We start from the raw sequence: 144,179 nt of genomic DNA, 5'->3' as shown, positions 1-144,179 counted from the left end.
TATGCATTCTCAATGTTCATTCTTTTCTGCTTCAAAAACAATGAATAGCAAAATCCAAGGTCAAACAGTTTTCAGGAAACACCAAACAAAAATTTATCTCAAACTATGCATTCTCAATGTTCATTCTTTTCTGCTTCAAAAACAATGAATAGCAAAATCCAAGGTCAAACAGTTTTCAGGAAACACCAAACAAAAATTTATCTCAAACTATGCATTCTCAATGTTCATTCTTTTCTGCTTCAAAAACAATGAATAGCAAAATACTGCCACAAAATTGAGATGAAATATGATTTGGTTAATTCTCATAGCTACATTAATGGCAACTTATCCAGATCTGACATATCTCACAATCTGAGGAAAATGATTCATGTCCTCTCACCCAATAGCAGTTCTAAATCGATTCATATGCTTATTGCACATGCAACTGCAAAGTCAGTAACACACAATGTTGTCTGAAGACATTTCCAGAGCCACAAAAACAGCCATCAATATACCCTAAAAACCTATCAAATTAATGTGTCACACCAACGATGTCTAGACTAGACAAAGCAAATGAGAGCCAACAAAACCTAGAATATTGGACGGAAACAACCGACATGAATCTTAATCACATCGTCTGGAAAACATGACACAATGCTGTAGATAACACCTATTAGAGAGATCTATACCACTGGCAAATGCCACTGCCCCAAAATATCTAAGATGAGGTAAAAGATCATCAGATCCATGTTGCCACCAGCTACGTTTACGTCAAAAACTGTTCCAAATCATACAATCCTATCGTCTGCAACTCTGCCAATCTAATTTAATGTGTACAGGTAGAGAATTAATGGAAAAGGTTATTATTTTATATTTCCAATTCCTGGAAATGGAACTTTTGAAATTACATATAACTGAATTTTCCCTTCAGTGTAACTACTAAATCATTAATCAAAATAAAGAACTGATGATGACAAACATATTTTTTTCATTTTTGATTTTATTTGGTAAATACAATATTGATTTCATCACTTTACCATGAAATCCTGGTAGATAAAAGCACGAGATAGGCCAGCTAGGCCAGTAAAATGTAATAACCTTTAATGGTCGAAAATATTACTAAACATTATTTACAAATTAAATCAGCAACATCTCTGAATACAGAATGAAACTTCATTTATGAGCATGTCTTTGGTGTCAGAAAATATATGCCACGTCCCCTCCTTTTGAATATATCTCCAAATCTTGTTTGCTGAATGAAACATCAATTATAGCAACTGAGAGTTCCTTAAACAAGGATATAACTACCAAAACATTTTGTAATATTATGAAATATTTACATCACAATTTATATTCTAAGTCTAATTTGGTATGGACACCTCCCCATTTTTTTGTGTCCTTAGTCAAGAGGTGGTGTATCACAAGCAAAACTAAATGTTAGCATATCTGTTTTGTTCAGTGTTATGAGACGTCGTGAATGTCGTGAATCCACAGAGCACTATAATCTGGAAAGATCTGTCTGTAGATAGTATAGTACCAGGTTTGTGGACAGAAAATTGGACAAAATCAAGCAAATCAAATGTAAGGTCAAACTGAAACTGCAGTATGAGGCCACATATGTGTGATACCATAAGTATGCAATCAGAAACATACAGATCTTGTTTTATTTCATAAATATATTTGTATCTCTATTTGTTTTCAACTATTACTTTTTCAAAGCAGCTTTGTTCTTTAAAGAATTATGAGTATTTCTGAAGGCAATGACACGCATTTCCACTAGACGTCAAAGACACCTCCAACTAGAAACTCTCACACATATTGTGAAGCAGAAAATCAATGATCGACCACAATCTATCTAGAAAGTAGCTGGTCATCATATAAATGTTATGAGTGGTCAGAGGTTGAACAAAATGAATGCAAGCTGCAGAAAGTTCCAGAAGCTTGGGTAACCAACAAGAAACTGGCCCAGTAGAGGTCCTCTACAAATACATTACATGTTAAATGCTATGTGTGTGTACATCTACAGAACAGGTGCAATACAGGTAAAACACATATTAATTCAAGATCTTAAAAGACAGCCTGAATCACTACAAACCTGGTAAAATACAATGTATGTACAGCTACACTGAAAGTACAATACAGGTAAAATACAATGTATGTACAGCTACACAGAGAAAGTACAATACAGGTAAAATACAATGTATGTACAGCTATACAGAGAAAGTATACTACAGGTAAAATACAATGTATGTACAGCTACACAGAGAAAGTACAATACAGGTAAAATACAATGTATGTACAGCTATACAGAGAAAGTATACTACAGGTAAAATACAATGTATGTACAGCTACACAGAAAGTACAATACAGGTAAAATACAATGTATGTACAGCTACACAGAGAAAGTAAAATACAGGTAAAATACAATGTATGGACAGCTACAGAGAGAGTACAATACAGGTAAAATACAATGTATGTACAGCTACACAGAGAAAGTACAATACATGTAAAATACAATGTATGTACAGCTATACAGAGAAAGTACAATACAGGTAAAATACAATGAATGTACAGCTATACAGAAAGTACAATACTTGTAAAATACAATGTATGTACAGCTATACAGAGAAAGTACAACACAGGTAAAATACAATGTATGGACAGCTACAGAGAGAGTACAATACAGGTAAAATACAATGTATGTACAGTTACACAGAGAAAGTACAATACATGTAAAATACAATGTATGTACAGCTATACAGAGAAAGTACAATACAGGTAAAATACAATGTATGTACAGCTATACAGAAAATACAATACAGGTAAAATACAATGTATGGACAGCTACACACAAAGTACAATACAGGTAAAATACAATGTATGTACAGCTATACTGAGAAAGTACAATACAGGTAAAATACAATGTATGTACAGCTACACAGAAAATACAATACAGGTAAAATACAATGTGTGTACAGCTATACAGAGAAAGTACAATACAGGTAAAATACAATGTATGTACAGCTACACAGAAAGTACAATACAGGTAAAATACAATGTATGTACAGCTACCAGAAAGTACAATACAGGTAAAATATAATGTATGTACAGCTACACAGAAAGTACAATACAGGTAAAATACAATGTATGTACAGCTACACAGAGAAAGTACAATACAGGTAAAATGCAATGTATGTACAGCTACACAGAGAAAGTACAATACAGGTAAAATGCAATGTATGTACAGCTACACAGAAAGTACAATAATTGTAAAATATAATGTATGTACAGCTACACAGAAAGTACAATACAGGTAAAATACAAAGTATGTACAGCTACACAGAAAGTACAATAATTGTAAAATATAATGTATGTACAGCTACACAGAAAGTACAATACAGGTAAAATACAATGTATGTACAGCTACACAGAAAGTACAATAATTGTAAAATACAATGTATGTACAGCTACCAGAAAGTACAATACAGGTAAAATACAATGTATGTACTGCTACACAGAAAGTACAATACAGGTAAAATACAATTTATGTACTGCTACACAGAAAGTACAATAATTGTAAAATACAATGTATGTACAGCTACACAGAAAGTACAATACAGGTAAAATACAATGTATGTACAGCTATACAGAGAAAGTACAATACAGGTAAAATACAATGTATGTACAGCTACACAGAAAGTACAATAATTGTAAAATACAATGTATGTACAGCTACACAGAAAGTACAATACAGGTAAAATACAATGTATGTACTGCTACACAGAAAGTACAATACAGGTAAAATACAATTTATGTACTGCTACACAGAAAGTACAATACAGGTAAAATACAATTTATGTACTGCTACACAGAAAGTACAATAATTGTAAAATACAATGTATGTACAGCTATACAGAGAAAGTACAATACAGGTAAAATACAATGTATGTACAGCTACAGAGAGAGTACAATACAGGTAAAATACAATGTATGTACAGCTATACAGAGAAAGTACAATACAGGTAAAATACAATTTATGTACTGCTACACTGAGCCTTTGGTTACTTATAAGATGTCTAAAAGTTATTTTAGCAAATTTGACATCTATGACCTTAAATTTGGGAAACAGTATTCTTTTTTATTTGTAAACTCTTGGCCTATTATCTGAGAAGTAATTTATTTAAAGAGACATGGGACAGATGATGGACAACACATGAGCCCACTGAAAACCATACAATTAATAACAGTGATATAGGTACCAAACACAAGTGTACTTTAAGGTAAAATAACATCAGTCCCCCTCCCCCTTCCCTTATAGAGACCCAATTCAAAGCTGAACTGTTCCAGTGTCCAACTCTGATATCCTTGGAGTCAATACAAGTCTAGCAGCAAAGCAATTCTTCTGTGACAGAAATAACTAACAAGCAGTACAATCCCATGGAAAAAAAGTCTACAAAATTGGCTAAATAGCGCCAAGAGATTCCATTAGCACCAAAATAAGCACAATCTTGTTTCCTAAAAGGTCAAGTAAATGATTATCAGCCATGGTTGTCGAGCAGGAAATACCTCTAGACGAGTACTGCGCACAAATAAAGGAATCCTATCATCTATCATAACACGCCAGATTCTCAAGGTGTTTTATGTTAAACATGCCAGATTCTCTAGGTTTTTTATGTTAAACACGCGAAATTCTCTAGGTGTTTTATGTTAAACACGCGAAATTCTCTAGGTGTTTTATGTTAACATGCCAGATTCTCCAGGTGTTTTATGTAAAACACACCATTTCTCCAGGTTTTTTTATGTTAAACATGCCAGATTCTCCAGGTGTTTTATGTAAAACACACCATTTATCCAGGTTTTTTTATGTTAAACATGCCAGATTCTCTAGGTATTTTATGTTAAACACACCATATTATCTAGGTGTTTTATGTTAAACACACCAGATTTTGGAGGTATTTGATGTAAAACATACAATTCTCTAGCTGTTTTATGTTAAACAAGCAATATTCTCTTTTTTCATGTTAAACATTCCAGATTCTCCAGGTGTGTTTTGTTAAACATGCAATATTCTCTAGGTGTTGTATGTTAAACCGGCAATATTCTCTAGATGTTGTATGTTAAACAAGCAATATCTCTAGGTGTTTTATGTTGAATAAGCAATATTCTCTAGGTGTTGTATCAAAAATAATTTTAAAAAATGTTAATGAAAAGGTTACAAGTTCTGTTTGAGGTATCTTGCTGATTCACTTATGAGGGCAAAGGAATGATTTCTGTCAGGAACAAAACTGCATGTTTCATTATATAAAAGAGACCATACTTGCCATATTAATTGGTATGATGTCACTATAAATATGAACATGAACTTTAAATATGTATTAACTATAGACATGTATTAAAACTATGACATGTAGGACTCATTCATTCATAGATTGTGACACATGAGAGGTCTTACCATAGGAAGAAGCTATATACCATAAGGAAAACTACAGGTCTGATAGGTGACCCATATATACCATAAGGAAAACCTACAGGTCTGATAGGTGACCCATACATACCATGAGGAAAACCTAAAGGTCTGATAGGTGACCCATACGTACCATGAGGAAAACATACAGGTCTGATAGGTGACCCATACATACCATGAGGAAAACCTACAGGTCTGATAGGTGACCCATACATACCATGAGGAAAACCTACAGGTCAGATAGGTGACCCATACATACCATGAGGAAAACCTACAGGTCTGATAGGTGACCCATACATACCATGAGGAAAACCTACAGGTCTGATAGGTGACCCATACATACCATGTGGAAAACCTACAGGTCTGATAGGTGACCCATACATACCATGAGGAAAACCTACAGGTCTGATAGGTGACCTATACATACCATAAGGAAAACCTACAGGTCTGATAGGTGACCCATACATACCATGAGGAAAACCTACAGGTCTGATAGGTGACCCATACGTACCATGAGGAAAACCTACAGATCTGATAGGTGACCCATACATACCATGATGAAACCTACAGGTCTGATAGGTGACCCATACATACCATGAGGAAAACCTACAGGTCTGATAGGTGACCCATACATACCATGAGGAAACCTGCAGATCTGATAGGTGACCCACACATACCATGATGAAACCTACGGGTCTGATAGGTGACCCATACATACCATGAGGAAACCTACAGGTCTGATAGGTGACCTATACATACCATGAGGAAAACATACAGGTCTGATAGGTGACCCATACATACCATGAGGAAACCTACAGATCTGATAGGTGACCTATACATACCACGAGGAAAACCTACAGGTCAGATAGGTGACCCATACATACCGTGAGGAAACCTGCAAGTCTGATAGGTGACCCATATATACCATAAGGAAAACCTACAGGTCTGATAGGTGACCCATACATACCATGAGGAAACCTGCAGGTCTGATAGGTGACCCATACATACCATAAGGAAAACCTAAAGGTCTGATAGGCGACCCATACATACCATAAGGAAAACCTACAGGTCCAATAGGTGACCCATACATACCATGAGGAAAACCTAAAGGTCTGATAGGTGACCCATACATACCATGATGAAACCTACAGATCTGATAGGTGACCCATACATACCATGAGGAAAACCTACAGGTCCAATAGGTGACCCATACATACCATGAGGAAAACCTAAAGGTCTGATAGGTGACCCATACATACTAGGAAACCTGCAGGTCTGATAGGTGACCCATACATACCATGAGGAAAACCTACAGGTCTGATAGGTGACCCATACATACCATGAGGAAAACCTACAGGTCTGATAGGTGACCCATACATACCGTGAGGAAACCAGCAGGTCTGATAGGTGACCCACACATACCATAAGGAAAACCTACAGGTCTGATAGGTGACCCATACATACCATAAGGAAAACCTACAGGTCTGATAGGTGACCCATACATACCATAAGGAAAACCTACAGGTCTGATAGGTGACCCATACATACCATGAGGAAAACCTACAGGTCTGATAGGTGACCCATACATACCATGAGGAAAACCTACAGGTCTGATAGGTGACCCATACATACCATGAGGAAAACCTACAGGTCTGATAGGTGACCCATACATACCATGAGGAAAACCTACAGGTCTGATAGGTGACCCATACATACCATGAGGAAAACCTACAGGTCTGATAGGTGACCCATACATACCATAAGGAAAACCTACAGGTCTGATAGGTGACCCATACATACCATAAGGAAAACCATAGGTGACCCATACATACCATAAGGAAAACCTACAGAGGTGACCCAACATACCAAACATACAGGTCTGATAGGTGACCCATACATACCATGAGGAAAACCTACAGGTCTGATAGGTGACCTATACATACCATGAGGAAAACCTACAGGTCTGATAGGTGACCCATACATACCATGAGGAAAACCTACAGGTCTGATAGGTGACCCATACATACCATGAGGAAAACCTACAGGTCTGATAGGTGACCCATACATACCATGAGGAAAACCTACAGAGGAAAACCTCTGATAGGTGACCCATACATACCATGAGGAAAACCTACAGGTCTGATAGGTGACCCATACATACCATGAGGAAAACCTAGGTGATAGGTGACCCATACATACCATGAGGAAAAACTACAGGTCTGATAGGTGACCCATACATACCATGAGGAAAACCTACAGGTCTGATAGGTGACCCATACATACCATGAGGAAAACCTACAGGTCTGATAGGTGACCCATACGTACCATGAGGAAACCTGCAGGTCTGATAGGTGACCCATACATACCATGAGGAAAACATACAGGTCTGATAGGTGACCCATACATACCATAAGGAAACCTGAAGGTCTGATAGGTGACCCACACATACCATAAGGAAAACCTACAGGTCTGATAGGTGACCCATACATACCATGAGGAAAACCTACAGGTCTGATAGGTGACCCATACATACCATGAGGAAAACCTACAGGTCTGATAGGTGACCCATACATACCATGAGGAAAACCTACAGGTCTGATAGGTGACCCATACATACCATGAGGAAAACCTACAGGTCTGATAGGTGACCCATACATACCATGAGGAAAACCTACAGGTCTGATAGGTGACCCATACATACCATAAGGAAAAACTACAGGTCTGATAGGTGACCCATACATACCATGAGGAAAACCTACAGGTCTGATAGGTGACCCATACATACCATGAGGAAAACCTACAGGTCTGATAGGTGACCCATACATACCATAAGGAAAACCTACAGGTCTGATAGGTGACCCATACATACCATAAGGAAAACCTACAGGTCTGATAGGTGACCTATACATACCATGAGGAAAAACTACAGGTCTGATAGGTGACCCATACGTACCATGAGGAAAACATACAGGTCTGATAGGTGACCCATACATACCATGAGGAAAACCTACAGGTCTGATAGGTGACCCATACATACCATAAGGAAAAACTACAGGTCTGATAGGTGACCCATACATACCATGAGGAAACCTGCAGGTCTGATAGGTGACCCATACATACCAGAGGAAACCTACGGGTCTGACTAATAACTCATACCTACTTTTGCTATACAATAAACAAAATCTAACCTTTGTGTTAAAGTAAAATTGATTATTAAAATTGGTTATTAATTTCATCATAAAATTTATGTAAATATACTAGGTTTTATTCTGTCAAGGAGATGATATGGTGATGCAAAATTGTTATTAGGAATTATACACACACTGCTTCACGACCATACATGTATTAATGGGTTTCTGTGACAACACTTGGATGTGCAAGCAATACAGACATATTTTCAATAAAGGATTGAAGAAATTGGTCATAGTTAAACTCATCAACTTTGATATATCTTTATCCTAACTTGGACCATCTGCCTTTTGGCTATAAGGAGTTTATAGTAGCTGATCCTGTCTAGCATTGATATTGTCTTCTACTAATTATATATATCTAACTGTTCAACACTGTACATACCACTTTTAGGTTTCCATGCTGGGTTGTTTTGTTGGGAAGATAGTTCAGACACCAAAGGGTCACCAGGATCAATATTATGACATGCCCTTGCCTTCCGCATTGACCATGCTTCCCTGAAATGATGAGCATAGGACAGTTTCATCACATTTAGGAAATTATATTGAAAGACAGCCTACATATAAAGTTACAGGCACTAAGAAAATCAGTTTAAATCTATTCTTGGAAACCTATAAAAATAAAATAATGACTTCAAGATAAAATCATCTGATAAAGCAATAATGAAAAATAGGCAGAATAGAAGTATGAAACATCAACATCAGTAGTAGGAGAAATGTCTGTTGGAAATCACACAAGAGATGTCATAGGCCTGTATATCTGTTCTGAAGCTCTAAAAAGACTTTATCTAAGCCAATTTCTGCACATATTAAAAGCCATTCTCCAAGCATGCATGCTACCATACATATAATATACTATGACAAGCTGTTGGTTATTGTCTTTGAGAAAAAGTTGTTTCAAGACTTGAACATATTTGACCCCTATGACCTTCATAGTGAGCCAAGGTTATTCATTAAACTAACTTGGTAGGCTTATAACCCAGCATGCTACAGGCTCCATATTAACACCCTGGGCCTTCTGGTTAATCAGAATAAATCACTTGAGCATATTTAACCCTGTAACCTTGAAAGTGGGCAACGGCCATTTAATTTGAACAAAATTTGTAGCCTTTCATCCAAGCATGATAGAAGCCCAATATCAGTATCCTGAGACTGTTGGTTATAGAGGAGAAGTTGTTTAAAGGGAAAAATTGACACTAGGCTGACAGCAGATGGATGAATGAATAAATGGACAGATGGACTGTGCCAAAGAATAAGCTCTCTTGCCTTGGGGTTGGTGAGTTAAAATGAAACAATGAACCACAGTTATAGTAATATAAGTGTATATTAAATTTCTAAATTTCTACTTTTGTTTTTTTTTCTAGGAATGACAAAGGAGTTATCAGTGGTAGAGAAGAATGCAGACACGGATGCCACCAAGCTCTCAAGGTTGCCATACATTGACAAGATAGGATGAAACATGAATCAAACTTCATTTGGTCTGATCTTTGTAAGGACTGAAAAAATGTTTAATTGATTTGTACAAGAAAAGAGAACCATGAGATATGACATTAAAGACAAGGTTCTGGAAAAATCAGAGGAATATGATTTGTATAGAACAAGAAAGATAACTCATACTAACTTACATAAGATTGGCGAGTTATTAACCAATATGCTTACAAATCCAATGACGTTCATCTGTAGAGATCGTAAACTTCAAAATGGTACCACCTTAATTTCTCTCAAAAAAAACTTTGAATCAATGATAATATATTCAACTGCCTCTGCCTGTTAAATGCTTGTTGGAACATCAGTTTTGTGACAATAATGTAGTTGACTACATTTTGTTAAACCAATATCAGAACTATAAGAATGTTGAATGAAGCAATCAAGTCATGTATGGAAATACAGAATAAGTCAGAATGCTAAAAATGAGTATCAAACACTGGTATTATTCTTGTATAACGCAGAGTCAATATGAGTTCAGTTACTTAACACTTTACTTTAAAATATGTTTTAATTAAAGTCACACAAAAGTTATATAAATTTTAATATTTTTCTGATGATAAAGCTATATGGTTATGATTGGTGGTCACCGAGTACAATTCCTACATCAAATCAGTCTGAGTAAATCAATATATTTTCAATTTGCCAACTGAAGAATTTTTTCATTGAAGGTTAAAATCACAGTAGGCTTTATAAAATTCCATCACCAAAATAAAGGTTAATTTTATGATTTATAAATTTGCATTTTGTGTATCGCTAACTTCTTTACCTCATATAATATATAACTCAATGAAAGTAAAGCTGTTATCATGAAATATAATTCCATCTTATAGAATCTAATTTACCGAAAACTATGGATTATGTACCAACAAGAAAGTCATTTAAACCCCCACAACACTGAATTCAGGTAGATATTCACACACATGACAGACTTTTAAACCGACATAAAAGCATTCCTTTTATTCTGGTTCCACCGTGTTAATCAATATTTGCAGTTGATCAATACACTTAATATGTCCATCTTGTACTTGATGAAAAGTCTGGAGTATCCTACAAATGAGTTTGTAGGAGGGTCAGCAGTTCTGAGTTCACAGCTGTTTTACACAAGTAAACACTGTGGTTGTTTACAAAGGTAAACATAGGAGCATGATCGACGACTTACTACATTAGCAATTTAAAGATGAAAGTCTGCCTACATACACACAGAAAAATTAAAGATACCAGAAGACACTGACAAACACAGACACATGTCTCAAGAAAGCTTAATTAGAAGGTCTAAAAAAAGAACCAATTCCAGTTGTGATAACTGGTATTTCATTGTCATCCCTCCATCACTACTGTAGAAAATGGACATATAACTTTGTAACTGTAACACAAGATCTTGGGTTTGGATTATATCAAATTATACTTGATATAGAAGAAAAGTCATTTAGTATACAAACCAACAAATTCCATTCTTGGGCAATTTCTTTGTGTTTTCTTTGTCTGCAGACAATTCATCAGAGTCATTATCAAGCAAATACACCAACGATGTCACCTACCAAAAGAAGATTATATTACTATACTTTAATACAATGATCATTTAAGTAAGTAGTAAGAAAACACACAGGTAAATTTATACAAATCAATTAGAATGAATAGAAAAAACTGAGGAAATGATTCAATTTCACATTGCAATGTAAAACAAGACTTTTTCCCGGGCTTTCTGAGAGCTTTTTGAGCACCAATAATGGGCCTCATTCTAAACCAATATTATTTTTTTCATATTCTAAACCAATATTATTTTTTTCATATTTAAGCAAAACTTAAAAAATTTGCAATTTATTCATGAAAATTTCCTTCCAACTTCAAAAATTCTACTTCTAAAATCAGGCTAAAAATGCAGAAACTCATCCCAAACCAGCAGAAAAAAGACCTGTAATTGCAGTTAATGTCAACTTTTTACATTTTGATAGTTAAATAAAAGAATTAGAGAAAACAGCCAAAGCCTTGCTATGTAGAATTTAAGTGAACAGCAAAAATGTGTATGCTTCCCATTTATCCTTTGAAACATCAATGTGTATATATATTTACCAGTGCCCCTGAACTATAACCCTGAAGTAAATAAATCCTGATGATCCCTTGTAACAATCTACCAGTGATTCACTTGTTACACAAACTCTGACACCATGAATATGTAAAAACAAACCATGATCAAGATTTCAGCACTGGTCTTGTGAAGTATATAAGATTACATTTATCACTACAACCGTGCTTGATAAGATTTTCTTAATAATCCTGTTCTGACAGAAAATTTATGTGGTTCTAACATAAGAGATCAACCAAAAAAGACAAAAAAACAAAAAATCCTTTCAAATCATGAAAAACCTTCACAGCCTACTACCTAGCTCCCAGTACTAAACCGTCACAGCCTACTAGCTAGCTCCTAGTACAAAACCTTCACAGCCTACTACCTAGCTCCCAGTACAAAACCTTCACAGCCTACTCGCTAGCTCCCAGTACAAAACCTTCACAGCCTACTACCTAGCTCCTAGTACAAAACCTTCACAGCCTACTACCTAGCTCCTAGTACAAAACCTTCACAGCCTACTACCTAGCTCCCAGTACAAAACCTTCACAGCCTACTACCTAGCTCCTAGTACTAAACCTTCACAGCCTACTACCTAGCTCCAAGTACAAAACCTTCACAGCCTACTACCTAGCTCCCAGTACAAAACCGTCACAGCCTACTACCTAGCTCCTAGTACTAAACCTGCACAGCCTACTACCTAGCTCCTAGTACTAAACCTTCACAGCCTACTACCTAGCTCCCAGTACAAAACCTTCACAGCCTACTACCTAGCTCCCAGTACAAAACCGTCACAGCCTACTACCTAGCTCCTAGTACTAAACCTGCACAGCCTACTACCTAGCTCCTAGTACTAAACCTTCACAGCCTACTACCTACCTCCCAGTACAAAACCTTCACAGCCTACTACCTACCTCCCAGTACAAAACCGTCACAGCCTACTACCTAGCTCCTAGTACTAAACCTTCACAGCCTACTACCTAGCTCCTAGTACTAAACCGTCACAGCCTACTACCTAGCTCCTAGTACTAAACCATCACAGCCTACTACCTAGCTCCCAGTACAAAACCGTCACAGCCTACTACCTAGCTCCCAGTACTAAACCGTCACAGCCTACTACCTAGCTCCCAGTACTAAACCTTCACAGCCTACTACCTAGCTCCCAGTACAAAACCTTCACAGCCTACTACCTACCTCCCAGTACAAAACCGTCACAGCCTACTACCTAGCTCCTAGTACTAAACCTGCACAGCCTACTACCTAGCTCCTAGTACTAAACCTTCACAGCCTACTAGCTAGCTCCCAGTACAAAACCTTCACAGCCTACTCGCTAGCTCCCAGTACTAAACTGTCACAGCCTACTCGCTAGCTCCCAGTACTAAACCGTCACAGCCTACTACCTAGCTCACAGTACTAAACCTTCACAGCCTACTCGCTAGCTCCCAGTACTAAACCTTTACAGCCTACTAGCTAGCTCACAATACTAAACCGTCACAGCCTACTAGCTAGCTCCCAGTACAAAACCTTCACAGCCTACTACCGGTAGCTAGCTCCCAGTACAAAATCTTCATAGCCTAATACCTAGCTCCCAGTACTAAACCTTCACAGCCTACTAGCTAGCTCCCAGTACAAAATCTTCATAGCCTAATACCTAGCTCCCAGTACTAAACCTTCACAGCCTACTAGCTAGCTCCCAATACAAAACCTTCACAGCCTACTGGCTAGCTCCCAGTACAAAACCTTCACAGCCTACTAGCTAGCTCCCAGTACAAAACCTTCACTGCCTTCTAGCTAGCTCCCAGTACAAAACCTTTACAGCCTACTAGCAAGCTCCCAGTACAAAACCTTCACAGCCTACTAGCTACTTCCCAGTACAAAACCTTTCCAGCCTACTAGCTAGCTCCCAGTACTAAACCTTCACAGCCTACTAGCTAGCTCCCAATACAAAACCTTCACAGACTACTAGCTAGCTCCCAGTACAAAAACCTTCACACTAAGGAATACTTTCTCATCCTACCATCTCCCAGTTCATAACCTTCACATTGTGGAATACCTGCATTTCTTACTAAATCCAAGTACAAAACCTTCACACCATAGAATACCTGCACATCTTACTCCCAATACATAACCTTAACACCATGGAAAGCCATTACATCACATAGCTACTTACTCTTAGTACATAACCGTCACATCATGAAAAGCCTTCACTTTGACATTCTGCTGCCAGTAAGAACCTATACACAAAGAAAACATTGGCATTCTATCTGGCTACTAGCTCCCTGTACAAAAACTTGGAACTTAGAAAACAGTTACACTTGATTCTTTATATCATAGAATAACAACAACCAAAATCAACACCATATTAACTGCCAGATGGACAACTTAATGAAGTAAAGCCTCTGAAGTAGGAATGAACCCTGGTATACATCATCTGTATGTACCCTTTAATACATACACACCAAAACTAGTTGGGTAATTATAGTAACTTGCTGTTGTACCTTTACTTTCCAACATATTGAAGATTGTGTGGTCTCAAGTCAAAAACTGAAAATCAACCATTTGAATGGAACCCTTTTTTTCACTACAAAACAATTTCAATGCAGCACCCTCGAAGTAAGAAATTCAAGATAGAATTCTTGCAATTTAGATCATGCATATCTTCACATTACATATGTCAATCACCCAAGCATCTGCATACAAAGACAAAATTACCATACTAATGCACTTTAAAAATGACAAATGTTACTCTCATGATATAATCAGTTTCAAGTTTCAATTGTTCTAATATCAGGATAGCATACGTATTGGCTACAAATTATAGTACAATGTTTGCCAGCAGAAAAAAACAGCTAGCTTTGATTGTATCACAGCTGCATTCAATTTATAACAAGGCTAGGAAATGGAAATATGCGGGAAAGTTAATTAGCTAGTATGTTTTTATTCTAGAATTACATTTTCTGGGAAAATTCAATGCTTTCAGCAAATTTAAATCTGTTGTTGACGTCACATTTCACTGAGTTATGGTTATATGCTAATCAATACTATGAAATTTTGAAGGGGAAAAAAATAATTACGATATTTGCGACATGAAATATGTATCACCAGACACCATATTTGGGATGTGATTCAATATTTTTTTATTCATTGAATGATTGCCAAGTTTGAAGGTGGAGAGTACATGTATATTGGTCTGAGAATCACTTACATTTCCTGAGGCCACAGCATAGATCTGTGACTTCAGCAGTGTAATGTTGGTTCACTTTGCCAGTAACATTTTGTCTGCTACAAATTCCCTTACAAAGATGCACGCAGCATATAAAAGGACACGTGGAAATATCTCCTTATTGATTCATGATCATACCTTTGCTTCCATGTGCATACTGACAAAGTTTCTACCATGATGTCAGATTAGCTAGGCTCATTGACTGTCTCAGACAGAGTTTGAGATAAACCGTCTACAAGGATTTTGATGCCGTCAGCCACAGGCAATGTTTAGAGATAAAGCTTGGAGGATGCCTTGATCAGGTTCAATACTGAGTTTAAAGATTTTCTTATAAACAGTATGTTCATGACCACCTCAAGAATCAAATTATCTACTACTTTGCATGGGTAGTGTTTTATATCATTATATCCTTCAAATATTCTTTTAATAATACTTTTCAGGTTCTTGTAGTAAAGTATGATAAAGTAGAAAAAGAAACAGTTTACTAGTGTAAGACCTATCCTAGAGTTTCAAAAGGGGTCTGAACAGGGTGCCCTCCACAATGGATGAGGACAGTTTATACCGGTAAAGATAAACAGAATCTTTCACCCCTGTGTTTTATAGACATTGATATCTCAAACCAAAAGGTACTTTTTCAACATTTATAGCTCTTGGCAAAAAAATATTCCATGTCTACAAAACACAGGGGTGATTTATCATTTTTCTCCCATACTTTTCCAGAAAAAAAAATAACATAGTATAAGCCTTCTATAAGTACACATGAACCTAATGTATTGTCATGAATGGTGTATGAATACAATGACATGTAAAGTAGGTTGACATGTATGTCAAGATACTACAATTCAATGCATGTTTGAAGTTACGAAATAAACATTTATTAAACATATTTTGACAGTTTTAGATGTATATCTTATACATCATAAACAAAAGTAGCATTTGATTACATTATAATTAAACGTGCGAGCTATATTTTGTTTGCACATGTAGATGCTGTACACAAGTTCACTCGGAGTCCGAATACAAAATTCTAAGACGCTTCACCTGAGCTGTGACTGAAGTGTTACTATTGTTTATCGTGATATTGAATGTTCCACCAGTTAAAGTAGCACCCTGGAAAAGACCTCACACTTCATTTTCCGTGGATGCATTACGGCGTTTCCACAAGGAAATGCTATTGTGCACAGATCATATGATAAATGTTTCTGTTGGTACACGTGTACAGAAAATGGTGACACAATCATTTCTGTTTTAAAGTGCAGTGGGTAAAAAGGTCAGATAAATTCAAGTGCGCTGTATATTGTGTAACATATTATAATGAACACGTGTAGCTGGTCTTTTCCATACACTGGTAAAGACAGATTTATCATTCCCTACTCAAAATGACGATAACCCTATGAAGTATGGGAGAATAATCTATCTGATGAGTTATTCTCTAATTAGATTCTTTTTGATACTCATATACTCTCTTGGATAGTTACTTAAATTCTTGCACAAGTGCTCCCTTTGGATTACATTGAACAAGATTACTATTGTTCTGTCATGTTTGTCCAAGTATGAATGTGAAGTTTCATATATAACTTTGTCAAAATATATATAGACCACTGTCACAGATAAATACTATAAGGATGGCTTCCTGGATTTACAGCCAATTGTCACTTGTGTCAGGATTAATTTACCATTACTGCAACGATTTGGTGCACTGGCCAAATTATATAAAATTAACTTACTAGCACTAAATTACTTTCAGTAAGATTTTTTTTTTTTTTTTGTAAAATTACAGAATTTCTATAAAAAGAATATGATCCCTACTGGTTTTGAAGCAATATAGTTGAGGGCATCCTTCACATGTTCATGCAGATATCTGAAGTCACATTCCTCCCATAGTTTGGTATCACCATCCTGTAACAGACATGAAACAAACAATTAGGACACTTTACCAAATAACGATTTACCCTAATTTTCTAAATAAAAAGTTGTAAAGTTGAAGAAAATGTCTCAATAATTTTCCATTTCTGCTTAATCTATAAACATCCTAGTCTAAATGACTGGTGTATTAAAGGTCTGATGTAATATGAGGTTGATTTAAATTCTATCAAAACAGCTGAACTAACTTGATATTGATATTTAACAAAAAATACTTGTTAATCAATGAATTTCAATTTAACAGATACAGTATTTTCCAGGCTATAAACTGCATCCGAGTTTTAGCCACAGGGCTGGTTTTTTGCATTTTTTTTTTTCAATTTGATCCACATATAAGATGCACTGGGATATAAGCTGCACCATTTCTTATGATGTGGTAACCATTATATTGACCAAAGTTTGTTGATGTAAGAGACAATGGAAGTCAATTTATTAAGATCATCAGTGCAACATTTAACATAAGTTTGCAAATAAATTATAGACTGATAACCCTTCATTTTATTGATGTCTTTAAAAAACATAAAATATTAATTACCGAACTTGTTTGGCTTGGGAGCCTTCAAAGATTGTTTACATACAGATATAGGGCTTGATGTTATGTAGGATTTACTTAAAAAATAGGTGTCTGTTCTGTTAAATATTAGTGAAGGCCCTTGCATGCTGACAAAATTCTTATAGTCCCATATTATTTTTTGTAAGTTACACCAAGCTATTCTTATCATAAACAAGCATGGCGGACATTCTAGAATTTTAACCGATGACCCATCAATCACAGGATGCAACAGGCTAAAAAACTTGGTACTGATATCTTGTTCTGGTATCCTTGGTGTAACTCACTATTTGTTATTCTTTGTGGAAGCATGACATGATACAACAACCAAAATTAACAGGGTGCAAAGTCAAACCAGTCAATAGTGCATGTGAATGGCCATCCCCGAAATACATAACGGTCAGGAACCGATGTCTAAACGATACAGTTAAATTTTTTTTCTTTTCTCATTCTGCTAATTTTTTTTCAACCACATATAAGCTGCATCATTATATAAGCCGCACACCCAACCACCAAGGATAAAAGCCGCGGTTTATAACCCAGAAAATATGGTATATATATTACTCCTGGAAAGCAACATATTTTACTTGTCAAACACTAATAACACGTCTGGATCTATGTGTCTGCAGTTCATTACTGCTGATTAATACATCCATCGCCTCCATTTCACCAAGAATAAACAGTATAGTAAAATCTGTTATAGGTGCTAGAACATATTTATAAACCCAGACAGACCTTGTACACAAATTCCAAAGCACAAGGTCAATATTTGATTGAGAAAACAAGCAAGGCACTCCTAAATTTAACCCCCTGCTGAACAGTTTACCAAATTGTGGCATTTACATAATCAGGTGAAGAGTACCACCTGAAGGAAAATAGCACACATCAGAGGTGTCTTGTCTACACTTTAGTATTCTAGCTTTATGTACATAGCAGGCCAACTAAAGAATCAAAATAAAACACTTTTGCAATTATTGTGTTTTGGATAAATTACCAACAAACATACTACAGCTTAAACATTACAGAGATGGAAAAAGCAATGTAACAGAAAATTAACAAGACTGAGAAGTAATTCAACGAAATTTCAATCATGTTGAAAGGCAATGTGTGATTCTGATGTAGTGAAAAGTCAGATCTGCTTTAGAATTTCATGTTAAAGCACAGAAAGCTCACATTAATATCTGAATTAATAGTCTATTTCTCAAGACAAGATATCCTAGATGGATCTTGGTGCCAAACATTGTTTGATCATCATTTGTTCTTTAAAAAAGTTGGATCTTTCACTAATGGAACTTCTACCTCTTACACACAACTATAATGGAAAATCTTCTAATTAAACACACCTGGAATGAAACATCTTCTCATTAAACACACCTATAATGAATATCTTCTAATTAAACACATCTATCATGGAACATCTAATTAAACACACCAGTAAGGAAACATCTTCCAATTAAACACACCAGTAAGGGAACATCTTCTAATTAAACACACCTATATTGAATATCTTCTAAATAAACACATCAAGGAACAACTTCTAATTAAACACACCTATAATGAACATCTTCTAATTAAACACACCTGTAATGAACATCTTCTAATTAAACACATCTATCATGGAACATCTAATTAAACACACCAGTAAGGGAACATCTTCTAATTAAACACACCTGTAAAGGAACATCTTCTTTAACTAAAAATTACCCATATGTATGTGTGAATAACAAAGTAAATTAAACATTACTGTAAAATACACTTTCCTGTTTGAACATGAAAGCTACAGGTGGTAGAAAATATCTACCTAGAATATTTCTGTAAATCCAAGATGAGTGTACCACATTAATCAGCCAGCACAATATAAGCTAGTATATGTACTGTTACTGGATTACTCAATGTATTAGTCAGCTAGTAACAATGGTCTTACCATTAACATAAGTGGAAAAGTCTCTTGAGCTGATGATGTAAATGTGAAGTTCAAGTTATACCAAACACACCACTTAACTCCATGACATGTTGATTTTAGAGTCCTAAAATAGCTAGAGAGTCCAATAACTTAAAAAAAAATGCTTGCATTCATGAATAGCCTTCTAAGGATAATATCAAAATCATTCATAAATTAAGCTTCAGTTAGTGGCTTTAGCCTTGTTATTATTTTGCTCAGCATTTTTAGACCTTTATTTTAGTTGTGCAATATCAATAATCCTATACAGTAAGAGGCAACTTTAAAGATGTTATTTTGAGCATATATCAAAGAGCTTTTGATTACAGACTTATTCCCTGTAACTACCTACCAGCTACAACAAATACTCATGTATACTATGATTATACACTGACACGACCTATCATTTCCATACCCCAAATGAATGCAGCCAATTCAATATGATGTATATAACAAAGTTAAAATGTTTAAAAGTTAAAAAGAGTTAAAATGTTTCATGGACAAATATTTATGTTTGATATTTATTGATATTTCCTGTTAACATCTCACCAAGCACAATAACGTTAAAACTCAAAGCCATAACTTGATTCTTCTCTCAGGTTAAATAATGACATGAATCAATATCATTTGCTTCAAAGAGCTGAGTTGATTTCTTGGTGTAAGAAGATATACCATATTCTACAATCTATCTTTCAGCTTTCCAACTGAAGTCTTGTTGTATAGATGTTCCATGTCATACGTACGTCTTTTCCAAGGATCAGTGATGTTCATACATGTATGTATATGCCCTGAAAGAATCCTGCATCATGTCAGATATTAATTATAACCAGACCATCAAAAATACTCTAGAGTAATCAAATTGCAAAGGGTGATTATCTTGTGTCACCTTAATTGACAACTAGTGATAGCGAGTGTGACTGAAGCTAACTTGACATGGCCTAGCTTTGGGGTTTGACATTGATTGTACGATCACTTAATCATACATGCATCTTCAATCATATCGGTAACAACACTTTCAATCAAATCGATGAGTTTGTTCTAGAACAAGAGAAATAGTATATGATAATTAGAATGATGATATCTAGAGTTCTGACTTTGTCCGCTCCATTTTACTGTAACTGAAAGAGACGTAACACCAGAAGGAATATCAGTAATGAATCTGCTTTGGTGTGACAAACTATCCAATTTAAGCCAGGCTTATCTTTTTTACATATCCAAGTGTTTCCTTGTTACTAGCAAAAAATCTTTCATCTGCAACTTTAAATTTCTCAACTTCTTTTCATAACAATGGAATGAAAATGGTATTGAGTTAGAGTCTGCTAATGTACCAGATTTTCCAGATTATAAGCCGCACCTTTTTTTCATGAAGTCGTTCAGCGTACCAGTACACTACGGTACTGAGTATTTTTTACGAGTACCTGCCCGTCATGTGTTTGTGACTGAAACAGATTGTCTTGAACCATAATTTGCAATCGTATACAGGCTGATTTGAAGATTGAAATAAAAATAACAATCTTGTGGATTTAATTAATTATACCTTTTAAAATGAATCATAATATCTTTTGGACTTTTATGGTTATTTCGAAGCCACAGTGGAAGTTTACAATAGCCTGCTGCAACCTAGGATCGAAAGGTCATCGGGTTATAAGTCAAATTCTGAAACGACCACCATGCTTTTTTACGATATAAATGGCTTCGTGTGACTTACATGAAGAAATAATAAAGGGACTATAAAAATTTGGTCATCATGCATGGGCCTTCGTTAACACTTCACAGAAAATGACGATGAGATTGTTTAGTAACGGTACATAATGTCAGGCCCTATATCTGTACGTAGATAATCTGTGAAGACACCCAAGCCGAACAAGTTAAATAATTGCAATTTTACATTTTTGAAACATCAATGATATGAAATAAAAGATTATCTGTGTATAATTAATACGCAAACTATTAGACGTTTCACTGACAACCTTGATAAATTGCCCTCTGTTGTCTGTTATATCAACAAACTTTGTTCAACATAATGGTTACCCCGTAAGAACTGCCTTCTGTTATCTGTTACCAGTATATCAAATGTCAACAATGGTGGTCAGCATATCGTAAGAAATGGTGTGGTTTATAAGTGGATAAAATTGAAAAAATTGCTAAAAACTGGCCTTGCAGCTTATATACAGTTGTGGATTATAAACAAATTCAGAAAGATCTCTAGACAACGATTTATTCACCAGTTGCAATTATGGTGTCCTGCGTTACATCCAGTTCAGAATCTATGTTACATCCCAGACATACTTTGTAAAAAAAATATACACCTGTCATACACCAGAAAATTGATTGTTTAATGTAATGTCATGCCAAGTTGTTTTACATAGAGTATTGTCTGTAACACTTCATCATCAAAATAGTAAATCTCTTGTAGAATGGAAAGACGTTAACAAAGACAATAAATTGTGTTTGGTGTCTTGTACATTCTTGGAACAACTAGCGATATAATACTACACATTCTTCTTATTCACCATGTATTGAATGGAAAAAGGTTTTTCTTGTATACCTTGGGTTTTCTGGTGTTATATGAGGCTAAGAATCAAACACATCAATTACCACATTTGAGAGTAATTTATCAGGATGTAATGATGGACACTAAACTGCATCAAACAATATTGCCAACCTTGGCTAAAATTTGTCATATAACTGTACAATATTTCTTCAGTGATCAATCTTCAACGGTCATTTTGCAGTAAAATATATCAAATAATTAATGACTTGTAATATTAGATTTGTCCCTGATAAATTCTGTCATTTTCAATGGTAGGCTTACATATTCTTCTAATATCTGAGACATAACATTGGACTTGCATTACTGCCACTCCAGTATATAGGTCATCTTTTGCATCATGGTCTGCAGACACATGTTAAATAGCCAGAAATTAATCTGTGATACACCTCTAACATTACGTCGTAAAACATATGTAACAATGCATTCGTAATGAGAAATAAATCGCTTTTAGTCTCAATGGCCGGAACATATCATTATGACACGATTTACACAATGATTTAATTTCTTTAAAACGTGTTCAGAGGTTTTTCATTACATTCGCTATTATCGGGACACCAACCACTTCTGTGAGGATATATACAACCACATGGCGGAAATAATACACACGTCAATGTCATTCTAAGTACATCTTTTGACGTTATATTTATGACATGAAATATATCAGAAGCAGAACCAACGACGCTGCTTCTATATTAGTAATGAATCAATGGGTCCTACGCTTCTCGCCTGGATACCCAAGGGTATGCTGGGGACTGATCAGAAGAGGTGAATTTAAATCAGGCAGGATCAATCTAAACGGGCTAGACATACTACTTAAGAAGAGATTGAAGAACTCGCCTCTAGCCTGTTGAGATTGATCCTTCCTGATTTATGACATGAAATGTTACATCCAGGTGCTAATTATTGAAAATGTTATTTGTGTAAATTATTGTACATTTCTGAAAAGTAAACACATTACATCTATCTTTTGATATGTTAACATTTATTTTTGCTTGTGAGAACACCTCCCCTAGACTATGGACACCAAACAATGGTGTGGTGTCCATGCCAAATGAGATTTAAAATATAAATTGTGATGTAAATATTTCACAATATTACAAAATGTTTTGAGAGATATATCCTTGTTTGATGAACTTTCAATCGATATAATTGATGTTTCATTCAGAAAAAGATTTGGAGATATATTCAAATGGAGCAGACATAGCATACATTTTATGACACCGAATTCCTCCTGATAATTCTTTTGAAAACACAGCTTAACATTATCAAATGATTATCTACATGCCGTCTGTCAGGATGTTTCTTGTTGTGTATCAACATATATGTCTTATTCCTCTATTTTCTATGTAACAATTGTCGCCACTGAATGCTAACCTTTTCCAGCAAATAGTGAATATATAACAAATGCTTGAAATCAGTACTTTTATTTGAATATATCATTGAAGTCATGATCACTATTTTGCACAAAATCAAATCAGAGTGTTTGACACTTAGAACTTACAATAGGTTGACACTAAAAGATAATTTCCCATTGAACATGTCCCATGTTGGAAAATACCAATAATATCTTACAAGTGTGAAGCACTTTGGCAAAATAATGAAAGAGAATCATCTGTTTTTCAATCTATTACATGCTTGCCAGTGAAACATATATGTCAGATCAATCTGATAGAAACTTATAACTTTAATAGCATTAGTGATAATTAACCCTTCCAGAGGCAGTGATGATACTGCAATGAAATTCATTGATTTTCCTGCTTGGACGCAAATGAAGCAAAGGTTAAATGAGTTGGTTTTCCTTAAAATATTTCCTGTGAACCTTTCTGTTTTTCTCAAAATTGTTTTGCAAGCAATTCTTACCAGATAACAGCATAAAATGGTGGAATACAATGTTAAGTAGCTTATATTCAAAATGGTGTTATCTTGTCAAGAATAACATCAACCTATCTGACATCAAAGAACACTCCAATATTTCCCAATTTTTTAAAAAGTTTGAATTGGTTTTTTTCATTTGGTTTTTCCTTCAGAAATGTAATAAAAAGAAAAGAATTAATGATTTCCAGTTAAATTTCATATATTTCACTCATAAAATGACAGGAATATATATTTTTCACTTGTGCTTTGCTTTCATGAAAAATATAGATATTCTGTCAAACTTGTGAAGTAGACAAGATATTATACAGGAAATCATTAATATCCTCCATTTCTTATATTTTAAACTGGACATTAACAATATTAATTACAGCATAAAGATGTTGGAGGAATAACAGATTACATGTCGGACAAGCTTACACATCGTATTGCTTATGCTTCTCAAAAAATTCTAGTTTTCTGTTATCTGCAGGTAAACTTCATTTACATAACATGGTAAATTTTGTAGTTAGATAGTGATACATTAACCTATGTAGCAAAGGTTTACTGAAAGTAATTCTGAAACAACAACTAATTCTGCAATGACAGAAGTCTACTTTTGTATCCTGATCATGACTGGTCAATACCAAATTTGTCACATTGACATTTTCACCTTTTCACAGGTAAGCTGTCAACAAGCAAGATTAGATTAGTCAATAAACTATCGGTGAAATACTATGACACAATGATAGATCATACAATAAATGCATCAGAACTTTGACGGTTTACTCCTGTGACAACCTGTAAATATCATACTTGGCTTCTAATTGATCTCATAATCAATAAGTTCGCACTAGCTTTGATGAGTGTAGTAAACAGAAGATATGGATCAAAGTCTGAATCAATATACTAAATATCAAGATTTTATATTCCAGCAGAAATACTGTATAACACTTACCATTGCCATGGTTTATCCTGTCAAACAGCAGGTGACTTATAACCCGACTTGTTTTATATATATAAGGTTTGAAATTTAATCCTTTAAATCTAACATGTTGAGACTATGCATGCTGTCACATACTGGTTAACTCATTCACATGAGTAGAATAAAAGGCACCTGTATAATCTTGACTAGAGCTAACAGCACACGTTATATACTTCATGACAAGTGGAGCTATTTTCTTGTTGACTTTTCACTTGAACCATTAATCTGCCAGTGGACCTGTGATAGGTAAGTCAATACAGGGCTCAAGTCCTCCATCAGTTCACAAACTGACAACTTCCATACTGTTAACAAATCAATTATGTTCTAATACATAATTGGGCTTTATACAAATATGTATGGAACTTTTGCTAGAACGTAGATAAATTCGCAAAATCTAATTTGAGATAATTTTCCATTTCATTCCCACTCCCAGCTAAAGATACATGTACTTGGTATCGTAACCAACATGATATTGGACTATATAAGCAGTTATAACTACTTTCTGTGGATCAGTCTTTCTAAGAGAGATGCATTGGTTTTACCTGACCAAGTTTCTATTAATCCCTTTACCTAACAGCTGTATCCATTTGTATAGAACACCCTCCTATTAGTACATACTGACTTGAATACCTAGTAATACATAATGTATCACATTCACTGACCGTAATGACACAGGTCAGTCATCATTAATCAGGAATAGCCGAGTATAGTGAAAACCTGCTCCATACTTGCCCAAGGCTGATTGTTCACTCTATAGATGAAATTCATTTCAAAGAAAGTATATATCAAAATACACAATAACTCATTACACACTGTACAGATCTCCTAAACATTCAGGTGAATCTGATCAAAATGGGACTGTGTGTATTATTGATGTGTATTATTATATTAGAGAAAGTGCAAATAGACCCTATTCAGATCATGATTGTCCAGGTAATTGTCATTCAATTTACACTCGACCAACATTATGTCTGATGCCATGAGGTGTACATTACATGCCGATCCATGCAGACTGGAAATCAGTACGTAAGAGTCTGATGTATTGATGTCAAAACACACCTCAAAGCTGACCTGATATCAACAGAAAATAAACATATTCCTATATTACTTAATGGTATTTGAGGAAATCATTCGACAACCAGATTGTCTTGCATGATTATTCCTTAAACAGATTCATGCATGCTGGAAATTTGGTTCGTTAATAGAAAATAAGACTACTTAAATCCTGTTTCAAGTAATTTTGTTAAATAATTATGCATCCATAGATATGTACAATTAAATAAGCTACATAGTACTTAGATACGTGCATGTTAGACTATAAGCATATAGTGGACCCATGATAATTTGGACACGAGAAGTATTCTGCAAAATTACGAATACATACAGAAATCTTCGGGAACTTTATTTAACTTGTATTCACAAATCTGAAAATGTGAAAATTTTGAAATTAGCTTCCAATCTCTTCCAAATATGCACAAAAAAATAAATAAAGTGTGCATCATCTTTAGAAAGCATGGTTATTAAACATTACTGAGTTTAATTACTTTTGATATAAGCATACACAATGGAAATCATTTGCGATATTGAACTTCAATTAAAAGCAGAAAATGATTTATGAAAATGAAATGTAAATAGACGATAATTTATAAGAGCTATATTTTACAGTAAAAACTACATAGACACTCTGAAAACAGCCAACAGCATTTGTCTATACAGATGTTTTTATCAGTTTTTATACAAGGGAAATAATTCTGGTCTATTTTTGGCCTAAAATGAAGGTGTTCACATTATCAAAGGTCCACTGTATATGAATTTATAATATACCTCTTCACTGGGGAATCAAGATAGTTTCTAGTTGTTACTTGGCACCATCTGTTGTCAGAACCTAGCTGTACCATAGGTATATATATAACAGTTTTATCTCTAATTTATATAGACTATTACAGAGAGTCAATATCATCCAATTACACACATGAAAGAACACAACTGCATATTGTATGTACCAATCAGAATTTCAACAGATGTCAGTTTTTATTTAAAATAATGCTAGCATATGAACATGTTGTCAATAGATGACAAGTGTCGACTACAGTGAGAGACTGCAAAGATCCATCGTAACAACAAAAACATTTATAAATCATTTAATTGTCAAACATACAATAAGTAAGCTGACGATGCATGTTTACTGCACAAATGTACAGTCAGATGTAAACACTTCTCAGGTTTAGTAAAAAAGTGGATACATGTACATGTGTGTTTACCTGTACTACAACATTCATTATGTGTAAATATTTTCTCCAGGGACCTGTTATTGGGTTCTGGTATAAGGGATAAACTATCAATATCTTATTTTAGGCTTCAGCAGTATGAACAGGTGTAATATATACACAAGGTATCCCAAGGTAATAGGAATCCCCCAAATTGGTGTTTTGGCATTTATTTGGGGCTTACAAAACCATTAATTTAAATAGAAGATTTCTGATATATGAGAAGTGTAAAATACAAGCCGCAGAATACCACTTACCTAGGGAGAACTTCTCTTTAGCTCTATTGGTTGAAAACAAGACCAAAAAAATCAGAATTCAGAGTTTCAATCCTAGCAGTGGCATTGAAATAAGTAGGGACTAAGGAATAACATTCAGTGCTAATTTCACAAGCATTTCTGTAACACCCTGGAAACTGAAGGATGAGATGTTTCCTGGAGGGGGAATTATGTAGCCCCAGTAATCTCTGTATGATTTTTGAAGGTGAGTCCAGAATACCGATTCTGAAATTTTGAAAAGTGTCTCCATACTAACAGATAGAGTGGAGTTGCAAAATTTCAGTGAATCCCACAACGAAAGTCCAGATTGGGCATGACCTGTAAACCACACAGGTTCCCTTTTCAAATCATAGCAGAGACAATGGAATAAATTACCTCGGTTACATTAATGGTAAAACAAAACTAAAGATATTTTCAATTTATAGTAACCATGACCTTGAATTTTAATCACTCAATCCTAAAAGCTTTCCCAATCAAGCAGAAGTAAAAATGGGACAGACTGACATACCTACATTTCAAGTAGTGACACAAGTAATTAGTGGCAATAGTGTACTTATACCTCATTAACATCGTTCTGTTACTCTTTCAAGAAAATCATACCTATTTTACTGATTTCATTTAAAAACAGACCTGTAAAGTGTAGGCTGAGCTAGTAGCCAGTTCAAATAAAGATATCAACAAGTATGTTCCAATCATCCTTCTTATCACTCGTCAGTTATTTTGGAGAGTTGACATTACTAATAAACAAAAAAAAGTGAGACACATGTAGAAAATGTATGCATTCATCCTTTCACTATCAGAGAATCCTTAAGATACATGTATGAAATTGTAGATCTTTAAAAATTTTGAAAATGGTCAAAGGTGACCTTTACTATTGAACTGTGACCTTTGACTGCTGAAATCCAATTAAGTGTTGTGTAGGTTTACACACCACTGAACATTCAGATACTATCAATGATGATTGCGTGAATATGAACAACCCATATAATTTGTTTTGGGTTCTTGGTCATGAGATATTAATTTGATATTAAACACAAGTTTTTTTAACATTTTAAAAGTAGACAAGTTAACCCATAACCTTGACATTATATTCATCAAGTAAATATTAGGTTTAGAGCTTGATGTTCACACACTGGTAAATTATCAAAATCTGTTGATGGATGAATTTATTCTGTACAAAAGTTTTCTGCTAAAGACAGATGGCCTAAGAGATAGCACATTGTCGCAAGTATACACAATATCATTACTTAATACACACAATTATTCCCCTTTTAAAACAGTGACTTTATGAGTAAGGATCAAGGGAGTTATGATAAACAATTGTGGAATAGCAAATGTAACAAATAAACTGTTGGCACATCATAAGTGTGCATATATCTAAATCTGTTCATCGTTGTTGCACAAATATGAAAAGAAAAATGCATAAGGTTCATTTTTTTGTATGTGCATACGCTTTCGTTTTGCATAGTATATTGCATATGGTATTTAAATTTACATGATGTGCAACAGGTGTACACCTCAGTGACTATAGTAACTGTTTTACGTGGATGGTAAAATAACAAATATATATCACATCTTTACAATAGCCACAGTTTTTTTTTTTAAGTTTTTTTTTTCCAAAAAGAAAACATTTACTTGATAAATAAAAAATGGGATATCAAGATAAAATGTGGCCTGAAGAATGAGCTAACATATAAACCACAGACAAAAATTACCATCCAGTGATGCTGTAACTTTGCACACAGTGAATATTTTACTGTATTATAGTAATCTTTATATTGATTTGTAGAGATATAACACCAATGGCCGTAACAACAACAAAAATATATTGCACAGTAGAAATGAAATTTACAATTCTGAAGGCAGTATCCCAGAATATCAATTCAGAATACGTAAGTCACACAAATCAGTGCATGACCAGTACGATTAAACAATTAACCTGATGGAGTCTGAAAATATACAGTCAAATTTCAAATTAAAAAGATCCTACAAAACATACATCCATTTGCTAATTAACTTTCTCCACATTATCTTTGATCCTGAATTTTGGAATGTTTGAAAAATTCTAATTAATGCTTCATGGCTTATAAGGTTGATAAATCAATGATATAGGCATTCCATAGACATGCATGCAGCTTACAGTTGATTGCAATTAGCAGCTAGCGCCAGTAGATTTAAAAGATGAGCATCCATGCATAAAGATTGTCTTATTTCAATGCAAATAAGGGTGATAGATGCATTCTTTGATCTCCCAATCAGCCATCTCACAATCAGCCCACTATTCAGAGCCTTGTCAGGTTGACTCACAATATACAGCGGATGTATTAGTACAGGTGTTTATCTTCAGCATCAGAACCATGTAAAAATTGACTGCCACACAAATCAATAATATTTTACACATTAGAAAGTCAGCTTTTCCTCTAGACTCTGTACATAAAATGTTTCTGGTCAAAGGATCAAGCCATCTTATACCAGAAGCAAGTGGGAAACAGATTAGAATCCCACATCAACATCCTACCTGGGACAATTTGATTTCCATGTCATCAGGAAGCCACATAATACAATTGTGTCAATCAGATGTGAAATTGATGTCACGGACATGAAATCCCAGGATATCGCTTTGCCTCATATCACCAGTAAATAGAAATCTATAATTATATTCCCTTATCAAACCCTCACAGGAATTTTGTGCAGTACAATAGATCAAATAAGAAAGTACAATCTGTATTTGATTGGTTGAGTTCTATATGTAAAATACATTTTAAGATATTAAGATGATCTGTAAAATGTACATCATTAAATTTCAAACTAAATGAAATGGACTAGAGTTCTGACACTAAGAGCTTTCTGACAGTTAAAACAGTGACTTTAACCTTGAACCTACAACCCTGAAATTTGTAATTTGGTCCTGTATATGAATGTCCAAATTCTTCCAAGAATTGAAGACACTTGAGCGCTGACATGGATTTCTAAAATTAGTAACAGTGACATTGACCCTAGAACCTTGAAAATGGTCCTTTTAAAGAATTAGAAGTTTAATCAAATTTCCTCAAGGAAGGAGGCCACTAGAGTGCTCAAAAGGAAAAGTATTATGTTATGAACATAAATATACCCCCTCCCTGATAGCAGTCATCAGCTGGGGATAATAAATCTGGGCCCTGCTTTAATGAATCTAGCATACATCAAGTGCCATGGTGTGCCTGAGCAGGAAGATTAATCGTAATTGTATAGTGTGACGATGTGTACAAATTGTCAATGTATCTGTTTGAAGGAAACAACATTAACTTAACAAGAAACTGATGTTAATAGTAAACAAGAGATCCTAAAGAGATCTTGGCACCAACCTTCGTTTACCTTTTCCCTTGCTTTATCTTCCATTCTTATTTTTCTCGTCATAATATGAAAATTTCTTATAAGGATAAAACAGTCTTCAAGCTGTCAAATTCAAGATATCGTCTGTCAGTCACGGTTTTTTTTATCAGCCCCAACATCATTAGGTCACAACTAGGGACCCAGGAAACCTACATCTGTATTTATGAAATCTGAAAAAGATCCATCCAGCATTTCCCAATAAATAACAATGTCAAAATCCAAGATTATCACCTGTCAGCATTTGTATTTTTCTAATCATGTTAAAAAATAAAAAGGGCACAGCTAGGGACAAAGGAAACCTATGATGTGAAATCTGAGAAAGATTCATCCTCCCATACAACTAAAGAAAGCAATAACACTAAATGTTTATGTTAAGACTGCAGGACATACAGCAGTTTGAAATATCCCACCAATGCATGCCAACCATCTGCTATAAACATGATTTGTCCCCACTGGGTTCAAACTACCTATACAATGTGGATAGCAATTTCTTTAACTGCTTTCAAGGCAAACATGCCAGTCTACTGCTTGACTAACAGGAAATTCCAGCTAGGCAAGACAAGGTGACCAGAAGTGCATGTACCAACTTCTACAGTCATATCATAAGAAGGGTTGAATTATAATCTAGTTGTTGTTTAGTATCATAAGGTTGATACTAAAATTTCTTCTATACATCAATACATGCCATATATATCTAGTTTACGCAAAGATCTAGTGAGTTGCTTAATTAGAAAATCTGTATCAGTTGATCATTTCAGTTAGAGTTTCAGCCTTTTTCTGATCAGCATATATTGGCAGGCTAAATTACTTCATATTTCAGTTCTTGAAACACACTGATTTTTGCACAATTTATGTGTACCTATAATACATTGAACACTTTATGGTTGTGGCTAAAAACACCCAACAAAATACTACACATATGTGGTCCACCTTGGACTGAGATGGTGCTGGAACTATTATGACAGCAGGTGACAGTTTGAGAACTGCAGATACCTTAATTGGATTAAAAAAATGTATTGACTGACATTTATTTTCCAGATTTCATGTGGACATAAAAGTTACTGAAAGTTTTAATAATTCAAATAAATGTAACAAGTAGTTGTTTGAAATGCATGTACAAAATCATAGAATGTAGCCAAAAACAAGTTGAAAATTGCAATCCTAATAATCAAGATTACCGGATAGCTGACTGGCAGCTTACCTGATATCCACGGTAAGGTTCAAGAATCTTTGTCACTTTCTAAAAACGAGACATGCATTGTCCCTTATTATGTACATATAGCATGCTGAATGTTCCCAATCTGGCATATAAACCACTGCAGACACGTCACAGTATTACAAATGCATTGTTTGGATGTACATGTGATATTCATTACATTGAATGCATATACTTTTAACCTGCAACTGGCACTGCTATTGTCAAATTACACCTGCCACATATATTTTTGCTATATTCAGCAGTGACCGAAAACTGCTGTATTTTAGCATGTGCTGTAATTCAACAGAATTACTATCGAATTTACTTAAATATTACATTTAGAAATATAAATAGTTGTTGAAATAGGCGATTTAACATGTGGTAATGAACAAGTTGATTTATGAAAATTCATAAAATCGCTTTTATATCCGATGAAGTTTGGAACTAGGTTTTCAAATGGAACAATTATTTTGGCATCCCTCATCAGGCAGTGTAACATCAATGTTAGGTTGAACAACAAAACTGTTTAAGTTTCAAAGCTCGCCACTTTTGCCTTTCTTCACCCACGCCAAAATATAGCTGATATTTTAAGCCACTGATCACATATTCTCTATATATTATGAATCGTATATATATATACATATGTATATGTATTTAAATGTTTGCAAAATTTCCTTTAAAAATGAAAAGCTAGGCAGCTGTACATGATATACAGTTAACCAAAATTTATTACATAAATGTGCATTTTCTATTAACAAACTGTAGTCACTTTAGGTCATGTTTTTCTTTCAAATATCAATATACTCCTACATATCACTACTGTAAACGTATAATGAACTATAATGTTAATGTTGTATATTACATTTGTGGCACTCTTTATAAAATTGGGATTTATTTACTTCAATACTATGTTTGAATTAGCATAACTAATAATGATGAAGATCAATTAATTTAATGTTTATGTAAACATACAAATTGACAGGCTTCTCAAAAGAAGAATGCATGATTATCTACTTAAACCTAATTATACCTAGTTTATCACTATCTTCAACCTGTGCCTGACGTGGGACATTCGCCCGGTGTAGGCGACATCCTTATCAACAACACTGTCAACAAGATATACTCCTATAACCCAGTTATCAAAGAAATTGTTGACATTCCGAGTACAAGTGTACACCTTCAAATCAGCTGTTTTGATATCCATCTGTCATTGACGGTATTTACCTTTTCTATCTGTTTAGATTTGCCGCTTCCAGCATCACCGTTGGTCTTGCAACCCGCGTCTATCAAAAATCGGTGCGGGTTCCGATAGAACAGGAAACTTGAAACTAGGACATGGTTAAAAACAATCACCATTTTCAGGTTATATGTGTGTTCTCCTTCCTCTCAAAGTTCAACGTCAATCAAGAATTAATCTACATATCGGAGTTCATCGAATTGTTATTCCGTTTCATGATCTATCATCACTACCACCTCTGTTTACAAAGTTTCTGCGTCTGCAGCAAATGCGTATCAACTGCCGCCTGTTGCCAAGGGGAGAAAACTCCAATGAAACACTTGAGTTCGTCCACTGAAATCTCATACACAGCGAATATACACATGTAATCGGATATATGAAAATGTACATGTAGAAAAGTAACACCCCTGCTTAAATAAACCAACAATAATATGACTACCACATCGAAGTGTTACTTATAACCTTCACACAACACATAAAAGCATGATTTTCAAATTAGCTATGGATTAAACGCCGGTTACGTAGATAAATATGCCGACTTATAGGCCTAACTTGGTTGACAGGTGCTCCCTATTAGCTTTGGTAATGTGCCGAATCTCGTACTGTCAACACGAAATCAACTGTCATTCTTGGTATTTACAAGTATTCCCAACATCACTTTACACAACATAGTATTTATTAATTTTGCAAATACATTCATCTATTTATTGAAATATCTATTTAAAGTCCAATTTATGGCTTTACCTAAAACTATTTGTAACAGTTTTATTATTTTAATTTTTATTTATTTATTTATTTAAAGTATTTCTTAATGGGAGGGGGTAATAAAATTGGTATGTACATTCTAACAGGAAAGAAGTCTCCAATAGTCCATCATAGGGGCGCGGTGCTGTTTCGCTTAAAATGGGATAATAAGGAAAACTGAATTGTTCACTAAATCATCTGAGTAAACACTGTATAACATAAATCAATATAATTCACAGATAAACCGATTGTAAATACATATTAGCATAAAAAAATCAACAGGAACCATCACTAGCAACATATAGCACCATTAATATTGTTTAAAACATTCAAATGTCTAACATATTTGCCTTTGCATTTTCAATAATTCACGGACTTCGACATATATGTATATATAATCTATGAAGTAATAACGACAATACGAACAAATGAATTGTCAAATTTTCGAAGCAACCCGCCCCTTTATCAAGGCAAAAATAGTACATAAATTACATCACGTACATAGAACATAAAACAAATAAAAACAGTAGCAACAACACGAACACAAACAAAGACAACAAAGTAGAAATAACAGACGAACAATAATATGAATATACCGAATCACAACATAGGTTATGATGCATATTACTCAGTGTGAAAGAAAGAATCTAGTAAGTTATATCGACGTCGATATTGTCTCGAAAATTTGACAATTCACTTGTCCGTACTGTCGTTATTACTTCATTGATCATAGTGAGGCTATCCCAGTAATACGCATCCAACGAAGTTTGTTAGGGTCCAGTACAAATATTGGACCATAGCTAGATATACATAGGACTAAATGTGTCAATATCAATTCTAGTTTAGTGTAAATGAATTGAGATATAGAGAGTATTTTAGGGATATTTGATGAAATCAATACCTCGTGCAAATTTGACTGAACCGTTGAAAACGTCACAAGTCCATGATTTTTAAAGACAAAGATATTAATATACTATTTGTTAACTCTTCAGACAAGAATAGCCACCATACCATGGTCCTCTCGATTAAGTGGGATTATAGTTTAACGGATTTATTACATTTAAACAAACTATTTTCCCTCACAGTTCAGAAAAATAAAAAAAATCGATGTTCAAACTTGTGAACCATGTCATTTTTTCAGTGTTAAAGCAAAATTGCATGGATGTAGATTTCACAATAGACGCATTTGTAAAATCACAATGTCTAGATAAGTATTCTCAATAAGCACATATACATATGGATATAAGTTTTTGAATATTTCTTGCTTCTTTTTCAAATCACAGCAGAAATAAGAATTTTGTTAAATTTCAGCAAAGAATAACACCGAATAAACAGAACTGGTAAATCGTTTTGAATGTACCATTGTTCCTTATGAATGTTAGATACAATGTCGGCTTTTCAGTAGACAACTATAACCTTAAACAGTTACTGAAATGAAATAACGACATTTTAACTCAAGATAAAATATCTTTTCTGCCATTTTCACGATCCAATGATTATTTTTGTAAATATGTGCTGTATTTTAGTTGATGATGAAATACTTTTCATTTCAGTTATGCATTGTTGCACAAGGAGAAGATATTGCGCTTCAAAAGTGGTTAAATATGCGATTTTCCTTATTTTCTTGATCTTGTAAAAGATCAGAAAAGTATTTTCCTAAATTTTGATTTTTTTTTTATTTTATTTTTTTTCATTTTCTCTGTTGTAACACTGGATTTCACTATTCCGAAAATCTCAAAATAAATTCTGTTACAATTAGTTTTAGGTTATAGTGCTGTTTATACCGAAGACGCCAATAAGTCTGTTTAGCATCTCTAGACAGGTCTGCCGTACTTTAGCTTAAAAGGTACCGCTTGAATAAATTACCCTAGAAGCGGTGCAAACCGGGGTATCCTACCTGTTTACTAAACGGAAATGTACAACTTCACTTTACTTGCATTTTAGCCCGAGGAAACGCTGCCTACCGGAGACTTAGAGATAACCTGTAACACCACGTGACTACTTACCATTTTCAATAACATGGCATAATCTTACCTTATTTTCTTTTGATGCACAGTATTTTAGATTATATTTTATTAAGTAAAGTATAGCGTCTTATTTAGCCATAATTGACTAGACATATCTTACTTTTAAGAAAAAATGTTATCGTAATATTTATATGTATTTCTTGTAAGATGTTTAGACAAATAAATAAATAAATAGATTGATATTAATAACATATAAGGTAAGCCTACCAGAGGAATATAGCTGAAAATCGATCTTAAGTGGTTTCAGCCAAATTTTACGTGTACAATGTGCATGACCATGTACATATCAAGAAATCTCAGATCTTGGCGCCCACCATTATATAACGTTTAGTTGTGCCTTTATTCCCCCGTGTTGACAGGAAACTTAATCACACGTTATCAATAAACAAGGAGTATTTGTCGGACGTTTCCCGATCAGTCCCGAAATGGAGATTGCACAACGGACCAAAGGAGATTTTCTTATGAAATCGAAGTTTTTCTCGAGTAAGAGAGATGAATAAATTGTAGCTGTCTGGTCTAACATGTCCAACTGTTATGGCATCAATACTGAAATCAGACACTTTTTATACACAACATGGCATCAAGGGTAACCTCTCAATAAACACCAGTAACAAACTATAACCCTGAAAATACAGGACAAATGCTTGTCTGCTATTTTATTTTGCAAAAATAGACCAAATGTAACTAGAGATGACTGGAAACATATGAAAAATATTCGGTAACGATCCTGCCAGTACTTCGCAAGAAAAGCGAAAGTACATAAATAACTGTCAAAATCCAAGATGGCCATTTGCCGACCATATTATTTTCTACCAGTTCCCTAATCGACAGTGCACAACCAAGTACCAAGAGAAAATTATACATGAGATATGTGACAGATCCTTAACGTTCTTCTCAACAAACAGTGATAACAAAAAGTGTTAATGTATAGACGGACAATTGACATGGGCGACTGGGACAGATAATAAATTCCAATGTGAATTTTAAAAAATCACCAATTGACAGAATAATACATGTACATACCTACATAGCATAATCTGAAACAATAAGACAGACTGCCAAGAAAGTAATTAGAACAAGCAGGGAGTAGATAAAGATAGGACTGCATCGTCTTCTGGATAATGCACGCCTGAGAATCAGTAATATAGTAACTATGTCCGTGGGATTTGTTTTGTACTTCAACCACGTGTATACAACCGAGTACAGGTTTACTATGATCAGTACTATATCTGGCGGGTGTATCACCCTTAACTAGTGTATACAATACAAAGTATGTACACAGGTCACCGAGTCCTAGTGAAGAATTTTTATATGATTGTATACAAACTCGTTTTAGATACCAACCAGGTTATTTTGTGTCATTTTCTCTGTAAACAGACAACACAATAATATCTTAAAATATTTTAACAATATGAAAGATGCCATGTCGATCGTGAATTCCATTGAATATTTCTCTTAAAATCCAATGTTTTCGATAGATGCCATATACAATGACCTAAACTTGTGTGATTTAGATATTTTATATAGCTTTTTATAGCAAATCATTCGCAATGTTATTTTGCTATTCAATATTTGTAAGAAAAATGATTGAAAAATAACACTGTGACGTCATCAATAATTGACGTCGCACCACCAGAGAGAAAGAGCATTTTCATTTATTATCGAATTTACAGTATGTAGTTACTGGCAAATTGGTTTCATAAATTCTAAACCACACGAGTATTCGTTTTAGATTTTATCTTTGATCAGTATTAGAACGTTCGGGGACCAGATACCGATACAAGCGACAGAAATTGTATACATACCGTCATCTTTATCCTTCGTAGTTCAAGTTGTCAAAGTAAACACAGGTAAAAGCACAGGTGTTGTTGTACCAGTTCAGTATACGCTATATACATTAACAATAGGTGGTGTCCTAATAAAACACACAACTATGTACGCCTAGTAACTATATATACCGATGATGCCAAACAATTTAGAAGTTTCCAAGTTTAATCAGTAATTGACGTCGACTACCCCGAGGGATAGGATCTTATTGTACGGTGTATTGGCTGATGACGTCACTGTGCCGGGCTGCTGGCCTCGGCAAGGGATAACATATCTAATGTACTAGTACACACAAATTAAAGGGTTATCTCGGGGACAATCTGTGAAAGTATATATAGTCCGTAATGATGGTATGGCCTACATATAAGTGTATACCTTTAGCATAATGTTGACATATATAACGATACGTACAACAGGTATCGCAGTATAGATGCTGCAAAATACATGTCTAATCACATTATAGGCATGTTTTACGCATCTCTCGAGTATGAGAGTTATGTCGAGTTCAGACATTTGCTAACATCATCAAAAACATAAACTCAGGTTGGAATGTTAAACTCTCTTAAATTCTCTGCTTGAATCATAATTATTTCCACGGTAAAGGGAAACAGCGAACGTGACAGAGGGTAAAACACACAGAGGAGAGATGATGACCTTAGTCACTTATTTAGTGGCGTCAACTGTATATATACATTTACGTACGTGTTCAGTCATCAATACCAACGTAGTCGATTGCCAAGTACTAGTGACGTCACGAGTTTGTCGACCGACCTTGTCGCAGCAATTAAATATTGACCATGGTGTAGTATGTTTCTTTATCGCCCCGTGGACAGTCAGGGCCACTTTCAGGTGGGGTCTCCTTGTAGAAGCCGGTGTCTACTACACTGATCAACATACGAGAGGCACGCCGCATATCGTCCAAAGCAATAAGAGTATAGTGTCTTGTCCGGACACAACCACGACAACACAGCCCAGTCGGTTTTTTGGAAAGCTGAAATATGGAGCGTCGACCCAAGCACCTTGGATATTCACGTGTAGTGTGATATAATTGATATGTACAAGTATTACGGGAAACCCTAAATTAATTTTATGTAATGTTGTATTTAAGTTTTTATTCTAAAAGTTCTCTCCTCTACACAAATTCGTAATACCTAACGACATTTTATAATATTTATATAACATATTTTTTTTATATATCGGCAAGTATGTGTGACTGTATAGAGAGTATAGAGACTGGAAATAGATCAGGTAAAAGATATGATTTGTCATTGGTCTGTAAAGGCATCAACCGAGTTAGATAGAAATCCATACTAGTAAACCTATTGAACTGTTACCGCTCTGATGCGACGTAACATTATATTCAAATAAATATTTTGTGATTTGTTGTTTTATTGCTAGAAAAGGACGTTCCAAAACATAGGCCAGTAGGACAGATCTGTCTGCATCACGTCTAGCACGAGGATTAATGATTTCATAGAAAACATGTACACTTTAGCCGTAAATTTCCTTACAAATCATGTTCGGAGAAATTGCATTCATATGACTATGGGCCATGAAAAATTACATGTAAATGCGTGATAACACGTTTTAATGACGTCATAATTAAGACACGTATTTAATGACGTCACACGATTGCCTTTAGTGAAAACGTACCGACAGAGTCAAAATTAGCTTGATTCATGGGGAAATTGGGAGTTTATGTTTTTTCATTTTTTTTTCAAATATGAGTGATGTGATAAATAGTGTCTTAAACTAATATCCATGTAAAATAGAATTTATCAATTGTTTACAGTGATTTGATATGTCAATTGTTAAAGGCTCGTGTTATATCAAATTAGCGGATTGAAAGATTGATAAATTCCATATTACCTGTACACAACTATCACATAACCCATAATAAGACATCCGATTCCATTAACCAGGCCTATAAAGCCTATGTAAGACCTATGTAACCCGTTTATCAGGTCCATGTTACATTATAAATTATGAGCCTATGTGATTCATACAATTAACGACATAACCAACTATCTATCACGCATTTTAATCTTTTACTAAAACAATATAAGCCGTAACCAATTAAAAGACACGTGTAAAGGATCAACATGCGCGTGTAAGCCAGTTATCAGATGGATGATACCAGCAGCATCAAACGTCTGTTATTAGTTTAACGTTGAGTAGACGTTTAAGTCGGTTAAGTGGAGTCATGTTGTGTACGTCAGATATGCATTGTGGAGTGCACTGCTCCCTGGACGGAATATAATTTAGTTGTAATTAAGTGTCAGTTAAATATCTTTTAATGAGGGAACGTCTAGGTTTTCCGCTTATTCATGTAATTGTCATCCTCACGTGCATGACGTCACACATAACAAACAGGATGTGGATTTATCTAATTTATTAAGATTTGACGCAGAGAATGTTGTATGTTTCAATGTGAATCACGTGTTTCAGACGACATTATATAGATCCTATGTTTTTATGAAATGTTAGTTTTAGATCGAAATGAAGTTGGATTTTTTTACTATAATAATTCATTTCTTAAAATAATTATACTTTTGTCATCGATGCAATATATAGAAGATACACAACAGCTTATTGTTATAGTATAGTTTGTTTCACACGAGTTAATTATCTGTTTAAAGTTGTTAAGTTACACGATCTTATGAGAGAGAAAAAATAACATACACATCAACAACGAGTGTGTGTGATCACAATGAAATATCTATTCTGACGATATATTTATCTATTCTGTACACGCGTGTATTTTGTTCACGATATCAGTTTGGTGGTAGTGATATGACCTATAATGAAAAGCCGGTAATCAATATGCAGTACTGATCATTTCGGAAACATGTGGAAATGTTAAATCAAATTAATCAACGGGTTCAATCCCTTCAACGCAATAAATTGATAGAAATCCATTTACGGAATGTAAAAATCAAATCATTTGAATATGTACTCAGGAATTGCTTTCTGTGCATTTCAATTTCCGTGAGCGTGAAGTACCCATCCAGCCAAAGTTCATCGTGTCAACCAATCAAAAAGCGTTTAGAGTTCTATTCCAAGTGTGGTTTATGACTTATTTATTTTGTTTGACCCACACTTAAAATGATAAATTGATGCCTTGAGAGATGCTAAATGATATTAGTCACTGTTTAAAGATTATGTCATTGAGCAATAGGCGATTATATCAATAGTATGATCTGGTGGTGTAAGGCAGATGTTATCATTTGTAGGGTAGTATGTGTCACCAAGGGGTGCGGGGAAAGGGTCACCAAGGGATGTAAGGAAGGTGTCACCAATGGATGTGGGGAAGGTGTCACCAAGGGATGTAAAGAAGGTGTCATCAAGGGATGTGAGTGTCACCAAGGGGTGTGGGGAAGGTGTCACCAAGGGGTGCGGGGAAAGTGTCACCAAGTGATGTAAGGAAGGTGTCACCAACGGATGTGGGGAAGGTGTCACCAAGGGATGTGGGGAAGGTGTACCAAGGGATGTGGGGAAAGTGTCACCAAGTGATGTGGGGAAGGTGTCACCAATGGATGTAAGGAAGGTGTCATCGAGGGATGTGGGGAAGGTGTCATTAAGGGATGTGAGTGTCACCAAGTGATGTGGAGAAGGTGTCATTAGGTGATGTAGGGAAGGTGTCACCAAGGGATCTGGGGAAGGTGTACCAAGGGATGTGGGGAAAGTGTCACCAAGTGATATGGGGAAGGTGTCACCAATAGATGTAAGGAAGGTGTCATCAAGGGATGTGGGGAGGGTGTCATTAAGGGATGTGAGTGTCACCAAGTGATGTGGAGAAGGTGTCATTAGGTGATGTAGGGAAGGTGTCACCAAGGGATGTGGGGAAGGTGTCACCAAGGGATGTAAGGAAGGTGTCACCAAGGGATGTGGGGAAGGTGTCACCAAGAAATGTGGGGAAGGTGTCACCAAGGGATGTGAGTGTCACCACGGGATGTGGGGAAGGTGTCACCAAGGGATGTAAGGAAGGTGTAACCAAGGGATGTAAGGAAGGTGTCATCAAGGGATGTGAGTGTCACCAAGGGATGTGGGGAAGGTGTCACCAAGGGATGTAGGGAAAGTATCACTAGGTGATGTGGGGAAGATGTCACTAAGGGATGTGAGTGTCACCAAGGGATGTGAGTGTCACCAAGGGATTAAGGAAGGTGTCATCAAGGGATGTGAGTGTCACCACGGGATGTGGGGAAGGCGTCACCAAGGGATGTAAGGACGGTGGCACCAAGGGATGTAAGGAAGGTGTCATCAAGGGATGTGAGTGTCACCAAGGGGTGTGGGGAAGGTGTCACCAAGGGATGTAAGGAAGGTGTCATCAAGGGATGTGAGTGTCACCAAGGGATGCGGGGAAAGTGTCACCAAGAAATGTGGGGAAGGTGTCACCAAGGGATGTGAGTGTCACCACGGGATGTGGGGAAGGTGTCACCAAGGGATGTGAGTGTCACCAAGGGATGTGGGGAAGGTATCACCAAGGGATGTAGGGAAAGTATCACTAGGTGATGTGGGGAAGATGTCACCAAGGAATGTGAGTGTCACCAAGGGATGTGGGGAAGGTGTTACTAGGTGATGTGGGGAAGGTGTCACCAAGGGATGTGAGTGTCACCAAGGGATGTGGGGAAGGTGTCACTAGGTGATGTGGGGAAGGTGTCACCAAGGGATGTGAGTGTCACCAAGGGATGTGAATGTCACTAAGGGATGTGGGAAAGGTGTCACTAGGTGATGTGGGGAAGGTGTCACCAAGGGATGTGAGTGTCACCAAGGGATGTGGGGAAGGTGTCATCAAGTGATGTGGGTAAGGTGTCATCAAGGGATGTGGGAAAGGTGTCAACAAGGGATGTGGGGAAGGTGTCATCAAAGATGTGGGGAAGGTGTCACCAAGGGATGTGGGGAAGGTGTCACCAAGGGATGTGGGGAAGGTGTCATTAAGGGATGTGGGGAAGGTGTTACCAAGGGATGTAAGGAAGGTGTCATTAAGGGATGTGGGGAAAGTGTTACCAAGGGATGTAAGGAAGGTGTCATCAAGGGATGTGAGTGTCACCAAGGGGTGCGGGGAAAGTGTCACCACGTGATGTAAGGAAGGTGTCACCAAGGGATGTGGGGAAGGTGTCACCAATGGATGTGGGGAAGGTGTCACCAAGGGATGTGGAGAAGGTGTCACCAAGGGATGTAAGGAAGGTGTCATCAAGGATGTGAGTGTCACCAAGGGATGTGGGCAAGGTGTCACCAAGGGATGTAGGGAAAGTGTCACTAGGTGATGTGGGGAAGATGTCACCAAGGGATGTGAGTGTCAACAAGGGATGTGGGGAAGGTGTCACTAGGTGATGTGGGGAAGGTGTCACCAAGGAATGTGAGTGTCACCAAGGGATGTGGGGAAGGTGTCACTAGGTAATGTGGGGAAGGTGTCACCAAGGGATGTGAGTGTCACCAAGGGATGTGTCACCAAGGGATGTGGGAAAGGTGTCACTAGGTGATGTGGGTAAGGTGTCATCAAGGGATGTGGGGAAGGTGTCATTAAGGGATGTGGGGAAAGTATCATTAGGTGATGTGGGGAAGGTGTCATCAAGTGATCTAAGGAAAGTGTCAATAGGTGATGGGGAAGATGCAATCAGATGTTATAGGGTAGGTGTTACCAGATCACCAAATGTTGTGGGTAATTGCAATCACATGGTAGGTGTCATAAGACGTTATGGAGTAGATATCACTAAGTGTTGTGGCGTTAAGAAGGGTCACGCCTTTGGTGATATGACGTAGGTGCCACGAAGTGTTGTGGCGTTAAGAAGGATCAAGTCTGTAGTGATATGACGAAGGTGTCACCAAGTGTTGTAACCTTAAGGAGGATCAAGCCTGTAGTGATATGACGTAGGTGTTACCAAGTGTTGTGGGGTTCAGAAGGATCAAGCCTGTGGTGATATGACGTAGGTGTTACCAGATCACCAAGTGTTGTGGCGTGAAGGAGGATCAAGTCTATGGTGATATGACGTATGTGTTACCAAGTGTTGTGGCGTTAAGAAGGATCAAGCCTGTAGTGATATGACGTATGTGTTATCAAGTGGTGTGGCGTTCAGAAGGATCAAGCCTGTGGTGATATGACGTAGGTGTTACCAGATCACCAAGTGTTGTGGCGTGAAGGAGGATCAAGCCTGTGGTGATATGACGTAGGTGTCACCAAGTGTTGTGGCGTTAAGAAGGATCAAGCCTGTGGTGATATGACGTAGGTGTCACCAAGTGTTGTGGCGTTAAGGAGGATCAAGCCTGTGGTGATATGACGTAGGTGTTACCAAGTGTTGTGGCGTTAAGGAGGATCAAGCCTGTGGTGATATGACGTAGGTGTTACCAAGTGATGTGGCGTTAAGGAGGATCAAGCCTGTAGTGATATGACGCAGGTGTCACCAAGTGTTGTGGCGTTAAGGAGGATCAAGCCTGTAGTGATATGACGTAGGTGTTACCATATCACCAAGTGTTGTGGCGTGAAGGAGGATCAAGCCTGTGGTGATATGATGTATGTGTTACCAAGTGTTGTGGCGTGAAGGAGGATCAAGCCTGTGGTGATATGACGTAGGTGTCACCAAGTATTGTGGCGTTAAGAAGGATCAAGTCTATGGTGATATGACGTAGGTGTCATCAAGTGTTGTGGCGTTAAGAAGGATCAAGCCTGTGGTAATATGACGTAGGTGTCACCAAGTATTGTGGCGTTAAGAAGGATCAAGCCTATGGTGATATGACGTAGGTGTCACCAAGTGTTGTGGCGTTAAGAAGGATCAAGTCTGTAGTGATATGACGTATGTGTTACCAAGTGTTGTGGCGTGAAGGAGGATCAAGCCTGTGGTGATATGACGTAGGTGTCACCAAGTATTGTGGCGTTAAGAAGGATCAAGTCTATGGTGATATGACGTAGGTGTCACCAAGTGTTGTGGCGTTAAGAAGGATCAAGCCTGTGGTGATATGACGTAGGTGTCACCAAGTATTGTGGCGTTAAGAAGGATCAAGTCTATGGTGATATGACGTAGGTGTCATCAAGTGTTGTGGCGTTAAGAAGGATCAAGCCTGTGGTGATATGACGTAGGTGTCACCAAGTGTTGTGGCGTTAAGAAGGATCAAGCCTGTAGTGATATGCCGTAGGTTTCACCAAGTGTTGTGGCGTTAAGAAGGATCAAGTATGTGGTGATATGACGTAGGTGTTACCAAGTGTTGTGGCGTTAAGGAGGATCAAGCCTGTATTGATATGACGTAGGTGTTACCAGATCACCAAGTGTTGTGGCGTGAAGGAGGATCAAGCCTGTGGTGATATGACGTAGGTGTCACCAAGTATTGTGGCGTTAAGAAGGATCAAGTCTATGGTAATATGACGTAGGTGTCATCAAGTGTTGTGGCGTTAAGGAGGATCAAGCCTATGGTGATATGACGTATGTGTTACCAAGTGTTGTGGCGTGAAGATGGATCAAGCCTGTGGTGATATGACGTAGGTGTCACCAAGTGTTGTGGCGTTAAGAAGGATCAAGCCTGTGGTGATATGACGTAGGTGTCACAAAGTGTTGTGGCGTTAAGGAGGATCAAGTCTATGGTGATATGACGTAGGTGTTACCAAGTGTTGTGGGGTTCAGAAGGATCAAGCCTGTAGTAATATGACGTAGGTGTCACCAAGTGTTGTGGCGTGAAGGGGGATCAAGCCTGTGGTGATATGATGTAGGTGTCAACAAGTGTTGTGGGGCTAAGAAGGATCAAGCCTATGGTGATATGACGTAGGTGTCACCAAGTGTTGTGGCGTTAAGGAGGATCAAGCCTATGGTTATATGACGTAGGTGTTACCAAGTGTTGTGGCGTTAAGAAGGATCAAGTCTATGGTGATATGACGTATGTGTTACAAAGTGTTGTGTCGTTAAGAAGGATCAAGCCTGTAGTGATATGACGTAGGTGTTACCAGATCACCAAGTGTTGTGGCGTTAAGAAGGATCAAGCCTGTGGTGATATGACGTAGGTGTCACCAAGTGTTGTGGCGTTAAGAAGGATCAAGTCTATGTTGATATGACGTAGGTGTTACCAAGTGTTGTGGCGTTAAGAAGGATCAAGCCCGTGGTGATATGACGTAGGTGTTACCAGATCACCAAGTGTTGTGGCGTTAAGAAGGATCAAGCCTGTGGTGATATGACGTAGGTGTCACCAAGTGTTGTGGCGTTAAGAAGGATCAAGTCTGTGGTGATATGACGTAGGTGTCACCAAGTGTTGTGGCGTTAAGAAGGATCAAGTCTGTGGTGATATGACGTAGGTGTCACCAAGTGTTGTGGCGTTAAGAAGGATCAAGTCTGTGGTGATATGACGTAGGTGTCACCAAGTGTTGTGATTAAGTAGAGGTACGTGTTATAAGATTAATGGCGTCAGATGTTGAGGAATATGTGGGTTCAGGCTGTGGCGGATCAGTTAGAAGTTGGTATAACTGTTGTAAGGAGGGGTTAGGACGTAATATGGGAGATCTGCATTGTATGGAACAACATTTCACAGGACAGCTGAGAGTTTCCATGATTATTCAGAACACTTTATGGGATTGTCTGAAACATGTTTAATGAGACATGTAAGATCTAGGAAATGACATGAAGGTAAGCATTTATGCAACTTACATGATTTGATATTATATCCGTAACACACTGACAGGTGATATTACGTTTATATAACAATAACTATATCAATATCCGGGGATGGAGTACGCGATAAACTGTCTGGTCAGTCGTATATCTAACTATTATGGAGAAATCAAGTGGAAAATCTTCTTAAGTGCACGTGTGTCCTGGGCGTCCAGAACATACCGACAGGTGTCTCAGCTGACGATCTGGTGTCGAGATGCCAGCGCCCTCTATCGGGTAGTCCGCATCTAATCCCGGGAGTGGACATTCTAGGAAATGAACGATGTATTACCTGTTTAACCTGTTTACATTGCTAGTGTCAGTACTGCCGACCTTACACATTGGACTCTCAGGTATATTTTCATCATATCTTAATGAATGCAATTATTTCAGGTCTTTTTGTATGATCCTGACTTTGTGACTGTCTAACTTTCAAAATCTAATCCCGTGATTCAAATAGGCGAGTTCACGAGAGTTTTTCGCAGTGAGGAATTGCTGTGAGAGAATCCCGAATTCTCAACAAACTTTAAGGTACCGATATAATGCTCTAGATATCACATTAAATAAATCTTTTTACGGTTAATGTGATATTTTACTACCAGACAATATGTATGCTCAAATACGATGTCAAACACTTTATTTACAATAGGATAGTGGTTAAAAACACCATGTATATAGCTGATCATTTATTGGATTTTGCAAGTAATGTTCATTGTATATAAGTGTTTTTTTCACTAAACAGACAAATCAGAGAGCAGTGTTTCACGTCACAACACTTTTGAAGTTTTGTTACTCTGACGTCGGTCATTTTTCAGCATATTGGCTCGAGAGTGTGTGTCTTTTTAATGGAACGAACCACGTCTTTATATATAAAAATAATTGTAATTTATTTAACTTTGATTCATCTGTCACAAAATTAATCACTTGTGCCTCGTGTCTTGTAAAACATCATACACGAGAAACCACTTTCGTATGACACCCGGACATTTAAAGTCACGCCCCTACTATTACACTGACAACCGGACATTTAGTCACGTCTCTACTATTACACTGACAACCGGACATTTAAAGTCACGTCCCTACTATTACGCGGACACCCGGACATTGCAAGTCACGTCCCTACTATTATACTGACAACCGGACATCTAAAGTCACATCCCTACTATTACACGGACACCCGGACATTTAAAGTCACGCCCCTACTATTACACTGACAACCGGACATTTAAAGTCACATCCCTACTATTACACGGACACCCGGACATTTAAAGTCACGCCCCTACTATTACACTGACACCCGGACATTTAAAGTCACATCCCTACTATTACATGGACACCCGGACATTTAAAGTCACGTCTCTAGTATTACACTGACAACCGGACATTTAAAGTCACGTCCCTAGTATTACACTGACACCCGGACATTTAAACTCACGTCCCTAGTATTACATGGACACCCGGACATTTAAAGTCACGTCTCTAGTATTACACTGACAACCGGACATTTAAAGTCACGTCCCTAGTATTACACGGACACCCGGACATTTAAAGTTACGTCCCTAGTATTACACGGACACCCGGACATTTAAGGTCACGTCCCTAGTATTACACGGACACCCGGACATTTAAAGATACGTCCCTAGTATTACACGGACACCCGGACATTTTAAGTCACGTCCCTAGTATTACACTGACAACCTAGGACACCCGGACATTTAAAGTCACGTCCCTAGTATTACACGGACACCCGGACATTTAAAGTCACATCCCTACTATTACACTGACAACCGGACATTTAAACTCACGTCCCTAGTATTACATTGACACCCGGACATTTAAACTCACGTCCCTAGTATTAAACGGACACCCGGACACCTGGACACCCGGACATTTAAAGTCACGTCCCTAGTATTACACGGACACCCGGACATTTAAAGTCACGTCCCTAGTATTACAAGGACACCCAGACATTTAAACTCACGTCCCTAGTATTAAGCGGACACCCGGACATTTAAAGTCACGTCCCTAGTATTACACGGACACCCGGACATTTAAAGTCACGTCCCTAGTATTACACTGACAACCGAACATTTAAAGTCACTTCCCTACTATTACACGGACACCCGGACATTTAAAGTCACGTCCCTAGTATAACAAGGACACCTGGACATTTAAACTCACGCCCCTACTATTACACGGACACCCGGACATTTAAAGTCACATCCCTACTATTACACTGACAACCGGACATTTAAACTCACGCCCCTAGTATTACACTGACACCCGGACATTTAAACTCACGTTCCTAGTATTAAACGGACACCCGGACATTTAAACTCACGCCCCTACTATTACACGGACACCCGGACATTTAAAGTCACATCCCTACTATTACACTGACAACCGGACATTTAAACTCACGTCCCTAGTATTACATTGACACCCGGACATTTAAACTCACGTCCCTAGTATTAAACGGACACCCGGACATTTAAAGTCACGTCCCTAGTATTACACGGACACCCGGACATTTAAAGTCACGTCCCTAGTATTACTGACTCCAGGACATTTAAAGTCACGTCCCTAGTATTACACTGACAACCGGACATTTAAAGTCACGTCCCTACTATTACACGGACACCCGGACATTTAAAGTCACGTCCCTAGACATTTAACACGCCCCTACTACACCGGACATTTAAAGTCACACGACAACCAAACTCACGTATATACACTGACACCCGGACATTTAAACTCACGTCCCTAGTATTACACGGACACCCGGACATTTAAAGTCACGTCCCTAGTATTACACGGACACCCGGACATTTAAAGTCACGTCCCTAGTATTACAAGGACACCCAGACATTTAAACTCACGTCCCTAGTATTAAGCGGACACCCGGACATTTAAAGTCACGTCCCTAGTATTACACGGACACCCGGACATTTAAAGTCACGCCCCTCCTATTACACTGACAACCGGACATTTAAAGTCACATCCCTACTATTACACGGACACCCGGACATTTAAAGTCACGCCCCTACTATTACACGGACACCCGGACATTTAAAGTCACGTCCCTAGTATTACACGGACACCCGGACATTTAAACTCACGTCCCTAGTATTACACTGACACCCGGACATTTAAACTCACGTCCCTAGTATTAAACGGACACCCGGACATTTAAAGTCACGTCCCTAGTATTACACGGACACCCGGACATTTAAAGTCACGTCCCTAGTATTACACGGACACCCGGACATTTAAAGTCACGTCCCTAGTATTACACGGACACCCGGACATTTAAAGTCACGTCCCTAGTATTACACGGACACCCGGACATTTAAAGTCACGTCCCTAGTATTACAAGGACACCCGGACACTCACGTCCCTAGGACATTTAAAGTCACGTCCCTACTATTACACGGACACCCGGACATTTAAAGTCACGTCCCTAGTATTACACGGACACCCGGACATTTAAAGTCACGTCCCTAGTATTACACGGACACCCGGACATTTAAAGTCACGTCCCTAGTATTACACGGACACCCGGACATTTAAAGTCACGTCCCTAGTATTACACGGACACCCGGACATTTAAAGTCACGTCCCTAGTATTACACGGACACCTGGACATTTAAAGTCACGCCCCTCCTATTACACTGACAACCGGACATTTAAAGTCACGTCCCTAGTATAACAAGGACACCCGGACATTTAAACTCACGCCCCTAGTATTACACGGACACCCGGACATTTAAAGTCACATCCCTACTATTACACTGACAACCGGACATTTAAACTCACGTCCCTAGTATTACATTGACACCCGGACATTTAAACCACGTTCCTAGTATTAAACGGACACCCGGACATTTAAACTCACGCCCCTACTATTACACGGACACCCGGACATTTAAAGTCACATCCCTACTATTACACTGACAACCGGACATTTAAAGTCACGTCCCTAGTATTACAAGGACACCCAGACATTTAAACTCACGTCCCTAGTATTAAGCGGACACCCGGACATTTAAAGTCACGTAAACACCCGGACATTTAAAGTCACGTCCCTAGTATTACAAGGACACCCAGACATTTAAACTCACGTCCCTAGTATTAAGCGGACACCCGGACATTTAAAGTCACGTCCCTAGTATTACACGGACACCCGGACATTTAAAGTCACGTCCCTAGTATTACACTGACAACCGAACATTTAAAGTCACTTCCCTACTATTACACGGACACCCGGACATTTAAAGTCACGTCCCTAGTATAACAAGGACACCTGGACATTTAAACTCACGCCCCTACTATTACACGGACACCCGGACATTTAAAGTCACATCCCTACTATTACACTGACAACCGGACATTTAAACTCACGCCCCTAGTATTACACTGACACCCGGACATTTAAACTCACGTTCCTAGTATTAAACGGACACCCGGACATTTAAAGTCACGTCCCTAGTATTACACGGACACCCGGACATTTAATGTCACGTCCCTAGTATTACAAGGACACCCAGACATTTAAACTCACGTCCCTAGTATTAAGCGGACACCCGGACATTTAAAGTCACGTCCCTAGTATTACACGGACACCCGGACATTTAAAGTCACGTCCCTAGTATTACACTGACAACCGAACATTTAAAGTTACGTCCCTAGTATATATTACACAGCAAAGTCTTCAGTATCATTTGACTAGAAAATATCTGAAGATTTTTACGGTGGTTTCTGTTACTTGTTTCTGTTGTTTTAATTCTTCTCTTAATTTCTTTTCTTGCTTGTTTTCTGATTTGTACACAATCTGGATATGTCGGATAATGATTCTAATTGCGGATGTTGTGAATATTGTATCTATATTTAAAGTGTCCTGTGTTACTGAGATAGATCTTATTTGGTTTTATTTTTTTCGTTCATATACCTTTCCTATCTTTATAACTCTCTTTAAAACTTCTCTACATTTCCTGGAATTCAGAATTCTCGAGTGATTTCTCTACCTCCTAAGGGCCAGTTATCTTCTGTCAGACCTTTTCATGCTGCTCGTTCACACTAAAGACTATCAAACCATTTCCCATTGTTAGTTACCTTTCATCCACACAGTTGTTTCGTGTTTATGTCATATCGATCTATATTTCTTTTAAGCCTTTCTTTCTGCTCCATGCAAATCTCAATGCCCCAAATCCTCATTTTCTTGTTATAACCGAAGAAAACCTCAATCTTTTTACAATTCTCACAATATTCATCCACCGTTGCGCAGGCCATGAGCAGGTTATACACTACTGACGGTAAGGTTACATCGTAGGAATGCTATGGAATGAGAATATTTTGAACAAAATCCAGCAGAAAGTTGCTTTGGTGATGTACTTAAATAAGTTGGTGAGTAATAGTAACATTGATCTTGACCTCGGAACTGTGAATCATGAACTCATCTGAGATATTTGCATAGTTGATTCCTGCATAAAATTGTATAAAAAATCCCAAATAAAAAAAGTGACGCAACTCAACGTGACGGGGCGAAATAGACCGGAGTAACAACATCCCACACATAATTGAATGTTGAGGGTATGATTTTTTTTTGTGTGTAGGCGTATCCAAGTATGTAAGACATAGAAAAATCCAACCAACAGCCGCGCCCTCAACATGGCTACAAATGTGTTATATCCGTATATTGCGAATCGTCACAATGACAATGTATTGCGTCTAAAACGTCACGAATGCTTTGGCTGGTACTGATCACGGTATAAAAATTATATATTCTATGTCATGCTATATTTTCAATGTTACATACTTATTTATGGTAAGCTTATCTTAAAAAGTATTGATAACGTTAATAGTATAAATACGTTTCTCGAGTTACATAACAAAATACTCTTTCATGAAATTCATACGAAAAACATCAGGAAAATTCAAACTCAAATTCCATAAAACTAGGGCCAAATATGAACAAAAATATAGATTCACTCGAGGACTCCTGAAAAAGTACAAGGAGAATAAGACCAGGTGTTTAATCAGAGTAAGCGTTTTCTGTTTCATCGACGACAACCGCCATGCAAACCTTGGTCAATCCAAGATAATAATGTCACGTTTACAACAACGAAACCAACAGGCATTATATACATCAAGCTCTAAAAATTCTCAAAGTCTTATAACTTATAAGATTGGTCAATTCAATATTTCACAATCACTCGCGTCTATACAGACGGCAATTCATTAGTAATGGAACAAACCCGCCTTTTACATCACGTATTCAAATATTGGTATACAAATTGATAGCACATATAAAAAACAGTCTTTCCTCAGCAACAACGCTCATGTGCGTGTTAAGCATATCATTTAGCATGTTAGGTTTCAAAAGACGGTATTGTTTGTGACGAATTTCACATGCATTTCCCCCTGAAGTATTGCATAATAGATTGAAAGTCATTACATTAACCGTTGCCAATGTGTAGATATTACAGTTGGTCACGCAACAGCTATGTAAGAGATTCGTTGTTCTATTTCGTATACATATATCTATGCATGGGTGGTCTGTGTGGACAGCGCTGTGGATTACACAACGATTCTCTTAGCTACAGTCACTTCTACACAACAATTTTTTGAGCTACACTGACTTTTACACATTTCTGTAAGCTACTATGTTGTCAACACAACACTTGCCTGAACTAAACTGACTCCTACGCAACAATTCTCCGAGCTACAATGACTCCTACACAGCGTTCTCTGAGCTACACTGACTCCTACACAGCATTCTCTGAGCTACACTGACTCCTACACAGCATTCTCTGAGCTACACTGACTCCTACACAACACTTCTCTGAGCTACACTGACTCCTACACAACACTTCTCTGAGCTACACTGACTCCTACACAGCATTCTCTGAGCTACACTGACTCCTACACAGCGTTCTCTGAGCTACACTGACTCCTACACAGCATTCTCTGAGCTACACTGACTCCTACACAGCATTCTCTGAGCTACACTGACTCCTACACAACACTTCTCTGAGCTACACTGACTCCTACACAACACTTCTCTGAGCTACACTGACTCCTACACAGCATTCTCTGAGCTACACTGACTCCTACACAGCATTCTCTGAGCTACACTGACTCCTACACAACACTTCTCTGAGCTACACTGACTCCTTCACAACGTTCTCTGATCTACACTGACTCCTACACACCACTTCTCCGAGCTACACTGACTCCTACACATCCATTCTCTGAGCTACACTGACACATACACAGCGTTCTCTAAGTTACAGTGTTTTCTACACAACATTTCTCTGATCTACACTGACTCCTACACAACACTTCCCTGAGCTACATTGACTCCTACACAGTGTTCTCTGAGCTACACGGATTCATACACAGCCGTTCTCCGAGCTGCACTGACTCCTACACAGCATTCTCTGAGCTACACTGACTCCTACACAACACTTCTCTGAGCTACACTGACTCCTACACTACCATACTCTGAGCTACACTGACTCCTACACAACACTTCTCTGAGCTACACTGACTCCTACACAACACTTCTCTGAGCTACACTGACTCCTACACAACACTTCTCTGAGCTACACTGACTCCTACACAACACTTCTCTGAGCTACACTGACTCCTACACTACCATACTCTGAGCTACACTGACTCCTACACAACACTTCTCTGAGCTACACTGACTCCTACACAGCGTTCTCTGAGCTACACTGACTCCTACACTACCATTCTCTGAGCTACACTGACTCCTACACAACACTTCTCTGAGCTACACTGACTCCTACACAACACTTCTCTGAGCTACACTGACTCCTACACAACACTTCTCTGAGCTACACTGACTCCTACACAACACTTCTCTGAGCTACACTGACTCCTACACAACACTTCTCTGAGCTACACTGACTCCTACACTACCATTCTCTGAGCTACACTGACTCCTACATAACAATTCTCTGAGCTACATTGACTCTTACACAACAATTCTCTGAGCTACACTGACTCCTACACAACCATTCTCTGAGCTACACTGACTCCTACACAACACTTCTCTGAGCTACACTGACTCCTACACAGCGGTCTCTGAGCTGCACTGACTTTTACACACAAAAATTCTCTGAGTTACAGTGGTTTTCTTCACAACAATTCTGTGGGCTACTGTGTTTTCTACACTGCTATTCTCTGAGCTAGAGTGACTTCTGAACAACTTTTCTGCCATTGTAATCACAGTTGTTCATGTTTTAAAGACAAAATAAAAATGATGATAATAAAAGCACGGAATGGATATCTACGCGTTCAGTAACAGTCTGTCGTCTCTGAAACTCCAAATCAATATTTCTATATCTTCTTAAACTAAAGCTTTTCCCAACACTTCGCCGCTTTGACAAATTATCTTCTTCACTCTATTGACCGTCTTCTTATTTCAAGCGGCGAAAGAGAGAGGCTTGAGGAGCTCCCAATATTTCTCTCCGAACTAAATGTAAAAATATATGTATATACTGTGATGGATACTGACAGTCTATCCTGTCGCTTGTCGTCCGCCATGCTATACTGCCGTGCTATGGCCATGAGGCTATACAATTGTAACTAATTAGGCTCAGGTGGATGCTACTCAGATTCGTTCTCACTGGTCAATAGCTATATAATTAGTTTTACGTAGTTTACATCTAACAGATGTGGTTACATTCATGTCGGCACTAAAAATCATCAGATTTTATTGTCGTGATAGGAGAAAAGGGTTGCGTGCGTTCCTCGAACCGTTGCCAGGTCAAAAAACTGTACATGCATTTTTCAAACGCATGTTTGAGAGAGAAAAAGAACAGGTGTGTTGATTAAATTTACCTGTCTAAATGTTTCTGGCATTTATCTTCTATATTCCACATTGCATACAAAGCCCTTGGATTCCAATTTTCACTTAAATGGCATGTCAGCTACTTACACCATTAAATCTTACCTTTTATCATCAGAACGTTTGTTCTGGTGATTACTTGCTGAAGTAGGCGTATGACTGGATATCAGGATTAGAAGGAACTGGTCGGTGAGGGCTGGAATGGAGTTCAGGACAAGACGGAGTTAATCGGTGAGGGCCGAAGTGGTTTTCAAGACAAGAAGGAACTGGTCGGTGAGGGCTGGAATGGAGTTCAGGACAAGACGGAGTTAATCTGTGAGGGCCGAAGTGGTTTTCAAGACCAGAAGGAAGTGGTCGGTGAGGGCTGGAATGGAGTTCAGGACAAGACGAGTTAGTCGGTGAGGGTAAGACCAGAAGGAACTGGTCGGTGAGGGCTGGAATGGAGTTCAGGACAAGACGAAGTAAGTCGGTAAGGGTCGAAGTGGTTTTCAAGACCAGAAGGAACTGGTCGGTAAGGGCCGGAGTAAAGATTAGGACAAGGGTAACTGGTCGATGAGGGAAGACCTGGCCCCGAGGACAAGAAGGAACTGGTCGGAGAGGACCGGACTGGAGAACAGGACAAGAATGAACTGGTCGGAGAGGACCGGAGTAGAATTCGGGACCAGAAGGAAATAGTCGGTGAGGGCTGGAGTGGAGATAGGACAAGAGTTAACGTGTCGATGAGGGAAGAGCTGGAGATAAGGACAAGAAATAAATGGTCGGACAGGGCCTGAGTGCAGTTCAGGTCAAGAAGGAACTGATCGGAGAGGGCCGGAAGGAAGTTCAGGTCAAGAAGGAACTGGCTGGTTAAGACAGGAAAGATGATCAGAACAAGAAAGGACTGGTCGATGAGGACCGGGATAGAATTTAGGACGAGAAGGAACTATTCAGTGAGGGCCGGACTGGAGATCAGGACAAGAAGGAACCTGTCGGAGAGGACCAGAGTGGAATTCGGGACAAGAAGGAACTGGTCGGAGATCGACGGAGCGAACATTATGGTGTGGGATGGTATTACAACACATGGAGGGACTCCATTGGTTAGTGGATGGCAGCTTGACCATTGTGCGCAACTACTGCGAAGTTATGCGTTATCGCATTAAACAGTTTATCAGTTATTGCCTGAATAACATTATTTTGCAGCAGGACAACAGACGGCCACATATTGCTTAAGCATATCTAAAGCAGCAGAACATCAACTTACTACCTTGGCTACTTTGTGACCAGATTTGTCTCCAATCTCACATACGGGTATTTCAGGTGAAATGGACCCAAGATGTTGTCATAATATGACATAGTTTCTTTGTAATTTTTCTCTTTCACCCTGCCCGCGTGGAACGTTTGTAAGTTTCCTTTAAACGTCATCGCCTGCAGGGTCCGCTGATTGGGATCACAACTATTCGAGTTATCCAGGAACTGCGCTTTTCTTTATTTTATACCATAGATTCATCGTTTTAGATGTTGTCATTTAAGCTATTTCCGATAAGAATTTGTCATCAATTTTTCGAACACGTACTATTCAGAACTGTCTGAATTAAGCTGATATTCCATCCTTAGTGCATGACAGCCGGTTACCACTTCCACCGTATTTTAGTATCTACCAATGATGCCTTCAATCATTCTCCGTCCTGGTGTCATTAGACATCAATCTTTCCCTCCGTCAAAAGTCAATGGTGCCATCAATCTTTTCACCGTTAGGTGCCGATGGTGCCGTCAACCTTTTTTCCCGCCCTGGTGCCAATGGCGCCCTCAGTCTTTTCTTTACCTTGGTGTCAATCGTTATATCTAGTTTCTGTTATCAGACAGGCCTTTTGATAGCCCGTTGTGGCGTATTTCACTTCTCATCTTAAAAAAAAAACTTATATTGAGTGTTACTGTGACTGCTGGTCATTCTATTAAAATTCTCCGTCTTTCTCCTTCTCTCCATCTTTCCCAGATTATTGTATATTCTGAATAAAAAATTGTCAGGATGGCTATTTCTATATCTATTGGATCAAAAATCATAAAAAAAAACAAGAAAACGTCTTCACAATTTCTTATGAACAGTTTAAACGTGCTGCTACTAATGTTCATTGGAACAGCAGTATCCGGCCAAAATTAACAAAATTCATTTAAGTCATTTACATATAAAATCGTTCAAAAGACACACTAGTTAATATCACCTATTAATATGATTTAGATAAGGTGCAGTAGAGTCACACAGCGAACTTAACAGCATCATACAGTTGTTTCTCACATTTGAGACTTGTCTATGCTGCGTTGAAATCCAAAGTTCACTAAAAGTCAACCAAACATATGTACACAAGGACAAAAATGCTTTTTACATTACGTGTATTGTAGTATATAATGTAGAGCAGGAAATAAACATTATCACAATATAGTGGTGCTTCATTTATCTATACACTCAGACATTTTCTCTAAATAGGGAATCATAATAAGCATTTCTTATGCTGTGCCTTTATATCCGTTTTAACACACATTCTTCATTACTACTGATTACCACACCTATATCGCCACGTCGTCCGGATGATACAGAAGCGTTGATAGACACTCGTTGTTGATTGGCGACACGGTGTCTGTACAGATAACACAGTTCAACATTAACATGGATTATTGAAAGGAGCTTCTCGATCTTATGTTTTTAATAACTCATATATTACTTTTATTAAAGGCGACGTTCTCACGCTAAACTGCAAGTGCCCGACTAATGTCGACGAAGTACATAGAATTAAGGCATACAAAACACCTGGTATGATACACAATACACTTCATAGTGCTACTTATCCTTTGTAAATATCAAGGACAGGATTTATAACACATCCCTTCTTTTTTGATGGTATCTTCCATAAAATCGCTGTTTCACTATCGTTTCCTTTGTATCAATTTATGACCTATCAAACAGAATACTATGTAAAACCAATTAGGTAAACCTTTCCTCGCGACCTCACTCGCATTTCATTTCTCATTAAAGTTTCCGCTGTAGACTCGAATATTCGTACCTGTTGATCCAAATGCATTGCAGTAAAACGCGGAGACATTGGGATTTACTTTCTATTCCTACAGTCGTTCTCAATACTTTTGTATCATTGCGCCGATCGAGCGTTAAACCCCTTTAAACGGCAAATAAAGAAACTACTCCATGCTAAATGTTCATTACATTCATTATTATAATTGGCCTGACGCAAACGCGCGCAATGTTCAGAGAAAAAAACTCTGTGGTCTGGCAGGTGATCGAATTCATAAACCATTTTAAGTCTGATAGGTGAATTAAATATCGGTCGCCCACATGAAAAGGCGAGTTCGGTATCCGTTGTATCTGTTGAACATCCAAATAGGACGTTATAAACACTCAAGGCTGTCCACCTTCCATAGATTTATTTTCAGTTTAACTTAAAGCCGGCCTCCCATAGGTAATTGCAAATTAAAAACAGTTGGAATGGATAATGACTGATAATCAGATAACATGATATAGCTTGATTCAAAAACACCATAATCTTTCCTGCCATGGCTTTTGAAAAAAATGAGCAAAAAATAAAAGAAAGAAAAAGGTCAACGTATTCATAATCCAAACTGAAATTCAATAAAATCAAGGCAAAATATGAAAAAAAAGAAAAAATATAAGACCAGGTGTTCCGGAAGAGTAAGCGTCTTCTACTACATCCGACATAAGGTTTTGCTCAATTCAAATAAGCGATGTTACATTCTCAAATAACAACAAGGTATACAACAACGGAACCAACGGGCAGACGAAGGACTAGAATCAAACACGTCCAGCTTTATATCGCACAAGTAGAATATTTCGCTATAATATTTCTATGACATTCCCATAATTTTCATAAACTTGCATCTTTTGAAACCCTGTGTTAAGATTTTGTCCTTCAGTTGACGACATAACGCAAAAACTCAACATCCGCTATGTATTTCCAATATTATAATCGTAATTATGTAGGCTGACATTTTCCTATCTATGGTGATTGAGATTGTCTGATCAATGTTCAAGTTAAGCTGAAATTGTCTTAGCAATGCAAGTCGATATTGTCTTAGCGATGAATGCTGAAATTATTTTCCCAACGTAGGCTGATATTGTCTTATAAATTTTGACTGAAATTGTTTTACCAATGGAGACTGAGACAGTCTTTCCACTATAAGCTATAATTGTTTTACCAACGGAGGCTGAGAGAATCTTACCACTATAAGCTGAAATTGTTTTACCAATGGAGGCTGAGAGAGTCTTACCACTATAAGCTATAATTGTTTTACCAACGGAGGCTGAGAGAGTCTACCACTATAAGCTATAATTGTTTTACCAATGGAGGCTGAGAGAGTCTTACCACTATAAGTTATAATTGTTTGAACAATGGAGACTGAGAGAGTCTTACCACTATAATCTATAATTGTTTGACCAATGGAGACTGAGAGAATCTTACCACTATAAGCTATAATTGTTTTACCAATGGAGACTGAGAGAATCTTACCACTATAAGCTATAATTGTTTTACCAATGGAGGCTGAGACAATCTTACCACTCTAAGCTGAAATTGTTTTACTACGTATGCCGAAATTGTCGTACCAATTGTTTTACCAGTGTAGGCCGAGATGGGTTAAGCAATGTAGACTGTGTTTTTCTTACCTATGCTGCTGATTGTCTTACTGACATACACAGATTGTGTTACTGATGTAGTCTCGCCTCCATAAAGTGAGAAGACTAGGAAAGACCATTCTGAAAATCGCTTGTTACACGATCGATTAAAACTGACTTTGCATAACTTTGGAGTCATGTAATTTGCCGAATATCTTAAAAGCTTTTCTAGAATTCTAGATTTCTTATGATCCGTATTCAAGAAAAAACGTGAAACATCGAACTGACATTTCTAGTTATTGGATCAATTTATCCGTGATAAAGACACTGTGTTGACAGCTGGTAAAATCTCTGGTGAGCCTTGGTGTTATACGGTTTATTGACAACAAACAGATAAGCCCCATCATTAGTAATGGGAGGGATGTTATGTATGTTTTATTAGATCTGGCTGATTATTAAAAGCAATTTGATCTGTTTCATTCTGCTGTGCGCCGATAAAAATGAAGTGATTGGCCATAATCTCTCTATGTAAAGCAACTAACGTCAGCGCTTTTATCAGGTTGTGACCTCGATGATTTTCACCAGAGCCAAATACTTCCATCTTTCTGACGAAAAACAATTAAAGTCTGCTAATATAGACTTTAAAGTTTTGTGTGAACACGACTTGCCAACAGATATGATTGTCATTTTCGGAGTAGTCCAGAGGACACCGAATTGATAGTCTTAACAATAGACATTTTTTTCGAAATGGAACTAACACATTTTTGTTTTTTATTATTATTATCATTATTTGCTTATTTTAAGATATCTTTAAGAGGATTTCTTTACTGAAGTAAAAGAAAACTTGCATCATTTCTGCTCTAATTCTTTTCATCTAAAACCAAACATGAAAAAGTAGATATCTTCCTACGTGGATCCAAAATACTTTTTTTTTTAATTTACGAAAATCTGAAATGCTAAATCGATAAGAATGCAAGTACGATTTGTTTGTTTTTAATAAACTGATAACTTCACTCCCAAAAACACATACAGTAAGAAATAACACAGGTTTTGTGGGTGGAGGGGGAGGGGGGGGGGGTCTTGAAAGTGTTATTTTATTTTCACAGCGTGCGCTTTACTTTCAGCTGAGACGCAGACATGCGCCATTATACGCTGCGGGGACAAAGAGTCCAAACGACACGAATGCCGGCCTGGACTCGGAAGTGTGGCTGTCTTCTCGATGTCACTGATGAGGGATCTGTCCCAGGGTGCATGTCAACAGGATGTGACGTACGGTCCAACGTCTCATGGTGCTGTCTGGGTTGACAAAGGGTGTGATGGTCAGTTTCAAGTCTGTTACGCCACCACAGGAGAAGGTTGGTTTCCCTTATATATTCATCAGGTCATAGAGATACTGAATCAATTAAATTTAAATTCAACTTCAGTTTATTTTCTCCAATTCACCAACAGATGAAAATTGGTATCCACACAATCTATCCAGAATTACTAATACGCCATAATGTCATACATTGACACTTGCTATGGTTGATTAGATAGAACATAAATAATTTTTATTTTGGTAATAAAAGCTTCCACATGACCTCGTCTACAAAAACATCATTTCATATTGAATTAAATCTTCAAAATAACTACTTCATAGCAACTGAATACAGGACACTTAACCAGTTTTGATCAACTTGTTTTTTTTCATTGTAATACCTTTAATATACGAAAACATATTGCACACCAAAATGGTATATTTTGCTGTTGTATGGTTTGCATTAGATATGTATCGTTTTTGTTGGTACCGTTTGTGTATTGCAATAGAAAGTGTGCCATGTGGCGTAAGGGTAGGGATAGGGTTAGGTTGAGATGGAAGAATCGACGTACACTCTCGGAGCTGTTTTCCCAGGAATCTGAGAAACGGACCGTCCTGTGCTATTATCATTGTGTTATTGGTCAAGAAACTTTACCCCGATTTCTCTGGACGGTATGTGATAGTCCCCGTTCAGTTAGGTAGCTACCATCCATTACCGGGAGTCAGGGTGATTAATTCGGCTAATAAATATTGGTAGACGTGTAAACAGACACTTTGTCCTGCTTATTTCTTGGTATTGTACTGTAATATAGCTTGTTTATTAAGTGATATTGCTTGTTTGATTAGATCTTGACAGTTGTGTCTTCTATTGAAGGGATTCTGTTGCGATTTCTGGCGCCGTTGGCTATACCAATTCGCAGATTATATTCTGCCTGTCAAACATACACTGTAATGATATTGGAACACAAAGATAATTAGATCCAACGTAATCGATAGAGTAAATTAAATCACCATGCTGTGGCTGATCAAGGTTTTTTTGTATTTCGTAATGAGTTGTTGTGAGCCAGACCTTAATCTCGGCTCGGCTACTGTCCATAGTAAACATGTTCAAAGCGCCAAAGAGATAGCCGACGCCGAGACAAAGTCAATAAGCTTTTGTTTATCCGCACAAATCTGTCGATCTATAGCCCTGGGACGTCTTACTTTAATAGTTTTTTATGGGGTTTTTTCCGAAAGAGAAAGCAGTTAAATGGTGAAACATATACAGCATATTACATATGTTCTCCACTCAGATTTTCTGTCAGATGCTGTTTTAAAGGTTGTTTCTAACTGATATACACGAAATGTTATGTAAATAATACTAGTCATAGCGAAGATTATCTTGAATATTTTTAGTAATCTTAGTAATTTTGATGAGCACGATTAGAAGGTCCGCACGGGTAGACTTTGTATAAATATTGACGAAATTCATTCTTATTTTTATTTATTATTATTAATTATTATATATCTTATTTGCAACATACTGCGAAATAGTGAGTACAAATGCTGACAGAAATAACTTTACAACCGGACATGTTCTTACAGAAACCGAGACATGAAAGGTCTTGGAGAGAGCTATTAAGTTGCAATGTATTGATTGTAACGGAGAATATATATAGAACTCGAGACTAAAGTCAATGATATTGTTCGACAACTGCATAAAATGTTCTGCAAACAAACTTTGCGCAGCGCACGCTATCTTGCTGACAAACCACTTCAAAGTTACTTGAAAAGGTAAACGTGAAAGTTAGAAGAACATATGGAAACGGGTGACGGGACAAATATGAGAAACATCTTCTATCAAGCAGCACAGACAAATGTTGAAGAGAAAAACTCACTTTGAACAAGATCATTTAGAAAACTCCTGCTCGGCGAAATAAACAAGAGATTCACAGCTCAATCATTTCTCGATTCACTCTGGGCAGTAGAAATGAATTAAACATTGATTGATATTTCCTGTGTAAAGAGTCTTAGGAGGAAGGCTACGAACCTGAAATGTAATGCTTCGGAATACTATCCTGTGGTGTGATGTTTCGACCTTCCATCACTATTTTAATGTTTCGACCAATCATCCTGTGATTTGATGCCTTGTCCTGCCATCCTCAGCTGTGATTCCTCGATCCTGTGTTTTGCTTATTCTACCTACCCTGTGCTTTATCATCATGTCTTGTGACTTTTAGACCAAGTTGTGACTGTGAAAATTGCATTACTTACACATTTCTTCACTGAAAATAATTACATTCGTTCGAAAAGGCTTCTGTACATTAGTATTCTCGCGAAGGGCAAACAATATGTGGGAAATGGCTGGTAACGTCTGAGAACAAATCAACTTTTCGTAGTGCTAAATGGACAATATACTGTTTTCAAAAACGTGCAGACAAGACCTTACGAGGAAATGAAAAGCTGTGTGTTGTGCTAATTTCATTATAAATCTTTCTGTAGGGGGCACCGCGGTGTCCAAACGAGTCAACTTTTTTGTTAAAAAGTTTTTGTTTTTTAATTTTGCAAAGAAAATAAACACTTTTGTTTATTCTATGTATTGTCTGAATTTTCAATTTTAAGATAAGACTGTTTCATAATGTATTTATATAAGGCAATGATCAAACTACCCGCGAGTATACACAAAGTTAATGTAAAAATCAAGGACATTTCATTTTGATGAATATGGTGTTATATCAACATAGAAGAAAAATACTGACCTCGTGCTTTGCTTCCGGTTAATCTTTTCTACCAGGTTGATATAACACCATAATAACCGAATCAAATATCCCCAATCGATACTAACGAGTTTTCATTCATATAGCTAACGATATGGTGTTAAAATCAATGCCGCATAATGCATATCTATGAAAGCCACTAACTAGACTCACGTTGATATTTTTATATTGTTGCACCACGGCAGATTACTGATTCCATCATAACGACACCGAGTCATGTCTTCCTGAATTTCTTAGGAGGCGTCTACATTCTTTTTATCTTCCACCACGCCATTACATGGACAGTCGTATAGAAAATATTCTTTGTCTTGATTTCATTGTTAGATCGATGACAACCTTGTTCTTGTTATATTTAAAACACACTCCATGAGACTTAGCATAAATCACCAATTTATTTGAGCATGTAGGGGATTAACTTTGTGTGGCTGATTCTGAAATCGTAGAAAACTGTTTAGTGTCATTGATGGGCGTAAACAATTTAGACAAGAGGCCCATGGGTCTAAACGGTCACCTGAGTGAACTCGCAGACTGAAACAATTGGAATGAATGTGTGACAAAGGGAAGAGAAAACAAGGAACGCTATTTACACAGGGACAGAAATTTTACTTTCAAACATCATCCGACCATGAATACAAGTATTTGAATCTACAACGGACGACAATGGACAAGGGGGTATCGCAATAGACTTAGTCTCGGTGACCGGTGAACAGTTAGGAGCGAAATAGTACACCCGAGCTTGTAACATTCAGGTAATTTTTTTAGAACGACAACTATCGTTTGACATAATCAACGTCGGACAGACAAGAAAACGAAACATAATAATCAGACGACCGTTTGGTTCATTGGTAACCCTCCAGCTAGCCAAAACCCCTAGAACTGCGACATTTATCAATCAGTAGTGACGAATGGAAAATTGTACACTGGGATAACAGGGTTAGAAAAATCCACTCGTCAGCTCGTCTAGACGAGTCAAAGATACTTGCGGGCGAGTGATTTGTTTCAGCTAATTGTCCGGCGGGCGAGTGAAATTTGTAATTCTGACTATTGAATATTCCATAATAAATGACGTTTATCAACTTGAACATTCTTAAAACTAATTTAAATCCACCGATAGCCGATCAAATACATCGATGTAGTATCCTTGTTTAGGCCTACACCACGTGTCAAGACTCAGGCTGATCCAGACTACGCGAAAACCTATTACGTCACCACACATGTTGTAAACAAGGTTGTTTTGTGTACGTAGTTAATGTCAAAAAGTCGATGTTCTCGCTTGCGTTAACAGTGAATTAAAAATGAGTAAAACAATAAAAGCAAGTGTTGAGTTCAAACATTTGATATAGAAATTGATAATATAATTTGTGTTCCTTGAATTATGTTTTGATGTCTTTTTTTCTTCGGGTGAGTGAATATTGGATTCGGGCAAGTGAATTTCAAGTTTCACTTGCCCGACAGACGAGTAGCTGAAAATATTTTTTTCTAGCCCTGGATAATGTAACAGCACTTTTGACATCGACAGCTTAAATAAAGTATCCCTCACACATATGTTACTACTGTTTTCAACAACACATGTATAAGATCCGCTCTCTTTGAAGAGCTACTCTACACACAGCTTATGTATAGTAGTACATCAATAGAAGGCTCTGTCACATAATTAGACTAGAAGCACAGCCATTCGAGACCTTCGCAATCAAATAACGAACATCTAAATGTGATTATGGATTAAAGTTCCTTCTGTACTTCGCGAGCTTTTTCATGAAAATAAATAAATGTGGTATCCCATCTGCTACCTGTTTCCTTACTACGTCATCACACCAGGCTTAATTTCTCGAAACTGTCACCCCTTGTTGGTCATATGTGTAGTGATATACCGTTTAGGGGATCGTTACCGTTTCTCTGTAACTGACGATTCGAGATTACCATCTCTACCTGCTAATCCATTTCACGTCTTACCAGAAGGGATGTACAATCATTTTAAAAAGTTTCAAAATAGGAAGAACAAAACTATGAATTGATTGAATACATTTCGATGTATGACCGAAAATCACAGCTTCTAATGCAAAACAGAACAAACCAAAGAAGAAATACACGATGAACGAAATCATAATAAATGATCGTGTTTCTGATTGGCAACATCTTTGTCGAGTTTGGCATACCTATGAGAACCAACAGCGCCCCTCTGTTTGCTGACGTGTAATTACGCTTTTCAGGTGTGTTGTTGATGTCTTCTTGTCTTTAAATAACAAGAAATTATTTTACCACGTCCATCGTATATATCCATTAGGAAAATCAAAGATACGACAGACTCATCTCCATCAGCTGCTTATCTCAACCTTTTCCCACAAGAAAACCAACATGAAATACTGTCCACCGACCGATATAAAAAGCGTGATGATTTCAATATCCTTATTGTTTTCACATGTTGCATTTGATTCGATATTCAATAGCTTTCTCCCATTATAACGATTTTCGTGTAAGAAATCGTCAACTGACGGACAGGTAGGTTGATGAAAATTATGGGAAAGTTTTACAGTCGTCAAAGTAATGTTACTGAGAAATAGTCAATGAAACTTGACATGCCTGATGCTCTTTAGTTTGTCTGTTGGCTCCGTTTGAGAACGTGACATTACTTGCTCAGATCAATCAAGATTTGCATAGCGGGTGTCGTCGATGAAGCAGAAGATGTTTACACTTCCGGAACACCTGGCTTATTCTTCTTGTATTTTTTCAAGAGGCACCTTGTACATCTTTCTTTTATTCAAAATTTCTGCCAGGATTATATTTTTAATTTCAGTTTGAATTATGATTATGTTGGCATGTTGACATTTTCTAATTACTTTGAAAATCTGTTAACTGAGTAAATTAACATGTTATTTACATCGACAATATTCAAGAGTTCATTTATTAAGTATATAGAGAAAATATTACTGATCAGCAACATGCTCTGAGGTATTGGTAAATTTTGCAATATACATATATACTATACAACCTGTTTTCCGGCAAATACGAGGATTAGACCACAGAAAGTGATATTTCCCGCGGTCTTCAAGTGCCGGAAATCACTTGTGAAGATTGATAAATCGTTTTACAGAAAATGTCACTGTTTCGTGGAAATCCAACCCGTCAGTTCTTGTCGACTTATCATCAAGAAAAACTGTAGCGACTTCTTTCCTCATCTTTGTTAACAAAACTCTAGAATGGATTATTGAATTCAGCGCTTCCAAGACGTCTCTCATGTAAAATCGTTCAAAATGAGTTTATACTAGCGAAGAACTTTCAATGTTCCGGAACAAATGTGTGATCTTTCGAGCGATTTCAGATGTTTCGCGTTCAGTGATTGGCTGTTAATGCTGCTGTAGTATACAATCATGGCTCTAAATTATTGATATACTTTTTTAAAAAAAAAAGTGTGACGTAAAGAACGGATTACTTCCCAAGAACCTGTCAACTGGAAAAAAAATCTCACGTCTTCTCGCGTGACATCTTCGCTTTAGAACTTCTCTTGTCAGGACATCCGATTAAATCACACTCATTAATACTTGTGAACAGCGTGATCGTTGCCCTGTTACAGTGCTTTGATGGCGATGACAAGTGCGGACAGTGATTAAAATGCCCGAGAGGAGGGCACAAGGAGCAGATGACAAGGAGCAGAGGGTCATATAGCAGAGATTTGAAGGAAAGAGTGGGTGACAAGGCCGCGGAATATTTAGATTTTATCATTGGGCTTTACTACAAAAAAAAAACACGATGATAGTGAATGCTGGCGATCTTACTGCTTCATGAATGTAAAAAAATATATTTGTCTGAATTCTGCGAACATTTTTTGTCTGATTAAACCATTGAGCACAAGGGACAATCATCGATATCTATAAAGGTATGCTCATAATCATAATCGAGGTTAAACTGGTGTGTCATTACGATCATTAATTTGTATTGTGGTTTTATTGTCCATATTTCGTGGTCAGTTAGTGGGCGTTATAAAAAGTAGGCGTTATTGTACTCAATAAAGCTGAGGACATCCATCCTTGGTGAAGGCATGCTGTTATTTGTGTACACTCTCAAACTTTCCATGTAAACATCGTGAAACAATGTCTTAGTACCAGGCCCATGGATCTTAGAATTTCGTCACATAGAGCTGTTACAGAATGACAGTCAATTATACTTAATCAAGCATAAGGTTCCGCTGAAAACATTACACTCGATACATTCTCTACCTCTTTAGAAACGCTTTCATCCAGACCTTAATTTGAAACGTCCTCTACAGTTAACATACATTGCTATCTGAATCGGCGATAGACCTTCGGGAAAAATAAATAACCCAAAAAACCTAGTGACAAGATCAAATGTCAAATCAATTGTTAAAACTTAATATAAAAAATGTTGCTTCGTGCTCCCTCACCATCCTACGCTACCCTTTATGATAGCACACGTCCTATCCCACGCTACCCCATATGATAGCACATGTCCCATCCCACGCTACTCCTTATGATAGCACACGTCCCATCCCACGCTACCCCTTATGATAGCACACGTCCCATCCCACGCTACCCCTTATGATAGCACACGTCCTATCCCACGCTACCCCTTATGATAGCACACGTCCCATCCCACGCTACTCCTTATGATAGCACACGTCCCATCCCACGCCACTCCTTATGATAGCACACGTCCCATCCCACGCTACTCCTTATGATAGCACACGTCCCATCCCACGCTACTCCTTATGATAGCACACGTCCCATCCCACGCTACCCCTTATGATAGCACACGTCCTTCTTGTATTTATTCGGTAAATACACTTCATCGCGTTACATTTGATATATTCAAATTTATTAGATTATTGAACATGAAAAACGTTTGATAATGTATAAAGGAAAACAGAAATAACACATCTGTCTACCGGAAGTGATTGTTCTCGCAGTTTCACATCAGAAGTATTCAATGTTAGGAATTACAACTTTTTCGATAAGTGAATTTCCCCGATTTCTTAGATATGTAGAAATATTACCATTGCTTATGTAGATAATCTTCGATGACGTTCCTTTTTATACTTCCTGTAGGACTCAACTGTGACAAAGGGTGTGGGGTAAATGCTGTATGTGTTGAGGGAAAGTGTCACTGCAGCAAGGGTTTCTATGGTAACCCGTACGTCAAGTGTGAAGGTAAGGTGTATAGTTGTCCCTTTGCCTAACGATACTTAGTAAACATTTTGCATTGAAACAAGCCTCATTTCCATTAAAACCCGCTTCTGTCTTAGAACAATGTCACTTACATAATTAATCCTCACACACGTTATGTCCCGTGTGCATGTGTCTCATTTACTGCTCACCATACAAAGGAGTGTTAGGGCGCTGGTATCAGGGTACCAGCCGCCATAGATCTAGTATTATGCATCACGCTTACCCTTCAGGAACACAGGGTCATTCTTCTTTTCCTATAGTGTCTACGTTAATATATATTTTTGTTAATAATTTACCATCTTTTCGTCGATTCTGCGTTTCTGACTTTTGTAAACATATCTGTATTTTCTTGTTGATATTTTACAACGTTTACAATAGGGAAAATTCTCATTAAGCATTATTTTTTTCAAACGTTTCCCGAAAAAGTTGAATACCAGATTAGCATCTGATACATTTTGAAACACTCCTATTGTTTGTGATTAGCATTTTTATCTGTTTTTATCGACGACAGAAATACATAATGTTGCTTGCGTAGATACGAGCGAAATTAAGCAACACGAATTCTCAGATTCGATATATGTATTGGTCTCACTCGTTGATAATATTGAATAAAATTATAATACACCTGAGGCTTGTTTTTGTGTCAACGCTGAACTAATTATAAATTATCGCTGATTAACTTGTCTTAATTTTTAGTTTACTTTTTTATTTCAGATGTGTGCACGTGCGCTGCCTACGGGGACCCCCACTTGCGGTTATACGACAAACAAAAGATAACTGTAAACGGTCCTTGTCGATACACCCTAACAAAATACGGAAACGAGAGCGACAAATGTGCCTTTAATATCGAGCTCAAAAACGAGCAGAGGGGTACCAGGAAGAACGTGGCCTACACGCGATCTGTGCACGTGATGGTTAACGGGTTCGTTATTGACCTCATAAAGGACAAAGAAGTACTTGTGAGTACTTGGATATGGTTTGCGACGGACTTTTTTCTCGGGCTTTTCTTTCATAATTCATTTTTAATTTTTATACAGAAGAGCGCGACGGAGCTCACCTAATTGTGACAGTTGTCCCAGTCATACTTAACACTCATAGTGTATGTTTTAAGTTACACAATTAATAATATTTAATTGCTAAACTTGCTTTAATGATGACAGAATGTATGACATTTATTTTTCACTGATGCAATTACCCCTATCGAATGTGTGAAGTCTACACAACTTCTGATCCTTACAATACCACGAGAAATCCTACAGAAAGTATAATTAACACGGTTATTCAAGGTCATTGTCCTTCTCACTTATCTAGCAAGCTTCCTGTTGGTGAGTGACATTCCACAATACTAGACAAGCTTACTACTTTGTCTGATACACCAATCTTAACAAAGATTCCTTCCTTCCTTCTTCTTCTACCCTATAGAATCACTTCCCATTAATGCAAAACAGAATTCAATCTTAAGAATGAACGCCATTACCTTAACACAAGAAGACACCATCAAATCCATCACTCTCGGCCGAGAATAAAATTCGATTCTCTCGACAGTCATTTGTAAACATGTAAAACACTTGGTTGCCAGTCCCTGGTGTACCTGGTCGTTTGGGAAAGAGAGAGTTTTCATTATTGGAGGAAACTGGAGTAGCCGTGGAAAACCCAACATGATTGGGTCACCATGATCGTGTTGGTGACCGCATACCCTTTTACGTCCGTTCAAGGAATCGAATTTCGAACGTCTAGGTGAAAGGCAACTGCGTTACCACTGCGCAACCCGCCCTATCAGTCAGATGATGACTTGCACGAAAATCGTGATAATGGGAACAGGCCCTTTGATATCAATCAACTGTGACATGTAAATATCATAGGTTGGAGATGCATTAATATTGCTATCCAGAAATGGAAAATTTACACTATGAAAGTTGAAATCTGGTGGATATATATGATGAACGTGGTCAATTAATTTTTCTTATTTTAAGACAAGACGTCATCAGTATATCTGAAGGTGAAATTAAACAACTTGGTAAGGTTTTTGTGACCTGTTTTGATAAGCTCTTCAATAAATTTAGCTTCGCATGAAAACAAAAAACAAGTCAGCTAAAGGAGGCGCGCAGTTGGTTCCCATAGGTATGCCAATAGTCTGTTGGAAGATCTTACCACCAAAGTCGACGAAGATGTTTACAACCAGAAACTTGATCATTTTTATGATTTTGTACTCCGTATATTTCTCTTTTGATTTGGACATATACTTTATGTTATACGCTTCAGTATAAGTTCACAACCAAATGTTTATACCGTCGTTCACCTTTCTAGGAGAAAAAAGCTCTCATAACAAGAAAACGAAGGCGTTTCTTCAGTTTAGAATGAGGTATGGTGGTGTACAGCATGGAAAAATCAAATGTTCTTATAGAAGTTTTTTTAGAAGAGTAGCCAAAAAGCCCTTTTGAGTTCATCGAAATCCACTTCTGGAGTAAACAGTATCACAATAAGACTGTAACTTTATAGTACCTAGAATGGTGGTTGATAGTTTAGACAAAGAATTGGTTGAGCAGTTAGACTTTTGTTTAAATGGATCCTCAAGTTAATGATCGATAATCCATATCTAAATGATTTCGAACGAGTATGTCAATGCTGTCCTATCGCTTCTTCACAACCCTCTAAATGGGACGGGGGGGATTCCAACTAAGGTGTATCAAATAAACTTTTAACCGGCATAATGCAGATAATATGATCTATTGACTGAGGCTTTATACCGCGTTCTAAAATGAAAGAGAGTATAGTATAGATAGTACTCATTTTACAAGTTTTTATACCGATAATGGCAACATATATTCGGGTTGCGGATGAATATGCCAAAGGGCATGTTCAGGGCATGTTCAGACGCCTTGTGGATTTTCTTTTTAAGAGACGTGAAAAAATAAAACTCAAAAATACATAACAGTATTTAAATAATAGATACAATTCAGGACACATAGATACACGTAACGAATTTAAAACGGACAAAACTGAAACATTATGTTGTGATAAATGCTTTGAACTCGATGATAAAATGCATCTGTTTGTCAATAGTTTTCATTCCTACATTTCGTAAGAATTCTATTTTATTGACCAATAATTGTCCAGACAGTTTCCCTCGACTCTTCCTCGGATCGTGATAAAACTTACGACACATCATCACAATTCCTGACGATGCAAACCTTCATGTTGCATTGTCATTCCAGCACTGTGTTACAGAGCAATACCTCTTTGAAGAAGATTAGTATGAAATTATCCAAACAGCTACTGCCAGACTTGAAGGTGGAGTTCAGAGAAACTTCACACAATCGTAACCGCGCACTGACATTAGGTATTCTGTTTTCATATATCATTACCGCAATCACAGAAACTGCCAAAGGGCATGTTCAGACGCCTTGTGGATTTTCTTTTTATATCAAGTGACGTGTAAAAATAACACTCAAAAATACATAGCAGTATTGAAATAATAGATACATTTGAGGACAAAATTATACACGTAACGAATTTAAAAGGGACAAAACTGAAACGCTATTTTGTGATCGCCTTTGAACTCGATGATAAAATGCATTAGCGCTAATCTTACGATCACAGACGTTTCTTGCAGCGACCAATTGTTAATGTCTACAGGCAGTTATAGGGAACTCGATGGCATTTAATATGTCTTCCCACTGTTCAGTCGTATGGTGTCATATTTGGTCATTCGGTGTACTTATAAACTCGACATTGCGTGTACGTGTATGAAGATAGATCAAGTTTTACAGAAAGGTTGCAGACGACAGTGAAAATGTGATGTATCTTTATTTCCTCTTTCAGATAAATGGCGTCGCACAGTTCTTTCCTGTTAGTGTGACGTCAGACACGCATGGGGAAATCGACATTTACAATACCGGGCAGTACGCCAGACTGGTAACCGGATGTGGCCTGTCACTTTCCTGGAATGGTAGATCGGAAGTTTTCGTGACAGTTCCGAAGAGATACGGAAATGATCTAAACGGCCTGTGCGGAAACTGTAATGGAAAACGGGACGATTATAGAACGAAGAATGGGACGGACGTGTCCGGTGTAAGGACTAAAGGCAGGGAGATAGCAGAGAGTTACCTTGTCAAAGACCTGTCTGATGACGCGGCTAAGGAGTGGGTGTTGTATTAATCTGTAATAACATATTGTAACAATAAAGAAAAACCCCTTCCTCCTGAAAACTTGGCCGTGATTAGTATCACACCAGTTATTAAAGTAATTATACCCCAACAACGATAGAGAGAAATCACCCCGGATATTTCTCATCTGTTTGTCAATATTTTTCATTCCTACATTTCGTAAGAATGCCTTTTTTATTGACCAATAATTGTCCAGACAGGTTCCCACTACTCTTCCTCGGATCGTGATAAAACTTACGACATATCATCACAATTTCCTGACGATGCAAATCTTCATGTTGTATTGTCATTCCAGCACTGTCTTACAGAGACATACTTCTTTGATGAAGATTAGTATAAAATTATACAAACAGCTACTGCCAGACTTGAAGGTGGAGTTCAGAGAAACTTCACGCAATCGTAACAGTGCACTGACTTTAGGTATTCTGTTTTCATATATCATTACCGCAATAACAGAAACTGCAGTACCAGATCGATCAAGATGTCCCGTAAAATTGTCAATAGTTTATCTTTTTCTTTAAAAGTTGTCTGAGATCTTGTTATCGATTGACAAAAACACCAGTTTGGTTCTAATATGATAAATAGAAATCTATATATCTATAATGTATGTATATCTATGATGACCTGCAAAACTAGAGGCTCGAGATTCATGTTGAGGATGAACAATTATTGCAAGGTGCTGTCCTTCAAGATAATGGTTCTAGTCCTGTTCGCAGTTCAAATTTGATAACACTTAGACGAATTCTGATTGACTGTATCAATGTCGTCACAGCAACGGCAATATGAATTTCAAATAATCCTAATTATATCAATGAAACAAAACATGTCGGAGTTGTAAACGAGCACGTTTAAGCACGTGTCATAACACTATGTAAAATAGGGAAAAGTAAGTGGAATGCAGTTGATTAAGTAAAACTGAACGTAACACATATATTTACACTTAGTTAATCATGGTTGGTCAATATGCCTGGCTAGTAAACCAATAATAAATATATATATATATATATACACTAAACATTCGGTAGGTTCTACAGATGTTGAGAGATATATAATTAAAGATTATCATTTCATAAAAAGATTTTTATTTCAAAGAAATATGAAACTTTCCGAAGCGACTTGAGTCCAGAAACCTTTTGTCAAACAGCACATAGATGGTGTGTTCGTCACGGAAAATTGTAATATTGATAACACATACAAAAGAACCTGTCATTGTGATCTATTGTTTTATGTGTAGATGTGCAGTTGGAGAAACGGAGGACCCATGTAGTGGAGACATGGAACTTTTAGTACAGGAACCAGTGTACTGTGGGTTACTGTTTCCGGCTCGTCAGGCATCCAGTCCGTTCCAAGAGTGTATTAGCACCATTCCGGAAATTATTCTTGACATGTATTCGTCATGTCGCTTCGACGTGTGCACATATTTCCATGACGAACACCGCGTAAAAGAAGTTGTCTGCCAGGCCATGGACAGCATGGCAGCTGAGTGTGAGGAGAGGGGATATATGGTAAAATGGAGGACGGAGTCATTTTGTCGTAAGTTTCAAAAGTGTTGATAGATAACAACTGGGATATAGTTGTTTCTTGGTGCGTTTGGTCACATATTCACACACATATAGATTCGCTTTCTACATTTTTGCTGAATTAAGTAGGCAATGTTGTTATACGATTCCAGAATTAATTCAGCACAAAAGATGCTTGTATGACCTTATCTTTTTTGCTGATAAGTTTGGGTATTACAGCTCCTAAATGTCCGGAGAACATGCGATACAGCACCGAGATAAGTGGATGTCCAGCCACCTGCCTTGACCCTCATCGTGCCCAGACCACTTGTTCCCAGCCCCTGTCGGCCGGATGTGAGTGTCTACCTGGATACCTGCTTAGTGGCCTTGCCTGTGTTCCAATGACAGACTGTGGCTGCAAGTCTGAAGTCGGATATCTTCCTGTAAGTACAACTTAAAATATATACCTGCAATTACGACACAGAATATCTACCTGTACGTACAACTTAAGATATCTACCTGTAAATACGACATAATATATCTTCCTGTAAGTATGACTTAGGACATTTACCTGTAAGTATGACATAGGACATTTACCTGTAAGTATGACATAGGATATTTACCTGTAAGTATGACAAAGGACATTTACCTGTAAGTATGACATAGGACATTTACCTGTAAGTATGACATAGGACATTTACCTGTAAGTATGACTTAGGACATTTACCTGTAAGTACGACATAGGACATTTACCTGTTAGTACGACATAGGAAATTTACCTGTAAGTATGACATAGGACATTTACCTGTAAGTATGACATAGGACATTTACCTGTAAGTATGACAAAGGATATTTACCTGTAAGTATGACATAGGACATTTACCTGTTAGCACGACATAGGAAATTTACCTGTTAGCACGACATAGGAAATTTACCTGTATGACATATATACCTGAAGTGTAAATAGATTCCATTGCACGCATTTTTCGGTAAAGAAGTTGCCGTAAGATATATGTTACGACAGTTTTCTTTTCTGTGAAAATGTACATTATCTTGACGAATGTGTTTCTCAGGCGTGAGATACTGATATGTGATTATAATTAGAATAATTAAATATTGAGGTAATGCTTCAACACATCTCGCGATTTTCTTATCAGTTAATTTGTCAGTATCAGTTATCCATTTTAAGAAACCGGAAAATCTTACTTTCGTTGATAACTGTATACTTGGCGATTGTCTTTTGATTTGTCTTCTATTTGACTGGAACGGTTGAATCTTAACATGATTCAACATATGTTTACTACTTCATACACGTGCCTGATATTGATCATTCTTAACACTTACTGTACTACATTACTGTGATACCATGAATCTAACATTCACACCTATCATGTAATATCCAATGGGTGTAGTAATAATAGTAGGAACTGTTGTTAACAAACATAACTAAAGAAAAAAATTTCCAGAATCTCTAGACCTCATATATAAGTTTATAAGTTATTTTTTTAGCTTCTCAGTCAAACTGTAGAATACGTTTATATACTCTACTACAATAACGGAAATACATCGCAGGATGTGTTTCTTTCAAATATAATATCAACCATCCAAAACAATAAGCTATCTTTTGTCCGGATACAAATCTAAATTAGACACCTGCAAACAAGATTAACACCTATAATTAACAGATGTCAACCACAAGGAAACAGACTTGTCAAATACTTCCGGTATAATTACATTCCCATGCTAAAATTTCCGTGTTATAAATAATTCCATATCTTCCCTTGTCAAATACAATTGCTATCAGGAAACAACCCGTTATCTCTATTGTAATACTTCTCTACCCCTTCTCACTCTTTACACAGGTAAGACGTTTGAAATACAATTCACGATATCATGTGTTACTGGCCTTGAATTTGATCAGTAATAATAAAACAAGTTATTTTTATTTCTTGTCCTCCTTACACCTCCCCTCTCAACTTTAAATAAAAAATACACCTCGTTAAGTCTTCTCTAATGTCTTATGTAAAATTCACATCAAACCTCTGATCATCTCCAATTTTCTTCTCAGGCATTCGAGTATGACCTAAACATGAGAACCTAGATATGTGTCTTCTATATTACACTTCTGTAGTGAAGAATATCACTGGTTCACATTCACACAGCCTAGTTAATAACCTTGCACTGTATTTTTATGACGCACTGGAGGGAGCATATTAAAACCTCAACGTTGATGTAAAACGTTCAGTACTTTGGTACCAAATAAAACGTGCCTTGTTCTCATTTCATATGATATCGTCTTTCTCCTCTTTACACATTTCTGCTGCTGTGATATTTTATACGAAGTGTGATGATCGGTTCATCATTTTTCATCCATTTTGTTGACAAAAAGTATGTATTGTGAATCACGTGGAATCGATTTAGCCAATCAGAGACTGCAAACATCACTTGATGATGTTACATTCATAGATACTTTATTTATTTTTGTAAATAACTAATTTAGAGAACAGAGAACTCCTTGTTAACTTCTTTGTTTGTTTTGTTTTGTTTTTGTTTTTGTTGTATGTTCACCATATCAACTTGATCACTAAACCCTGGATCCACCAGTATTAGATTACTTCCTTTGTCAAAGGGGAATTGAAATTTTATCTATTTATCATTTAAAACCAAATGGAATGGAATTTTAAATTACTGATATCAGTGAAATGTATATTATATTGTGTGAAGGATGTTTTGTACGAGACATGTGATTGTTCGGATTTTTTTATTAGATAACCACAAACCACATCTACCGACATTCACCAGTACAACATCATAAACCTGTTGATCTAAGGGCGGATGACAGATATGTTAACGTATCAGTAATATATATATTTATCTTGCATCATACCTTAGTTTTTTTTAATGTTATCATTTAATTAGTACACTAATGCTAGTTGCACTAGTAACTTGTACTCAGCAGTATGTATTCATTGGCCTGGTGATATGATAGTAATCAGTAGTAACGTTGTAAGTTAAACAATTACTATAACATTAAGCGTTCTTCGTGCTTGTAAACCTAACGGTCAGTTCTCTATGATAAACCGCATTCGAGGAAAGTACCATCACATTCCGGTAAAGTTAGCAACATTTTTATTTGTAATCCTAGCTTTGGAAATCGTCGCTGTCGTTGGACTGTCAGACGATGCTAACATGTGTTGAAACGAATGGGAAACCAACCCTGCAAAAGAAAACTGTCACATTACAATGTCACGAGTACGCCGCGTGCGGGCTGCAGTCAGGACGTCCTAATTGCGCCTGTTTGGACGGATACTTTGGAGACGGCATAACTTCTTGTGAACGTAAGTGGGTCGTATTAACCAGAAATGTCTAAATGTAGTATTTAAATGATCAACTGAATACATTCACCGTTTTGTACTGTCTTTTTTGCGACCATCATTTAAAGGAAAAGTGAATAACCTCTATTTACAGCCTTATGTAACGGAACAAAATGTGGTCTGCACGCTCGTTGCCTGGATATGCGTTGTCGCTGTGGAAACGGTTACCATGGAAATCCTTACGTCAACTGTGAACGTATGTACTTGCGCAAATTGTTATGATTACAAGAAATACCGTGTTGTATAGCAAAAGAAACATTTTGTTTATGACAAATTTCTGTAAGGGAACACAAAGGATAATATATGGTTTTGTTGTGTGTCTGTGTAAATCGATAAATACCAGCAGTAGAAAACAACGGTTCCTACAGGTCTTGTTAAGTTTTCCTGACTACTTTCTATGTAGCATCGCATCTCCCGGTCATAGAAAGGATACAAACCGCACTGCTAGGTTTAACATTCCTGGGTATTTATTTTACCTAATTGTTCGACATTGATAAGTATCGAAAACTATTAATTGTTTATAAAGACAACTTTTTAATATACGATAGGAACGGATCACGAAACCTTTAATAGATTTCGAGCATTTTATCAAATTTTCTGAACTGATTTTATTTAGATAAAGGAACTTCTGATAAAACAAGTATTAATTTCCTATCATACAGAAAGCCTGACCGAGTTCTGTGCTACAATGATAAATATATATACCTCGCATTGTATGATGGGATTAGTATAGAATTTTAGCGTGAAATCGTCACATTTCATGAGCAAACAAACATGATTTCATGACGCACGCCGAGGAAAATTAATCTGAGAGTTTCCTAAATTAGGGGAGTGTAGAAATGATAAATTCATTTTTCCATGAGTCACAACCTCGTAATTTTTATAGCCAGTCGGCAGGCTATAGGTAATGAGATACGATCATCATATATTTTTATTTCTCTTTAAAACGATATTACTCAACCATTGTGACGTCACAAAGCACAATGAAACGAGTCCCTAAATTAAAGCGCACTGACATTTTTGTTGTCTAAATTTTATGCAATTTTAGAATGTATTGTATCTAGTTTACGATAAAAGGAATCTGTAGTAATAAGACTTGTTATGAAACATGCTTTGTGTGTATTGTCACCAGCTGATGAATATTCTGAAGAAAACATTGTGTGACATCAATCAAATAAAATTCGTTATTATTACTTAATGCCGTGCCAAGGTTTCTGATAAGGGAAACAATTGTTAATAAAAACACATTAATTTACCATTTTTAAACTTTATAATTTCTTTTAACTTTCAGCAATCGGGACATGTGGAGGTGAGAGTTGCTCTGAAAACGCTGATTGCATCAACTACAACTGTGTGTGTCGGCAGGGCTATGTCGGGGATGGATACGACGAGTGTAAAAGTAGGGTTCAATATCCATGTCATATACCTAATTCATAAACACCAAATACTGTATTGCACAATCTGGTATCTAAGCGTCACATGATTATGTGACACGTTCATCAATGTGTTCATCAACGTTCACTTAATTATTATATGACATATTCTGTCACCAAAATGTCCTCATCATTATCACGTGGTCATATGTCCCGTTCTTTCACCCAAATGTCCTCATCAGAATCACGTGGTCATATGTCCCGTTCTGTCACTCAAATGTCTTCGTCAGCGTCACGTGGTCATATGTCCCGTTCTGTCATCATAATGTCTTCGTCAGCGTCACGTGGTTACATGTCACATTCTGTCATCTAAATGTCTTCATCAGCGTCACGTGTTTTATGGTACATTCAGTCACCTAGGCCAGCTGAACAATACCCGAATACAGTATTTTCATCATCGCCGAATGGTCACCAGTGTAAATTGTAACACATCGTCGGAGTTTTGATGGAATCCCAGTACTCCTGTTAGTATTCTGGTCAATCAGATATATGCTTGACCACTACTTAGTTTTGTATACTTACATTATCTATATTATAGTATTGACCACTCTCTTCAACATGCTCAACAGGTCTGTGTAATAGACGGAGGTGTGCTGACAATGCCCAATGTGTAGACGATAACTGTAGATGTATACCTGGTTACCATGGTAACGGCTACATTCATTGTGAACGTAAGTTTGCATTCTATGGTACATCGGAACCACTAATCTTTAATATGGTTATAATAAAGAAAAACCCACAAACACAGCCGTATAATATTTTGCCATAGTTACGGAACTCAAGTCGATGTTTCGGTCGTTATTTTCTTTAAATAACCAATTTTTGTTTGAATTATGAGTTTATTAGATGGGGATGTTTTTGTTGTTGATTTCATGATTTAACAATGATGTATTTATAAAATATGATGCCGACTCTGCCCTTTAGTGCAAGGTACTTGAGATTCACCATGTAGTTAGATTCAGGAAAAAACATTATCGTCTTTGCAGCAGCCGGCGCTCTATGGTGGCCAGACCTATGAGTTGTGGGTTTTTCGTTAACTAGAAGGATGGGAGGATGCAATAATTACTATCGTTATATTTAGCGTCACGGTGTGAAAGGTCGCACCTGTGTAGTGTGTATTCACCCTTTTTTTGTAACCGTCTCGGTGTGTGAATGTCGCACCTGTGTAGTTTGTATTCACCAGTTTTTTGTAACCGTCATTGTGTGTGAATGTCGCACCTGTGTAGTGTGTATTCACCATTTTTTGTAACCGTCATGGTGTGTGAAGGTCAGAACGGTGTGGTGTATTGTACACTATTGTTTTTGTAATCGTCACGGTGTGTGAAAGTCGCACCTGAGTGTTTATGCTTGTGCTAACTACACATGTGTGTTTGCTTTTATTGTTTTTGTAGCCGCTGCTGTGTGTGATGGCCGGACCTGTGTCGCGGATGCTGAGTGTGTTAACTACAAGTGTGTATGTCAGCGTGGTTACTATGGTGATGGGTACCACGCCTGTATTGGTAAGTTTCAAATTTAGGATCGTTAGTAAGCCGTGATGGTAAATCATAAGGGTATACATTTTGTGTTCAGAAAGTGTAGAAGGAATTATCTCTGTGTGTTACATTGTTACACCTGGTTACATTGGTTGCAGTTTCCGACAATTTCCAGCTGTACAAGGTTTTGTATACACTACAACTGGTCATTCAGTAGCGCCAATATAATATCTGAGTTATATGAAATGTCACACTCTTCCTATAAACGAAAGCTTCGAAAAGGACGATATTTCCTACAACTGAATTGACCTCTAAAGCAAAAGTGGATTCTACATAATAAATTGATTTGCTTAAATATAGATGTTTTCGACAACGTACGTTGTGTCAAGTTACTGCAGACAAAATCCTGAAACATATGAAGTGACAAAAAGATTTAAAAAAAAAGATGTTAACATCAACCCAGTAGTGTATAGCGACATGATACTCCAAAAGGTAGGCGTCCCCTTCAACAAATGTAATGTGGTACCAAGGTACTCCAAAAGGGTAGGTTTCCCTTACAACAAATGTGATGTGGTACCAAGGTACTCCAAAGGTTAGGTGCTCCCTACCGCAAATGTGATGTGGTACCAAGGTACTCCAAAGGTTAGGTGCTCCCTACCGCAAATGTGATGTGGTACCTTGAAATGTGATGTGGTACCAAGGTACTCCAAAGGTTAGGTGCTGCCTACCGCAAATGTGATGTGGTACCAAGGTACTCCAAATAGTATGTGTCTCCTACAACAAATGTGATGTGGTACCAAGGTACTCCAAAAGGTAGGTGTCTCATACAACAAATGTGATGTGGTACCAAGGTACTCCAAAAGGGTAGGTGTCCCCTACAACAAATGTGATGAGGTGCCAAGATACTACAAAAGGGTGGGCGTCCCCTACAACAAATGTGATGTGGTACCAAGATACTACAAAAGGGTGGGCGTCCCTTGCACCAAATGTGATGTGGTGCCAAGATACTACAAAAGGGTGGGCGTCCCCTACAACAAATGTGATGTGGTACCAAGATACTCCAAAGGTTAGGTGCTCCCTACAGCAAATGTGATGTGGTACTAAGGTACTCCAATGGTTAGGTGCTCCCTACAACAAATGTGATGTGGTACCAAGGTACTCCAAAGGTTAGGTGCTCCCTACAACAAATGTGATGTGGTACTAAGATACTCCAATGGTTAGGTGCTCCCTACAACAAATGTGATGTGGTACCAAGGTACTCCAAAGGTAAGGTGCTCCCTACAACAAATGTGATGTGGTATCAAAATACTCCAAAGGTTAGATGTGATGTAGCACCATAATACCCTGAAAGGAGATGTTCCCTACAACATATCAAATGCCTGGTTACACCGACAGCTTATGTAGGATCTCAGTCACCCGAAAGGTTAGACATTAAATACAGTCTATATATACATCGCAAGTGTGTACCAGGGCTTGTGTTTCTCTGCAACCAATGAAACACCTTTCAAAACTTCCTGGTAATTAAACACTTGTGTTAACTCTTTTTGCCTTACGTTTTTCTGCTCTTTATTAAAGCATGCATTAATTTTTTGTTTGTTTTATGTTTATGATTTATCTGAAACAAAATGCATTGTAATACCATGGTGTTGTGCATTTAGATATTGCAAATCTGAGAAAATGTTTTCTGAGAAATGCTTTCTTTGTGTTACTGATAAAGTAGATTATTGTCACACAGAGTGAGAATATGGTTGTGGTTATATGGTCGGATATTTGAGATAAGAACGTTGTGTTATATTTTCCAGCTCTTTGTGACGGCATGCGATGCTGTTCCAACGCATCCTGTCAGGATGACAGATGTGTCTGTCTTCCGGGATTCCATGGAAACGGATATATAAAGTGTGAACGTAAGAGCAATTCCGTTAAATTAACCGTCTTTGTTCTATTTAATAATGGTTTTACTACTTATCGTATTCTAATAAATTTACACTGCCGGAGCAAGTCTCTTGACGATGTTTTAAAGTCACAATGCGTGTGTCGTGGTCTTGTCCATGTCAATAGTGGTTGTAAATAGAAAATTTACATAAACGTGGTTAAATGTTAAGTAAAATATATTGATATAATTACATCGTTTAAGTATTTACTAATAGTAAATAAAAACATCAATTGAATCACTTTTTGTTGTCATGGCATTTTCATTGAACCCCCATATGGCGCCACCTTCCTCATTGGTATAATATGGCAGTTCAATTGAACTTGCCTCTGTTCTAATAATATGTATGAAGTGATTTGTTTCTTAAATGTTGTATGAATATCTACGGTAATCAAATGTAAATATAAGGATTGTTTATTTTCTTCACGTGCATCGAAGTGCATTTTCAGCATGGTAAATATATATTTTACGTGAAATTCACTTTCCGATGTACGTACAAAATATTAATAGTAAAAAAATAAATCAGTTTAAAACGGTAAGGGGTTGAAGTGATACTGATTAACTATAGAGGATATTAAAACCTATATTTGCACCCATAAACACATGTTTACATGAAACGTAATGTCTTCCATTGATTTTAATCAGCTGATGGTAAGTGCGATGATGCTATATGTGCAAAGGGTGCCACTTGCGTTAACTCCATCTGTAGGTGTGGTGCTGGATACCATGGAGATCCGTATGTAGTGTGTAAAGGTAAGTATTTATTTATAATCTAAACATGATGTATTATTGAGACAACATAAGGACTTCCCATTTCGCTGAGAACGTAAGGAGAAGAAATTTAGACTGATGTAGAGAAGACATACAAAATGCCAGTAATTATAAAATATGAAAGATTCCAACAAATCTATTTAAAACAACGATAACGAAATGTTAACAAAGCTTACCTTATACTTAATATTGATAAAAAAGGTAAATATGAACATAGGAAACGTTCACACGGAGCCCCTTTAAAGTTTCAAGAGCAAAGAAGTAGTGTTTCAGAAGGAAAAGTGTCCCTTCCTCTTCATATATACACCAACATCAGCCACTATTTCATCAAAATACATCTCTCAAAACCGTCGGTAGTTGACAGCGTCAAATTGTCATACTGAAAACAAGTCGTAGACTCCAATAAACAGTGACAGGTCCGGGAGGTAAGGGTGTTACTTAGCTAAAAAAAACGAATACTGAAATCATCACGATTATAACGATTATGCCTTAAAAGTTGAAAGAGAGGTAAACGGCTGATCTTGATGTCATTGATTTTGGAAGGAATAAGGTTGGACACTGGCATTACATTTGTAATGATATAAACCATCAATATGTCAATTAGTAGGTATGTTCGATGTTGTTAACATTTCTGAGAACATTACACATGGCAAGAGACGTCAATGAAGCAGAAGACGCTTACCTTCCTGAACACATTGTCTTATTCTCCTTGTACATTTTCATAGGTCTCCGCGTTAATCGCTCTTTGCTTCATATTTCCCTTAGTTTCATTGATTTTGAGTTTGAGCTGTTTTGACATGTCGGTATTTTTTTTGTTGATTTCATTTCAAATATTCACTATATATGATGTGAACTGTTATTTGATTTATTTTATCTACATTTGTTAACCATTTAAGGCTTCTTTCCAAACAGCCCTGTGTAATGGAAGGAGATGTGCACAAAGAGCTTCTTGTATCGACGGCGAGTGTAGATGTGATGACGGTTTCCATGGAGACGGTGACGTCAAATGCGAACGTGAGTTGGACTGCATACTTGGGTTTAAGTTATCAGATTCCTAATAAATCACAAAAGAAACACATGTATGTATTCTTAAATAATGTAATTTTTTCGAATATACAATGTAAATTGCTGAGGAAATGATGACATTACAAACATGATATGTTGAAAAGATCAATTTGTGGCCTCTGGGTATATATTGACAACTAAGGACACCAAAATAATATTGATACTGGTTACATACTCAGATACACATTGATATAGATAAATACGTTCTCAGATACACATTGATATAGATAAATACGTTCTCAGATACATATTGATATAGATAAAAACGTTCTCAGATACATATAGATAAATACGTTCTCAGATACACATTGATATAGATAAATACGTTCTCAGATACACATTGATATAGATAAATACGTTCTCAGATAATATACGTATAGATAAATACGTTCTCAGATACATATTGATATAGATAAATACGTTCTCAGATACATATTGATATAGATAAATACGTTCTCAGATACATATAGATAAATACGTTCTCAGATACACATTGATATAGATAAATAAGATAAATACGTTCTCAGATACATATTGATATAGATAAATACGTTCTCCGATACATATAGATAAATACGTTCTCAGATACATATTGATATAGATAAATACGTTCTCAGGTACACATTGATATAGATAAATACGTTCTCAGGTACATATTGATATAGATAAATACGTTCTCAGATACATATAGATAAATACGTTCTCAGATACATATTGATATAGATAAAAACGTTCTCAGATACATATAGATAAATACGTTCTCAGATACATATTGATATAGATAAATACGTTCTCAGATACATATATAAATACGTTCTCAGATACATATTGATATAGATAAATACGTTCTCAGATACATATTGATATAGATAAATACGTTCTCAGATACATATTGATATAGATAAATACGTTCTCAGATACATATTGATATAGATAAATACGATAAATACGTTCTCAGATACATATACACATTGATAAATACGTTCTCAGATACATATTGATATAGATAAATACGTTCTCAGATACATATTGATATAGATAAATACGTTCTCAGATACATATACGTTCTCAGATACATATTGATATAGATAAATACGTTCTCAGATACATATTGATAAATACGTTCTCAGATACATATAGATAAATACGTTCTCAGATACATATAGATAAATACGTTCTCAGATACATATAGATAAATACGTTCTCAGATACATATTGATAAATACGTTCTCAGATACATATAGATAAATACGTTCTCAGATACATATAGATAAATACGTTCTCAGATACATATAGATAAATACGTTCTCAGATACATATAGATAAATACGTTCTCAGATACACATTGATAAATACGTTCTCAGATACATATAGATAAATACATATAGATAATATACGTTCTCAGATACATATAGATAAATACGTTCTCAGATACATATAGATAAATACGTTCTCAGATACATATAGATAAATACGTTCTCAGATACATATAGATAAATACGTTCTCAGATACATATTGATATAGATAAATACATATAGATAAATACGTTCTCAGTTCTCAGATACATATAGATAAATACGTTCTCAGATACATATAAATATAGATAAATACGTTCTCAGATACATATTGATATAGATAAATACGTTCTCAGATACATATAGATAAATACGTTCTCAGATACTGTACATTGTAATTATCGATATTATCAATGATTTGAAAACTTCACAATAATTGATTTATGATTGGTATATAGGATTCGTTGACACTCATCACTGCAGTAATTCTGATATTATCAAATCATCTGTTTGATGGTCCAAGTCTGTCTAGATATTATGGATTTTCTCTTTACTTGATTTAATGTTGATGTTTTTGATTATCTTCGGTTGTAGCATTACGAGTTTGTGATGGACGTAAGTGTGGCGCGAACGCGGTATGTGTGAACTACCAGTGTACATGTACTCGCGGATTCTATGGAGACCCCTACATGCAATGCACACGTAAGGACATGCATTCAAATCAATAAATATTTCTTTTACGTACCCATGAAGTACAGAGATGTAAACAAGTTCGTTATTTAACTAGGATAAATTAAGTTGTTTATAAGACACAGGTAATACATGAACAGATAATAAGAACTTTGAAATAATTTAGGTATTGTGAAGTTTTAACTTTAATTAATTATGAATTCTTAATTGAATTTAATTTATTGACGGCGTTTGGTGAATTATTCACTGTTTATTATCACGTTCATCATGGTTTTTTTTACTTGTATATCTGTAACCATCGAATACAAACTGTTAGTGTACGAATTATGTTTCCTATTGTCTGTACATCAAATAAAAGAAAGAAAATCGTTTATAGTAATCAAAATAGTTGCTTGGTGTATTTTAAAATTATCACTAATTAAATATGTCAATTTAAATACCGGCCATCACGCTTTGACGTTGTAGCTCTGTGTAAAGGGAGACAATGTGTACAGAACGCGTATTGCTACAGAGAGGAGTGTGTGTGTACAGAAGGTTACCATGGTAACGGATATCTGAAATGTGAAGGTAAAGTATTTCTCAAAATTTTAAAAGCAGCTCAATAAACATTGAATGTCACCCATGTTATTCTTGTTAAAGAGATTATGTTCTGTTGGCTAATGATCTGGTGCATTTTTATAAAGATTGTTATTTTTCCAACGATAAATCTTGTATATAGCAACGTCACTATGTGGAGGGAAGATGTGTTCCCCTGACGCCAAGTGTCTCAACTATCAGTGTGTGTGTAGAGACGGCTTTGTAGGAGACGGGTACAGCCATTGTGAAGGTACTTAGATTATACTAATGGTCATGAGGGTTTTGTAATAACCCTCTGTCTTTTTCTACTTCATCATTCGATCATTTATTTGATAATATGACATAATTGATTACGTCATTGATTGTGAGTATATATCATTCTACAAAATTCACCGCTTTGTCGTATTTTTAGTATTCACATTTTTATTGAAAGAGTCCAACTGTTATACATTTCTTCAATAAAATAGACGCTTTATTGGCTCTACTATTTATGTTTTATGTGAATGGTGGAATACACAGAAATTTTTACTTTCTATGCATTCAAGAAATATGTGTTCTCTGTAATAACTTTGTTTTAGGTTATTCCTTATTGAACAGAACATTCTACTTTGTTGTATATGTCACTTAAGTAATCAAAATATATTGTTTCCCGAAGAACTATGCAGTAACAGAAGATGTGCAAAGTTTGCAACATGTAAAGATGGAAAATGCAGGTGTATGGAAGGTTTCCATGGCAACGGATACCTGCAATGTTACTGTAAGTCGACTGACAACAATTAGGAGGTTTTGACTGCTCAAAGACACATTCTATAAACGTTAAAATTGACAACAGCTATATGATGATGAATAGGTTAGTTAAATCGTTGTTAACCAAACCTTACTCTTTGATGATAACGTCCCTAACAGTGATGATGATAACTGTTTTTTTTCCTGACACTACGTAGCCCTGGACTTCTGCGATGGTCGCCATTGTTGTGAGCATGCCACTTGTCTATACGGGAAATGTGTGTGTTCACCTGGGTATGTTGGAGATGGATATGTCTCCTGTAAATGTAAGCATATCTCCTTGTATAGTAAATTGGAGTTAGGTGCAAGTGGAGATTATTTTGTATGAATGACACATCTACTATATCTGTATATATTTTCTGTATGAATGACACATCTACTATATCTGTATATATTTTCTGTATGAATGACACATCTACTATATCTGTATATATTTTCTGTATGAATGACACATCTACTATATCTGTATATATGTTTTCTGTATGAATGACACATCTACTATATCTGTATATATTTCTGTATGAATGACACATCTACTATATCTGTATATATTTTCTGTATGAATGACACATCTACTATATCTGAATATATTTTCTGTATGAATGACACATCTACTATATCTGTATATATTTTCTGTATGAATGACACATCTACTATATCTGTATATATGTTTTCTGTATGAATGACACATCTACTATATCTGTATATATTTCTGTATGAATGACACATCTACTATATCTGTATATATTTCTGTATGAATGACACATCTACTATATCTGTATATATGTTTTCTGTATGAATGACACATCTACTATATCTGTATGTTTTCTGTATGAATGACACATCTACTATATCTATATGTTTTCTGTATGAATGACACATCTACTATATCTAAATGTTTTCTGTATGAATGACACATCTACTATATCTATATGTTTTCTGTATGAGTGACACATCTACTATATATATATGTTTTCTGTATGAATGACACATCTACTATATCTGTATATATTTTCTGTATGAATGACACATCTACTATATCTGTATATATGTTTTCTGTATGAATGACACATCTACTATATCTGTATATATTTTCTGTATGAATAGCACACCTACTATATCTGTATGTTTTCTGTATGAATGACACATCTACTATATCTGTATGTTTTCTGTATGAATGACACATCTACTATATCTGTATGTTTTCTGTATGAATGACACATCTACTATATCTGAATGTTTTCTGTATGAATGACACATCTACTATATCTATATGTTTTCTGTATGAGTGACACATCTACTATATATATATGTTTTCTGTATGAAGGACACATCTACTATATCTGTATGTTTTCTGTATGAATGACACATCTACTATATCTGTATTTTTCTGTATTGATGACACATCTACTATACAGTTGTTTCTGTATAAAAGACACATCATATTCTTGTTTTTTGTATGAATGACACATATATATATATATGTATATATTTATATCTGTATGTTTTCTGTATGAATGACACATCTACTATATCTGTATATATTTCTGTATGAATGACACATCTACTATATCTGTATATATTTTCTGTATGAATGACACATCTACTATATCTGTATATATTTTCTGTATGAATACACACCTACTATATATATATGTTTTCTGTATGAATGACACATCTACTATATCTGTATGTTTTCTGTATGAATGACACATCTACTATATCTGAATGTTTTCTGTTTGAATGACACACCTACTATATCTGTATGTTATCTGTACGAATGACACATCTACTATATCTGTATGTTTTTATGTATGACAGGTCTCCTATATCTGTATTTTTCTGTATTGATGACACATCTCCTACAGTTGTTTCTGTATAAAAGACACATCATTTTTGCGATGACACTATATCTGAATGTTTTCTGTACGAATGACACATCTACTATTTCTGTATGTTTTTATGTATAAATGACAGGTCTCCTATATCTGTATTTTTCTGTATTAATGACACATCTCCTACAGTTGTTTCTGTATAAAAGACACATATCATTTTTGCGATGACACTTTGTACGTTGTGATGTTGTAACATGTAACGTGATTGTTTCCCCATTGAAGCCCTTTGTGGAGGAGAGCGATGTGGTGGTAACGCCGAATGTCAAAACGGCAAATGTGTGTGTTACGACGGGTTTCATGGTACACCCACCATACGCTGTGAACGTAAGTCGATCACCACCAATCAAAGGGATCAATACGCATTGCTTTTGTTTTTTAAACTCTCTGCAATTTCCTCCGAAAGTATGACTCAATTTGCTTGAGAACATGTCTTAATTTGTAGAATTTTCTTCTATTTAAGGAAAATTGTATCTAGAAAGAATACTTCCATAGTTTTACTGGTTTAGTTTCACGTCGGTTGATTTGTCTCTTTTAAAAACTTTAAAGTATTTTTTTAGCTGTTTACACATGCGGCGGGAAGACTTGTGTGACTAATGCCGTCTGTATCAACTACGCATGTCAGTGTCAGACAGGATTCATTGGTAATGGCTACTTGGAGTGTAAGAGTAAGTCTAAAATCTGAGTATACGCTTTTATGATGCTCCTCGAAATTGTAGTAGGGGAGCATATACATTTGTTGTTGTCGCTTTGGCCGTCCGTCCTTCTTTCCGACCGTCCTTTGGTGTTCATAACTTTTCCCATGGTTAAGCATGAATCCTGCTTTAAACCAGGATAATACATTGGTAATATTAAAACATGTGTAGTAAAACAATCCAGGGCCTGTAACCCCTTTATTACAGAATAATTGCACTCTGTTAAAATTCCGTGCCTAATTAAGTTTTCTTCGGGGAGCATTCAACTTCTATCTGCAGTTTAACCGTGTGTACTTACTGTTTTATCCGATAAATCGACAGAAATACATAGAAACATATACTGACTTTGTTCCAAAGTGTAATGTGTGTCAGAATATGAGAAACGTGCCTTATCCTGAAACGTCACTCAGAAATTTACTATTTTTGAAATATGATTTCCCATATGGAAACATTAATATTTAAAATGCTATACAGGAACAGTATTAATACTGAAATTATCCGGGGAAAACATTACAAAACAATACCGCAAACTTCAAGTCATATTAGTTATTCAAGTTCAGAAAAAAACTTTGCCACAAGTAAGACTAAAAAAATCGCCTCTTTCTATAAATTAAAATCTTTGGTAATATCGATATGAAATTCCACTATCAATCTATGACAACTTATCTTACTGTACTCTTAATATCATTGCCATCTAAACGTAATCAATTACTGATCAATTGACTGTGTAGTGTACATTGATTTTGAAAGGTCACATGACAATATACTTTGTTTTTCATTTATTTATAAAGAACACTATATACAAGTATATGTAATTTTTATAGAACTTTGTGGCGAAAGGATTTGTTCCCAACATGCTCAATGTTTGAACGACGAATGCGTGTGTACTGCAGGTTTCCATGGAAATGGATACAACAAATGTGAAGGTAAGTGGTCTCCCACACGTAAAAACGCGAGAGTTTAGTTATTGAATCGATTGTTTTTATTATAGTTGAGTTAACAAATCATATGCACATGAACTACATATTTTAATACAAATTTAATACCAAACGTTAAACGGATTTTTTTCACTTATTTGCAGCCTTGGGCATTTGTGGCGGAACCAACTGTGTTCAGAATGCCCACTGTTTCGACTACGCATGTGTCTGTGACCAGGGTTATATCGGCGATGGCTATAGCAAGTGCGAACGTAAGTTTTTAGCCCACCATCTATAACATAATCGTTGTCCAGCTGTCCGTAAATAATTTTTGTTATCGTTATTTCTTGAGAAGTATTGGGCGAACTTTCTCAAAATGTGTATGTAGGTTTCCCCTGGTCTCTAGTTATGTCATGTGGCGCGTCCCCATGGACTCTAGTTGTGTCCGTTCAATTTTTGGACTGATGCAAAAAATAGCAGACAGGTGACCATCTTGGATTATTTTCAATGAAGATTGTTATGGTTATTCATTGAAAAGTTCTGGGTGAATCTTTCTCATCTGTAGCTTTCCCTTGGTCCCTCGTTCTTCCCGTTTGACTTTGGGCCTGCTCAGGAAAAATAGAATGGTCGAAAGCAGCTATCTTGGATTTCGACTAGAAAAAATTGTTATCGCTATTTCTTAAGAAGTACTGAATGGATCTTTCTCAAACTTCATACGTAAGTTCCCCTTGGTCCCTAATTGTGCCCGATTGGTTTAAGGACTAATTAGGGGAAACAAAATGGCTTCCAGACGACCATATTTCATTTGGCATTTAAAAAATTATGATCACTATTTCTGCAAAGAAATGTTCAGATTTCTTCATGAAGAGTAAATACACAAAAGAGAAGAGAAATGAAGGGAAGAGATCCAACTTTCAAAGAACAAATAAAGATCAAAGAATTGTGGGAGCCGAGATCCCTCTGGGATCTGCTGTGTATTACTATATTTACGTAATTTAATTTGCTTCATTTATCACATCAATGGTGACTCAAATCACCATACTGATGACATCTGAATGTGTTTTCATTATCACGAATACAAAGATGACGTTCTCTATTTTGATTTGAGTAATTTGTAATATCGTAAACTACAACCCTCCAAACATAAAGTACGTTATTTATTCAGTCCCACTTACCATGTAATGTAATTTGTATCTGTTGGTTTGACATTAATCATTTTACATCGTCCTTCCTGTTATCTAGCTGTGTGTGATTTCCGACGCTGTGCAGAATACGCTTACTGTGATGCTAATGAGTGTGTCTGTCAGAACGGGTACCAGGGTAATCCCTACATCAGATGTGAACGTAAGCACGGACATTTCACCACTTAACGTTTAATTTCCTGGCTAAATCATTGCGTGAAGCATGTAATTGAAGCTGCCACAACTTTGTATATAGGATATTACCGTAGCAATTAACATTTGAACACATTTGGAAATGACATAAACCATTTCTATATGAAGAGAAATTCCTCTATCAGATTATTGTGATTCTAATGATACCTTACATACTTACAGCTGCCAGTGTTTGTGACGGAAGAACATGTGCCTCATTTGCTAAATGTATCAACTACGAATGTAAATGTAACCATGGCTATATCGGAGATCCCTACAACAAGTGTGAACGTAAGTTTTACACTGAAACATGTATGTTACACCGACTTTGAATTAAATTAAATGTGAAGTTTACACTGAAACATGTATGGTAAACAGACTTTGAAATAAAATAAATGTGAAGTTTTATACTGAAACATGTATGATACACCGACTTTGAATTAAATTAAATGTGAAGTTTTATACTGAAACATGTTTGGTACACCGACTTCGAATTAAAATAAATGTGAAGTTTTATACTGAAACATGTATGGTACACAGACTTTGAATTAAATTAAATGTGAAGTTTTATACTGAAACATGTTTGGTACACCGACTTCGAATTAAAATAAATGTGAAGTTTTATACTGAAACATGTATGGTACACTGACTTCGAATTAAATTAAATGTGAAGTTTACACTGAAACATGTATGTTACATCGACTTTGAATTAAATTAAATGTGAAGTTTTCACTGAAACATGTATGGTAAACAGACTTTGAATTAAATTAAATGTGAAGTTTACACTGAAACATGTATGGTAAACAGACTTCGAATTAAATTAAATGTGAAGTTTTATACTGAAACATGTATGGTAAACAGACTTTGAATTAAATTAAATGTGAAGTTTACACTGAAACATGTATGGTAAACAGACTTCGAATTAAATTAAATGTGAAGTTTTCACTGAAACATGTATGGTAAACAGACTTTGAATTAAAATAAATGTGAAGTTTTATACTGAAACATTTATGGTACATCGACTTCGAAATAAAATAAATGTATGGTTCACCGACTTTGAAATATAATAAATGTGAACAGAACTTTTACATTGGAAGATAATAAAGAAGTTTCACTATGAAATATTCTAGAGACGTAGATTGAACAACAGCAAAGAAAATACCAACGTGTCATCTTGTAGCATAATTCAAACTGTAATTCAATAAAACTAGGGGGAAATATGAACAAAGGAAATATTTAATCGAAGTCTCCTGAAAAAATACAAGATGAATAAGACAAGTGTTGCGGACAGGTAAGTATCTTCTGCTTCGTCAACTACACTTGCCATGTAAATTTTGGTTCAAAGTCATTAATGTCACGTGCCTTAAATGAGAACAATATATACAACAACGGAACCAACAGGCAAACCAACAAACATCAAACACTTCCAACTACATATATTATGAAGAAATGGAATATTATCCAATGGGATTATTATAACGACCATATTTTCCCCCATAAAACATCGTTTCCATCAACTTGCATATTTCGAAATCGTGTCTTGTTAGGTTGTCTGTCAGTTGCATATTGGTTTTGAGAACACGTCATTGAATATCGAATCAATTGCGAAACAAAATAGATCCGAGAACTTTGATTTTTCGTAGTGAAAGATTCAATGTATTACATTTGGTACTCAATATCTACCATTTTTTATACAGCTCTATGTGGTGGACAAACTTGTGCGAATTATGCTGTGTGTAAGGATAACAAATGTGTGTGCAGTTTTGGTTACCAAGGAAACGGTTTGATCTTGTGTGAACGTAAGTAAATTCTAAGTTTCAACCATTTGTTATAAATGTATTAATTTGTACAGTACGCATGCTTCAGAAAAAAATAGAATTGGCTCAGTAAAACACACTTTTACTTTTGATCCATGTTCCTAGTACTTGTCACCAACTGTCATCACACAGAAGTAATGTATACCAACGTTACTTCATTCTCTTCTGTTAAACTTACCGCTGTACTGAAAGATTGAAACAAAGGGCGGTAACTCTGGGAGATCAGCATTAAGAGTTAAACAATAATCACGTTTCAGCTGTCATGTGTGTACTAAATGTATTTCTTCTCTGTGCATTTAGAAACACATAAAGGTGCCTGTTCTTATATTTAAATTTGATTTATATTACAGCGCCATACTTATGCGGAAGGAAAATCTGCACAGAGTTTGCAGAGTGCATCAATTATGTGTGTAAATGTAAAAAAGGATTTCATGGAAATGGTTACAATAAATGTAAACGTAAGCAAATACATATTGTTATACACTGTTAATGGGAAAATAAACACACATCGAAGGATGATGTACAATACACCATGTACTTTGTGAAGTTAGTCTGTAAGCCTATATAGATATATTTCATATTTGAGTCAGTCGTGTTGGTGTTTGATTTATGACGTCAGTTTCTTAAACACATCTTGTAACAAAAATAAGTGATGTATAAGACTGGTTGTTTATATAAATATATAGGTTTTTGTGACGGTTTGTATCGGTTCACACAATGTGTAGGTAAGTGTGTACTATTTTAATTCCGGAAATATATTTGATGTCTCTCACAGGATTGTGTGATGGACGCTCGTGTGTAGATCACTCTTCTTGTATAGACGGAAAGTGTGAATGTGACACGGGATACAGTGGCGACGCCTACATACAATGTGAAGGTATGTATGAGACCCAGGGTACAGTGGCGACGCCTACATACAATGTGAAGTATGTATGATACTCAGGGTACAGTGGCGACGCCTACATACAATCTGAAGGTATGTATGAGACCCAGGGTACAGTGGCGACGCCTACATACACATTGAAGGTATATATGAGACAACTGTTGTAACATTTTATCTTTATTTTTCAATGACGTAAATGTAGATTGACATTTAATTGCCTTTTTTTCTATAAGAATCAGGAAGTTGTGGTGGGAAGACTTGTACAGAGAATGCATCCTGTAAGAACTACCACTGTTTGTGTGACCCTGATTACTACGGGGACGGTTACACTCGCTGTTTACGTAAGACCACTTTTGTTTTAATATTTTCAAAACATAATATTTAATCTGATATTACCGAATGTTCAATGTTATTGTCTCATCATTTACATAACGAAATAATATATCTACAAATAATTTGAGGGATTGTTGTCATTAACCTGCTGGTCTTGAGATGGCTGGAAATGTAAATTGTAGGTTGAAAATATGTAGATCACAGTACACCTACTGGACATGCCCTATATCTATCATGACAGGAAAACCGTAAGTAAAGGTTTAAGTCGTAAGTGACTTAGTGGTTAGCTGTATAGATGTTATTGGCGGTTTTGTTTTCACTTTTCGTATTTCAGGCATCTGTAAGGGTATACCATGCGTCGACCACGCAGAGTGTACAGAAAGTGGTTGTAAATGCACACAAGGTTACCATGGAGACGGATACATCAAATGTGAACGTAAGTTCTTGTCTACATCAAATGTATCTATTGTAGTGTTCATTTAAGATCAGTATGATTTAAAAGGCACCTACAGGTTATTGTAATGTATGAAATTGTGTACTGCTCGAGACAAGGGAATGCCCATATGACCATTGAATAGTGCCATAATCACAGGAATGGTCATATGAAAATTTTCTACTGCCAGATTCAACGAATTCTGCATAAAGGACTACAATTTGAAAATTAATTAATTGTTAAGGACGAGGTAGCAAACAGGTACTTTTCCAACTGTTGACATACATGTATTGTCTCGTGAGCTACTTTACAGATTGGAAATATCACATTGTTTGGGTACGTGTTCTGGTGCCAGTGGTGCACACTGATAACCAATTAAACTGAGGTCTTACAATTTATGGTCAATTGGTATCAAGTGACAAAAACATAAACATATGCCTTGAAGCATGAATCTGTCATGGAAACATCTGAATGTATAACTTTTCGGACATCAGCTAATGGGTTCTGTAATGGAGATCGATGTGCTGAATACGCTGAGTGCCAGAACTACAGGTGTAAGTGTCGGCCTGGGTACAGTGGAGATGGCAATACAAAATGTACAGGTATGTGTTACAGCGTATCAAAAAGGCACACCTGTAAAACCTTAAACAAATTAATACTCTATTTATAATATTTAAATTTTGTTCATGGAAATTATGGAAAAGATATTTAATCTTGTTAAAATTAATGTTAAATTAGAATCGGTTCTCTCTCTTCAGCTACCATTTAGTTTACATTTGTTGGCAAATTTACGGTGAAATCGATTTGCTTTCATAAAAAAAACTTTATGTATACCTTCAATAGTGTGTTTACTGTTTAGTTCGTAAATTATTGCACTCGTGTGTGTTATTGTCGATACGTTACAGAGCTCTGTAACGACCGGCTATGTGTTGCTAACTCCATTTGTGTGGACAACAAGTGTCAGTGTGCCGAAGGATTTCACGGAAACGGACACGTATTGTGTGAACGTAAGTGTTCAGAATTTTAGGTTTGTGACATGAGTAATAGTTGATTTAACTTGTTTTATTGTGTTTATCTTATTAGCTTTTACGTGTTTAATTGTTTATTTATGATATTTTATTGAATGTTATTAACATTGTTAACCCTGTTAGGTTTATTATGTGTTGCTTTGCTATCTAAACATACTGTAAGTGTTGCTTTGCTATCTAAACATAATGTAAGTGTGGCTTTGCTATCTAAACATACCGTAAGTGTTGCTTTGCTATCTAAACATAATGTAAGTGTGGCTTTGCTATCTAAACATACTGTAAGTGTGGCTTTGCTATCTAAACATACCGTAAGTGTTGCTTTGCTATCTAAACATAATGTAAGTGTGGCTTTGCTATCTAAACATAATGTAAGTGTGGCTTTGCTATCTAAACATAATGTAAGTGTGGCTTTGCTATCTAAACATACCGTAAGTGTGGCTTTGCTATCTAAACATACTGTAAGTGTTGCTTTGCTATCTAAACATACTGTACGTGTGGCTTTGCTATCTAAACATACTGTAAGTGTGGCTTTGCTATCTAAACATACCGTAAGTGTGGCTTTGCTATCTAAGCAAACACACGCTTTGTTGTTTTAACGCACAGTTAGAGTTGTTTTGAGGACCACATACGTTTTCTTTGCTGACGAGTAAACAGATTTAGCAAGATACTTATATGTTTGTTGAAATACGCACCTAAACATATCACATATTTTTAGTATGGTATGATATATATTTTAGCGACTACTGTGTGTGGTGGTAAGGAATGTTCTGTGAACGCGGAGTGTGTGAACTTCCAATGTCAGTGTCAACAAGGATATGTTGGGGACGGTATCAAGAAATGTAAAGGTAATTATCCGATTTTTATGGCTTGATAACAACAACACATTTTCAAATCGCTTTACTTTTCGCATACCAGAAATAGTATTGTTTTGTGATAGCAATTTGTAAATCAGGTAATATGTTCTATTGTTTTAGCCCTTTGTGGGACAATCAAGTGTGTGGAGTTTGCATCCTGCATCGACGACAAATGTGTGTGTGACAAGGGCTATCACGGAGACGGCAATACTAGATGTGAAGGTATTATAGAATATCATTCCCGATAAAAGTTCAACTGTATCGAAATATTTATATCACTTCAAAATCTTCTTAAAGAACAAGAACAATATGCATATAAGCACCAAGCAAACTTTATCTTTAAAATGAATTTTTATTATTGTAGTGGACGGATTTTGTGACGGAAAAACGTGCGCGGCATTTGCGCATTGTGTTAACTTCCAGTGCGTTTGTATGACGGGTTATCGGGGTGACGGGTACGATGAGTGTGACGGTAAGGTTTCATTTACACACATTTAGCATACTCCTTTACATTTTCACATCTATTCAAATTAAGTAAAAAATATATTTTTTCAATGTCTGAACTTAATACCGTTTTAATGCGTCGTTATCATGGTGATGATAAGACAAACTAACATCACCTGCTATAAGAATGATAAAACCTTTAATTCTATAGGTACCATACGAATACAAGTATGAGCCTTTTTCATATAAAGCGAAATTATAATCCATCTTCACTTGTACAGAAATATGTGGTGGACAGATATGTACTGACAACGCTGAATGTCACGACGGCAAATGCACGTGCATTTCCGGATACCATGGTGATGGATATATCCGTTGTGAAGGTGTGTTAACGTATTTGTTTATAGATCTTACATGACTTACAACAATAATAAATCTAGCATAATATGAAGAAGAGAAATAAGATCGAATGTTAAAGACGTTAAAAATATCTGTATAAAGAAAAAACGGATTTCAATTAAAAGCGTAAAGCAACTTCGACATATTTCTGTTTTCAGTTAATGGTATATGCGGGGGTCAGAGATGTGTGGCAAATTCAGAATGCACCAACTTCCAGTGCGTTTGTAAGGAAGGGTTCGTCGGAAACGGCCGAACTTTCTGTGAACGTATGTACAAAGTGTTATTTTGATTATGCAATAATTTTATGGACGCCTTGAAAGGAGATGTATATAGAGATCTGTTTATTTTCTTAGATAAAAGTGTTCAGACGATGTGCTAGTTCATGATGAATGTATGTGATTGAATTACGACAAAAGTAAAGAAAATAGTCTTTTACTTATATTTCAGCTCTTTGCAAAGGCAGAAAATGCACTTCGTTTGCATACTGTTCCCAAGGGAGTTGCATGTGTAAGGAAGGTTACCATGGAAATGGTTACCAGAAATGTGAATGTACGTTGTCAGACAAATCGTGTAGATAAGTTTCTTTAAAACGATGAAATAAGGAATGTGAATAAAGTGATAAAATTATGTAAATATTGAAGTAAAGAAACTTCGACATGACAGGATCCTAGAGTAAACACACTGGATATTACAATCATAATTTAACCAGAGATTATTTATATAGTAATTATCTAATAATGACTCTATAAACACATTAATGTCTTCCTGAATCATTATTATCTAGTATAATTGTTTATACTGTGTTTTTTTTTTATTTTGATTTCATTTTCAAAAGAGAGTTTTTTTTTCAATAGTGGCAATTCTGATTCAAATATATATATTACGTTTGCCAGTTGTCTTCTTTTATATTTTATTTTAATTTTTGACGTCACCATAACAGCTGTGGAGTATTGCGGCGGGAAACAGTGTGCTGCCAATGCCGAATGTTCTAACTATGTGTGTCGTTGTAAACAAGGATATATCGGAGATGGGACCACGAAGTGCGAAGGTAGGTAAAGAGCAGAGGAGAGCCGAGGGTAACTAAATGTAAAGGTAGAGATAAAGGTGCGAGGCACGTAAGTTAGAGTGACGGTAGATATAGAACAGAATGTAACTAAGTGTGATGGTAGATATAGAACAGAATGTAACTAAGTGTGACTGTAGATATATAACAGAATGTAACTAAGTGTGACGGTAGATATAGAACACAATGTAACTAAGTGTGACTGTAGATATAGAACAGAATGTAACTAAGTGTGACGGTAGATATAGAACAGAATGTAACTAAGTGTGACGGTAGATATAGAACAGAATGTAACTAAGTGTGACGGTAGATATAGAACAGAATGTAACTAAGTGTGACGGTAGATATAGAACAGACTGTAGATATAGAACAGAATGTAACTAAGTGTGACTGTATATATAGAACAGAAGGTAACTAAGTGTGACTGTAGATATAGAACAGAATGTAACTAAGTGTGAAGGTATATATAGAACAGAATGTAACTAAGTGTGACGGTAGACATAGAACAGAGTGTAACTAAGTGTGACTGTAGATATAGAACAGAAGGTAACTAAGTGTGACGGTAGATATAGAACAGAGTGTAACTAAGTGTGACTGTAGATATAGAACAGAAGGTAACTAAGTGTGACGGTAGATATAGAACAGAATGTAACTAAGTGTGACGGTAGATATAGAACAGAAGGTAACTAAGTGTGACTGTAGATATAGAACAGAAAGTAACTAAGTGTGAAGGTATATATAGAACAGAATGTAACTAAGTGTGACGGTAGACATAGAACAGAGTGTAACTAAGTGTGACTGTAGATATAGAACAGAAGGTAACTAAGTGTGACGGTAGATATAGAACAGAGTGTAACTAAGTGTGACTGTAGATATAGAACAGAAGGTAACTAAGTGTGACGGTAGATATAGAACAGAATGTAACTAAGTGTGACGGTAGATATAGAACAGAATGTAACTAAGTGTGACGGTAGATATAGAACAGAATGTAACTAAGTGTGACGGTAGATATAGAACAGAAGGTAACTAAGTGTGACTGTATATATAGAACAGAAGGTAACTAAGTGTGACGGTAGATATAGAACAGAATGTAACAAAGTGTGACGGTAGATATAGAACAGAATGTAACTAAGTGTGACGGTAGATATAGAACAGAATGTAACTAAGTGTGACTGTAGATATAGAACAGAATGTAACTAAGTGTGACGGTAGATATAGAACAGAATGTAACCTAGGTGTGACGGTAGATATAGAACAGAATGTAACTAAGTGTGACGGTAGATATAGAACAGAATGTAACTAAGTGTGACGGTAGATATAGAACAGAATGTAACTAAGTGTGACTGTAGATATAGAACAGAATGTAACTAAGTGTGACTGTAGATATAGAACAGAATGTAACTAAGTGTGACGGTAGATATAGAACAGAATGTAACTAAGTGTGACTGTAGATATAGAACAGAAGGTAACTAAGTGTGACTGTAGATATAGAACAGAATGTAACTAAGTGTGACGGTAGATATACAACATATTGATGAAGGAAGTAACTAGCTGTGAAGGTAAATATAGTTGAAGGAAGTTACTATGTGTGACAGTAGATATCAACCGCCACTGTTAATTCAATCGGATCTGTTTTCATTTAGTATCAGTCTTTATATTGTTCCTGTCTTCATTAAGTAGCAATCTTTATATTACTAACTTTCAGTAACGGTTCGCGATATACTACAGTATATTGTAAGGAGATTCAGTAGCCTTGATAAAGCAGTCAATCGTGACTTCAGTTGTTGAATTAGTTAATTACATTTTAGAAAAAATAATTTCAATAAAACATTACCAGAAAATTACGTTGATAGCTAAATTTAATTCTTGTTTCAATCATCAGAACTTTGTGGCGGACGCAAATGTGTAGACCATGCAGAGTGCAGACAAGACACATGTTTCTGCGAAGAGGGCTACCATGGAAATGGATTTTTCAAATGTGAACGTAAGCTTTCAAAAAAAATAAATACCAAACAGTTGAGGATTTTGTAGTGAATTCACTGAGCATCATTTAGAATTATTGTACAGGACAGTATAATTTGAGTACATAGCATTATAGAAATGTATAAAGAGATGAAAGCATGGTCCATTTTCACGCCACAAACAAATGTATTTCCTTGTTTAATATATAATTAGACGTGTTATGCTCGTTAGTTTGCTGGTGTGTTCCGTTATTTTTACCTTGGTTTTTTTTCCAGAACGTGGCATTTCTTACTTGGATTGCCCTAGGTTTACACGGCGTGTGACGTCGATGAAGCAGAAAACGCTAACTCTTTCCGGATATTTGGTCCTATTCTCCTTTTAATTTTTTTAGGAATCTCCGTATAAATCTTTTGTTCATACATTGCCTTAGTTTCATCGAATTTGAGTTGGAATTCAGATTATGTTGACTTGTCGGTATTTCTAAAATAGGAATTCAAGTGATGAATCACAACACAGTGATTTCGGAGTGAAACGTACAAGTTTATATTTTTTTCTTGAAGAATTTAGGTAACCATGTATATATCGATTTGCAGCTGAAGGCATTTGTAACGGCCTACCATGTGCCCCCAATGCCTACTGCAATAACTACATGTGTTTGTGTGAAAGGGGATACTTTGGAAATGGATATAAAAAATGTAATCGTGAGTATTCTGAAAGTATCTATTGTTCAATATGCTAATATACGCATATAGCATAAATAAGAGGTGAAAGTTGTGACGTATGCAAAATTATCATACGTTTTCCTATTCATGTGATGCTATTGATGATGCCAGGAAATATGTAACATTCCGAATGACATTTGTATATGTATATTGAAATACATGTGCGTAAATCTTTTGAACTTCAGCCTTCTGTAACGGACGTTTATGTGTGGAAAATGCTGATTGTGCCAATGGAACTTGTACCTGTCACCAAGGTTACCATGGCAATGGATACTTAAAGTGTGAACGTACGTATAGTGTTTCTCTCTATATGAAAACTGCATTTCAAAGTTACTTTCTTACAGTCAGAAATGATTATGCAGAAGGTGTATTCTGAAAATGGTTATAAAATTATTTCCGTTTTTAAAACTAAATTCCTTCCACGTCAAGATGTTAAAAAGGTCAGGTAGGCAACGTTGTGTACAAGATAAAAATGCAAATAGAAATGGTTTCTTTAGTTTGTCTCGGTGCATTCTGTCTCTGATATAAGCTGTTTTTCATTTTTTTTCTTGGTTTGTTTGCAGCCCTTGGTTTGTGTGGAGGTCGGAAGTGTGCGGATTACGGAACGTGTGAGAACTTCCGGTGTGGTTGTAGACACGGTTACTATGGGGACGGCTACAACTTCTGTGATCGTATGTAACAAATCAACATAAGTAGATGAAACGCTTGGAATTATGCTTAACTGAATTAAGATCTGTTACAAAGAATGTTGTTGAATAAGACTTGTTGGTTAAAATAAATATCTTATTAATATTAAACATATTCATTTTGTTGGCATTATATAATATTTTGTGTTGTGATTATGACGTTTTCATACATCTTGATTTAAAGCTAAAGGATACTGTAGAGGAAGGAAATGTGCTGAAAATGCTGTCTGTGATGACGGACGGTGTGTTTGTAAGGGTGGTTACTATGGTGACGGTGAAGTGGAATGTAAAAGTAAATCTTACTTAATATTGCTTACAAACAATAAACACTGACAATGATGTTCTACATGGAAGGTCTATAGTATATCCACTGGCAAAGGAATCTCTGTTTGTACCGTAATCTTTTGGTATTGGAGATATAAGCATCGCTTGGTTTATATTTGTTGAATGCGGTTGAAATCTTTATGCTGTTAACTTACATGTTTCATCGACAATCTCAGCGCTCTTCGAACTAAAAATAATGCGCTTAATAGGATTGCGCTAGTTACTATTTCTGACTTCTTGATATAGCAAGTGTTATGGATATGTTCTCATTACATTAATTTATAAAATTGTCATTATACGATTAAATTTGTTGCGCCAAATACAATGCATTACAGTTTCTAAATGATGGGATAGAAAGGTGATATATTCTCTTATCCTTTCTCTGACACCTCCAAGTTACAGGACGATTACGTCAATCTTCTTGTGATGTATTTGTCAGGAAGATGTGTATGTACTGCATCTGGGGACCCTCACGTGCGAACGCACGACGGAGAGAGCATCGATGTTACTAATGCATGCCGATATATTCTCACTAAGTCAACCATAGCATCCGACGCATGCGCATTCACTGTGAAAATAAACAACAGTCACGAGGGATTGAATTCGTCTACGTGGGTGAAATCGGTTGATATACAGATCTATGACACCAAGCTCAGTTTGGGAAGTGATTACAAGTTTTATGTAAGTTAGTGATGTCAATAGACGTCCTATTCATAGGGACCCTGGTCTTGCAGAGGACAACATCATTAGTCTCTGTTTAAACAACATGAATGTGGTTGACATTTTATTCAATTAGCGTAGTGCTTCACCTGAAAATAATTTCTATGCATAACGGTTAAATTGCTGTGGAGCTACAACCTGCATATTTGATATCTTTTACACGTCTTATTTTAGACGTTATATGCAAGCCAAAAAACGTTAATCTAACATATATTGAACAATCGTTTAAGGTGAATGGCTATCTTCGTTATACGCCGAATTTCGTGGCTGACGGGAATGTTAGGATATACATGTCAGGTCAGTGGCTGGTAGTATGGACAAAGTGTGGCCTTGTTGTTTGGTGGGATGGACACGGTGCCGTTGTGGTGCGGGTGCCGTCACGATACCACGGAGAACTTAAGGGTTTATGTGGCAACTGTAACGGTGTGGGGCAAGATGACTTCACTACTGCAGACGGCAAGAACGTGGCAGACCACCCAGCGGAAAAGAGAGACATGCTTATAGCCGGTAGCTACATAGTTCAAGAGGCAATTCGACCTGAAAATAATCAAAGGTATGGAACTTGTTTTGTTTTATATGAAACTCGTTTCCATTTCAGTTAAGACTATGTGTCTCACATATGTTTATGTATATCTTGGGTAAATCCAGTGTCTCACTCTTGTTTATGTTTATCTTGTGTAAATCCTGTGTCTCACTCTTGTTTATGTTTATCTTGTGTAAATCCATGTCTTACCCATGTTTATGTTTTAAGGATGGATTTTTTTTTCTTTTCAGAAAATGCTTGATCTCGGTTCCAACAATTTTGTGTAGTGAGGAGAGAAAATTAACAGCTTCCAAACCAGATATGTGTGGACTGCTGGATTTATCTAGGGTAGAAAGCCCGTTCCGGAAGTGCATGGATTTTTACCCATACTTAGCGCGACGTGTATACCAAGCGTGTGTTCGAGATGTTTGTAGATACTTTGAATTTCAAATCAAGTTGGAACAGATCATCAGAGCCTATATGGCGGAATTCGCCCTGGAATGTAGCCAGAGAGGGTTTACCATACGATACAGAACATCAACATTTTGTTGTAAGTAAAAAAAAAAATCCGATTCTTTTTTACGCATTAAATTGTTTAAAGCGTCTGTAATTTCTTTTCCTATATCGGCTATCAATCTGGGTTAAGATATTGATGAACTATAGACCAAACAATAACTGAAGATCTAACTTGAAATTTAAGTTAATCTTTGGCAGTGTAATCGAATTTTTTCTGTAATCTTCAGCTTATCAAAGGATCTCATTGGCTAACAGTACTGGTGATGTATATTGTGTTTCTATAGCTATTAAGTGCAAGGAAAATATGAGGTACTCGGACACAGTCAGTGGATGTCCCGCAACGTGCATGCATCCTAATCAGACCTGTGATCTTCCGACCTCTGATGGGTGCGAGTGTCAGCCCGGGTACGTCCTGGATGGAGACAAATGCGTCAAACCTGAGATGTGTGGTTGTGTTTGTCCAATCGAAACCTATGTACCTGTGAGTCTGTTTACAGTCTTTGAATAATTCATATCGCTTAATATAAAGGAGTGTGTCACATAAGCAATCATTTTGCACGGATGCAATATATGTATCAGATGGTTATCTATTGATGCATACATATATATTTATACCGATAATGACAAGAGTAGTAATACGATGATGAATCAATTCTATGTCAAATTTTCGAAGCAGTTAGCCTCTTTATCAAGACACCGGAAAGCTTTAGAAAACACAACTAACACCTCACAGCGATTACTTAAGGAAATACGAAAACATAACAATCTTATCGATGTTCAAAATATGACTTCTTTCGGTCGATTACAGTCATAGGCTATCAAGATAAGTATTACAGTCGAAATTCGTTATCTCGAACTCGGCGTGACCAAAATTTCGAGATAACCGAATTTTCGATTGAAGTAAGTTTTAATAATTTGTGTAAAGTTAGACAGGGACTGACGAAATGCTTCCAATCAAAGAGTGCCTTCGAGTTATACGAGTTCGAGATAACGAGGTTCGGTTGTAAATGGTCAGTGAAACATACGTAGTGTGGACTGTGTGTGTTCTCCAAGTGTTTTCATTGGTGGAATAAGACTGATCGACTCGATATTATGCGCTGAACATACTTAGACATATTTTTCATGGACCTGTTTATTTTTTCCGGAGTTGAAGGGGTCGTAGAGCACGTGTTTAAGAAAGAGATATCTAAATTATTACATTCTGAAGACGCATGTACCTAACCTATTATTGGCATATATATGAAATAAACATCATGCATGAATTATGGAACCAACACAAAACAATTTTTGTTACGTTTGTTAAACAGATTGGCGGTACGTTTGTGACGGAGGATTGCAGTGAGAAGATGACATGTAAACATATCAATGGACTGGCTCGTTTCAGACGGACAGAGATAGATATTGAGTGTCACACTCATGGCATGTGTGGTCTGTTGGACGGGGTCCCTACCTGTGTATGCATGCCCGGTTATCATGGAGACGGCAGACAGTCGTGTGTTGAAAGGTGATCTCAATGGACTTAATGGAATGATAGGAAATCGAATTTAACCAAAAGTCATTGTCTTAAGTTTGGTTTAAACAGTATCCTATTTTAAGAGGTTTTATTTTGCAATAGTTGTTCAGTTAACAGTGTGGACTGGAGTAATAAAATAAACCGAAAACTTATATCAGTTTCTGTCTCCGAAAGTTTGTACAAAGGAAAGGTAGTGAGAGAAAAAGAGGAAAAATCATAGATAGGAAATGTTGTTTGTTAGTTATCCATTCATTTTCATCGATAATGTCAAACAACATCAGTAAAAATGGAAGTATCGTATATAAGTATCAGACATTCATTACAATTTTCCTATCGTAAATTTTCCATTTCTGGATGATAACAACCGTGCTCCCCAAACTTAAGGTGTCAACATTTCGGAGTTGATTCGACATTCAAAAACCTCACATGTGGGTTAAAGTTGTATCTCATTTTCTTGGCCAGTAGTTTATATATATATATATATATTTGCTATATTTTGTGTTTTTATCGCGTTTATTTGTGTAATTATGTTGGCATAAATTAGTGGATGTTGGATAAGATCAAACAATAACAGACATGACTTCAAGTTTAATGAACTACGCCTAGTTTCATGAAAGACGACGAGTTTTTCTTCGTTGATCGCAGCCGTGATTGGCTGTCATGACAACGATGAAGACGGTATACATCTAATGTTCAAAAATCGTCCGACGTCTAACTATAACCAAATGCGTACAACATAGTCTTCCTTGATTGTGTCAGATATGTTAAGAAATGCAAGAGAATTCTTAAGCTTTTGCATATCAATAATTATTCAATAATTTTGACGTTTCCATCGGTCTTATGATGCATAAACAAAGTTCCAATATTGACAGGTGAACATAAACATTTACTCTATAAATCACTCCAGAAAACCCCATTATCCTAAAGTATTCAAAACAACACAATATTGTCGGAATCGTATTGGATTAGAAGCAAAAGAGCTGTCCACTCGTTCAAAATTCAATTTAATGGAAACATGGTATCAAAATATTGCCACAAATGGCATTACAACGTCATATTTACACTGAATATAAAACAACATAATATTGTCGGAATCGTATTGGATTAGAAGCAAAAGAGCTGTCCACTCGTTCAAAATTCAATTTAATGGAAACATATATATATGAAACCTCTGGCTAGATTTAGTGACCATGTGTTTATGTAGACTCACGTGACAGCCACGTGACTTATTGGGTATACGCAGACTGCCGCATACATCTAGGAAGTTACATTGATTATCGTGTATGGTGCAACGGGATAAAAGAAATCATCGAGATAATAGAAGTTTTCCAAATTGATTTTTATAGAGTTTTGAGATGAAAAAATGACCAACATGAATCAGCATATGCTGTTCACAAAACCACGATTTTTGTGCAAGATCTCGTCAACTGACAAGCAAACTCATACCACAGAGTTTACAGCGATGACGGTTGATAAAAATTATGGGGAAGGTTTACGGTCGTCTTGGAATATCATTGAGAAATATTCTATTTCTTCGTGTGATATAAAGCTGAACGTATTTGAGGCTAGTTTGCCTTTGGACTCTGCTGTTGTTGTACGCTTGCCTCTACAGTATCTAACTATAAATTTCATCAACAGGTGCTATTCACGTGTGTCTTCACTTGTATCTTATAATACAATCCCAAGACTTACTATAAATGTTCATTGAAACACATCGTTGGTAATGATATTTCAAATCAAGAAACAGTCTCAAAAAGGTAAGTTGAAGGGGTAATCTGGATGATCTTTGCTTCTGAAAAAGAGAATTTTAGAAAATCTAAACCACTATAGAAGACTGAGAACTACTGAGGAAGATATTGGTGTACCATCCGCTGTATTGAAATAATAAATAATCATGTTTGATATTGAAGAGAATCGAAAAGTTAAAATAGATTGATTGAGAACGTGGTCAAAGTAGAATTACATAGGGAGAAGGAAGAGCTATGTATACATATATGTATATAGATAAACTTACTTTACACGTCCAAATCGGCGTATCCCATCATCTAAACCAGCAATGCTTTTCAGGTCTTCTTCGCTGAATTCGAAGTCATACACCTGTCAATACAAAAAATCATAACAACGATGTATGCAAATGTGTCGGGACAAGATTGTTATGGAAATAGCTTACATGATTGATAAAATTCTCGATAGGCGAACACATAATCTCTGAATCATGTAATCTGACACACCTTTCGATGTTTTTTGTTACTTTTATGAAGAACTCACCTGGTCACAAGTTTTTTTTTTTTTTTATAGATTATTAGCATATCAATTACGGTGTATACTCTATAGCAACGGTGGTAAAATGGTGGCTATGAACTTTAATAGCAATTTCCTAATGAATATTTTTTTCGGGAAACCTGGTGCATCAATTTCAATTTCTGAAGAAGAGGTTACTAAATGTTATATTCGTACTACTGTATGTTTTAGTATGACATCGATAAAGTGATGTTACGACTTTAATTTATTCAGCACGATAAACAATAGTTAAGACAAAGATCATTACCTGTAAGTTGGCAGTAAGTCGGTCAGGATTGGTCGACATCGGAATCACCACTATATCCCTGTCGACTAGGCTCTTGAGCAAAATCTACAATATATTGTTTGTTTCAGCAACTGCTGAACATGATCACCATTTCAAAAATATAAATGTATAAAGTATAAGTTTGGTTTCACGGAGAAGTGATGCTAGTTACAATCACTAAAACCTCACCTGCCCCGTGTTCTTTCTGTATCTTTCAGCTAGTTTACTAATGATGGGATCCTGGAGTAAAGGGACTTTTTCCTCGACAGTACTGCAAGACAAATTATAGTTAGCTTGTACTAAAATGTCTGTAGGTATATCTATTGTCCCCGTGTATATATTGATAAAACAATACATTCAACTTGGAAGAGGATGTTGGTTGCTTACACTAAGAAGAATGACGCTTATAAGTGAAGGGCATATCTGTTGGTTATCGAATATTGAGTATAGAATTTCATAAACGCTCAAAATACTACTGTTTCGTCCCTCGATGACTCGTTCCTGTGAAGCTAAGGGCCTCAATGGGAAATAAAGGAGGCGACTAAGGAAAATTCAAATTGATCGGAAAAAAATGTTGAAATCTAGATGGGGAGGAGCATTAGTTCTGGAATGGTAATTTTCATATATCGCATAATTTTAGATGTATTACTTCTGCAAGCTTGGATGACCTGGAGAGCCCATAGGAGCATACGCCGTTAGCAGGATATCTCGTTCTCCACAGAACCGCTGGAGTTGATGTTGAGGAAAACGAACGTTAAGTTCGACCTGGACAAATATAAAATCAAGTAACTAGTACTGCCACTTTTGATATTGACACATTACAACATTTTACTATAGGATAGTGTTTAGAGGTAGAGATAATAGAATATGGACGAATGAATGTAATTAGTAATGAAGGAAGACTTTACTGATAACAAAATACAGAAATCATATTTAACCGTCAGCGAAATGATAAAATGTGGAAATAGGAAGGCTGCCATGTGCAATTTAAGTTAAGCACAAACTGATTTTCACATGATTGCACAGGTTTAATTTTAAATAGGACACTGTCTTTACTCTACATGAACAATAATACAGTTGTATTTCATTTTAGAACAGATAAATGTATAAACTGAATGATTACTTGATTAATAACTGGTTTAATTCTTGCCCCGTCGCATATATAATCAATTTGCTGTGAGTTGAAGTTGGACAGACCAATTGATTTAGCCTTCCCTGAAAACACCAACTCTTCCATGGACTGAAATAGAGACGGGAATACCAATACGATATAACAAAGTTATGTATTACACATTTAATGTCGTTTCAATTTAGATAAAAATATTTCATTGTGGACAAAATTGAAATTAAGCAACGATTTAAATTATCTACTGATTGCTATCGGTTTTATTCATGATGTAATTTCTGTGTCAGATATACAATGACTCTATATCCAATTTGATTTCATCCACTTTCAGATTTAACAAGAAGTAACCATTAAAAACACATCATTCCAATACATACTATACATTGATCTGAAAATTAAAATGATTTTTATCTGCAGCTACACACAAATTGGAAAAATAATACGTTACCGACATAAAAGTTACGGTTAGGAATCATCCTTTTAGTTGACTAAATATCTACAAATACTTAATCGGTCTTTCACAATGTCTGTAACAATTGCAACAATGCTACATATAAATAAACAGAAACTTTTGGAAAATTTTGTATCGTGTTGAAATTAATATGTTTCCATCGTCAATAATAATCACAGAACATTCTACATTAGAATGACCGATATTCATTAAATATTAATAGGAAATTATCGTGCAATTATGTATCATTATGTTAAGAGCAATCATGCATAACAAGTGGATGTTTTATTTCAGAAGATACTTCACGCGTAACCCTTACTTCTGTATTTATAACTTCACGATCAATTCATGAATGACGAAGTTGTGTATTACGTCACCAATAATCCATGCATGACAAAGTTGTGTATTACGTCACCAATAATCCATGCATGACGAAGTTGTGTATTACGTCACCAATAATCCATGCATGACGACTTGTGTTGCGTTTTGCTGAACGTGTGATGTCATCCACAGCCATAATCAAAAGAACAAAAAATATTTTTTATCGAAGAATGAGGTAATAATTTCTCTTACCCGCCAGGTTGACTTTAAATCCCTTGCAAAATAACCGGTGTCAACACGCTTTGTGACAAAATATCCTGGATTCTAAAACATAAAGATACAGTGATAACAATCGAAAACCCATTAATTGATTCCATACCTTCGTGAAACCCATTGTGATTCTAATCACTGATAATGTGAACATATTAAGTGAGACCAGTCTTTCATAAAGGCATTTATACCATTATACATATTAAAGAATTTCTATTGAAAAATGTCTTATGTGGACCATTACAGAAAAAATGAAGTAATTTCATCTTAAATTGAATCAATCAAAATAGCATAACACTCTGCTACAGATAGGTACCATACCTTGAGAGATAATGGTGAGTGGATAAGAAAGAGATCGACATAGTCGAGTTGGAGACGGCGAAGACTCTCGGTACAGGCGGAATATACATCTTCCTCGGCCTGGTAGTAGCCACTCAACTGAAGACAAAAACACATTACCCAACTGCTCGTAACATCAGGGCGGGTTAATGTGCGATAACAGTTCTCTAGTTATGATAATGTGATACTGCTATGAGTTGAATTTTTCACTCGTTTATAAATATCAGTTTCAATAGAATGTAAGCTTTGAATATCTGATAAAATTCTCGTTGGTGATATGATTTTGATTTGATCCCGTGTACTCGTCCTATTACAAAAAAATATGTTGTGGATGTAGGTTAAATTAATCCACTTCTTGCTATATTAGCTAAATATGTCCCCTTTTCCATTCATTGATACACTGTGTCTATATTATACAAATATTAAAAATACGTCACGAACTCCACTGCAACCTGTATAACAATACCTTTGATGTGATGAACACGTCTTCTCTTTTCACCGCCCCGTCCTCAAACGTCCGCTTGAGTGCTTTTCCTATCTCGACCTCATTTTGGTAGGCAAATGCAGTGTCAAAATGCCGATACCCTTTCTGTATCGCTAGGCAAACAGTGTCTTCTAAAATATCTTTGGGAATCTGTCATGAAACAAAATAATGGAATATAACGTTTAACACGGAGAGAGCTAAGTTAAATGTATACGAAAATCAAATTGTTGAGAAGAAAAAGGAAACAATGAAAAGGTATCAGATCGTAAACACAAGCATAGCACAAATAGGTTTTAAAGGGAAGTTATGAAATGGCAAAATAATCAGAATTATCGCACGTGACAAAAGATGTAATGGGTTAATCAATTTCTGTCATGCACTATTTCCCACACAACATAATATGTTCTGATTGCTTTGCAGGAGCCATTAAATAATTCAGTACCAAATATTATGGTCTTGGTGAACACACGCTTCAAATTACAGATTGAAGCTCGATGCTTAAGAAATGGTACATAGTTGGTTTTAGTTTCAGTCATTTTAAAAGTTTTAAAATATTGTCAGTAGTCATGCAAACATTTTTTTGCTTTGCAGGACGCACAACACACGCTTCACTTGCAGTTAACATGCCATTTTATATTATATCACGTAAGATATTACAACCTTGCAGAGCAAAGGGATTTTTGCTGTGTTTTTCGCGTCGAATTCCTGTTAGAATAGATGACGTTGTCAGCATATCAACATTAATATCAAAAATAAAAAGTTATATACAGCACATGTATACCCGAGATGTGCCCAGTCCTATCTGTGGGATCTTCCTGCCATAATTCAATGTCAGCTCCTTCGCCATATCAGTCTATGTAAAGGATGTGTAACACAAGCAGTCGCTGGACGTTGGGTTGTAATGGACCTGGATAAAAAATGAAAAGCCCAGAATCAAATCTAACTGAATAAATTAAAGCATGAGGGTTGATGTTTATAAAATTTTGGAGGATAATATGATATGAACATTAAGATATTGAAGAGTAGCAACATTATCAAGGTTGGCTTTGAATAACACACGACAAACATTTTTGTCAAATTAAAAAGAAAAAAATCCTAAGAAAACGACGTAAACCTGAAAAGGCCTGACTTACCTCACTTCGCTTTATATATAACAGGATACCTTGATAGTGCTTTAATCACAATTAGCACTGCCTTCCTGATCATAGCATCATGAAATTATGACTTTAAATACCATACCATGTAATATTTGATAAAGCAGCTCTCATTTGTTCTCACTTAAATTTTCCAACGGATGGGTCATTCCCTGCCAGCGTGGTGTTCTCAATAGATGGATTTGGAAGACTACACCCAATAATAATAGTTACAGAGAGGTATAATGGTTAATAGTTTGTTATATTCAGAGAGGTATGCTTTATCATTCACTAGCAAAATGTATATGTTATACCAATGAATGATAACACAAACCGCTACATTTCTTAGATATTGAACGAGTGATTTACATATGAAAATTAAAATTGCACAGAAGTCAACATAAACTTTTCAATGTTATATAGATTTGCATGGTAAAATTATATTGGATAATAGTGAATATGATTTCATTATAAATACCACCAACAATTCACTATCTTCAGACATTTGAACACATCTTATATGTGTCTTCCTGTCATGGGGTCACAGGCTTTGTGTATCTGTCGGTTTCCACAGATAAAAACATGGAGCCTCCTAACTAATTTAGGATATTGATCTGGTATTAGATCTTACTTTAAGAGATCTGTATGTCCCCAGTTTATTCCCGTTGATAAATATATTGTTAAATGTGGATTTCAACAAATAATCAGCATCACATTTGACAATGAGTAGATCTAACATGGAAATGTTTTCACTTAATGGCAGTCTGATATCTGTCTATGTTATCACAATATAATACATTGTCACCCGAATATTTGTTATGCCCCGATGGTCATCTATATGGCTATTGCCCAGGTATGTAAATTTTCTATAAATATTTATATTTATACCACATAAGTGTGGGTCCCACGAATTGTTTTGTGTAAAGGCGTTAAGTCTTGCTTCCATTTGGACACTCAGTTTCCCACGTAGCAGGAAAGCTCTCTGTATCATGAATCATAAAAGCTATCTATGACATACTTCTACCTCTAGGACCTTATTGAATTGGATACTACCCCATTTTATATACTAGAGTGTCATGCGTAGCTCAGGTGTATCTGGTATATACAAAAGTCAGGTACTAGTGTGTATTGTTATATAGGTACTTAGTAGTACGTTACTCACCCATGCAGTCCCACATATATCGACGACACAGGTAAATTGACCTTCGTACCGTTGTAGTACATCCCCTATTTCTAATATTGACGCCGCGTTTTAACAGTGTTACATTAGTATTGATTAGATACCCCCCCTACCACCACCACCACCAAGTCATTCATCTACTTACCGTTACGATATAACGTACCTGTGGTAGAAGAATAAGGTGGTCGTCACTAGAATCAAAGGATGGCGAGGGAAACGAAACTAAATAACCCGGTGACTATGCGTTATATTTATATATTCACACACTCAACACTATTTTATCAGTGTACCGCTACGAGATAACCACCAAGTAACACAGCTACAATAAGTAGTGTTAAAATGTAGAGATATTCGCTTTTCCTCGAGCAATTGTGGTTTTCCACTTACGCAATTATAAATCCGTCGACAAAAAATTAAAAAAAACCAAAATCAACATGTTTTTGTTGGTGTTGTTACTTCACACAGCTCCGTTTAGATAATTGTTAAAATGACGATGGATCAGCCATCAATTATACATTTTACATTTTTTCATCGAACACAACGTTTAATGTTATAAAACTAACTGGCTCGAATGCCTCCGTTGGCATCTCACCTGGTGTTGTATCACCTTGAGGTGCCCGTCATTCCGGAACATCTACATCAGGATCCTTACACAAACATAATTCTTACTTTCTTTTTCGTATGTTGTTTTTTATTCAGTGTCTACATTTGTTCAAATTTCTAAAATTCATTTATAAGACGGCGAAAAACATTTACAGTGGAAAAACAATCTGCAATTACTATACTAACATAATAAGTAAACTATAAAATTAGATATGAGTATAAATACATCACAACCTTCTTAGAATATGTTATTTTTTGTTATAGTTATCACATGTTGTATACATAAATTAATATCGTCTATTCTGCAAACCATAAATTCAACAAATTATAAATATTGGACATGACGTGTGCGCTATGATAAAAACACAGGCATATATGATAATTCTTACTTACTTTTTTATTTTATCTTTTATTGTTTGTTTATTTATTTTCTTCTTTTTTTTCACACTTTTTTAAAAATCGGAGTACCTACATAGATCCGCTCCTTGAAGCCTATTGCAGACTACGCTATTGCTTTAAATAATTAAATTCTGTCGTAATTGTATAAGTTCATCTATATTCCAGAACCAGAGTCAAAAATGTATCCCGAAAGGATAATCTGGATGGTCTTCATTCCTGCAAACCAAACAATCAAAGAATTGAATTATTCAAGATAACCATGACAATCAGTAATACCCGTTTCCTTCTTTTATATTCAGCACATTTGCATAATATCATATGTGTTATCGGAAATAGTATGCTGTTAATTTGAATATACACTGTGTTCAGATTACTACTAACAGGCAAAAACCTAATTAAACATTAATAAGAGTACCAGAAAACCTTACTTTTGTTGCCAAAAGTGTCGTGTCTCGTCCTCTAAACTTGATATAAGTCGAATGTCTTCAACGCTTAGTTCAAAATCGTACACCTGGAAAATAGTTTTAGATATTTCGATTGTTGTAAAACATGGCGTAAGTACAAAGTTGTCTTTAGATCAAGGATTCCAATATTCAAGTCATGATAGATATCCGAACAGTGATGTCACATTAAAAATAATTCAAGTTGCATGAAATATGTTGAATTATGAAGCATTGAGAAGCCTCTTCACCTTGGTTGCCTTCTGATATTAGATAATAATTGCTACTGTTTAGTCTAACAAATGTATGCATGACAGTTGATAAGGAACATTATGATCAGTCATTACCTGTAAATTGGAGGTAAGTCGGTCAGGATTGGTTGACATCGGAATCGCGATTATATTTCTGTCTACTAGACTTTTGAGTAAAATCTGCAACATATCGTTTGGTTAAGAAGTTATCACACCTGTTGAAATTATCATTCCGAAAGTATAAACAAATATGACTAATGATCTTCCTTTGTTGTTAGTTTGTTTGTATTATAGTAAGGAAATTTGAACTAAATATCTACTATCCATGCTCACCTGGCCTGGATTTTTTCCGTATTTTGTTGCTAGTTTGAGAATGACAGGATCTTTCAGTAAGGCTACTTTATCCTCGGTGTATCTACAACAGATACATGACAGCTTGGAGGATCAAGATAAAAGGAAAGTCCTTTAACATAACGTTATGGGAATGGTGACCGTGATGTATTGTTAGGAGGAATTTCAATGGGTATATTGCAATGTCTCAACAGATATCAAAATCGATTCCAAATTAGAAACGGTAATAAGGAATGAAATAATCCATTAGCGCCTACTTCATCATCATCATGATTCTGATGAAGTCCAGGATATAAGCTATTACCTCGGCAGTGATTGAGGGTGGCCAGGGGCACCCATAGGGGCGTACGCGGTCAGAAAGATGTTTCGTTCTTCACAGAACCGCTGGAGTTGGTACTGTGGGAAACGAACGTTAAGTTCGACCTGAAAAAAATAACGAAGTAGTGTCCTATGTATTTACATGAAACACATTGGAATATTGAGGAAAATAAATGTGACATTGTTTGGCACTGCCTTCTATTGAAACAAGCTTTTCACCTGTATCTTTTGTACAACTCCTTTTATAGGCACGGCTTAAAATATATTAGTTCAAAATATATCTACCACCTTACTTATACTATAAAAAATAGTCGTTTTATTCTTAGGTAAATGGACAAGTGTTTTTTTTATTTTAACTTATTTTAAGACTCCCAGGAATCTCTGGTTCTGACACTAAATTGTTACCTGATTGATAACTGGTTTAATTCTTGCCCCGTCGCAAATGTACTCAATTTGTTGTGAGTTGAAATTAGACAGGCCTATCGATTTTGCCTTTCCTGCAAACACCAATTCCTCCATGGCCTGAAAAAGACAATACTACTTTCTGCTGTATATTAGGTAATCATAGAAGTCCTGAGGGACTTACAGCTTTGGTGTGTATTATAAACATGACTTTAGGTATAAAATTAATAACACTGCAACAGGAAGCCTTTTAATGTCTGTCTTTTTATTGTGATTTTACGTAAAATGATCTAGATAACCATATATGTTGTTAAAAAACGGCAATTGCAAAATTGGCTTTAAAATAAACGGTGTCTTCAAACAGACTCGTGTCATTTTGATGAATTCTTACATAACGCCTTGGATGCCACGGTCTGTACAATAAAGTGAAAACTAAAACAACTTTAATATGTATATCTTTTAACATTTGACACACCTTTTCATTGCTGAAATTCGAGTCGGTATATACTTATTATAAAATTATCTACTGCAATATATTTCACGGAGCTCACAATTTTTTTATCCTGGAAACCCCGAAGCAAAATTAAAACGAGACCCCAGCAAAATTAATGATTTTATTGTATACCGTGTATATTCATTTTAAACGCATAACGACAAATCCAAAATAACACAATAAGCTCTTCGTCACCCTCCGGAGTATTACTTATTCTCAGATCTTTTAGAAACCCTAGGTAGAAACGGAACTTTCTTTGAAGTTGACTGTGTTATCATTTGAGAACGTGACTTTACTTACTTGGTTTGACCAAGATTTATATAGCAATTGTCATAGCTAAGGCTAGAGACACATAACCTTGCAAAACTTTGGTCTTGGTAACTTGGTACATTTTTCAGGGTGTCCGCTTAAATTTTTCTTTTGTTCATTCATCGCCTTCGTTTCATAAATTTCTGTAATTGTTTTTGTTTTTGTTTTTTTAAACAAAGGTCTGTTGTTATTTGTAACGAGGAGTTCTGTCTGAATGTATAGTAATCATAACAGACAATACAGTTAAGTGAATAGGAAGCTCTCATCATGTACTGTTTTCAGGGATAACCGACTCTAAGGACTTTTCTCTCAATATTACTAAGTACATGCAGATATTCTGTAGCTGAAAATTTATAAAGATACTGGACTATGAGACAACATTATAAACAAATAGAACAAATGATAACATACTCGCCATGTTGTCTTCAAGTCTCGTTCCAGGTAATCTGTTGCAACAGGTTTCGTAGAAAAATATCCCGGGTTCTGTAAAGGTGTATAGACAAGGCGGTGTTTATGGAGTTTTAATATACATGAAAGTCAGGTAGCACGAAATGAATCCCAAGCTTTTTACGACCATATAAGTCATGCCAGTTCCTTCCTTCTCGTAACAGATGAACTTGGCAGTAAAAGACACCTTAACATTGTTTTTTCCCGTTGTGGAATTTTCACGTTATTACTTTATATTTCACGAAAAAGACTGGTGTTATACTTAAGTTACTATAACATTTGCGACATTTTCATTTTTTATCAACATGTAGATCATTTACCTACCTCGGAAAGCATCGATTTATTTCGTCATTTTAACTGACCATGATAAGAAATTGATATAGCAACTCTAGACTTAGTCTGATAGCATTGTTTCTTGTCAAGTAACTAGAAACAGACGCACGAAAATCTTATTTACTTAGAGTGTGCAATGGGGAATGCATCAGTGACATTTACCTTTTCTGACGATTAGTATCGTGTCTGAGTTTTCTAACGTTTAGCATCGTGTCTGTGTTTTCTAACGATTAGTATCCTGTTTGAGTTTTCTAACGATTATCGTCGTGTCTGTGTTTTCTAACGATTATCATCGTGTCTGTGTTTTCTAACGATTATCATCGTGTCTGATTTTTCTGATGATTAGCAATGTGTCTGTGATTTCTAACGATTAGCAGCGTCTCTGTTTTCTAACGATTAACTTCCTGTCTGTGTTTTCTAACGATTAGCATCGTGTGCGTGAAAGAAATTTAGAGAGTAATAGGAAACGTTGAAAGTGTTTTAATGGATGTTGACGGATTCAACAGCTTGGGTTTTTTATAGAGATGGAATGAAAACCTGGCGAGATAAAGGCCAGTGGATCAGAAATAGATCGATGTAGTCGAGTTGTAGACGGCGGAGACTCTCAGTACAGGCGGGACACACGTCTTCCTCAGCTTGGTACTGGTTGTCCAACTGAGAAAAAATACACACAATAATGAAACATGTCTAAACAGCAGGTATGGATATCACAGGAAAACAATGATGGAAGCTTTTATTCATATAACAAGGTAAAGATCACGTCTGAAGTATATTAAGGACAAAAAGAATAGCTTCTGACAATCTGCATGTCGTATGTAAGCTCAGGAGAAAAAAAATCTTTTGACTTATAAATTCCAATGAGCATTACGTGACAATGAAATGAATCTAATTCAATATGTGATATGTCAGATACAATTAACCATTATAACCAACAATTGAATAGAAATCAGGAAGGAGGTTTTAGTACAACCTCTCAACCATGCATACGACAGCATATTTGACAGGCGGCATCTATTTATAATTTCCGTTTTCTTTCCATATTTGTCTGATTGTAAGGCTACCCTCGTTCTATATTTGTCTCGTAGTTTTGTTACCCTCGTTCTATATTTGTCTCGTAGTTTTGTTACCCTCGTTCTATATTTGTCTCATAGTTATGTTATCCTCGTTCTATATTTGTCTCATTGTTATGTTATCCTCGTTCTATATTTGTCTCACTGTTTTTTTCTGCTAATTCTCTCTCCAAATTATTATAATATTACGTGCATGAGATATAGAACAATAGCGCTTACCTTTGACGTGATAAACACATCCTCCCTTTTCACAGAACCGTCTGCAAACTTCGTTTTCAGGGCGTTTCCTATCTCGACTTCATTATAGTAAGCAAATGCGGTATCAAAATGACGATATCCTTTCTTAATCGCCAGGCAAATGGTGTCTTCTAAAATATCTCTTGGGATCTTAAAGGAAAGAAAATGAATACGAAAAGGTTTGCTGATTTGAAAAGAAAAAAACGTAAATAGAAAACCAGGAAACATAAAACCTGAAAACAACAAGAAAATACCAAAATTTGAACTAATCATCAGAACACAAATTCAACCAAACAAAAGAAAGATTTACACTGACACTCAAACTTTTAATAATCTCAAAATAATGTGAAGGTAAAATAATACATTCTTAGATTTCGTTATTTCATTGATAAGACACGTGTTCCTGTATGTTAATTAGGTCACATCATCGAAGAAAATGTATAGAAATTATGATTTCATTCGGTAGGAATAATATGTTGATGGTAAATATATGTACTTATATCACAGCCAAATTCAAACCTTTTGTTGGGTGTTAAATTGAATATATTATCACCTTCATCGACGACAGGTAAAACGTTATTTATTAAAAGAGATTTTCTTAAAGATGGACTCCAGTGGTTTATTTTGTAGTACTCTGCATTACATATGATCTGTATTTGTATCCCGTTTGTTGTAAACTAAGTAACAACAACAATCTGTGATATATAGGCAATCAGGTGGTTTTGAAAATTTGTGATGCCCCTGTATCACCTTCACATAACGTATATTTAAGTAATATAGAGATGGTGTAATCCTATATAATAATGAATTGGAAGGTATAGTGCAACAACTTCGTAGTTAGTTCGTACCCTGGATGTTCCCAGTCCAATCTGGGGAATTTTCTGTCCATTTCCCAACAATATTTCCTTAGCCATGCTAACATGGACTGGCACAACGAGTAACGTGTAACAGCACAATTGGACACCGACGCACACAGGTGCTGCTTCGTATACCAAGGTGAGGGATTAACTGTGTAAATAAGTTCAGTTCCTTCTTAATGAATTCGGTAAATAAGTATATTTGTTATACTAAATAATTTATCATACAGGAAGATATGTTAAGGTCAACCTTTTTTATTCGATTCTTCGAAATTCAATATTAGATGAAAATATAATTTTTGATTTCTTCCTTAATCAGATTAGGTTTGTAGAAAAAACAAATAATTGAGAAAGTCAGAAAGTAGAACACGATCACTGAATAACGTGGTCAATTTGGAAATCAAATTGTATAAAAATATTACAAAAATGACATCATTCAAACCTTAAATAACCTTACCAAAACTATCGCCACCACAAAGGATCAGAATCTATATCAAGTGACTGACCTGAAACTCCGTCATGGTGACAGGGTTATGATTACAGAGACAAAATGAAAATAAAAATATGTATTTCTACGTCTTATCTACACCAAGGTTACTGTAGATTGCTTCTTCAAATATGTAGTATATATTTCATTGCTGGTGTTTAATTTCTCATTATGAATAATTATTCATTTTACCTGCAGATCTTTTGTAGCTCGCTTTCCATACCTACCTTTATTTTACCTGTGTAGAATGAAAATTGAGGACGCCGTTAAAAGCAGAATAAACAGTTTCAGTATTAACTAGTCACCAGAGGTGGTACGTGTTTTAATTGTTATCACAAAACTATCTACTACATATCAAGGGGTCGACCCAGTTTTGTGATAGCAATCATATCCTACACATGTATCTACTGATTTCATTTGTAGTATAATGACTTTAAGAATGACCTTTGAAATTTTAGATTGTTTCAGAACCTACGTCTGTCGTGGCACTTTATGATCGATATTGGAATGTATGCTGTCAAAGATGCTTGCAGATTCATCAATAAATCCAGGTCGACTTTCATAACTTTGTAATTAAGTTATAACAGTCAAGAGAATAATCGTTTACATTTTGAATATTTTTCATGCAAGCTGTAACATGTTCACTTGTGTTCATCATAGGACCTGTCGCATCTGTAGTGAATATCAAACACGCTGAACACTGTTCCTTGTATCATTGATAATACCCGACTAGAGCATATTCTGTTCGGTTCTACATTCCTAGTAAATAAAGCACAACTAATAAGGACTGGGTTATTACTTTATATTTTTTATTATCACAAATATTGAAAGATAATGTTAATCTGTAGAACTTTCATAGTAATGACGGCGTATAATTATTGGGGATACATTCTTCTATTTGTGAAATAGCTTGTGTTCACTTGCATCTCGCTTCCAGACTTCATAAGTTACATGGCAGTAAAGGTAAATGGATTAAATCACATCAATTATAAAATCAAAAAGTCGAATTCTATCGTTAAAGAGTACAAGGATATGATAAGTCACAATATGGCTACCTCACTGTCCATCTAAATGTAAATTGAGGAAATGTCTGAATCATCGTAAAGCGCCAGTTATCATCCAGACGTATTGAAGGTGTTGAACATTCGGACGTGCACAAGCATTTACACAATTGTAATGAAGCGTCTTTCTAATCGCGATGGTGCATGTTAACATATGATTGCTTCCGTTTTTTCTAGACATGTCTTACAGAAGTTCTGACTGCAAATTTGATTTGTTTTTTTTTTCAGTATGAATAGCCTCTGTCGAAGTATTTTGAATAATTAAGATAATAATACAGTTGCTTCATGCCTTATCAATCACCAGTCAAATATTTTGCCACTTGAGCCTAATCCGATGACCTTTTTTTCCTTCGGTGGCCAAGGAGAACAGTTCATCGTGTTGACCCCAACACCAGTATGGATATGTTTGACTGTCGATTGATAAGACATCAAACAATTGTATAATATAGAGGTAATAAACCATTCTATTAACAATTAAACTTACAATGCAGAATGGAAGAAAGATAAATCACTCTGATTGATCCAAGTGCAAAAAGTCGATAGGGTATCAGAGCAGTAGAAAATAGTTCCAGTTATAATTTTAAGCATTGTCACCGAATTCGAATTGTCGCATTTCATTTTCGTTAGGAATGATAATATATCATATTTGGCTGTGCATTTATGATAGTTTTTACATCATAAGATAAATTGAAATAAAATAAAACAAGCAGTCTTAACTCTGCGGAGTAGTAATACAGAATACATGAATATCATTATCCATGGGAATGTGACAACAGGCGTAAAGGTAACTTCCTAGATCGCAACTTTTAAAACAAAATAATCCATTCAAAGAACTAAGAGATAAAAAAACTAGAAAAGCAAATTTGGTATATCTAAAGAAAGTTGTGTGTAAAAAACTAACCGATGTAGTATCATATACATGATACAATAAGCGGATATGATGATGATACTACAAAGGAATGTGTAAGATCCTGGTAAGTATGTCATTGACGAAGACAACTACAGGGGACGTGAAACATGACGATGAACAACAGCAATATGTTTATAGAGGTGATAGAGGTGAAAAGTTTAACAGCCGTAATCACATACATACCAAGTGGGGTGTAATCAAGGTCACAGACACGTTTGTAGTGTCTGCAAGTATAAGTGTATATTATCTATTTATACTAAATACTAATTAAATGTTACTAAATGATGTACATATTGTATGAAATTGATTTAATTGTACCTCACGATGACCTCGTTTTAACTGATGTACAACTTTACAGTCATATGTTTCTTATAGGAATCATACATGTACAAACAAGGATATTTCTGAGGTCCTAGTATGTTTCCTCTTACTATAATAAAAACGCTTAATGCATTAAGGGTTGCAAATGATACCTTTAGTGTCTCATTTTTATTTTTGAATACAATAAGCGTACAAATGTAGCAGTCGCACTGATTAATGTAATCATAACAACATTAAGCGTCCAAATTGTACTATTGGCAAACTAAAGCTGTTATAAAGTCAATTCAATCGGAAAACATGGTTATTTCTTCCGAATAAAGGGAGACATAGTGTATTAATACAATTCTGCTTTTTCTGCTTCGTCTCGTTCAATTTAACGTTCCAATATTTCTTGTCCAGACCGTAACTTTTGAACCAATGACGATATAAAGGTGAAACGTACTTGACATGGTGTATTGACGTTGTGGTATATTTCGCCATGGTGTGTTGACGTTGTACTATATTTTGTCCTTATTTGTTGACGATGTGGTATATTGTGCCATGGTGTGTTGACGTTGTGGTATATTTTGCCATTGTTTGTTGACGTTGTGGTATATTTTGTCCTTATTTGTTGACGTTGTGGTATATTTTGCCATGGTATGTTGACGTTGTGGTATAATTTGTCATTGTGTGTTGACGTTGTGGTATATTTTATCCTTGTTTGTTGACGATGTGGTATATTTTGCCATTGTGTGTTGACGTTTTGGTATATTTTGCCATGGTGTGATGACACTGTGGTATATTTTGCCATGGCGTGTTGACGTTGTGGTATATTTTGTCCTTGTTTGTAGACGTTGTGGTATATTTTGCCATTGTTTGTTGACGTTGTGGTATATTGTGCCATGGTGTGTTGACGTTGTGGTATATTTTGCCATGGTATGTTGACGTTGTGGTATATTTTGCCATGGTATGTTGACGTTGTGGTATGTTTTGTCCTTATTTGTTGACGTTGTGGTATATTTTGTCCTTATTTGTTGACGTTGTTGTATATTTTGCCATGGTATGTTGACGTTGTGGTATATTTTGCCATTGTTTGTTGACGTTGTGGTATATTTTGCCATTGTGTGTTGACGTTGTGGTATATTTTGCCATTGTGTGTTGACGTTGTGGTATATTTTGTCCTTGTTTGTAGACGTTGTGGTATATTTTGCCATTGTGTGTTGACGTTTGGTATATTGTGCCATGGTGTGTTGACGTTGTGGTATATTTTGCCATTGTTTGTTGACGTTGTGGTAAATGTTGCCATGGTGTGTTTACGGTGTGGTATATAGACTTTTAAAGCGTTCTTGAAAACTAATGAAAAAAAACTTTCCCAAAAATACATAGCAGAAAATGAAGGCTACTCACACTCAATTAAACGAATTAAAATCTCACAGAGTCGATATCAGGACAAGCGGTATAAAGGTTTGAAATCGCACACAAAGGATATTAACTATTAAAGATGGCGGTTGAAAATTGTGGGAGTTATTTTAACAAGTGTGGAAGGAGATCGCCAGCCCGTGACGGTAACTACCATCGTAGAAATCATCACTATGACTTAATCATAATTCATCCTAGGAACAATATACGAAATCTTCGTTCTTACAAAATGACATTTTTTTCCCTCCATAATTTAACATATTCCTCTGAAGGTGTGCTGCTCATATGCATTTTAAAATTTTGATATTTGCGTGCTCTCCGCCTTTCCAATGCGCAGTTAAACAGTTTATATACGAAACACCTGCTGGGGAAAATGCAACTGAAATTGCTTATTTCTTTCTACATTGCCGTACCTTGTAATCATCCATCCAATATTATCATGAACAAAATTAATTCAGTTAAAAATGTGAATATAACAACATTTCAGATAATAAAACGATCGACCAGCTAATATCATGTTATAAAAACCCATTTCCCTTTACATTGATATCTACTCTATATATCAATATTCCATACCTGGCCAGCGTTGTTTATGGTCCTATTATGATTATTTAATCATGATGTTAATTCAACACTACACAACAGGTATGTTATTGTGCCTGTAGATGAGGCGTCCAATTTCTGGTTTTTCCAGTTTCTGTGGAAGTTATAAATCTCATCCTATACAACCAAAAAAATTACGTCTAGCAAGAAAGCGTAACACCGACTTCCATAACGTGTTCTGTATGGCAGACCATTGAGTTCAGCATGTCCTAGACTACTATAAATTGGACCAAATCCAATCGAACCTATATGTGAAGAGGTATCTTTCTTTACCAGTATAGGCAGTTCTGTCAGTAAGTACTTTTTATACATAACAGGCCTTTAGATATTAACATAATAATGTATAGATATGTTACTGTCACTAAAACGAGCACTTAAGTCATTCTTTACCCAAAACCATATTGTATGTTTTCATTTGAGGAAATTATTTCAAAGATATCTAATATCATTTATTATTCACAATATCTACGTAGGTCGAATAGGACAGTGTGGTTATGTTGGATAGACTTAATGAAGCAGTCACCATGCGTTGTCCTAATTCAACACTCAGTAAGTAAGCTAACAGAGTTTTTAAATAGAGTTTAGACGTAAACACTTTAAAATGTTTGAAATTTTAAAATAAACCAACCGGGAATACTTGACATTTTGATAACGTGAATTTTCACGGGCTCTATATACTTGATAAACATATATTATCAAATTTTATGAAAACATTTTGCATGATGTTTTATAACAAAGTCATTGAAGCATGAAAGAATCTGAGTTTATATTATCAATTCACCACAGTGTATTGATATTTTCACATATTATGGAATCAATTCTACATTATTCAAGAGCACGATAACAGGAAGTGATATTGAATAACTTACAGCAGGATGAAGTTTTCGAAATATAGGTAAACCATCATAGTTATTGACACGGACAGTTCGGGTTACTCATTTCAGGAATTTTATACGATTTGGTAAGTTTGTAAAATACTTCGTCTTGATGACTTTCTTACATGCTAAAAAAGTATGTTTTTAACTGAAAGTATGTGCTTCCATATTTCAGCTTGGAATATGTCATACATATTTGTATTTGGGAGATTCACTCAATAACTTAACTTTAGAACATTCGCTAGTGTTAAAATGGTATATTTTGGAAGGTTCGCTTAGCAGGTGGGAAGATCTCACTCATTGAATAGTTTGAGAGCGTTAGTTTAGAGAAAATCGTATATATGAAAAAAGATGCTGATAATTTTCACAACCCAAATGGCATGAATCTTCACAATAAAATGAATATACGTATTTATTGAGAAACATAGGAAATACAAGAATGTATACGAATCCGTTGATTAAGAATATCTGACATCTTCTACTTCCTCTCTGGTTATATAGAACACCTACCTGGTTATTTTCACACAATAACGTAATGATAAGTCATTTTTCTTAATTCCAGTTGAAAAGGAGTAAACATGGCGTATCGTCTTACATTGAACAGCGGACACCTTATTCCACAGGTAGCTCTGGGTACATCAAGGGTAGGTTATTTTTATACTTTATTGTTGATAGCAAATATAACAAATTTCTCGAATTAGTGTGTTTATCAACATAAGATATAATTGTGTGTCGAGTTAAGGAGAAAGAAACCACTACACTTAATGTCTATATACCATTTTATAGAAAATATTAATATACTGTACGTGAGGAAGGCAATCACTCCCCTCACTCACGTATATTTATGGCTTTCATTTGCGATTCTAAAATCTTCGTTTCCTATAGATAACGAAAGCGACTTGAATTCTTTGTTGCCACAATCCGTCATTAAGAGGTGTTTAATATAGAGTTTTGATTTATTATGTGTGCAACCCACAATTTGAATGGTCAAAAAGAGATTGCACCACCACAAGTTCCGTCCAGACGTCCTTCAATCTTGTAACATCTCGGACCAAATATCATCAGTTCTGTTGGGATAAACATACTCAGGTTTCTCCATTGCTTCCTGACGGGAAGGGTTATTTCTTAATATTTTTATGCTCAAAGGTCGAAAGCCAAATTCTCCGTCAGTGCAGATTGAGAAGGGAATATACAGCAGAAAATTATATCTGCTTGTTACTAGTAATATTTACTTATGACACAATGAAGCACATGCTGAAATCTAATGAGAAATCACTTGACCACTGGTCAAGGTCATCAGATGAAGCGTCAAGATCAATTTTGAAAGAAAGAAAAAATTGCTGATATGTATTTTGACATAATGATGCGTTATTGACTGTAAACAAATATTCAAAGACAACTATTTTAGGTCAAACATATCTTAATGGCAAATATTATCTCATGACAAAATCGATAATTATAAGTTCAAATAAAGTTAAAAATGAAGTTTAAATTTGAAATATTTACTTTGTGTATCACAGGCAACTTACTTTTGTTTGTGAAGAAATAAACAAATTTCAATTATCAATGTAACATTCAGATTTTAAGTCTAACAAAAAGCGGGGTCCTTCCAGAGGTGTGCCACGACCCTCTGTTCATTGAGTCAAATATATGTTCGACGTTCATCCTGATTAACGACGCTGATATGCAGACAGTAATTCAATTTACAAATTATAACGTATAAATTATAAGCCTATTTGTAGATTTCAAAGGATAATGTAGAAGTCTGTATAAATCGAGCATTAGAGATGGGATACCGTCACATAGATACAGCTGCTTACTATGGAAACGAGATAGCCATTGGCAAGGCACTACAGGAACATATGGAATCCACTGATCTGGGTCGGGAGGATGTATTTATCGCAACCAAAGTAAGTACACTGATAAAGTTTAATGAAGTCGATTTGTTAGTCCAAATACACAGTGCTTTATGTACGTATTTAATGATTTTGGTTTCTCTTTGACAGTTATTTCAAACTTTCATGACCGGACATGCTGTTGAACCAGCGTTAGATGAAAGTCTTAGGCGACTAAGACTGGATTATGTTGACATGTTCCTTGTTCATTTCCCATGTTCAATGAAGGTAAGGCAATACTATTTATATGTATTAACTACGGAAGAGAGTGATACATTTATAAAATATTGATTAAAATGTATCAAGAATGTACTCCTTTTGTGAGAAGTAAAAAAATTGCAGTTTTGAAAATTTGTTCTTAATATGTCAGATTTTAGAATGTGATTTAAAAGTAAAGGATCAATATGATGTTGCACTTCTTTTTTCGACACCCAATTTTCAATATCTGGATAGCAACATCCCTGCTTCTCCATCTTGGATTGATCAAGGTTTATAAGACAAGTGTCATCGATGAAGCAGATGGTGCTCGTTCTACAAGATTACCTTGTTTTATTCTTTTTAAGAGTATTTCTTTTGTTTGCATTTTGCACTTTTCTTTTATTGAATTTGAGTTTGGGTTGAGATATTGTTTAAATGTTGGTATTTTCTTGTTGTTACCGCTTAAACAGGACATAAATCTTAAATTACGATTGCAGACGGCGAGTGCGTAACGCACAAAAACATTGGTAGAAGTAATGTGTTTATGATTCATTAAGGAATATACATCATACACACAAGTGATAAGCACTTTCAAATATGAATTTTAGAGTCAAATAAAGTAGACACAAGCAATGAATTAAACTGGATTACAAGGAAAGAAAGATATATTCATAATTTACTGAAAACAATGGCAGAATTTTACAATAAAATATTAATAGAAGGGTAATATATCAACTTTACAAATGATTGCGGCAATAGTTTTTAGCTTCTATAAATCACTTCTGCTGGCTAGATGACAGCGCAAGAGGGTTTAAACTGCGAGAGGAAACCGAAAAGCCCTGGGAAAACCGACATATTCCGGAAGGTGACCTTTTCACACCATGCGGAGAATCGAACTCTGACTACTTACTTACACTCAAAGTTAATTGCAAACAATGGTGCAAGAATACATTAATATTAGATTGATAACATTGGTAGAAAGATACATATTTTACTCAAAACAAAGGATATATTCATAATGTATTACCTTTGTAGATGATGGTTAGTCCAATTGAAAAAATCACTCTGCCTCGTATGAACAGAATTTTTTACCAGTTCGTGTCCAAAAAGATGATACTCGAATCTGTGCCTCTTGTCCAGCAACGAATGTCATTACAGAATGGAATAAGTTTACAGTACATGGGATTAAAGGATTTTTAGTGTTTTTTAATCGATTAAAAGGAAACTGCTAGGGGTACCGACATAATAATACTATTAACAGTGTAATGAGACAGAGACAAGGGTAAGCATCGCCTGAATCATTGTCGTATTTTATCATCAATAATGGGGTACAATTACGATCCTCACTAGAGTGTTTCTTTCATGTCTTGATTTGACTTAATAATCGGCTACAATTACAATCGATTAGTGAATGGTCAAAACAGGTTTTCAAAATTTTATGCAATAACGAATGTTTGTGAAATGAATTCATTTAGTACAGCATTTCGCTGAAGAATATGACTCTGACTTTCTAATACTGAATAAATAATTTTGAAATAAGTGACCACGAATATTTAATGAATTATATTGAAAGGCTGGCTTTCTCATACTGAATAAAAAATTGTGAAATAGGTGACCACGAATATCTGATATAAGGAATGCGTTGTTTCTTCTTAATATCTTCTCTCCTATTTATCACACACTAGATATATAATTAATATAATCGATTGAATTCATCAATATGAAAATTGAATGAAAAATTCAGAAATTTGAAGTGTCAATGTTTTTAATTATCGAATAAAATTTAAACTGGCATACTGAAAGCAGATATTTTTCAACTTATCTGATTTGACATTCTGTTACAGAATGATGATGCTTACTGTGAGAAACAAACAATTCCTAGGGAGAATTTGTCAGTTGATTTAAGAGAAACATGGAAGGTAACTGTTCTGTTTTAAATATTGTAAGCAATCAGTAACAAATTGATAAAAGTATACAATGAATATATGTTATCGAAATTAACTGTTTCTGACGCAAGTTGTTTTAATGTTAACAGGCTATGGAGGAAATGGTTTATAAGGGGAAAACGCGTTCAATTGGAGTATGTAACTTTAATTCAAAACAGCTAGATTACATTTGTGAGGGAGCCCGCATACTACCAGTCGTTAATCAGGTAAATGGTCGTACTTTTAAAACGTGGAAGTTGCATTTTACGGCAATATTAATAAGGTATTGTACCAATTTCGATTTAGCTTGAACTGTTCAGTAGTGATGTTTTCTTTTAATCATTAAGATAATTATATGTCACCATTTAACTTCTAATACAAAACAACTGCAGGTTGAGGTGCATGCAAGATTTCCTCAGAAGAAACTTCACGAGTTTTGTAAATCCAGGAATATCCTTCTTGAAGCGTTCAGTCCCCTTGGTTCTCCACACTTCAAAGGACCGGCCGAAATAAAGTAAATCAGAAAGAGCTCGATAAGAAGTACTGTAAACTCCAGATGATCCTCCATTAGGTTACTGCAATGATAAGTATAGTGGGCAAATATCCATTACATATGTTGCATATATAGTATAGAGCGCATTCTTTCATTCTTCCAGGTTCAAAGAATCAGGCAGGGTCATATCTAATCTTAATTATTGCTTCATAATTTTTTATAAGATTATGCGATGAATGCTACTCAAACATTTAAAAAAATACTCATATGGCTTCAGAGTCATATTCCAAACTCAAGTTAAATAAAACTGGCTAAATACCAAAAAAAAAAAAAAAAGATGCATACAGATATCCATGAAAAAAACAACAGTTCACCAGTTCTGCTTCTTCGGCCACATCCGCCATGTAAATTTAAGTGAAGCCAAGTAATGTTACATCCCAGTTGAGAACACGGTAAAAAACAATGGAACCACCAGGCATACTAACAAGCATGAAACATGTCCAGTATACTGTTAAGGAAAGTGAATAGATTTCAATGAGAGCATTATCACAAACTCAAAATATTTTCATCATCTTCATCAAACTGCATCATTCGAAACCCTGTGTGGTGACTTTATTCGTCAGTTGCCGACTTCTTGCATGAGAATTTTGATTTTTAGAACAAGCCTTACAACATCGAACAGACTGCAATAAGTAAAACACTGTAGATTGGGGATGTAGGGATGTTGCTAGAATTGGAAATTTTACAATAGGGAAATGGAAATCATCACACCGCTTGGTAAAAATCCTGTTGATTAATCTAAATATATATCTTCTTGTAATTAATCACACAATCAAATTGGGCAAAATCTCATCATCATCAGGACCTATGCCAAAAGAAAAACCTTACACATTGTAAACTTGAATTGAACATGATGAACTAACATTGAATTTGTTATACTTCTATACTCCCTTCCACTTAATCGCTTCCAAGCTTAAAAGTGAAAGATGTGTTCTTGAGTTGACAGGAATTATTACCAGTTTTAAATTGCTCAAAAGACGCAAATGAATAACACCTTCTGATACAAAGTAAGAAAAGTTACAGTGGAGCCAAACAATGAATTTAGCAGCATCATGTAGTTGGTTTTTTCTATTAGGGCTAGTCAATGATGCTAAGGGCCTACATTAAAAAAAAAAAAACCTTGACGCGAGTGAGTGAAATTTCCAAAGTAATCAAAAGAAATGTATAAACCTTAAAGTCCAACAACAATGTCTGGATATTCCTGCTTTTTACTTCAATGTTAATTTTAGCATTACATCCTTGCTTGTGGTCAGAAATGTTTTTATCTTAACTTGAAATAAGGGTAAGGAGGTACGCTTACTACTGGATGGAATTTCGTAGTAATTTCCCCTGTCTCATTAAAACTGTCAATAACATTATTCTGTCATTTTTTATCTATACATGTTATAGAAAAACAATGTAGTTGACAAGAAAAAGTTCATTTGGAAAGTTAACAAGAATTCAAATGGATTATTTACTTTTCCTTCGAAAATTATCAACATCTGTTTATCTAATATGTATTATTGTCAGTATCGCTCATGTGTTACAATAACTATCAATATGTTTTCTACACCTATTTACTATGATTAGTATACGATATGTGAAAAAAACATTTTGTCCTAGTAACATATTCTGATTTATAAGACAGACTTCAATATTATATATAATTGAAGAAAAAACATGCATCATATATTGACTCGATGGTATTTAACAGTGTAGTACAATCGTCGGATAACTTGGTGGAGAATCCTATCATAGTGGACATCGCCGAGAAATATAAACGTACACCTGGACAGGTAAATAAACATCTGTAGAAGATCAGTCACGTGTCAAATGGCAGATAAATAAACATTCATAGCGGATCTGTCATGTGCCACTTAGACAGGTGGGTATACATTTATAGAGGTTCTGTCACGTGTCACATGGCAGATAAATAAATATTCACAGAAGATCTGTCACGTGTCACATGGCAGATAAATAAACATTCATAGAGGATTTGTCATATGTCACTTAGACAGGTGGGTATACATTTATAGAGGTTCTGTCACGTGTCACATGGCAGATAAATAAATATTCACAGAAGATCTGTCACGTGTCACATGGCAGATAAATAAACATTCATAGAGGATTTGTCATGTGTCACTTAGACTAGTGAGTATACATTTATAGAGGTTCTGTCACGTGTCTGATGGCAGATAAATAAATATTCACAGAAGATCTGTCACGTGTCACATGGCAGATAAATAAACATTCATAGAGGATTTGTCATGTGTCACTTAGACTAGTGAGTATACATTTATAGAGGTTCTGTCACGTGTCACATGGCAGATAAATAAATATTCACAGAAGATCTGTCACGTGTCACATGGCAGATAAATAAACATTCATAGAGGATTTGTCATGTGTCACTTAGACTAGTGAGTATACATTTATAGAGGTTCTGTCACGTGTCTGATGGCAGATAAATAAATATTCACAGAAGATCTGTCACGTGTCACATGGCAGATAAATAAACATTCATAGAGGATTTGTCATGTGTCACTTAGACTAGTGAGTATACATTTATAGAGGTTCTGTCACGTGTCACATGGCAGATAAATAAATATTCACAGAAGATCTGTCACGTGTCACATGGCAGATAAATAAACATTCATAGAGGATTTGTCATGTGTCACTTAGACTAGTGAGTATACATTTATAGAGGTTCTGTCACGTGTCACATGGAAGATAAATAAATATTCACAGAAGATCTGTCACGTGTCACATGGCAGATAAATAAACATTCATAGAGGATTTGTCATATGTCACTTAGACAGGTGGGTATACATTTATAGAGGTTCTGTCACGTGTCACATGGCAGATAAATAAATATTCACAGAAGATCTGTCACGTGTCACATGGCAGATAAATAAACATTCATAGAGGATTTGTCATATGTCACTTAGACAGGTGGGTATACATTTATAGAGGTTCTGTCACGTGTCACATGGCAGATAAATAAATATTCACAGAAGATCTGTCACGTGTCACATGGCAGATAAATAAACATTCATAGAGGATTTGTCATGTGTCACTTAGACTAGTGAGTATACATTTATAGAGGTTCTGTCACGTGTCACATGGCAGATAAATAAATATTCACAGAAGATCTGTCACGTGTCACATGGCAGATAAATAAACATTCATAGAGGATTTGTCATGTGTCACTTAGACTAGTGAGTATACATTTATAGAGGATCTGGCATGTTGTACATGGGGAGGTGAGTAATCTTTATCCTGTAATTTATTATAACTGAGCGACTTTGAGTTTGACCAATTTAAATGAAGCATTACAGATACAGGGATTACTACTGAATTTAAGTCTGATTCACCCTGATCCATACGTATTCTTTAATCTATAAGTAAAGAAAGATAACTCTCAAATAGTATATCAGAAAGCTTCAATGATAATCCTTAGGTAAAGTCAGCTGCATTTACAGTAGTATGCTGCTCAAAAACATTGTTATGGCTAAGAAAAAATGTATGTCATAATAGTATGTATGTACTGGGTGACTTAAAACAAAATGTTCGTTTTCAGAAGCAGAAAATAGTAGTCACTTTTGTAAGATTTCTTTTTTCAAAGATTCTCCTTCGGAACCTCGTACAAAGGGGTATTGTTGTGATTCCCAAATCCGAAAATCCAAAGAGAATGAAAGACAACTTACAGGTACGTATTAAAGGTGCCAAGATCAATTGAAATGTGTTAAACATCTCAGATATCGACACAACATGTAACTCAAATGTGATGTGTTAAACATCCCAGATATCGACACTACATGTTACTCAAATGTGATGTGTTAAACATCCCAGATATCGACACTACATGTTACTCAAATGTGATGCGTTAAACATCCCAGATATCGACACTACATGTTACTCAAATGTGATGTGTTAAACATCCCAGATGTCGAAACTACATGTTACTCAAAGGTGATGTGTTAAACATCCCAGATGTCGACTCTAGCTCAATTATGATAAATTAAACATCACAGATATCAACCTTAACACCAAGTATTTCTATTTGGTAATATTCTCTAACGACAAATATTCCAGATTTAGATTTAATAGTGATGGGCTCGATTACAAAAAATAATGGATAATATGATTAATTGTGTTGCAGATTTTCTCATTTTCCTTGAGCAACGAGGAAATGGAGAAGATAGACAAACTTGACAATGGAAAACGTCGGTTTATCTTTTCATGGTAACGTATAATTACGTGTGATACAAACACGAGATATGTGTTGATGTTTTCATGGTAACGTATAATTACGTGTGATACAAACACGAGATATGTGTTGATGTTTTCATGGTAACGTATAATGACGTGTGATACAAACACGAGATATGTGTTGATGTTTTCATGGTAACGTATAATTACGTGTGATACAAACACGAGATATGTGTTGATGTTTTCATGGTAACGTATAATGACGTGTGATACAAACACGAGATATGTGTTGATGTTTTCATGGTAACGTATAATTACGTGTGATACAAACACGAAATATGTGTTGATGTTTTCATGGTAACGTATAATTACGTGTGATACAAACACGAAATATGTGTTGATGTTTTCATGGTGGTGATAATATAAATATAACGTTCACAGGGTATAACGTGTAGTAACATACAATGTACAAGGGATGGTAGGGTATCACATAAGTATTACATTGAAAGGATATCACATAAGTATTACATTGGTAGGATATCACATAAGTATTACATTGGTAGGATATCACATAAGTATTACATTGGTAGGATATCACATAAGTATCACATTGATAAGATATTAGTGTTATACTGGAGGGATATAAATCAGTGTTATAATGGTAGGATATAAATCAGTTTTACTACACTAGGATTTTATTTATTTATCACATTGATTGTATATTATATACTTATTCTGTGGGGGACAGGTGTTATAAATCAGCATCATTGTATAATGGCAGTATAGTACCGAAATACAACAGGAGGGATATAAATCAGTGTTATGGTGGTAGGATATCACATAATAAGTATTACATTGATAAGATAATATTGTTATACTGGAGGGATATAAATCAGTGTTATAATGGTTGGATATCACATAATAAGTATTACATTGATAAGATAATATTGTTATACTGGAGGGATATAAATCAGTGTTATAATGGTTGGATATCACATAATAAGTATTACATTGATAAGATAATATTGTTATACTGGAGGGATATAAGTCAGTGTTATAATGGTAGGATATCACATAATAAGTATTACATTGATAAGATAATATTGTTATACTGGAGGGATATAAATCAGTGATATGGTGGTAGGATATCACATAATAAGTATTACATTGATAAGATAATATTGTTATACTGGCGGGATATAAATCAGTGTTATGGTGGTAGGATTAACTACAGGTTACACAGTGATAGGATATTGATATAAAATCAGGATATGATATTGCCCTTGTTTTTATAATGATAGAATGTATAATGTGTAGTGATGATTGGACATGTGATTTTACCATACTCGTTAAGGACATGATGACATTTTGGGAATACCTATTCCTGGAATTTTATTAGCTGATGATATTTGCTTGATATCTTCGACAAAATCTGCTCGAAGCGTCACGAACATACGCCTTCAAATGCCAACTAAAATACAACGCTACCAAGAGTGCCGTAATTATGTTTAACAACAGAAATAAATATGTTAACTATGATGTATTGGGAAGTAAAATATTATAAAAAAAAAGAGTAAAAATGCAAAGACAGAACATTCTAACAATTACAGAAGTCCTTTTACTCCCTTCGGGATATCGGTCTTCGATTTAAAGATATTACACCCTAGAAATACCGAACATGTGCAAAGAACTCGCCTCTCTTGTCAAACTTGGTGCTCTACCGATTACCGGTTGAACCTGCGGTTCTTGTGAACAAACTGTTGATGACATTGTGAACCATTTATTTATAAATTGTCGGATATATCCTGATGATAGAGACTGTCTCACAACAACAATAGCGAATGCACTTCCGGTTGTTCAGAGCGTTAGTATTCTAAATGATGATGACCGATTTATAAATTTTATACTTGGAGGAGAAACTATGGCGTCGGAAATTAATCTCGATCACTAGATTTACTTATGACTGACCTGCAAAGAAAATGAAATCTGCACTTCTGCACTGGTTGCAGCGCCATTATACATTATATACAACTCAAAAATAGGAGAAAGTGACTCTTTAACAATAATACCATTGTAACAGTTTAATGGCTAACAGCCAAACCATTACTCGTACATAGTTTCTTTTTTTATTTTCTAATTTTCTACAATCGCATTTTGTTGAATCAATATTCACATGTTAGCGGAAATAGAGATATTCAATTTCTTAATGGTATGATAATCATATCATAATGTTATGATTACGGAATATAACATTGACACTGTACACATCAGTCTAATTCAATTGAGACGTAACGCAAGTTTCAAATCATATCAGTTTTGTCCTCTCAATAATATGTCGCATAAGTGTTACATATAAGGATGATATGTTACATGACATTATTACATTAAATCTGTGTTAGATATAATGATAATTGTGGCATGAACAATGTAATGCTAGGATGATTATATCTGTGTTAGATATAATGATAATTGTGGCATGAACAATATAATGTTAGGATGATTATATCAGTGTTAGATATAATGATAATTGTGGCATGAACAATATAATGCTAGGATGATTATATCTGTGTTAGATATAATGATAATTGTGGCATGAACAATATAATGCTAGGATTATATCAGTGTTAGATATAATGATAATTGTGGCATGAACAATATAATGTTAGGATGATTATATCAGTGTTAGATATAATGATAATTGTGGCATGAACAATATAATGTTAGGATGATTATATCAGTGTTAGATATAATGATAATTGTGGCATGAACAATATAATGTTAGGATGATTATATCCGTGTTAGATATAATGATAATTGTGGCATGAACAATATAATGTTAGGATGATTATATCAGTGTTAGATATAATGATATTTGTGGCATGAACAATATAATGTTAGGATGATTATATCAGTGTTAGATATAATGATAATTGTGGCATGAACAATATAATGTTAGGATGATTATATCAGTGTTAGATATAATGATAATTGTGGCATGAACAATATAATGTTAGGATGATTATATCAGTGTTAGATATAATGATAATTGTGGCATGAACAATATAATGTTAGGATGATTATATCAGTGTTAGATATAATGATAATTGTGGCATGAACAATATAATGTTAGGATGATTATATCAGTGTTAGATATAATGATAATTGTGGCATGAACAATATACTGTTAGGATGATTATATCAGTGTTAGATATAATGATAATTGTGGCATGAACAATATAATGTTAGGATGATTATATCAGTGTTAGATATAATGATAATTGTGGCATGAACAATATAATGTTAGGATGATTATATCAGTGTTAGATATAATGATAATTGTGGCATGAACAATATAATGTTAGGATGATTATATCAGTGTTAGATATAATGGTAATATATGAAATCAGCAGTATTATATCGTTGTTGAACGTAATGAAAATATATTTCATTACAATTATAATATTGGGTCCTATAGCTGATATATAACGCATTAATGTTAAATTTAATGAAAATGTATTATCAGCTTTATAACGTTACAACATTATATCAGTATTTTTAGGTAGAACATGAATCAGTACTTTGACATCCATCAATATGATGGTGATGAGATAAAACGTCGATATTACGATTGAGATCAACAGTCTGATGATGTTATATCAACCAACACCACCAACATATTTATCAGGCGTTTGCTTTCAACATAAATCTATCATGTTTTCTTTACTGTTTTTCCAGGTTCAGTACACATCCCGAATATCCTTTCAATGAAGAATTTTAGAACAACGTATCTTGTTTTAAACTGAATAGACGCTCTTATCCCTGGATTCGATATTTTATACATATTGGACCATTTACAAGATAAATAATCATTTAAAACAACGATTACTGCAGAAGATGTATCAATTTTCCCACAGATTACAACATGATGTACAATTGTATTTCTTTTCCATCCTGCGAACGCTTTATTCGCAAAACTACTTTATCTCAATTTAGACATACCTGGCGAATGAAAGAATTTTTGTCACTCAGAAAGAGATTTTATTAACTGCAACAAAAGCGTTAAGTTTTTCATATTACAGATTTGTATTCAAATCGTATTAACATATATATAATATCATTCCATTAATTCTGGATTACAAACTGTTTGGTGTTTCAAACGAAGGCTTTAAATAATGTCAACTGAACGCTGAATACTGGCAGCGTTGTTGTACTTATTATACCCAGACGTAGGATATAGGAACCATTATATCTATAACTAACTTTAACTAATAATGAAATATTGATATAACATACCGAAACCAATCTTATTACTCTGAACGTTTGCTAGCCAACTTTGCTGCACATGTACATATTGAATACTTACCTTATCTCAACTCCATGGTGCAAAATGTCTCCATATGTTTCTTTATATGTATATACACTTTGTTGTTTTCATTGCTTTTGTTATTGGAATGCATTACATCCGAGTACTGATCATGTATACAATTTTTGTGAAACTTTTCATTATTCATCTGATAATTATATTTGAACTCTCAAGCGTAGAAGGCGCTGTGTTTAAAAGTACTTACCTCTCCTACGTATCTGGTATTACCTGATGCCGAGTGACGTAATAAGCCACCGAACTCTTACCGGCGCCTTCTATGACAAATCCCTAACATTACCCTTACACAAACGCTTAGATCCAATTACTGTACTGGCAGTAAACCTGGTACTTAACTTTGGATGGAAAGCCTTACCCATTATCACTTGTATCTTCCTATACGGTATAGGTGTAATCACTAGAGGTCCTAAAAAGGTACATCCACATAAAGTAAGTCAGAATTGGTATGTCTTAATTACTTTCATTTTACTATTAGACATTCTTGTAGTCTTATATGATCTTCTTGCTCAATGTGGAGATGTAGAAAGCAATCCAGGTCCAACTACAGCGGACGAACACATAAGTGTTGTTCACTATAACGTGCAAAGTATCCTTCATAAAATCGATGTATTGTTTACTGAACTGAATACTTTTGACGTGCTTGCGTTTACCGAAACATGGCTAAACCCCTCAAACGAGTCGTCTGATGATCTCATTCACAGCCATTTTTATCCACCTTTTTGTCAAAGCAGACAAACGCGAATTGGTGGCGGTGTCGCGATCTATGTTCGGAAAAACATCATTGTCAAACGGCGTAAAGATCTCGAGGTCAGGAATGTTGAAAGTGTATGGCTAGAATTACATTTGAAATCTCATAAACTGCTACTTGGCACTTTTACCGCCCCCGAAACATCAACGACCAAACTTGGAATTTAATCCATTACTCTATAGAACTTGCATTTAGTACAGGTATTACAAACATTCTTATTACTGGTGATTTGAATGACAATATTCTATCCACGAATAACAGTGTAATTAAAGATATTATGAACCAATTCGCTTTAAAGCAGTTAATAAATGAGCCAACACATTTCACAGAAACCTCAAGATCCTTACTAGATGTGTTTCTCGTTAGCAATGATGGTATTGTTGAACAATCCCATGTAGGTGATCATTTTCTGAAAAGTAATATAAGGTATCACTGTCCTATATATGCGTATCTGAAATTCAAACGCTCACCGAACTGTAAATGCACCAAACGTCGTATATGGTTATACAAAGATTGCAATTTTAACAATTATCGTGAGAAATTAAATAACATTACCTGGAATGATACAGAAGCATTGTCTACAGATCTCGATGCAGATTATGTTACAAAAACAATTACTCAAATAGCTTCAGAGACAATACCAAACAAATGTATCACAATAAGAAAAGCTGACCCGCCTTGGATGCACAATAATATACGTAAATTGATCAGAACTAGAAAAAGAATTCATGCAAAAGCCAAGACTACACAGAACCCACTTCATTGGGAAACATTCAGAAAAGTAAGAAATACATGTGTTGATGCTATTCGGCAGGCGAAAAGTAATTATTACAAAAAAATATCATCTTACCTTCAAACCACTCCTAACTCTTCTAAAAATTGGTGGAAAGTCTTGAACTCATTAACTAACTTTTCATGTAAAACTACTGACGTACCTATGATCATTTATAATGGTCAAGAGTACATTGATGATAAAGATAAAGCCACTATTCTTAATGACTACTTTATTCAACAGACCGAACTTAACGACTTACATCGACCCCTTCCAGTTAATCATGACAATATTACTATCATACTAGAAAATATTACTATTACACAGCAGGACGTCTCTGATGCTATTAGTATACTTGACGCGTCTAAAGTACCTGGGCCTGACTTAATAAGTGGGAAATTTTTAAAAGAAGGTAAACGTCAGTTAATTGGGCCTCTTTGTAGTCTTTTTAACAAATAACTGTCGAATCAATCATATCCCGAAATGTGGAAAATGGCTAATGTTATTCCTATATTTAAAAAGGACGACCCTAGTGTAGTTTCAAATTATAGACCGATTTCCCTTATTAGTATAATAGGAAAGGTTATGGAAAGGTGTGTTTTTAAACATGTGTATAATTTTTTACGAGACTCTTCTTTTTTCACCGAACACCAGTCGGGTTTTAGAAGAGGTGATTCTGCTATAAATCAACTATTGACTATTACAAATGATATTGGTGAAGCTTTAGATTGTGGGAAGGAGGTGCAGGTTATTTTCCTAGATATAAGTAAAGCTTTTGATAGGGTGTGGCATAAGGGTCTCCTTTATAAATTAAACAAAGCAGGCATAAGGGGAACGCTATTAGGGTGGTTCAAAAGTTATCTTTCTGATAGGAAACAGCGAGTTTTGGTAAACGGTGAATTTTCAAACTATGGTACAATTAAAGCTGGGGTTCCACAGGGCTCTATTTTAGGACCCTTATTGTTTCTGATTTTTATCAACGATATAGTTTCTGACATTGCTAGTATTATAAAATTATTTGCAGATGACACTACCCTCTATCTCGTAGTAGACAACGCTATTAACTCAGCCAACGTATTAAATAATGACTTATGTAATATTCATGCTTGGGCTAATCAATGGCTAGTTACGTTTAATGCAAATAAAACAGAGTCGTTACTAATCAGTAGGAAATCTTCAAAATCTATCCTTCCACAACTTTGCATGGATAACACAAATATCAATCAAGTAATAACACACAAACATCTAGGTGTATATATCAATGAAGATTTAAGTTGGACTAATCATGTTGACGGTATTATCTTGAAGGCGTCCAAAAGGTTATCTGCCCTAAGGAAGCTCAAATTTGTTCTTGACCGTAGCACGTTAGAACGTATATATCTCTCATATATTTTGCCGATCCTTGAATATGCTGATGTTGTTTGGGATTCTTTGCCAATTGTCTTTATCAATAAACTAGAATCTATTCACAAGGAATCAGCACGGATTGTTACTGGAGCAACAAAATTGGTAAGTATAGAATTGTTATATAAAGATACATGTTGGGACACATTAGCAGAACGCAGGAAAAAACATAAGATTATCAAGCTCCACAACATGGTCTATAACCATACTCCGTCTTCTCTTTCTAATATACTTCCACGGAGAAATTCCGAAATACATAATATGAGAACTAGACAATCGAATCATTTATCTACCATTAAAACTAATACCAGTTTCTACAAAAACTCCTTCCTTCCTTCTACTGTCCATTTGTGGAACAATCTACCTACCACTATACGAGAAAACCCCTCTGTGTCTGTCCTTAAACATTATCTTTATAG

At 35.9% G+C, this 144,179-nt stretch overlaps 4 protein-coding genes across 4 annotated transcripts; 2 read left to right on the top strand and 2 right to left on the bottom strand.

Moving 5' to 3' along the window:
- The first annotated feature begins 41,454 nt into the window (after positions 1–41,454).
- Positions 41,455–107,656, top strand: LOC132560165 (zonadhesin-like). The gene is made up of 53 exons (XM_060224820.1): positions 41,455–41,508; positions 41,957–42,182; positions 42,966–43,195; positions 55,835–56,048; positions 61,380–61,628; positions 69,387–69,488; positions 70,221–70,465; positions 73,329–73,648; positions 74,907–75,205; positions 75,412–75,614; positions 78,317–78,509; positions 78,640–78,741; positions 79,837–79,944; positions 80,548–80,649; positions 81,370–81,477; positions 83,253–83,354; positions 84,026–84,133; positions 85,064–85,165; positions 87,107–87,214; positions 87,668–87,769; positions 87,921–88,028; positions 88,434–88,535; positions 88,723–88,830; positions 90,682–90,783; positions 91,017–91,124; positions 91,976–92,077; positions 92,233–92,340; positions 93,311–93,412; positions 93,625–93,732; positions 95,139–95,240; positions 95,609–95,716; positions 96,034–96,135; positions 96,375–96,482; positions 96,809–96,910; positions 97,402–97,509; positions 97,813–97,914; positions 98,673–98,780; positions 98,910–99,011; positions 99,154–99,261; positions 99,515–99,616; positions 99,791–99,898; positions 100,080–100,181; positions 100,573–100,680; positions 102,578–102,679; positions 103,251–103,358; positions 103,565–103,666; positions 103,943–104,050; positions 104,250–104,357; positions 104,829–105,070; positions 105,340–105,662; positions 105,884–106,182; positions 106,433–106,629; positions 107,456–107,656. The coding sequence occupies exons 1-53, from the start codon at positions 41,455–41,457 to the stop codon at positions 107,654–107,656; spliced, it is 7,485 nt and encodes a 2,494-aa protein (XP_060080803.1).
- A 1,754-nt stretch (positions 107,657–109,410) lies between these two features.
- Positions 109,411–114,065, bottom strand: LOC132560240 (1,5-anhydro-D-fructose reductase-like). Its single transcript, XM_060224905.1, has 10 exons — positions 114,000–114,065; positions 113,201–113,368; positions 112,717–112,833; positions 112,378–112,449; positions 111,351–111,467; positions 110,877–110,992; positions 110,417–110,498; positions 110,210–110,293; positions 109,676–109,758; positions 109,411–109,453 (listed from the first exon to the last, which is right to left on the bottom strand). Exons 1-10 carry the CDS (start codon positions 114,063–114,065, stop codon positions 109,411–109,413), a joined length of 948 nt encoding a protein of 315 aa, XP_060080888.1.
- Positions 114,066–116,706: 2,641 nt separating this feature from the next.
- Positions 116,707–122,098, bottom strand: LOC132560154 (1,5-anhydro-D-fructose reductase-like). The gene is made up of 10 exons (XM_060224809.1): positions 122,033–122,098; positions 121,167–121,334; positions 120,415–120,531; positions 119,509–119,580; positions 118,299–118,415; positions 117,880–117,998; positions 117,558–117,639; positions 117,321–117,404; positions 116,962–117,044; positions 116,707–116,749 (listed from the first exon to the last, which is right to left on the bottom strand). Exons 1-10 carry the CDS (start codon positions 122,096–122,098, stop codon positions 116,707–116,709), a joined length of 951 nt encoding a protein of 316 aa, XP_060080792.1.
- A 6,176-nt stretch (positions 122,099–128,274) lies between these two features.
- On the top strand, positions 128,275–140,233 carry LOC132560261 (aldo-keto reductase family 1 member C23-like). The gene is made up of 10 exons (XM_060224927.1): positions 128,275–128,340; positions 129,439–129,606; positions 129,703–129,819; positions 131,634–131,708; positions 131,825–131,941; positions 132,107–132,228; positions 133,961–134,042; positions 135,869–135,952; positions 136,406–136,488; positions 140,191–140,233. Exons 1-10 carry the CDS (start codon positions 128,275–128,277, stop codon positions 140,231–140,233), a joined length of 957 nt encoding a protein of 318 aa, XP_060080910.1.
- Positions 140,234–144,179: the final 3,946 nt, after the last annotated feature.

This window comes from Ylistrum balloti, unplaced genomic scaffold, assembly GCF_031769215.1.
Source record: "Ylistrum balloti isolate Yb309-2 unplaced genomic scaffold, AGI_CSIRO_Ybal_v1 Utg369666, whole genome shotgun sequence".
Taxonomy (NCBI): domain Eukaryota; kingdom Metazoa; phylum Mollusca; class Bivalvia; order Pectinida; family Pectinidae; genus Ylistrum; species Ylistrum balloti.
Note: the sequence above shows the minus strand (reverse complement) of the source record. Positions and strands in the feature narration are given on the sequence as shown.

What these genes read in the sequence shown, in the direction of transcription:
- LOC132560154 (XM_060224809.1), bottom strand. Translation starts at nt 122,098, where the DNA reads ATGGCTAAGGAAATATTGTTGGGAAATGGACAGAAAATTCCCCAGATT. An exon ending in ACTTGAAGACAACATGGCGA is followed by an intron (nt 118,416 to 119,508) that starts GTATGTTATCAT and finishes TGTCTTTTTCAG; the next exon opens with GCCATGGAGGAATTGGTGTT. An exon ending in TTAAACCAGTTATCAATCAG is followed by an intron (nt 117,999 to 118,298) that starts GTAACAATTTAG and finishes TATTTTTTTCAG; the next exon opens with GTCGAACTTAACGTTCGTTT.
- LOC132560261 (XM_060224927.1), top strand. Translation starts at nt 128,275, where the DNA reads ATGGCGTATCGTCTTACATTGAACAGCGGACACCTTATTCCACAGGTA. An exon ending in ATGTATTTATCGCAACCAAA is followed by an intron (nt 129,607 to 129,702) that starts GTAAGTACACTG and finishes TCTCTTTGACAG; the next exon opens with TTATTTCAAACTTTCATGAC. An exon ending in AAAGGACCGGCCGAAATAAA is followed by an intron (nt 132,229 to 133,960) that starts GTAAATCAGAAA and finishes GGTATTTAACAG; the next exon opens with TGTAGTACAATCGTCGGATA.
- LOC132560165 (XM_060224820.1), top strand. Translation starts at nt 41,455, where the DNA reads ATGGATGTGGGGAAGGTGTCACCAAGGGATGTAAAGAAGGTGTCATCA. An exon ending in CGGCCGAACTTTCTGTGAAC is followed by an intron (nt 99,899 to 100,079) that starts GTATGTACAAAG and finishes CTTATATTTCAG; the next exon opens with CTCTTTGCAAAGGCAGAAAA. An exon ending in TGGATATAAAAAATGTAATC is followed by an intron (nt 103,359 to 103,564) that starts GTGAGTATTCTG and finishes TTTGAACTTCAG; the next exon opens with CCTTCTGTAACGGACGTTTA.
- LOC132560240 (XM_060224905.1), bottom strand. Translation starts at nt 114,065, where the DNA reads ATGGCGAAGGAGCTGACATTGAATTATGGCAGGAAGATCCCACAGATA. An exon ending in GGTCATCCAAGCTTGCAGAA is followed by an intron (nt 110,499 to 110,876) that starts GTAATACATCTA and finishes TTTGTCTTGCAG; the next exon opens with TACTGTCGAGGAAAAAGTCC. An exon ending in GACTTACTGCCAACTTACAG is followed by an intron (nt 109,759 to 110,209) that starts GTAATGATCTTT and finishes TTGTATTGACAG; the next exon opens with GTGTATGACTTCGAATTCAG.